Raw genomic sequence first — 144,179 nt, forward strand, 5'->3', positions numbered from 1 at the left:
ATACCATGTAATTAAAACATGTCAGTGCACTACAAGTTGCGAGCTGTATTAATGACTGTGAAAATTATTTTAATTAAATAGCCAATTATAGAAAAATCCTAACCATGAGAATTGACATTTAAATGAATTTCATTTAAATTGCTTTTCAACATTGTTTTATCAAAGCCTTATAGGCTGAATAAATTATTATATCAAACAACATACAGTGCCATTGATCATACGCGAGTCGTATCGTAGTTCTACTTTTAAACACTGATCCATTAGCTTTATGGTGATTCATACAGATGGAGGGAAACTCTATGCACTCTGCCTCTCTGTTCGTAAGCCTTCTAGAAAGTAGCCAGATTGTTCTCAGCTTGTTTGATGGTTCATGTATGTCTGATGTTTGCTGCGTGTTCTCCCTGTAACAAATACCATAAACAAAATGGAACGAGTTAGTCATCAGCGCTGCGACGCCATCAAACCTTTGTGCGTGTGGTCTTGTGATGGGCCTGTCCTCATTAGCGATGTCATGTCATCCCCCGGCAGTCATCATGGGCCTCTGATATCATATAAACACATGGAAGAAACACATAAATCTCGTTGACTAACTTCAAGCACTATTTAGAAACCATTTAAATGTCATTTTCAAAAAAAAGAGAAAGAGAATAGAAACAAAGAACACCCTTTATGCCGCTTCAGAAGATAATTGCGCATTTTATCCATTGCGATCAAACAGTCAGATTGTTTTCATTTGTGGTAGCATTTATGGTAGCATTTACTGTATGTCATCTGTTTGCCTTCCTGATGGATCGGATCCTTTTCAAGTGCTAATAGTGTAAATAACAATGTTGTGAACACATCGGTACACTTTTGATGTTGTTTGATGTTTGACATGTTGACCCAAGTTAGGGCTCTCAACTTTAATATATTAATGAACAGTTTATAATTATATATATATAATTTTATGTTAAGGAAGATTAAGTATAACTGTCTAATTGAGGTGGACATGTCATTTCTATACTGTTGACCTTGAAGTGGACTCGATTAAAACAGTTTAACATTCGTTCTCAGCTGTTTCAAGCTGTTCTTTGTTGTATGTAACCTCTTGATTACTGTTGGTTTGAACTTCTCTCAGGTGAACTGTGTTATCATGTAGCATTCCTCTCATCCTGTATGGCTCATGCAGTGTAGAATGACTTCTTCTAATGAGCGAGATCGAGGAGTTCTTTTCTCGCTGTGATGCTTGTATTTACCCAGTACATAAAGATTGCAGACATTGTTAATTTAACCAATAAAACTAATTGAACATTCAAAGTTAGAATGCAGTGAACAACTGAGAGTTTCTCTGCATTGTGCATCCTGCTGTTTGTCTATTGAAAGACTGTTGTTCTAATGGGAGTTTGATTCATCAGGCCCACCCAGCTTGTTAAGAAACTCTGAATCGGAGACATCATAGAGGTCCTGTGGCGTTTGTGGATGCCTTTTTGTCTTATCATCATTCTTCTCTAAACGAATGTCTGCTAGCAGTTCTTTGTGAGGAATTTTATGGCCATCATTTGCAGTTAACCCCATGCTAACATGAAAAAGTGTTGGCAAACTATCATGACATTCATTGTTTTTAATGAAATCTTAATATGATGCATATTTAAGCAAAGGTTAGCAACATAAAGGGCAACTTTGTCTGGCAATGAATTTTAAGCGGGTATTGATTTTTACACTACATGCTACCTCTGTGCCTGAATGACAATTCTGAAATAGCATTCTGTTTATCTTTAAGGAGATCAGATCAGACTAACTTGAACTTATAAGTCTACTTGGATAGTTTCTGACAGTGTACACTTCCATGTAATTTTTTTCTTTGGTTCAGGAGAGTACAGAACTGTTCAAATTTGTCCTTTGAAGAAATACATACTGTTTGTGCAAAACGAGACATGAGAAGTAGAACAGTATTTTATACACTGGGGGCCTTTTATTCATGTATCAAAAAGGGATGTGCTGTAACACTTTTTGTTTCAACATCTGTACTTTTTTGTTGTTGCTCTGTATCAAATTTTGAAACGCAATGTTTCTATAATTGTCTGTTACAAATAGAAAACAAACATTTGAATTTTTTTTTACATACATGTTTATAGTTTAGAATCAAAATTCTAAAGCTTTAAGAAATGCATTTAAAATTGAAAAACATTTAAAATTGAAAAGAAATATAAAAAAGCATAGGCTATAACATTGTGTGTAATGTGGCCTACACTGACCTATTTTATGCATCTTTGTAGATTCAGTAAAAGTAACTTGAAAGTGTAATGAAGCTTCTTGTCTGCTTATACATAATATTTCTAGTGTTTTTAATTAATTAATTTATTTTTAAAATGAAAACTTGCGTGGATGCCATATATCCATTTAAACAAAAGAACAAATTTAGATGATACCAGTTCTGTCAACATCTGCCTGAAGCAAATCAAAAATGTCAGATCTGAAATGTTACTTTACCTACTTAAATTTTTTTTTTGTTCTGTAAATCCTCTTATAACTTGTACCATCACCTCAGGAGGATGGTGATCATGTTTGAAGTAATTACACCCCTGGCTGTAGCTAATTTCTAATTGGCTAAACTGATGGTGTTACACCTCACACCGGTCTCCCCTCTAGTAACTCATCTGAAGTTTTGAATATGGTACTGATTCAATTCACAGTACTTTTGGCATCTATAATTTTATTAATTGTATTAGTGATAACTTTAATATCAACTACATATACATTTACAACACATCATTATATACATAGCTAACCTTTTCTTAATATATTTTCCATAAATGTATAAAATATTAATGAAATGAGAAAAAGTTTTACCGTTTTTATATGCATATTGTCTCACTCAAAAAGTGTGAACTTCAAGTGTAGGCTACTTTCAAACAATAAACAATAACAGGCGACAGGCGTCCTGACATGTATTAAGTTGAGTTTCAGAGAACATTCCTAGAAGAAGCGCAGGTTTCATCCGAGCTCACGAAAAGGTTGTAAGTAAACGCTGGGAACGTTCCACTAGGGTCGCATTAGATTGTGCATGTCTCCGTTTCAAAGGCTTGATAGTGGCTCCTCCCTCTCTGTACCTTGTGACAACAACAACTCATCCACAGAGCAGAGGCACACTTTTCTGCTGATTTTCTTCCTGTCATTCTCTCTCAATCTTTCTCAGAGCCCTAATTTTAGCACGGCACCTCTCCACATCCATTCGCGCGTCGGCGGAGCGCACTCGGGGTGGATTTCTTCTTCTTTGCGCTACTTTTGCATACTGGCTCTGCTTCCCGTCTGAACTTATTTGATAGGTGCAGAACACCATGGCCGTACCGGCTGCTCTGATTCCCCCATCGTCTCTGGTCCAGCCGTGTCCGATCTCAACTTCTTCGTCAGCATCTTCAGCATCATCATCATCATGTTCCGCGACCGCAGCATCATCATCCTCACCCTCGGCCACTTCTGCGTCTCCTTCTCAGTCAGCGACTCAGAATCTGTTCCGCACGGATCTGATCAGCACCAACACCAGCAGCATCCCACTGGCCGGCAAGCCCGTGTATTCTACCCCGTCCCCTGTTGAAAACACCCCGCAGAATAATGAGTGTCGGATGGTGGAGCTCAGGGGCGCCAAGGTGGCCTCTTTCACGGTGGACGGACAGGAGCTCATCTGCCTGCCCCAGGCGTTTGACCTGTTTCTCAAACACCTGGTCGGGGGTCTGCACACCGTCTACACCAAACTCAAGCGGCTGGAGATCACGCCGGTGGTGTGTAACGTGGAGCAGGTCCGCATCCTGCGCGGACTGGGGGCCATCCAACCCGGGGTCAACCGCTGCAAACTCATCTCCAGAAAAGACTTCGAGACCCTTTACAACGACTGCACTAATGCCAGGTTAGAACACTCTTTTAGTGCTTCGAAACAAATAATCAATAGTGAAGTCAGATAAGAAGCCAAGCGAACCTTTCGTTAGAATGTATGGTAAAACTCATGTAGCGCCTTTATGCATTAAGCTAATTATGACAGTATTATGTGGAAATAATGTACAGGATATTTGCAAGTACTTTCAGATTATTATGTGCACTGTAAAAACAAAAGTCCAAAATGTTTTAGCAGTCTGATGTCACAAGAGAACAACAAATAACTTTTAATTCGGTAGTTTTATGTTCTTTATACTTGTAATGTGACATCAATAACTTTGATCTAAAGAACTCTATTTAGGGAGAAAAGTAGAGGGATCTTTGCTGAATGTAAGGTGTTGCAAAGAACCATCGAAGAAACACACCACATTCTTATATCCTTAAAATAATCCTAATACAAATATAGAAAAATGTGCAACAAATTCTAGAATACTATAAAGCGACAAACTTTTTGCAATGGTAGAAAGTTGAATATAATAGATGCAAACATTTTATTGAACTGTTGCATGTAAAATACAAGGTGTTTTCTTTCTTCAAATGTTTACCAGAATTAATCATTCATAAATAACAGTTGACCCTAAATGTATTTTGTGGAAGTCATGCACAGGTTTATGTATAGAGCATGAGAGCTTTTTATTTTTTTGGTTATATATTTTTTTTCTACTAACAAATTTGATGTTTTAAAGTCACCATGCTTTTGTGCATACTGTAAGCAATAGTGAGCTCATATTGAGCATATGAGGAAATTTTTAGTTGAAATGGTTTTCTGTTATTTGAGCAGATTTAAAATAAGCATGCTTGTCAGACTTATTATAATAGATGTTCTCTCCTATGTATTAGTTGTATTTATAAGCAGACATTTCTTTCTGCTCTTTTCTTCCTCTGGGGAAAAATCAAATCATAGTCAATAAGTGCTTGTATACTTAATGGCAGGAGTGATACAGTGCTTTAAGGTACAAAATTACACAGGAAACAATTACTGCTTGTAACATCGGTGAATAATTCGCCCTGAAACTTTAATGTCACCCTTTAGTGATCAAGTGAATGGGCCCAATAATTACTAGAAAAAGTAAGCTAATTTAAAAATGTCAAGGTGTTGACAGCTCATCTGAAATGAAAACATAAAACACCTTGCATGCAACAATTTGAGTGTTGTACAGTTTCAGATATTTTTTTAAATGAGGAATTTCAATGCTGTAAAAACTGAAAATTAAATCACAAGTTGTTCATGAGAATATTGTCACAAATTGCTCATTATACTGATGCCAATCTTTTTAAATCTGAATGTGAAATCTGACAGGAACTATTTTTCCAAAGTTATTTTTTAAACACAATATTATTAATTAAAATAATTACAACATTAAACGATGGATACAAAATAACACTCACACTCGTAATATGATTTTCTGTTTTGGGACAAGTGCCCCTTTTATATTCAGTGTGAGTGTGAAATCAAAATTCTGTAAAAAACCACATATTTTTGCAAAATGTATACAATTATAACATGCATTATTGACTGCTTATATATATATATATATATATATATATATATATATATATATATATATATATATATATATATATATATATATATATATATATATATATTTGTTTTTCTCTTTCTTGTAAAACACATGTATTGGATTTCTGAATGTTATAATTACAGCTGTAGAATCACACCAAATGCATTGCACAGTGCAGTTCATTGTACACTTGATTTAAAGCAGTATATTTATTATATATTTTTGTCTGAAAATGCACATTGTAAATATTCTCCTCTAGCTTTCTGACAAGTGCGATGTGTGTTTGTCCAGCAGCGGTGCTAATGGAGCAGTCTGCTCTCAGTCTTTCCCATGCCGTCTGTCTGTGCCGAGCTCCTCCTGGGCCTGAGCTTGCGTTCAGTCTAGCTCCCCTCCTCCTCGTGCGGCCCGTCCCAGGGTCCTGAGGTGATGGAGTGTGTGGTTTGAACTCCGGGGCTGGGAAGGAGAGTGGTCAGTGATGGGGTTAAAGGATAATGCAGTGCTACACATTGCTTTAATGACGCTAAAGTGCTGGCCTATTACTGCTGCATAGAGAGGCCTGTAATTGTCTCTGAAAGCACCTGGTACTGCCGGTGTTATGCTGAAATCAATCACCTCCTCCATGTCTGCTTCCCATTTGGAGGATTACATCATTTGTATGGACAAAGGTATCTGCTCGGATGGAACACAAACACACTGGCTCTTATTTACAGTGTGGATTTAATGTATCTACATCTGTTTTGGTCCTCAGTACGGGGAAGGTCAACCCGCTAAGTCATAGCTCTTGCGTGGACATGACTCGGTTTGCAGTTACATGCTCATATGTTGAATTTTAAGGATGGATCATTAAGTTTATCTAAAGCAGTGTACATTTTAATGATAAAACATTAGGAGTTTAGTTTTTTTGAAGTGAGGAAGTTTACCTGGGCATAACATGAGATTGTGTTGTGCTAACAAGCATAAGTGGTCAGGTTTGAGTCCTGCTTATTCAAATCCTATTCCCATTAGGCACAAAAACTAGAGAAAATTTAAAAAATGGCATAAGCACTAGCGGTCTCACTTTTCCAGCCCGCTGCTCGACTTCCAGAGTGCTGAGGAACTGCTAATAATCCTCTTTGCTACGGGATAACAGCGGCCTTACATCTTTGTCTGCTCACGTTAAAAGAATTCCCCGTGAAGCAGAGTCAGACTCGCCCCGTTCTCCCTTCCGCATGAGGACGTGTTCCTCCGGCTCCCCCCCTCATTCTCTCGGGGACCCTCAGCCCAGATTAATGCGCACCTTCTGCCGCCGAACAGATACGGGGCTGTAATCTCTCTGCTTTCATAGGAGTTATGAGTCTGCCCCGTGAGAAGCAATACTTCAGCTACTTGTTTTCCTTTCCATTTTGTCCATGTGGGATGGTGCGGTTCTTGCCGCCTGGTGACATTTGAACTCTGAGGAAAGGTTATTGAAACACGAGGGCGTTGGGCTGGAGGTGAGTGCTGAGGCAGCTGTTACGTCGGAGGCTGCATACCGACCAGGCGCTTAATTGACAGTCGTTGTCAGGTTTAATAGATGCATATGAATGCACTTGCATATTTTAATATTTAAAAAAATATATATAATTAAATAAAAATTTCAAATATGAAAAAAAAAATTTATTGTGTTTTAAATTTCTATTTCTATTTTACTTTATGGATTTATACTTTAGTCATCACATTTGACAAAATATTTTTGTTTGTGTACTACACAGACTGGCATATTTACAGAGGAGCGTCATTATTTTGTTTAGCACTCAGGGGTGCGTCTTAACACACAGTGGCAGATTTTATCGCTCTTTTTTCCCCCCTCTCTCGCTCTCTTTGCAGTGCTCTTCTGATATATTTGTTTTCGACAAGGCACGGATGTGTTTACAGGTACTCATGGGAAATCTTTGGATCGAATTCAAATCATTCCCAGTCAGAGTGGGTGCTAAGATACCCGTCACCCAGCAACCACATCCAAGAGGGAGCTGAGGCGATAATAACTTCAAAAAACAGAGGGACAGATGCTGATTAGGATGAAAGAGTTGGAGGGGGATATATGGGGGGGTGGGGGGATGCATGTTAAAAGGCTTGTTAAAATCACAGATTCATTGTAGCACTTTCCTACAAATCATATTGTACGATTCCATATCCCTCACTTGCGATCGGTGCTGATAGATCGAAAATAAAGCAGATAAACAATCCGGTTTTTATTTTTTCCATTGCCGTGAGTCACTGGAGCTCTCCTTGATAGGATTAGCCACGTGTGTTCAAATTAACTGTGCACTTGGCATCCGTCGTCAATGCAAGAGGAGATGGTAAAAGCGGAGTTTGTTATGAACGTGACACTGATAAAAGCAACCTGATACCTCTGTATGTTGATTTGAAGCACTAGTTCTAGGAAAAAAATAAACATCTACATTTCTTGAAACACTTATATTTGATGCGTTTCCTCTGTTCAAGCTCTCGTACTTGCACCTTCATGTCATTCCAAACCCTTTTTTTTTTTCCTGCAGAACACAAAAGAAGATATTTGGAAGAACATTTGTGTAATACAATGAAAGTCAGTAGGGTCCAAAACAACATTGACTTTCATTGTATTGCATTTTTCCAAAAATCTTCTTTTGTGTTCAGCAGAAGAAAAAACGTCATACAGGTTTGGTACAGCATGACTAAATGATGACAGTATTTAATTTTTTTTGGATGAACTGTCCTTTTAAATTAAAAACACGACTGGTCAAACACACAACTTTAATTGCGCAAATAATGAACGATTCTTAGTACAGGTTGCGTTGACCGTGAGGGACGGCGTGAGTCATCAATCACTCTCAAATCCAACAAGCAAGTGCAAGCATGTCGAATCATCTGCAGGTTTCTTTTTTTCTGACCACCAGCTGGATGAAACGAGACAGGACAGTGACACTAGCCTCCGTAGTCGCACCTGAGACAGATTGCCGTTGGAAAAAGCAATGCATTACGAGCTCTCTGACTCCGAGCCCTTGCATGTCTTTAGCCACCGTCTCTTCCACATTACAGCATATTTAGAAGCAGTGCAGATTGCTGATGCTTGCGCAGGGATGCTAACCACTACTGACATAAGTTAGAGGGAGCAGATGAGATTTCTTGATTGGAGCGCAAATCCGGGCCTTAGCTCGACTCTGTCTAATATGGTCACATAAAGAAATTGATTTTCCCCAGAAATTAATTAATTTTTCATATAGCCCAAAGCTGGAGTTTAAAAAGAGAGTGCACTTTCTGGTTTCCTATTTTCCTCCTTTTTTAAAGAATTATTGCCTAATCATATTAATACTTTTGCCCTAAGGATAGAAAGATGATTGTACAAATGCATTTGGAAATATGTATCGCTGAGTATTTATGATTAAATTATGCAAATAACTCGGCTCTCATCCTTCGCGGACCCAGATTGTCTAATTAGGATTGATATGCCGAGTAGATGTTCGGGAATCTGAATACAAGCATGTCCAAAGAGCAGAAAATTGAAAATGACAAGGCCGGAATCCTTAAAAAGTGTTTTTTTTTTTTTCTCCACCGTCTAATTCAGCATAGCCGTATCAGGAGTTAATTTTCCCTGGCTTCATTTTCATGTTGAAGCTGACATGAGAAAAAAAAAAAAAAAGAAGAATACTTCAGGGAAGCAATCTGAAATGGGATTCCAGAAATTTCCTCTTCTTTTTTTCCCCCCATCTTCAAGATCCTATCAAATGATGAATCTCTTTCTATATAAACTTTTTCTTGTTATCACAGAAATATCTGCGTTGTTTGAACTTAATGGGCTCTTCTTGTCCCACTCTGCTGTGATAAAAGAGAATGATGGGAAATCTACCCTGTAAGAGTGAAATTTACTCGGTTATAAAATGGAGGAAAGTCATGATGGATGTTTTATGAGCTCTGCGGTTTTGAAAGAAGACAGCAAAAAGCTGGATATTTAGGTTTTGAACCGCTGTCATAAACAGCGTCAATGAGGTGCGGGGAGCTCGGAGATGCCGTCAGCAGGTTTTGGCGGGACTGCAGTGAAGGACAGGTGACCGCTGAGGTCTCGAGGCTGTTTTCATTTAGGTCAGAACAAGCGCCACTTTACAGCGCAATGAGAGCGCCATGACTCCATTAATGAAAAACAAAGAGCTCTGGAGTGCTGGAGACTCTTTTGCTAGGACAAAATAAATAGCGTTCTCAATTCACTTCACTTCAAGCTCTCCTGCAAAAAATGAATTATATTATTAAAGTACCTTTGATAAAACTGCTTTCAGAATTCCGCCATAAATTATATATTTAGTCATTTAAGAATACTCCATGAAATATGCTTAACAAGGCATGTTAAGAGTTTTTCTTTGCTCCTTGAAAATACGTTTACATTTTTTCAGTACTGCAAAAACATCTGAAGACTCTGTTTGATGATTCAAAGGAATGAACGAAAAGAGGGAATTATAAGTTTTTTTTTTGATCCACATTCCTCTCTTTGCAGTGCGACAAAGACTCCTAACACCTCTAAAGGTATCTCATAAAGTTCTGATTGTTATCTAATCTTTACCTGGCCCACAGCTAATGACACTTGAGAATAGAATGGAACTCTATCAGAGCTCAAAGCATGATGGGCCTTTGACAAAGCTGAGACACCAGGCCTCTCTCATGAAGCTGGAATCCTCACAGGCTGCACAGAAGCCTATCAAGTCAATTTAACACAATTGAATTATAATAGAAAAGCCAAATTTCGGTGCTCGTTCCCACTGAGGATCCCATATGTTGCCCATATTGATGCAGTTGTTTGTGCATTTGTATCTCATTCTCACAGCCTTTTGAGGAAGCATATTTCACATATTTTCTATTTTTTTTTTTTATTCAATAGCTTTTCTTTCTTTTAATTCATATATTGCATTGATGTAAATATGTAAGCATCAAGTGTCTTGATTATATTCCTCAAAATGTGCATAACTGTTGATTACTCTTCCATATGAATATAATAAAACATTTTAAATGGTACTGTAGCCTTTTTATGAAAGCAAAGCAAACAGAGACCTTGTAGCTTGATCATAGAATGCCAAGTGAAAGCCAACTTGAATGAATGTCACACAGCACACAACTTTATGCAGGGAAAACATCCCAACATGCAATACAGCCCATTTAAAATAAATGGAAATGCTTTCTTTAATAACTGTAGTACAAAGTATACATTTCCCAAAACCCTTCGAAACCCTCCACGGGCTTTACTGTATTTCATTATCAACAAACAAAGGTGTTGTTCCTTTGAAAGCAATCCAGAGCTTCTCACATTGCTGTTGTCTAAGTCCAGTGAGACAGCCATTCTGATAGCTCTTTCTGTGATGCTCCGCTTGAGTTTCTCATCTAGACTCAAATGTCAGCTTCTCGCTAAGGTTTCTTTAAAAAAGAAAGTTTTTTTCCATAGCAAGTGGCTGTGGTACCCGGCTATTATTACTCTCTTCTTAAAGACTGACAGTTTGCTCCAGAGAGACATGACACCGAACTCGTCTGCTGGAGGCGTACCACTGCATTTCCCGTCTGTCCAATCAGATATTTGTAAACTGACGACACCTGGCAGGAGAAGGTAAATGGTGAGCCCAGAGCTGTAGCAGACACAGATATTGTGTTCAAGCCTTTGTGCGATGAAACAATTACATATTCAGAAACACAAACACAGTCTCATGATGACTTGAATGAATTCATATGAGATGATGAAATCGCATGACATTGTGACTTGGATTGTACAAAAATGTAGTACTTTTCATTATTATTTTTTTAAATAATAATCCTAGTTAGGTTGTTTTTGTACAATACAGTAATTTCAATTACAAATTATTATTGTTATTATAATTGTTTCGTGAGACCAGATCATTTTTAGAAAGAAAAATATTTTTTTCTTAGAGGTGGCTCTTTCATAGCTCTCAACTTTGTATGAGATCTTTTGTCTGAAACTAAATTAAAAAAAATATTCATTCAATTAAATATTGACATTTTTTGAATATGTGACTTTGAAATGAATGTGAATTGCATAGCTCTTATTGAAATCTTTGACTTTTTAATGCACAGTTTGAGTTATTGTTGACATTTCTTTTAAAACTCAAGATGAGATACATGTGAGATTAATGGGGGTCTTTTTTCCAGGAAAAAAATTAGAAACTGTTGAGACATTTAAGAGCTTTTTCTTTCCCATGATACCCTTTGTTGTCTTTTGCATTACCTCTATTAATTTTAAGGCATGCTCAAGTCTTTTCCATCCCATGCTATTACTGCACCAGAAAGGATTACGTTACTAATGATTTTGATTGTGGATTTATTTTAAGACATGACGCCACTAACAGATGATTCAGAGAAAACGATTCCCTTGAAAGTTCTGCTTGTTGTTTTCATTTCAGAGCCACTGAAGAGAAGGTTCATGGCTGTACATACATTTACATATTTACATTCATGTGCTCGGGAGAGAATATTCTTCCAAAGTGCCTTAAAGAAGGATAATTTATTCTAGTTGTGGATCTGGTCTCACATTTTAAACTCTGTTGTGAGCTGTGTCTCCATTCAGACAGCTTACGCTGTGCTAATACAACATTCCCAGCATAATGTGTCTGTCCACATCTATTATCCCGCTCTGGAACAGGCAGTGTGATATCCGTAAACTTCACATATGAATAGGCTCAGCTGAAAAGGAGAATGAATTAAGTCAAGCTGACATTGCATGCCAATAAGCTTTGTTTCATTCCCAGTGCAGTATTCATTTGCGGCACAGAAAGATTTATTTGCTTGATTGACAATTATGAGAGGATGACCTAGTTTTTTGTAATGGAACAAAAATGGTTTTCATGGGAAGGCACTGCCTGTCTGTGTATTCGGTGGATGCCAACCAAGTAAGAAGTAGGTTTTCTCAGCAACAGAATCTGTTTTTTGTGTGTGTCTATGTGTTTGGGGGTGGGGGTGGGTTAAAAGAACAGTGAATCACTTTACTTTTGCTCAATGTATTTTGTCTAGGATAATTCAGTATTAAGTGTCAGCTATCCCCATAGACATCACCTCCCTTTAAGCTAATACATTCAATTTGCTCCTCAAAGTTATTTTCAATGCGATTTGACATGGTTCTCCCTGCAGGCAAGCACTTAAGTAACTTTATACATGGAGGAGGTATGTATAGCCATCCAATAAGCCACTAAACTGTCTCCTGCACTACTGAAGCCGCCCAACAATGCTACGGACAGCTACGTCTACTTATCCAGAGCCGTTTTCATTGGGATCTGCCTAACATTTCACGATTCATGCATTTTTGATCTTACCTTTCTATTAACTGTTTTATTCAGCTCAGTAAAGCTCATTACAGCTTTGAGGAGGGCTCTGGCCCCCACGGGACCATTGGTTGAGTGGAACCACAAATGGCACAAGCAGGGTTTAGCCAGAAGTTAATATCCTGCAAAATTGTTTCTGAGTAGCTTGGTAGAATACGGATGATTAAATGACACGAGCAGATCAAAAAAACGTTTTCTCTGACTACAAAGTGTTAAGTGCCGGTGCTTTCAAGCGCTACAGATCTCCCAAGGTTGCCATTAAGTGGAATAGGACTTATTTAATGGGAAAGACTGTCCTGCCGAGGAGGGAGAAGGGAACACGGTGCTGGGAGCACAGCGGAAGGCCTAGTGTGCTGTACAGAGAACAACAAAGCCTTGACAAAACAACAATAACAACAACAACAACAACAACAGGAACAACAGATAAAGACTCTCAGTTCCTTTGTTGTAAGTTCATATTATTATAACTCTTATTATAATCTTATTATAACTGATCATTCATAAATTAGCATATATATATATATATATATATATATATATATATATATATATATATATATATATATATATATATAGTTTTATATTTATATATAAAACAAAACAAAAACACTTTTAATATGACTATATATATATATTGTCACATAAAAAGTGTTTTTGTTTCATTATATATAAATATATTTTATATTTATTTATGAACAAACTATCAATCTGTGTTAGGGATGTAACGATTCACCGCGAGCTGGTTGAAAATCGATTCAAATATGTGACAATTCAAATCGGTAGAGATGCTAAACAAATTGTGATTCGATTAGGGGAAGGAGTTTATATGAATGCATGTATGAGGGGAACTTACTGTCTTTAGAAAAGTTTAGATGGTAATTTTTCTTTCATCTTGCCTCTGCATAATGCATATTAAAATTCATAAGTGCAGCACTGCTTGTTTACAGCAGAAGCCAAGGAAACACTTTAAGCACCACCTGCTGGCAGAGAGTGAATCTGCATCTCATTCAGCTCGTCCACTGTTATATGCAGATATTTTTATGTATAGTTTCACATAACTGAAATCAAACCATTCTGTTTTTGCTTCAAAATTTCGTAATTATACAATCTAACTTAAATTTAAATTAAAAACTGCTCATGTTGCATGTATGCAGCATCTTTGTTTGGATCATGATTAAAATGCTGTGGTTGCCTCTAATTTTAAATGGAAAGAGTACAGAAAAAGCCTTAATTTGTTTATTTTAATTTTGTTACTTATTTATTTGATTTGGGGCTTGTTTTAAAATTTCAATTTAGTTTTGTTATTTACATTTACATTCTATTTAAATTTTGTCATTTAGCAGATGCTTTTATCAAAAACGACTTAATCAAAACCAACAAAAGAGCAATAACATGCAAGTGCTATATTAGTATATTATTATAATTATATTTCAATTTTACAAAGAAATGTACAGCATTTTGTCCAAGCAATTATAAAAGGACACATTTAATTAATAATTTGTCTTAAATATAATAAAAAAAAAAAAAAAGTGAATCGAATCGAATCGTGAAATCAAAATCGCAAATCGAAATCGAATCGTGAGATGAGTGAATCATTACATCCCTAGTCTGTGTATTAGTGAAAGGGATTTTCATGAATTTCTGCACATTACATTGTCACGCCAGTAGGTGACAGCGAATTGTTGGAATCATTAAGTCAACGGATTCATTTAAAACTGATTCATTAAGAAAACAAGTAAGTTATTGAATCATTCGCTTAACCGATTTGTCCGAACTCACACTGGTTCATGAATGAGTCATTAAATCGTTCATTTAGGAAAGCCACAGTATTGTGTGACTAGGAGACATGAAACGGCATTTATATGTGTTTGGAATTATTTTCGCTAGCAAAGCGAAAAAGGACTGGCATCTGTAAATGCTGTGTCTAAACTTTAAGTTACTGTTGCATTAAAACAATGTCACATGCTCTCTTGACTTTGATCTGCATTTGGAACAAACAGCTCTCTTAATTTCTGTGATGCTATGTAAATATTTGGGTCAAAGCCACGTTACATGTTCAGTGTCAACAATGCTCATTTTCCTAAAGCCTAAAAAAAAGTAAACACAGTTTGCCTCACTCATTATTTCTGGTACAGTAGTTTGGCTCTCTTAGCAAGCATGTATTTCTGTGTACGACTTGACCTTTTATCGCGGTCGAGCTTTATCCGATTCTTTCCTCTTTTTGTCTTCACTGCAGTGAATTCCTAAAACTTGAGCTTATGGTGAGCAAATGCGAACAGACTTAGTTTCCTAGTCTCTCCAGCCCTCCTCCCAAAGATAAAATGGTATGTTACCAATTCCGAGAAGGCAGATTAAGGGTTGTAAAATGGAGTATGAGGATTTTGCAGTTATCAAATGTCCTCTCACTCTTGACCTTTCAAATGTCAGAAAAGGAATGTGAGACAAAAGCAATCCCACAGATCTGATTGATCAAAAGCGTCTTTATGCTCCTAGTGGTGACAGAGATGTTTAATTGGATGCTGTTGGGGAATATTTATGTCTTCTGTGCTGTTTTTATACTTTAAGTATTGTAGTGGAGTGCTGGAAACAGCTTGAAGTTGTTGGGGCATTATGTAATTTTACCTTGATAAAGGAAGCTCTTCTGCAGCTGTGTCTCTTGATAGTCTCACAGTCACATTCCAAATAGTCTAATATTATTCTAAGAGTGACAGGGCTTTGAGTGGGGTCCTCAAATGCGTACTTTAAAAGAATATCACACATGCTCACGGCTATGATATGTATATTCGTTTTGCTGTGGAAGGAGATTTGAGACAGGATAATTAAAGGTGCGCTTCTCAAAGGGTCAGGGTCAAGCCAATAGGAATGTCAGAGACTTGCAAGGCTATGACAGCTCTTTTCAACAGGCCACGGCGGACTGGTGCAGGCAGAGATAGCACAGCGCCCCAGAAAGGGCAGCACGCTGACAGCTCTCTAGCCACGCCGTCCCAGCAGGAAGGCATCAGTTAAAGAAACAGATAGTGAGCAAGGCCGTTGGTGGTGCAGACCAAGTCGGGACAGATTAGGCGCAGCCCGCAGGTCAGCCCATTCCCACCATTTTGCTTCACGCCCCCCTGGACCCTGGAGTGTTATTAATAAAAACCAGGGCCAAAGTGCTCAATGAAAATTTCAAACTCACCTCTTTCATTACAGCAGGCGTATGTTGCTAGTGCACCAAAACACCATTAGTATGCTAGCTGTGGCCACTAGCTGACATGAAATATGCCCTACAGTTGTCTTGTTGGTAGTTTCTTTTTCCTATTTTTAACCTATGTAACTTAAAGGTGAAACATGCCATTTTTAAGATGCTGCAATATTGAACGTGGAGATCCGAGATCCACACAAGAGACCAACTTTAGATCCAAGTTTTAAATCTTGGTGTGCTGTTTCTAATGGCATGCTCTGTCATATTAGGTTTGTAATAATTTTTATGTGCCATGTAATATTAATTTCATTTAAAAAAAGAAAAAATATCAACCCAGGATCATTGGAAATATGTGTCTCTAAAAAAATTTCTGCAACCCCATTTTTATGTACCTTACTGCACGTTTCGTGGCAGTTTCAAAGAGAAATATCCAGATAGTGGCACTAAAACACACATTCAATATGTGACCATGGCACGTTTTTAATACATTGGTACAGGCACGTATTCCTGCGTTTTCTGCTTGATGCACGACGTAGGTATTGCGGCTGTTTGGAATTTAAAAATCCAGGGAGTGTCGCTAAAGGTTAATGATCATGTTGGAAATATCCCCTACACCAAACCCGACCCTAAACCTAACCGATAGTGTTAACAAAAGTGATATAAAAGCTCATTTGTGTTGCAGCCGTGTTATTTTAACTTCCTCATACAGATTTGAGCTGTTTTGTCGAACCATAGTTTCACTGGGTTCATACTGGATCTCTTCATCTCTCAAATGCAACACCGTATCAAAAAACTCTGAACCTGTAAAACATACTTTGTGTGAAATGAATAAAAGTTGTTCACTTCAACTGGAAGGTTTTTTTTTTTTTCAGTTTTGCAGAAATGTATATAGAGGCATGTATTTCCAATGAGCCTATGTTGAAAAATATAGTATAAATTGGTTGACCACTAGAGGAAACTATAAGCAAGCCAACCCGATCACATGACAACGTAATTAGTTGGAGTTTGATTAATTTGATACAATTTTAAGTAAAATGTAGGCACCTCTAAACACAACCCTCAGTGCAGTTTAAGTAGATTGTATGAATTCTGCACCATTTCCTTAATACGAATTGCCATGAAAGTCTATTCATTATGCCATTTATAGGTTGACTTCTCTAAAGAGTGTAAACTTTGTGGCTCTGGGACTTTCCAAATTTTGCTCTGTTTGTTTTGAACATCCCGACGAGCCAACATAGTGAGTTTGGGGGTGGGACTACCAGTTTTCCAACCAACAGCGGTGTTCAGGAAACCTTTTTGAAAACAGGCAGTTTTGTTGCAATTTAATTTGGTGGTGCTAGTTGCGCAAAAATGAACCCCTTCAGAAAACCCTTCACTTTTAACTGGTTCTCTACCAAAGTGGTATATTTGTTGCGGTAAATAATCTGTATTTCAACACGTTAAGTGAGGATATCTGTTCACACAGAGATAAACCCCACTCCCATTACTCTCTCCTTACCTTAAGCGATGACTGGTGTCGTACCTGTCATGTGTTTAAAAGGAAGCATAACATGATAGAGCAAGATCTCCGATCGAGATGTGCAGGTGTGCGACGGCCATGATTTATGTGCCATGTCTCAATAAAAAGGATGTCAACTTCAGGCCTTGATGAAAGCTCTTGAACGTATTGGCGACAGAGAGATATGTTGACAGTAAGCATGCAAATGAGGTTAAATGTGCGCAAACTGAAATGAATCACCTCCTGTCTCTTCCATTTCTTCGGCAATAAGCTTTTGGTGGTTATGTAGCGGCTTGTGACACATTCAGTCCTTTGTTTCCAACTGCTAACTGTATTTAATTTCACATCTTATCGGCCTAGGGCTTTGTCTGTCTAGCGGCTCCTCCTGAGTCAAAGCGACCCCTTGAGATAAACTCTGTCAGACTCCGGGGTGATTTTTATTAAATTCTGATTTCTGTGAAGGACTGTAATGGGGGTGGGGGAATACATTGCAGGTGGCTACCAGCTTCAGGCACTGTTTATTCTCTGATACACCCGCTAAAGGTAGAAGAAAGGGAGAAGTACAAATCTAAGTGGGATTTCCTTTCTTTGTTGTGGCAAGAGGAACCTTCCCCTGCCATCCCCCTTTAATTTCACCATTGCAGCAGTTGTTCTGAATAACTGCTGTTTAGAATAGAGACGGCTTGAGGAGCTCTGGGCTATTTATACTATCCTGCGACCCAGAAGAGTAAATTTACATTCATGCAAATCCACCAGCGGACACCTAAAAGTGTCTCTGACCCTCTATCCAAATCTATTAGGGAAATGTACTGACCCAATCTCAGCCCTATTTGATTAAACTAGTTTGCAACTCTTTTTCGGCCCTGTGCTTGTCGGCAATGGGTGCATCATGCTAACTATTTAAAGTGGTGTGTGTGGAAAATGTGCTAGCCGATGTATTATTAAAGCTAATTTACAAACCGAATATGATTAACCATGGCAGGCGTTTCATTTCAAGGTTGTGCTCATATGGCCTCATCTTTTTCTCTAGCCATTAATGGCAGGAGAACATGGCCCATAAAAAGTGATATGTTACTTATTCTAGTGGTATCTGTGAATAGCGCAGTGATTAGCGCCTGATGTCGTACTTTTCTTCTTAGCTTTTGCTAGCCTTTTGTTTCTGAAGAAGCGGTGCTATCGTGCATCCCAAGCAAACAATTTCATCTATATTTTTTGCCGCTGCATTTATTATTACATTTAAACTGTCCTTTGCCAGATTCCTCTACTTATTTATAGAAAAGAATAAGTGAACAAAGATTCAGATTCACAAAACATTAAGAATAAAATTCTTCTCAAAGTAACTGCTGCTTTTCTTCTTCTTCTTTTTTTTTATGCAAGAATACAGGCCATAGCATTTTGTATTCCCAAAAACTTTTCTAAACAATGTTTCTTTGGACAAAACTTAAGTAGGATCTGAATCCCTGAAAAGAATGTTCTTAGAAATCATTGTAAATAACCTCCTAAAGTTAGGATTTTACATGTAGGTTATTTCAAATTAAACATTACAACATAACACTAGCTGCAAATAATGCATATCATTATTATTAGGGATGTGCATGAGTAGATGACACCAAAGGTTATCATTTTATTCTCAAGTAAAATAAGATGTTCCTTAAAAAATTTAAAAAATGTAAGAATATTTCTGGAATTGCACTTCAGAATCGAACATTAAATTCTCATGAACAAATTTATCATAAGAAATGGTCATTTTCAAGAATTTCCAGGGCTGTGCGTAATTCAGAATTGAAGTGAATTGAAAATGACTGTTGAATCCTCAAGTATTTGTATGAATTTGAATTGAGGTAGCCAACAGACTGAAGAATTCAGTTGAATTCAGTAATTCAGTAAGAATTAATTGAAAAAATGTAACTAGTAACTTTGATCTGAAGCAGCTTGTAAATGGCCCCCAAGAATAACTAGATCATCTGAAACATGTTTGATTTAATTTTTACAAATAAACCTGATCACGTACTTAAGACTTTTAATTATGATAACAGGATTGTCAGATCATAATTTAACCTTGGTAGTAAGAAAACTGACAAAGAAGAGGTTTAGCCATCAAACTATAAATAGAAAAAACATGGAATTTTAGAATACCAAAAAGTGATTTGAATAATTAAAAAAGGGCATTAGAAGATATAAAGTTTAGGGGAGAACATTTTTCTCAAAATTGTGTTGAAAGGGATACATAAAAATGTTCTAATGGATGTTATTCATGTAGGTATTTTCTTAAACCACTTGAAATTTAATTAAGGTCTTGGATAAAAAAAACCAACAGTTTTTACCATTGAAGCATATTAACTAAGTTTTCTATTTTAAGTTGGGAACATTTGAATCAATTTGCTGATTTGGTACTTATTTTTAGAATCTTAAATGGTTTTGCTCCACCTATTTTTAAGGATTACATAGATCAGATAACAGGACGGTATACACAATGGCTTGCCGGTATTAGAGGTGATTGTAACGTGCCATTAAGAAGAACTGGTACCTTTGTGAAATTTTACTTCAGTTATCTTTTACTTTTAGAGGAACACATGAGTGGAATAGACTCCCAGTAGATCTGAAAAAATTAGAATCAAAAACCACCTATTTTTAAGGATTAAACAGGACACTGTGGTTTCTCGAAAAAAAGTAGAAAAAATGGTTATTGACCCATCAAAATTGTGTTCATTTATAGTGATTTATGGATATGGTATAGTAGTCTGTAATGTTGTGTTTCAGTATTCTTAGTTTATTTTTTCCTTATGTTTTCATATTTTCTTCTTGTTCTTAATTTGGTGTATTGATATTATTATTATTATTTTTTTTTATATTTTCTTCCTGTGCTTAACATCAACCTGCCAAAAAGAAACTATGGATGAAAATTAGCCAGTGTTGGCAAAATCTGGCGCATTTTACATATCATATTTATTATTCATGTGCATTGTCCCTGATCAAAAATAAATAAATAAATAAATAAAATTTCAATTAGAAAGGAATGAAATTTAATTAAAGTTTATTGAAATTTAAAGAGATTTATACAACTGTATTTTAAAAAATGTTAACATCACGTTTTAAAATGCTACTTACAGAAATGTTTAATCAAGTTTATATATAATATTTCTATATACTTCTAAAACTTTGTATGTAGTTTTTATATTTAATAAATAAGCTTTAGTGGGCAAACACTTTATTTCTCAGAATGCATTACATGAATTTATTTGAGCTCTTTCAAATCAAAATTAAAATTTCTCTGTTGCCAATTCAGTTTAAGTTCACACTCATCATTTGAAAGGGATCCAGTTCTTCAGTTTTAAATTTTACCCAACTCTGGTGTGAATCGCAAGACTGTTGCGGGCATACTTGATCAGAAATACTCAGATAACTTGTCAAGATCACAATCACCTGCCTAGCCAGACTCCACTCAAATAAACAGCACGTCTCCTTTACAGTTCGATCCCTACGACCGTCTGCTGTCATCCCCACAACTTACATTTTCTATTGTTCTCTGCTCATTAGCATCTTTTGTCTTTTGCCGCCGATTTGTCTTTTGATCTGTGCAAGTGATTTATCTGCATGGAATCGGTTTTCGTGCAACACTCACCCACCCACCACCACCCCCTTGCCTTCAGCCCCAGGAAATTTGGAATAGGTCTCCAATAACCTTGGCAGAACCAAACAAAGCAGTGTAGAAGTTAATCTGGTGTGTTTTGATACTGCCCTCCTCCTTGAAATGAGAAATCAACACACATTTCCCATCCACCATACTGTAAATACCACTCTTTGTTTTTTTGACATGAACACTTAAATAAAGCTGGTCAGGTGTTTTTAACTTCCGTCTCTCTCTCTTTTTAGCTCCTCTTATCGGCCCATTTCAAGCCTGCGAAATCTCTCCAAGATCAGGGAGTTTGGTTGAAGACTCTGATGTCTTGAGACGGCAACAGTTTTTCCTCTGTTTGCTTGGTTAAAAGCATTGTGGGTTGGGGGATTGGAGTTGACAACCCTGAGGGTATTAGAGCTGTTTGCCTTCTCTCTCTCTCTCCCGCTTTTTTTCCACTCGTCTGCAGCTGTTTGAGTCTCCTCCCGCCAGCTGTCAGTTAGACTCTCTCCGTAAACACCTCCACACACCACCTGCTTCCCACTGGGGAAATAGGTGTATGGTGGAAAAGTTTGAACAATACGGAAAGGCGGACAGGTGTAGAATCTGTATTCAGGCTGTAAGTCCAGGGTCTGACAAGGTGGTTAAGTGGCATCTCTGTCCAGGGTTTGTCAGAGTTACAATAATTCTAATTAGGAGGGCCGTGTTTGAGAAAGCGTTCTCGCTCGGTTTCCGAGTGAAAGCTGCCTTGATGAATTCGAAAGTTATGAAAGACCTGGACACATAAATCAAAGACAGGAAACTGTTGAAGCTGCATCCACGTTGCGGAATAAACGCAATTTGCCGTCTGTTAGAACTGTTTGAAAAATGTAGTTCCCTTCTTCTGCAATTACAGCATAAAGCCTCAATTTGACAGATGCGTGGGTGTGCGCCGGTGTTAAGTTACTGTCGGAATGAGCAGTAAACCAGACAGGTATCTTTTCATCTGTCAATATAAGCATTTATTCTGTCTACTGGAACAGCGCAGAGCCCGAGGAGAACTTTATTTAACTTTCCGTCGTCCTTCCAAGACTAAATTCATCAATCCTGACATTATCTGAATGCAAATTGTGAGTGCTAATTAAAGAAACAGCCTACAGAAATTCTGATAACCTGAATGTTCTTCTGGCTTCTTGGCCAACGGGCTCCTTTCACACAGGAAGTTATGAAAGTATTACATGCAAATCATTTGCACAATGAAATCGCAGGCCTCTCTCTGTGTTTGCGTTTGAATTAGCGTAGCAAGTTGAAAAATGACCACCTCTAGACTAGTTTCTCTGCGTCTGTCAGCTGTAAGTATGTAGCATTTAAGTACCAAGGCCCTTTTTGAGACTTATTTTTTTTTGTTGTTGTTGATTTTGATTTAGGATTTGTGTTCATGTTAAACAGGCAAGGATTGCAACATTCCAACCAAGTCTTCTTACCCTAGACTTCCCCAATGCTTTAACCTCAAACCGATCCCACAGTTTTGGTCTTACTTGAGTTATTTCCTCACATCATCATTTCACAACTGCCGTTAGAGTGCTCTGCAAGTCAATCAGTGAGGCAATGGAACAAGTTTCACCAACTGAGATTAAGGAGCATTTTGATCTTGATAACAGACTTTCAAATTGTGACATGGAATGGAAAACAAAGCATGCGGGTGAGAGCGATGGAGGGTAATGACGTTGAGCGGAGCTCCTGTTTAGCGCTCGGGAGCCCCAGGCAACTGTAAGGCATCAAGGCCACCTGGGTGCGACTTTATTAAAGGATGAAATGAGAGGTCGCACGTTCCAGAACCTCGCATGACATCCTGCTGCTGGAGCTCTACGCTGTTCCGCTCTCCTCCAGCCTGGCTTTTTTGATGGGTTAGCCATGAAAGTGTTTTTCATTAGTCTCTCCGAGGGACCCTGGAATGCTCTTTTGCCAGCAAATCCTAATTTCATTGTTGATAGGTCTGTTAGAAGCATGCCGTGTCTATCACAGGCTTTTAATTAATACTGCATGATGTGTTTGCAGGGAATACATAGATAGTCATTTGTCATTGTTTGAATTTATTTGATTTAATTAAATTTTATTAATGGGCCTGCTAGTTCCTCCTCTTAATTATGTGTTGTACAAAAAGTTTACATTTACATTAGTTTTGGTCACATAGGCATTGCTTCTTTAGTGGCAAACAGTACCCATCGTGCCCTTTAAACATTTACATATTTTGAGCCAAGAATACTCTTCATGCCAGAGTCCAGTATCACTTAATCATATTTTATTAAATGAGCTTTAAGGAAATTATATTACTCAGCAAACATACAGTTTCAACCCTGAATATGTTTTAGAGTTACTCACTACTCATTAAATACTAACCAACCAACGTTTTGAGTGAAGAATTTTAATTTTAAATGTAACTTCAAAAAATTATTTGTATCTTTTGAAAATTAATGTAAAAAAATAGTTACATGATGCTCCCTTAAAAAGCCACTTTTTGTCTTTGTGCACATGGTTGGGTTGCATCAGTTTATCAGGCGTATAACTTTTTGGTTCAGAGTTTTACTTTGTCATAAATCCAAATAAGATTTTTGTCTGGTAGATTTTGCATTGTGGGCCTATAATCTGATGGCAGCAATCCGGTAACAACTTTATAGCACTTTTTCATGGCTGTTGGCTGTAAATTGAGTAACTGTTTGCATTGGCAGAGTGTTACCTGTTTTATAGCAGGATCGTGTCATGTCGAGCTCCTTATCGTTGGCAGGCACACTAGTGTTTTCTCGCAAACAGGCACCTGTTTTAGCCACTTGAGCATGTATTTTCCTTTAAAGGGACGGCTTTAATTTAAGAGAAAAATGATAGCTTGTGAAAGTGCAATCTGTTGACATATTTCACTGTAGCATTATCGGTGCGTGCCGTGATTGGTCTTCTACAGTGTTATCATTTAACAGGCCGCTTTTAATGCTATCATTTAATTCTCCTCTCTCCCTCTCACCGGCTCATTTGTATGCTGCTCTCTCGATGTCTGTTTGGGCTAGCTTTAAGAAGCACAAAGCCTTTAATTGTGAGGTTTAACATTTTGCAATTAAAATCCACCCTTGTTGCTCAGAGGAACGAATGACGAGGCTTTGATGTATTTTAATCAGCGGAGATGTATTGTACTTTAAGGAGCATAGAGATCCCTGATACATTTCTGATTTTAAATCGACATCCTCTTCTACCTTTGAAGATGATAGCATTTCAAGCTGAAAGCACTGAGCCTGGGTCCCTTGAACCCTCCCCCGAGATAATAAAGATTTTTATCTTCCCGATTCTAAAGTGGACAAATAGGATTATAGGAGACATTTATATTTCAGCTAAACCAAGAACATCACAATGATTCCCCAGAGCATGAAGAATCAAATCTCCAAAGATGTAATAATTAATGGGAAAAGTTTTTACAAAACTTTTTTGGGATGATGACATACTTGGCGAAGCTAGCATTTTGCACAGTATACAGCACCTTAGCTTGGCGGATAATTCAATTGCTAGTTTGCATCTGTGAGAACAGGCTTCAGAAAATGCAAGCAGGAATTTACTAATAATGGATCTCCTCCGCTTCAGTTTCCCTTTGACAGATGGACTGTGCATGCTCAAATCGAATTGGGCTTTAATTGCATTGTGGCGTTTCAAATTTATCTGCTCCAAAGATTTTGTTTACAGGTTTAGGGGCTCATGAAATGTGATGTTTTTTCCCCCTATTTCTCTAAACAGGAGACAACTGTAATTCCTGAAGAATGCGCCATGCTTGTTTGCCCTGTGGGGACAAAACTGTTCAATAGGGCAGATTGTTTTTTTTCTCAACATGCACTTAAATGCTATACAGCTGCCTGGATGGTCTTTGGAGCTGCATGTCTGCTTGGTTGCACAATGTTCACATGATGGGGTTCATTTGGATAGGTGGACCCAGTGTAATCAAATTCCTTTCTGCTTCTGAGCTCGCCTCTCCTCTCGCACATTTATGAACGCACTTTACACGTGTACACTAATGTCTTGCCTTATTAAGTCGAAGCCATTGAATATCAAAGGCCTTGGTGCACGGTAAACAGTGTGCTTTTCTTTTATCAGCATTATCAAAACAAGCTGATGATGGTTTCGTTTGATTATGTCTCTTCAACAAGAAAAAAAAACACAGCTTAGTTTGTGTTTAGTGGAAATTGCTTAATCGTGTCGAATTCTGGAGAGAAACCATCCAGAATGCCTCATAGACAAAAATACAACAATCGGTTACACGTTTTTCTCTGTAAAAGCTTATGTTAATATTCTTCTGGATGTTCATTAATAGCTCATAGCGAGCTTGAGATTTTCCACTGAGTGAGTCATGCTAATCTTTAACTATTTTGAACCGAAGCCTCCACAGAATCATATTTCCATTTTGAGAGATTCAAAATTTCTTTGTAGAAATCATGCCTGGCTGTGTAAAACAAAAGTATTACCTAATTAAGAGTCCCTTCAAAGTCTTGGACTCTAAACCCTTAACCACAACGCTAGTAACGCAATGGAATGAGCTTGTGAGGAGAGAGGATGATTCTATCATGCCCTTTGCCACACTCTCATTTGCCTCCTCTTTGTGAGCCTGTAATATTTTTCATGTGCTTCTAATGAAGATTACCCCTCTCTACAATCCACTCACCTTATCGTTAGCCTGAGCTTTGCCCGCGCACTAATTGATGCACCCCTGCCAATTCAGACTCCGGCCCTGTCACTGACCCCCATTAAGATCCCGTCCTCCCCTTTTTATGGAAATCAGCCCCAGCGTTGTGAATCCTCCACCTCCAATCAGCTCCGCTCAAGTGGAGAAAACAGCCTCTCATAGCTCGTACCTAGATCAAGCCCGACTCTTATTGCTTTATGTTTGCTGGCTATAGTGGCGATGTTCTCAAAGAGACTAAATTTTTTTACACGCATTCATGCGAAAACTTTTACAACAGAGAGTGCTCAATAATTAAGATGAGGCGCTTGTGATGATGACTTGACTTTCTCATTTTTTTTTTCATGTCGCGCTGGTTTGTCGTTTTATACTGACTGACTCCTAGTGGCAGCGTAATGCAACAGCAGTAGTTTTTCGTTATCGATGCCTTTTTAGAAATTCTTTATTTGCTGTCATAAACATTTTCAAAATGATTTTCTTTGTTTTTTAATACATTACTAAGTACACCTTTAAAGTGCATCTTACCTGCATGAGAGGATGAAGGAGATTTTATAGTAACTGACCTGTCAGCAATGATCGTTGTCATCAGATTTATACATGCTGGTGTATTGCACCTGTTCTAATATCTTCATGCTGTGCACACCAAAGCATGTCCATGTGACGCCTCCCTAGCTTAACTGCTCTAATATAGATGCTGTATCTCAACCTCTAGTTATTTATGGCTGAAAAACAGGGGCACTCCCATGTTGAGTTCCTCTTCACTAGATGTGATGTCAACACACATTCCACGCAGTTCTCTGGAAGCCTGACATTTTGAGATAACAATCCTGCTGTCCAGGTAGCTTAGTTAGGCATTGCAGTTAAGATGTCTAAAATAGTGACGAGCAATTTGATACTTTTAACTGGCAGCAAATATTACATTTCAGCGATATGTCCCGACTAGATGTCTTCATCTGTTGTTATTGTCTCTTGGCTTTAAACCTGAGTCACAATCAGCTTTCCATTTTGGGATAATTCGTCTGTTCAACTCTCCTAATTCTGTAAAAGATTTCAGATTCCATCATTAATGTTTTTTTTAGCCTCCTATCTGCTAGCGAAGTCCATTTATCCCATTTTCCCCACAGCAAATTGTTTCTGTGGCCAGCTGAATACGGCCGGAAATACTTATTTCTCATTCCAGTCCCCAGTGCAAAGTCTGTGGCCCCTGTCTGTACTTATACTGATCTAAAACTGGCTTGGAGTAAGCAATCTGCCACATGCTAACCCTTGCAACATGTTTTTTTTATAGTATCAATAGTCTGCCCTGCTCTCAGACATGACATCACAACAATTGGGAATCACTTTGAGTGGCCTACTCTGTGAGGGTAACAGCCAGGCCAGAGATGGATACGGTACAGCAGTCGGCTTATGGGCTAGTCAATGTGTAAACACAGCATGGTAGTGATTTTGTGAGTGATATGCACTTTAGTTCTTGTAATACATGCCTTTAAGTTACAATGCAACAAAATGTCAATGGGTCTCATTCACTAATTATTGCTGACTTGTGTACTCGTGAGCTCAGAACAGGTTAATGCAAAATGTCCACAGAACAATACACAATCTTCAGAATATATTCATAAATTAAAAATATGTGTAATTGTGTAATCTGGAATGACATGAAGAAGCAGAGCAAACTGAGACAGACTAAATCCAGAAAAACGGTGGCTAAGATGTGAAGCTAAGATGCTTCAAGAAACCTAACTGCAAAGCTGTGTAAGTTCACCTAGGGCAAAAGCTGCTTTAAATGCAAAGGAAGGTCACACCAAGTGTTGATCTAATTTAGTTAATATAAGTTAATTGATAAAGAAAATCTATTTATGACATTATTTTTGACAGCATCTTCATTTTACAGAATTTTTACACAAGTGCCTTAAACTTTTAACAGTGTTGTAGCTTTGCAGGTAGGTTCCTTGAAGCATCTTGGAGATGTTGCCACAGTTCTTCTTGATTTAGTCTGTCTCAGTGTTTTCTGATTCTTCATGTCATTCCACACAGACTTAGTAGAATATCAGTAGACTGGTAGGGTTAGCGGTAGAATAAGTTGACACATACTTGCAAAGTTACTTATAGTCAGTAGAGTATCTTTTGGGAGACCATCACAATAAAAGGGTTAGCAGATATGAAGCAGACGGTCTACTAATAATCTAATGAGAGTTAGTTCACATGTAGGTGAAACGTTACTTTGTACTTTTTACTAATTTTTAAAAGGGATCATCAAAATAAAGTGTTACCTCTAATAAGTATACATACATAATGTGTATAAATACATTTTTATAGACATTTTTGAATATATATTTATGTGCACGTCTGTGACTATTTTATTTATGTTGTGAATATAATATATTTTAAGTACCTGAATATATTCAGATATAATGAGAGTCTTTATCTCATGTGAGAAAAATTTGCAAAATGTAATATTTTCAGTTATAATTCATTTATGTTGTGAATATATTTATTTATATATCCTGGAGATTGTACTGTGGAAAATTTTATTACATATTTGTATAATTTTAATACTACTGCAATGAGGCCTCATTTTTAAAAATATAAATAATATAAATTAAAAATCTTATGAAAATAAAAAAAATCAATTCCAACCTCTTTCAGACAATTTGTTAAAATGATTTTTTTCTGACCTTGCTAGATATTTTGACCTTTTATACTGAATATCATATGTGCTATTGATATATATTTTGATATAAAATTAATTAGTTTTTCTCTCAGCTTCAATATTTCTAGTGTAAACATGTGTAAACATTTACATGATTATTGTATGCGAATAAATTAAAGTTCAAAGGCATCAAGATTCAGATTTTACACACATATACATGTGTATACACAGTTAGCGAACGAGACCTGCTATTCTAAGCAAACTGTTTTTGCTAGTCTAGCTGGCTTATTGGTTTGTTTAAGTGTATTTACGCCAATTAGGAGTAATCAGGTGTACCTGTGTTTTATCACAGTACATAGTCATTAGTAGGTTTAAAGACCTTATGGGCACTTCACTCTGTGTTTTTTATTTTGCTCGGATCGCTTTGTTGTATTAAAGAACAAAATCCTGTTTTGCTGAGGACATTTTGATGCGCTTCCAGATTGTCCTCGAATGCCTCATAAAACATGGCTCCTGGATCAATTAATTGCATACAGAGTGGAAAAGCAGAACGGCGAGTGTTACAGTGGAGGGCTCGTCTCCCCTGGGCCCTAGAGCCTTGCACTGTGATGTTTCATTAAATGCGCGCAGGCCTGTGGCCCCCAGTAAACACACAGTAATTAGGGAATTTTGAGTTGTCGTTTCTGAGCTTGCACTATGGTAATGATGATATGACCCTAAAAAAAATACGAGGTACTTGCGAGGTCATGGAATAGGCAGCCTGCATTTAATTCTCCTCGCCGGTCCAATTTAAATTAGCCTGCGACTGCTTAATATTCCAATTCTCGTGTGCTAAAATGGAGATTTATTTACAGATAAGGGCGAAGGATCATATTTTATGAATTTTTTTTCTTGCTGGAAGCTAATCGTAGAGCGTAGATTGACGGTCCGTTTGTCTGTGTCAGCAGCACAGGACTTATTTGCTTACTAATAAACACAGACGTCTAAATGTATACAGTCGAAAAAAATGACTAGCAGTCAGTGTTAATTATTCCCATGCAAAACAGCAAATAGCGCACTTCGTTATGCACCGGGTGTTTTTACCTCTAATATTAACATTATATTAAGTCTCCTAATTAGTGATGGCTGCAGTCGGGCCTCGCAATAGTAATTGCTTTTGCTTCTTTAAATAAAAGATGCCATGTACAATTGTGTCTCGTTACCGATATGGAATAAACAGCACGAGCAGGCAGAAGCCGTAGTGGCCAGGTTGGCGAGTGGTGCCCGGGCAGAGCGTCTAAGAGACGAGAGAGAGAGAGACCTGCGGATGGGGAGGCAGTGGAGGCAGCATGTCAATGAGACGGCTCGATGTCACTGAGCTCACCAGTCAGGACAGCCATCTGGAAAATCAAAGGCCAGCGCCATCTGCTTTACTTTCCCACTGTTTTCCCATCTCTCTCTTTCTCTCTGTCCACCGGCCCTCAAAACGGGATCTTTGTTTATACCTTCTCCAGGATTTAAGTGCCATCTTGTTTTGTCAACATGGATGATGTGGAATTTTTCAAGGCACTCTTTTGGTGCAGATTTTTGGTTTATATTTTGACCTGTGAGATTTAGGTGAACTTTTGAGTGCCCTTGCAAAAAAAGATGACTGTATGTGTGTATTTTTAGAACAGAATTTTCATTGTTTAAAGACTCGCTTTTTAAGAAGCATTGTCGGTGAGACACAGATGGAAAGGTGCCCTAGTGTTCCCCACTTCTTCGGAAAGAAATCTCCTGACTCTGTAAAATGGGCAATGATGACATATGTGGATGCGGCCTTGTTCATATCTTTGTTGTGCCTTTAGGGAAATAAATATCTGAGAACATTCAGTGAAATGAAGCTCACTCAATAAATCAACCTGACACAATAAACACTTCTGGCACATGCCCCCCCCCCATCCTTCCCCCTTTTCTCTCTCCGGCACCACCTACCTTTTGCCGCTCTTGCCACTACCAAATGGTGCCTCCCCAAAGGCCGTTAAATCAAATCGGCACACAAATACAGTGGGAATTTATTTGGAATGGGTTTTTGTTCTGTTTAACCCCCGATTGTTAGATGGACTGGGCTGATGATAAATCTCGAGACCGCCGCTTTACCCGTGCTCGGAGCCTGTTGCACCTCAGCGTCACATATAAATCATAAATCCGATTGCATGAGAGAGCTTTTGCTGGCTGTTGACAGGAAAGAGAGTGGCAAATGAACAGAATATATGTCTGACGCTATTTATCTTCCCCTGGCTGCTTCTGCTGCAGACCGCTGGAAGTTGCCAGAAAGTTTCGTTTTGAATCGAGAGAGGTGTGGGGTGCAGAAACGTCCTGCGGTGTGATTAACAAAACCACAGACTCTCTCACATTCCACAAAAAATATATCAAAAACATATATACACGTAGCAACCAACAACACACCATTCGTTAGCTTTCCATATGGACTTTTATGTTTTGTTAAAGGGATAGTTCACCCCAAAATCACTTGTCCTCTGGTCATTCCCAACTGTAGAGAAGATATTCTGAAAAATGTTAAGGGAAATGTTTTTGAACTTGAACTGGAACTGAACCCTGTCGACTTTCATTGTACGGACAAAAACTCCTACATAATGGCCCAGTTTCACAAACGGGGCTTAGCTTAAGCCAGGACTAGACTTTAGTTAAATTAAGATATCAAAACATCTTCAACAAAAAAAGCTCATAAAAAAACATTACACTTCAAATGTGCATCTTGACACAGAACAATGACACCGACATATTTTAAGATCTGTCAGAGCAAAATATTTTCAGTTGAGACAGCTCATACATGCAAAAAACTCTGGCCCGGTTTCCCGATAACGCTCACTCTTAGCGCGGTTTGTGTTTCCACAAAAAAGTCAGTTGTACAACTTTGCGAAGACTTGGGAGTGAGCAAATGATGTCAGTTTTCATTTTTGAGTGAACTATCGCTTTAATTCGTGACCTTCTGTTGATTTGAAATCTCTTCCGCCACTTGCCTACATGGTGAAATCCCTCCCAATCCCCCGGGCACTATTTAAACAGCAATAATATAAGCCGTATAGCAGGGAATAATTAGTTTATCAGTGTTTGCTATGGTAACACACGTGGTAACAGTCTTAAGTAATTGTGTTTTCAAATGGCAGGCCCTGCATACATTTTCTTTTATCTAGCCACGCAGTGTTGCTCAGTGTTATAAATGGCACATACTTTTAAAGCGGAGAGAAAGACATTGTTTACAGTTGGCCTCACACCGTGAATCTGTCCAGTGTAAGGTAATCTGCAGTAATAAGCTCCATTTGTTTTGTTTAGCTCTTTAACAGAGGGCTGGGGAAGAGTATGAGGGAGAGAGAGAGAGAAATCTCATTTCAAATCCTACTAACCTCCTTATCTCTATTTGTTCAGTTGTTTTTAATGCCACATACTGAAAGAATTTCAATAGCTGTTTTGCCATGAAGTCATTTGTTATCCTTCAGCAGGCTTTGGTCTCCCTATTGTGTGACAGCCGCCGAGTGCTTGAATCTTCCAGATGGAGCTAGCCAGAAAGAGAGGCTAGCAAACAAGCTCACGTACACACACACACAGAGGAATACCTTTAGCGTCTGGTAAAGGGTGAAATGATTGTGTCATGTTTCTCAATATCTTACTTCCTAAAATATATACACTATATCAGTGAGAATGTGCCAGGCACTTTATTTTAACAGGTGGGACAGCTTGTCCCTGAAAGCTCCCATCTCTTTGTTGTTATGTGGTGGTCACATCCTAACACGATGAGGAGAGCTATATCCTTAGGCCAGTGTCATGCTGGATTCTGTATGAAGTTGCTCCATTTGTTTGCAGTGTTGTGTGCTGCTGACAGGCTTCGACGTGAAATTCACAGTCAAGGTGCACTGCTGTGAAATAATTTAACAGCCTAATGGCATGCACTTAACCAGGATTTAATTTATGGTACCCAAACGTTAAGGGAAAAAATATCAAGGGGAGGTGAGAGACAGTTATTAAAAGACATTTGGAAATACTTTGCATCGGTCAAAGTCAATGCGAATTGCCATTTCGTATTGCCAAGTCATTTTGCTACAACAGTTTAGCAAGTTTGGTACAGCAGTGCTTGAGTATCCAGCATTATTCAAACCTGTGTAAGTGAAGACAGTGCATTTAGTGCATTTCATGTTGACTTTAATTTACATTGACATTGATCTAGTATTTTATGCTGAAAAATTCAGAACATGACACAATATGTATGTGCTCTGAAAATATTTCTGAATCTTGTTGGGGTCAGTAAGTTTTTTTTTTTTTACGTTTTTAAAGGATATATCTCTTACACTCAGCGAAGCTGCATTTATTTAATTAAAGATACAGTAAAACAGTAATACTGTGAAATTATTATTACATATTATTAATTTAATATATTTAAAAATGTAACATATTACTGTGATGTCAAAGCTGAACTTTTTGCACCCATTACTCCAGTCTTAAGTGTCACATGATCCTTCAGATGTCATTCTGATTTGTTTATTTGCTGCTCAAGTAACATTTCTCATTATTATCTTTCTCATTAGTATTATTCTTTCCAAGTGCTTTCCTAACTGAGCTCGTGAGATCGTGAATTGGTAATACATTGCAATTTGATTCCACTTGTTAACATAGTTGACTACCTTAGTTTTACCATAAAGTAACAATGGAAAATAGTTCTAAAGAATTTATTAATTGTGGTTAACCTTGATTCCAACATTTAATAACACATTATTACTATCACAAGTTATATTTGTTAATGATATTTAATGGTCCTGAGCTAACAAGGACTGACAAAGAAAAGCTGTATTTTTATTCACTAACATTAACAAAGACTTGTTGCAGAACAATACTGTAACAAATGTATTGCTCATTGTTAGTTAATGTTAGTTAATGCATTAAATATTTAACAAATTAGCTTAATGTAAAGTGTTACCTGTGAATTATTCTTTCACATGGCTCCCAAAATCAGCATTCAAAAAGAGACGCTGCCACCTCATTTTCTGGCTGCCCACCTGAGAGATGTTTTACATGTACCTTTGCGGTGGGATTCTTGCAGCAACATGCATGGAAAAACAAAGAGACTCTGAGATGATTAGACGTTATTTTGTGTTTCAGCAGGACATGGCTGTATTATGTTTCCACTAACTCTCCCTTTTTTCTCTTTCTTCCTTGCATGGTATCTTGGGCATCCCTGTGTGACGACACTCCCAACTCAGGTTAGTGATGTTCAGTAATTTTGTATCTATTATGAATAAATCCTTTCCGTCCACAGAGACAAACTAAACAAATTTCAAAGTAGAAACACAAAGTAGGACGTTCCAACTTAAATTACAGAGATAAAACACATATTGGCCATAAAACATTTATGACTAAAGGCCACCCTGTATTATCTAAATACAGAAGCTCTAATAAGGTCAGTCTAATGTTTGGCTGTAATAAGCATAACAGTAGCTGGGATATGGCTGATTCACAGCGGACCTCCAGGTTCCATTCGTAACTTAATGGAACTGTGCTTTAATTTGACCAAGCTCTTGATTGACAGCTGCTCACTATATCTCGCTGGTAACCCTTGACAATGGACATTAGCGTCGGATTAAAGCAAGGTGTTAAAGTGTATTAAAAATTAAGTCGATTTCCTTTCTGTTCACTCATTTTCACCCTCAGACAGCATTAAAATTCCCATACAGTCCGTTTTTATAAGACGATAGCAACGGGTCTCACAGTGCTCTTTTGAAGAAAACCGAATGACTAAATATACAGGGGTATTGTTAAAAGACGAGAAGAAAACGTCATACTTCATTGAATAAAACGTACAAATATTATATGACTTGTGTGCAGGGGAATTATCTGCAGAACACTGGGCTTTACCTGTCAAAATGAATCTGATCATATCTCAGATGGGTTCATATTGCAGGCTGGTACACGTATGAAAGCGCAGCCCCCCTCTCAGAGAGCTTTATCTGTCAAAAAGGCTCAGCTTGAACCTCTTAATTTGCACTGAACTGCAAGCCTGCACTTTGTTTATTGTATTATTTCACGGTGCTGTAAATAGACATAAATCTCTGGTAAGAAATATTGTTCAGCGAGACACCAAAGCTTCCCACTTATTGGATTCTGTTTCCCTTCGTTTATGGATTCGTGAAGAGTCTGGTTTGAAGACAATGAACTAACAAAAGATTGTTTTAACAGCTGTGCGTCTTTGATTACATGCTTCTTTGAAGTATCACTTTAAGTTTGCCTTTGAACTTGGATAGAGATCAGAAATGAATTGGGCTGCTTTTTGATGTAAAAGGAGGGATTTGATTGTTGAAATGTTCATAAACTGTTTCCAACCGTTTGCAGTTTGGTGTTGACTTTCAAAGGGGATGAGGGGAGAGATACTCCTCTTCAGGCATGTGATCAAAAAAGGTCCCTCCTGTAGAGCAACTTGAGGAGAAACAATTTTGTGTTTTTATTCAAAAGTGACTGGTTTTACATTGGACAGTGCATAATTAATAAAAGGATAGCCCACAACAAAATGAAAACCTGTGTGACTTTGTCTCTTCTTGGGACCACAGAAGAAGATATATTAAAGAATATTGGAAACCAAACTACACTGGAACCAATTGATTTCTGTTGTATGGATTACACAGAGACATTTCTCAAAATATCTTCTTTTATGTTCCAAAGAAAGTCAGTTCATGTGGCTATCCTAACATGGTTATTGTGTTAATGATGTCAGATTACATTAATATAATAAATTGTTTTTTATGGCAAAAGGCTTTAGTTCATGTGGTGTTGCTGTTATTTCTACCTTAATGACACAGAATAGGTCAGATGGAGGTAATAAACTCTATCCTGGGAGAGAGTTTTCTTTACTTTTGTGTGTGAATGTGGGAAAACAACTGGCATTATTCCAGCACCAGTCCAGATACAGTAGATTAAATGCTATGTGAAGACCAATCCCAATGCGCACAAAACAAACAAACAAACAAACAAAAAAACATTTTGCATTGGTGTACATCCAAGTTTTAATTAGTATTTAATTCCATTTATTTTAGTAGTCATCTGGTCTAAATGTTCATGCCACGAAAAGATGTAAGGTCTGTGTATTTATAAATGTCAGATTTTTTTTTATCCCCCCCTGAAAATTACAACCTCGACTTGTAAAAAAAAAAAAAAAAAAAAAAAAAAAAAAAAAAAACAGAAATAAAGTTAGAGTACATGGCCTATATCTGTCAAAGACATTAAAAGACAGTGCATAACTCTTGATTTATATTCGTCCGGGGAAAAAAATGCAATTTTTCTGTATGTTTCATTGAGTCAAGGACAAAGAAATGGATGGCCCCAGCTCACCAAATGACCCACATAACAGAATACATGCAATTCATGATCTACTTAAACAACGTGATAAATGCAAAAACTGTCACATCGCCCATAATCCCTGCGCCATCATGCTTGAATCTCTCATTTCACTTTTGTTTCCTTTCTTTTTCACCCTGCTGTTTTTGATACAAACACACTTGGCTTTTTTCCCAAGGACTCTGCTATGAATGTTATTGGAAGGGAAGGGAGAGAAAATTTGGATATTTTTACATGATGTCCTACATTTTGTCAGCTAAAATGGGGATATTGCCTGAGCGAGAGTGAGGCATGTTCTTCAGTTGTCAAAAGGCAGTAAGTAATGATTAAAATAGCAGTGTGAAACGCTGGGAGATTAAAGTGATGCTAATGATAAGTGAGAGAAGAAAAGGGCAAGCTATATTTTAATTCCTAGGAGAATGGTTAATGACTTCTATTGCCTGAGATTAAACTAAACCTGTCTCATCAGCTTTTTTCTGCTCACAGAGGAAAAAAAGGGCCCCGTGCACTTTAATTTATTAAACTCTTTTAAGGAAGCACATTGATCTACATAGGTTAAACTTTCAAAATTTGGGCAGCATGTTCCATAAAGCTGTCTGCAGGAGCAGGGGCAGTGGAGTAGCTCAAGGCACCGCCATAAGAATTCATTATCTATGAACTGCCACATTTAATCAGAAAATATCAATTATTTAAAGGGGAAGGCTTGCTTCTGTTTAGCGCTGGAGGATTTTGAGACGGGACAGATTAAAGTGACAACCGCAGACAATGCGCTGTGTGAATTTCCACTGTAACACAAGCCCTCGTTTTTGGTATATTCTCCAAGGCGTGTCATAGCCCGCACTCGCCTACTGTATTCACGCCTGTGATTACAATTACATCAATAATGCAGAGGTGTACTGCAAGTAAAATATTTATCTGCCTTTTTCAGCCTTTCTCGATTGACTAAGACATACGCTGTAAAAATTTAACCGTGACATTAAAACACAGCCTCCCGTGACCTGCGTAATGAAATGTGTGTGTTTTTGTTGACACGGCATTACGCGTTCCGACAGACTTTATTAATCTGTGGTTTTGAGCGAACCTTTTGGCATGTTCCTGGTGAAGATAGGAGGCGGTGACACACATTTTTGATGCTAATTAGCATGCATTCCGATCCACTGAACCCGGCATAACAGCCCGATCCTTGCAGCCACTAGACTTTCTCAGCACCGGCGTGATAGAAGTCATTGAACATTCTGCTGACAGCAGATTATTTTTGTTTTTATACAGATGTCAGGCTTGAGTTGCTGGTGTTTTCCACTCTAGCTACAGGTCCCAGGATCCTTTGCGCTATAATGGGAGCAAACGATTATTCTTTTCTCTGGAAAACATAAAAAAGGAGCTGATATTTCATGGTATAGTTCACCCAATTCTGTCTTCTGTGGAACACAAAAGAAGATATTTTGAAGAATGTTTCAGTGTTTAAAACAGGTTTGGTGAAAAAATGATGACAGAATTTTAGCTCGAGGTTAGTTTTAGATTTAACTATGGAACACCTGATTTATGGCAATCCCTTTTGGGTTTGCAGGAATACAAAGCTCTCCTCACAATGCTACAGCTTGAGATCCAACAATAATGCTTACCATGCGGCAAATCAATAGTGTCAATTGCCAAAGCTGCTATGCAGAATTTGATACCAAGGACTTGTGATGACGTTCACTGCTGGGTCAATAGCCATGCGATCCTTTTTTCATTTTCGAATACATAATGCCTTTCATTGTTAAGAAAGACTTTGACATGGTGCCATTACAATTGATTGCTTCGGTGCATGCAAGAATAACTCAATAAATCACCCTTGCCAATAATGCTTGAGGTTTGCTGTTCAGCTGATCAGGCGTGGCATTGAGACGAGGTGTCATTTAACCATATTTAGTTGTACTTTCTTATTGAGTTTGCATTTAAAGTGGCGACTAATTATAATTTGTTTGCCTGACTAGAAAAATTAAGAAATCCTGCCCAGCTCTCTGCAAAAATGCATTAAGAAATCACATTAATAATGCACATATTTTTCTCACATATTTATAGCTTTCCCCCAGACACCAACATGTCACAGTTGTTGTTAGATCCCTATTGGTTTCAATTAAAACCTTGCTGAAGCAATAAAAATAGGCAATTAAAATTGGAGCATGCACTTCAGTGGTAGAAATGGGCTGATTAAATTAACCTTGAACTGCAATTAGGCTTAAAAATAAAGCTATATATGTATTTTTCACAAGCAACAATATTAATCCAATGTTTGCTAGTCTAATTCTCTGAAAGTTTTAATTACAGCAGTTGCTTGGGTTTTAAAGTGATAACTTTGGTTAATTTCATTACTTTGTACTTTGTTTCAATACTCTGGTGTTAATGAACACTAACATGTACACGCACTAAGTAGCTTCTTTGATTGAGTGTCGGCCATATGGTCTGTCCGACTCCCTCTTATATAGAGAGAATGACCTCAGCCTTGATATAAATGAGCTTTCGCGGGATGGCTCGGCCTTTGACTGTGACACTAATGGAATGCTTGTGCTCACAGGCTTTTACACGCTTAGGTAAAAAGGATTTCGGTAGTGGATCCTAACACATGTTAGCTTAAGTGAAAACATTTATTTCTGGAGCAGTGCACTCGCTGTCATTCCAGCTGCAGCCTGTGTGTCTCATTATCTTGCACTTTAAATCAACATGTACCTCCCACCCCCGGCCCGACGGCGCAGCGGTCCCGGGCCCTGTGCTTCTGTTGTGTTCTCAGAGAGCCGTTGTGTTCATCTCATCACTTTTAAAAGTTACAAATATTCCGGTTGCCATCCCTGTGTCACTTTTCCCTCAATTTTCATACATTTCTGTGATTCTTTTAGAAATGTCCATAGAATCCCATGATCTTTCCTGCAGCTATGATACTTCTGTCTCTCCGATATGTCGCTACCTAGAGGCCGTCTGATTCTTTTAGCAACCCGTGATGCTGATTAATTTCACTTTTCATTAAAAATGTGTTGTGGCATATTCTAGACTATTGTCATTCTCTCTTTTTTTATTTTTCTGGCTCTTTCTTTCAGTCTCTCTCCCTCCTCTGCCCCGGCCACCCGCCTCCTCCTCCCTCAGCGCCCTTGGCAAATGAAAGGTCAAAGACGCTGCAGTGATTAATGAGCACCAAGCGCCAGGATCCCTCTGTCATTTCCCCCCCTTGTGTTTTTAGTCAGGCCGCTAATTCCTCCAAGACAGCTCCGGCTTTATTGGCCGATGGGAATGACACGGTGTCTATCGAGGTTTTTTGACTGAGCCGCTCTTACTGTTTAGTTTAGCAAGGAAAAGAAAATAGTCTGAAGGCACTCAGTCCACATGAAAAAACTGCTTTAAAAATTCTCTCTTTTTTGATCAGCTAAAATGTTTTCAGGGTTGAGTGTCGCTCGTTTCTCTTCTGTTTTGTTTGCTCTAGGAACAAAAAGTTTTTTTACCACCAAACAGAAGTGGCCGTCAGTCGTCTCTCTCCGCTTCGTGAATGACACTTCAGCGGTGCACACCGAGTGTTTATTTGAAAAAGTAATGAAATATTTACTCCCTATTGCGGGTAGGATTAGCAGTGGTAATTGACTGCAGCAAAAACTGAGTCTGTGTGAAAGTGACCAAGAGAGTGCGAGCGAGGACGAGGGCCCCTCTTGTTTGAATGCCGATCCTTAGCGCACAATGGTCCTGTTAGCGAGGCTGTATTTCGCTCTGTCACTCTCTCTCTCCACATGTTGCTTTTTCTTTGAGAGATAAGTGGCCCTAATTCTGAACAAATAGTGGAAATCAGAAGCCACTGAGAATCATTCGGCACCGGTTTTCCCATGGCACCCAAATAGACGCCCGGTCTCACAGAGAGAAGCAGCGCGAGGGGCGAGAGAAGGTGGGGTGGGGGGGCTCTCAGATGAGCGCGAAACAGTTTTGTCACCGCAAGCAAATCAAATTGAAAAGTCCTCTGGACTGCAAAGAACCAGAGTTGTCAGATCAGGCCAGAGCACTGAAAAGATCCAGGAGTCCTAAATTGGCATCAGGTGTGGGGCTTCTCTCTGTGGTGATGGGCTCCCACATTGTGTCAGCTAGACATTTGGCCATTTCCAAATATAATGGGAGAAATTAATGCAAATGAGTGGCTGGAATGAAATGTATTTAAATGCAGATTGAAAGAGCCTCTGCGTTCTGCCTGATAACAAGTTGCTTTAGGAGAAGGGCCACATTGTGTTGGCTCATCTCACCCCCTACTGTTTCCATCCCCACACCAGTGTGTCCCTTTTTTTCTCTGGTCGCTTGTGCCTCATAACAGGCCATTGTTCAGTGGTAAACTCGCTCTCTAAACTATTTACATTGCTCATTTATTTGAATTTCAGATATAGCTGGGCCTTTGGCCTCCAGCCGGTTGAAACCGTTAATTGCACAAGGACTTGAGAGAAAGAGCTGGATCATTTATAATAATGTTGCTGTTGACCATAACTTCATTAGAACCTGCGACGGCATGTATTTCACAAACAAGTTCCTGGCCGACTCCTCGCCTGTGGCTAACCGTGTCTTAAAACATCCTCTTCCTCTCTTTAAAGAGCTCTTGTTTCAGGGCCTCAGCACAGCCGTTATTAGAAGAGCCTGGAACACATCAGTTTCAAAGGAAACGTTCAAATCGAAGCAGTTCAATAAGAGGGCACATTTGTTTATCTGTTTGGACAGTGCGGCTGCCAGACGTGTCTGCGTCCAAAATAACAGGATATTGTTCGTTTGGACGCAGATGCAGATTACAACTTTTAATCTTTAAATAGATAATTTGCACAGGAATGAAAATTCTGTCATTGTTTACTCACACTCATGTAGTTCTGAACCTGTATGACTTTCTTTCTTTCTTCACAAAAGAAGATATTTTTGAATTGTTTTGTTCATATGATGAGAGTGAATGGGGTCCAAAACAACTTTGATTGGACCCCATTGACTTTTATTGACATTTTTAAAAGTATTCTTTTGTGAAGGTGAGTAAATGATGGAATTGCTGCAAATGCAAAAAATGCTGAGAAAAACAGGCATATGCAAAGACTGCTGTTTAAAAAAAGGAAACTTTACAGATGCAATTTACATGCAATTAATTTTAGTTAATTGGATACACTGACTTCATTTATCATGCATATTTATGTCAAGCAGCTTGTGTTTTTCCCTGATTATTAACCGATAAGGAGAAACATGGGCATTTGACTCTTATCTATCTTCTTAACATTATCTGCTGTATAAAGAGACAGCCGCTCTTTCTGGCATGCAGCGCTGCTGTTTAGTGTGTGTAGTGCACTGAGAGGGATGGTCAGGTTTGATGAGAGTCCAGGGCAGAGCAGGAGACCGCTGTGTCCAGAAGGTCCGGGCCTGTGATTAATGTGATAGATAATGTGCTGGGGAAATGAGTAAACACTCCCTCGCTGCCTAGCTTTGTGCTTCATCGGGTTGATGACAAGGGCAGCACAAGGTGAGAATTTAACAGGCCTGCTGGAAGAAAAGAGGGAAAAAAGGAGAGAGATTCAAAGGAGTGAACCATGACAGACTTGGGGAGAGAGAGAGAGAGAGAGAGTGGGAGTCGGCTGCTTTGCTAATAAAGCGGGCTGACAAAAGTGGAAGTTTTTCAGGAGAGGAATAATTAAAAGTGCTCAGGGGACTGCAGTTTTAATTTCACATGTAAAGGGCTAAAGATTTCATTTTTATAGACACGCTGAGTAGCGAGAAGGTTAATAAGACGAACAAAGCGTGCATTGTGAGAACATACACTCGGAGCAAGGCTGCTGGACTTTCACCTAACACGTTTTTAATTATCTTTCTTTACATATTTCTCGCAAGACGGGGGAAAAAGAATAGATTAACTGATTAACAGCATTGGTGACCGATTGCTGATGGTGTAAAAGGCTCAAGTGTCTTGTTCTGCGTTAAACATCAGCACAAGGTACAAAAGTCCCACGTTTTACAACTCAGTTTGTGGTAAAACAGTGATCTTGGAGCAATTAGATGAGCTTGCAGATTGTGGTCTAAGTGGGGTATATTTTTGTCAATATTAACAAATTCTGTACTATAGAATATTTTATAGTAATACTAAATATTAACTAAATAAATAAAATTGCACATTACAATCAAATGATTAGGCATATTCACTCTGTTTGACCTCACAATCCCAAAGCTGCTGTACATTTTTTTCAAATCCAGCTTGACCACAAATGAAGTTCAGTACTCCCTCTGATTAAACCCTGATGCTAAAACAATGGGAAAATGACAGATTGTCTGATGCACAACTTCGTATTTGTGGTCTGAGCCCCACTTCAGACAGTCTAGGTCTCATTCCTCCCAGAAATATCCCGGGCTGGCCGAGATCATTCTGTCAGTCAGCAGTGGATCATGGGAATGAATGATTGCAACAGCGAAATCCTCCAAATCCTTCCCCCGCTGGCCTGTCACACACTCCACTCTGGGCCTGACACTTCTCTATTATATGTTTATCAGTCTCTAATGAAATGCTGACAAGTTTCGGCGCACAACGGATACTGTGTTCCATTAATAGTATTTAACGAACCTTGAGCTCTCACAATGGCTGGGCCCTATTGCTGGTGACAGCTAAGGGCCCCTCGGCTGCTCCCCGGTGAGAGAAGATATTATGCATTATGAACATTTGCAATCCCCCTCTTTTGCCCCCCAGACCATCTTGCTTGTCTTGCTGATGGGAGTGAGAGCAAGACAGTCCATTGCAATATGGTCAGTGGTGTCTAGTTAAAATGGAGCCCATGCTGTTGTGAATTTTACGAATCCTCGTTTGTCGTGCTGAGATGAATAATAAGGGAGGAAATAATTTGTGATATTTCTTTTTTCTTTTTTTTTTGAATTTGTATGATATCTTCAGTTTGCTCCCTTTTGTCTCTGTATATATATATATATATATATATATATATATATATATATATATATATATATATATATATATATATATATATATATATACATTTTAAACTGAACAAGAGAGTTTTAACTGGACAAGTGTCCCTTAGAGTAAAAGTGATTGGCGTTTAAACACTAATTATAGATTAGTACCTAGTTATTGATTGTAGATCACCTCTGAAAAACTCTGGGTCATTTCTGACAACAGGGTAAAATGCTTAATGTTAACAATAAAATGCAAATATATGATTCATGACTCAGAAATGGGCAAAATGTAAAAATGAAGAATTTCCACTCCTTCACTTGGTATCTATCTATCTATCTATCTATCTATCTATCTATCTATTGTTCTGTCTGTCTATCTATCATCTGTCTGTATATCTGTCTGTCTGTCTCTCAGTCTATCTATCTTTCTATTGTTCTATCCATCGTTCTATATATATCATTTTGTCTGTCTATCTATCTATCTATCTATCTATCTATCTATCTATCTATCTATCTATCTATCTATCTATCTATCTATCTATCTATCTATCTATCTATCTATCTATCTGTAAGGCCTGTAAAAACTTTATTCACAAACTCTCTCATTTTAGTTAAAAAACAAAATAAACTTTGAATTTGAGTGCATGTTAATTCTACTTCCTTATGTTCAAATTTTAATTGTGATTATGCATGCTGTTTACTCAATTCAAATAAGCAATTGTGCACAAACTTTGATAGCACTAGTGAAATGAATAGGCTTATTATTGTCAAAGGTTGTTCTTCCATACAAAACGGTCACTGAATAGAGCTAAATTAGCCAAGTGCTAACATGGGCCTCATCCTCAAAAACCACATCGACCTTCATAGTCTTCTCTGTAGTAGCTAATAATGCAACAGTATCTCTACAACAGTATTTTTTAAAGCCATTATCAGTCCGTGAGAAAGACTTCTGCTCTCGTGAATAATTGGATCCTAGCACCTCGCCATAGTTTATTTCTGTTTAAGTAACCTTGTCAACGGAAGTCACTTAAAACGTTAGCGCATCATGCTAATTCTAAGCAGATGCCCGTTCGACCCACAGAGTGATTAGTTTCCACGGACATCGGTGAATATGCGAGGCGCGGAGTACGAGACGTGTGTGAAATATCTGCGAGGGCCTGGCACGAGAGTAGAGAGCATAGATGTTCCTCATCTGTAATACACTGTGTAGACTAATATCTGCTGCTTTTTCTTATATTGCAGTGCGATATTGATCTGCTAAAATTGTACCATATTGGAGCTGTCTGTTGTGATATTCATCATTCTGTCATGCCCCCCCCCACCCTCCTGTAGCGAAGAGTTATTAGAGACAGCGGTTTGAAGAGGTTGAAGGCTTTAGTCGCAGAGATGTTGCAAACAATTCATCATTAAACCGAGAGAGAGATAGCAGAAAGGGACAGAAAAAAATCTCAGGTGATGTCTCGCTTAAGATTTATGTGGACCAGGGCCATGCATTAAGAATTACATCATCAAGTGGTGTGAAGACTTCGCACGATGTGCTGAGTCGGACTATTTGCTCTCACACCGAGCCTAAATGGACTTTTCTTACCTCCTCATGAAGCTTTTTAATGGAATCGCAAGCTTCCAGGAATAAAGCGAGTGATTTAGTTAGCTTTGTGGAGGCTGGGTCACAGGCCCTGATAAAGCTTGTCTGAAGTAATTGTCATTCTGTGAGTTTAACGACACGGGCCTTGCCTCGCTGCCATTACGCCACATTTGGCAGTTGATGGCAATCAGACAGCGAGGATGAAAGTAAACTTGTACGTGCCACATTCGATTTGTCTCCTGACTGGGTGGGGTGCTTTTCCCTCCAACTGTCTTAAAAGGTTCTGGTTGTTTGCTCTCCGCACGCAGTCGGTGATTCGTCCTGAAGGATCAAAGAGACGCAGACGGATGCGGCTGACATTCGTTTAGCCGCCGGGCCTTGATTCATTTTAGCAGGGACAAATCGAAGGATTCTGTAAGCAGAAAGCATTTTTGTGGCATCAACTGTTGTGTTTTCACAGTAAACTGCATTCAAATGGAATTGATCAGGATCCGGGAGTCATAAAGGATGATTCGTTCTGCATAAACAGTATCTAAAAGCGCAGAAGGAGGAGGAGGATGGGGCGGATCGCAACCCCCGTCTCTCCACGCAGACTCACTGTGCCGTTGTGTAAACATCGCTCTTCCTCTCCCACCACAGATCACTTCTGGACTCCCTGGAATATTTACATTTCATTAATAATTAAGAAAGCAGAAAGAGTATAAACAGTGGATAATTTTTGTTTAATGTTTCACACAGGATTCCAATTCCACAGTCCAATTAATGTTAATCATTAAGGACTTCCTGTTTAGTCCTGACGTTAAGTTTGTTTGTCCCTGAGAGGATACAGACCTCACATCCTATGTCTTGCTCAATATCAGATATTTGCTCACTTTATAATTATCATCGTGGCCTGTTTCAGTTGCGGCCGACTGAATTAATGACTTTGGAAAGTCTGTGGGCGACGGAAATGTCAAAGAATGAACAGAAATACAGAGGCTGCGCTGTCATTTGCTAATTTAAATGCGTGTAATGCAAAACATGGATGTTTATGAAACACAATTCCATGTAATGTGGGACGAATGTTCTCTGTTAAAGAAAAAAAGCCTCTAGACTTGTAAGTGTGTGTGTGTGTGTTTGCGAGTGTAGGCGAGTGTGTTCGTGTGGCACGCTGCCTTAATCGTATTGATTCTGAAATCATATTTGCCGAATTAATATGCATCAGTCTGAGTGCTGTTGTTTTGTGGCCTCTTAATTGCTTCCTCTTGTTAATATTAAAAGCACATTAAAGTCTTAACTATTGGCTCTATCTGAAGTTACTTTCGACGACAATTTCATAAGACAATGGGAAGGATTAATAAACTGCGGCTTGATCTCTGTTATCAAGCTCTTTTACTATTGGGAACCAATTAAGTACCCTTCAAGATGACTTTCACTTGCTGCACTGGTCTGTTCCTCTGCCAGAATTTAGGATTAATTGGGAATTAATATCCTCACTAGAACAAGTTCGCTTTGTTTGCTTTGTCTGACTTTAACAATGGGCACTGAGGTTATCCCAACCTGTTCGTCAAACACCCCCCTCCTCCTCCTCTCTGAGATTGATACATACACATCCCAGATCCCTTCGAGCTGAAAATATGGGCCATTAAGAGAGAATAGTCGACAATGATTTCGTTCTCCACGTAGAATTTTTTCGAGCTTTATTAGCCATGCATATTAATGACTCAATTAATTCTATTCATCCTCACAAGTCGTCTGTTTGTTTTCACCTGACCTTTTATCTTAGAAGTATTCACGCTCGGCTCGGTTTAAGCACTTCCTCCACGCCGGCGTTCTCCCACAGTGGCCGAGTGCCTCTTCGAAGAGGGAGTCATTTAATGTGTTCGCCGAAACCTCCCTCTGTAAGAAAGCACGGCGGATGTTAATGTGACAGGAAATATGCTATTATTACACTCCGAGCCGTTCGTCTGACATCCCACCAAATAAAATTACAGCATTTCTCCCTTCTCCCTCCCTCTCAACTCCATCTGCCTCTAAAACACCTCTCTTTTTCTCTCTCTCTCTCTCTCTTTTTTTTTTACATTTATGAAGATCTGGGTAAACAGGCATGTGATGTGGAGGAGACCGGGGTTGGATACTTGCCCTGCATTACATCTATCTCCCATTCAAAGTTAGTGGTGAGGACAGGACATATAATTGAAAACTGCAGCTGGACTGTGTACAATCTTGTAAAAGGATGCCTTGGAAATTAGATTAATCAAGAGGCAGACATTGTGGGGAAAGTTTGTTTCGAATGCCTGACAGTATCGCTCTTTCTCTCATTTCAAATGCTGGCAGAGAAGCAGGCAGCTCCAAGGGAAATGTGCTCCTTTCATACTTGAGTAATTGATGAATTGTATGCAATATGCAAATGAGAATCCATAAATCTTATGAATGACAGCTTAATTTATGTGAGCCTTAATGAATGCAGGATTAGATTTTAATTAAATATCCTCAAAGGCACCCTGACTAGTAAGTTTTTAAAGCCTTGTTTTGAAGACTTGTTTCATATGCATCGCAGTTCTGCATGGTAAAGTGAGATCACTGAGAGCATTTCCTCACCGTTCTGAAGATAAGCGCAGCTCTGTTTTGTTAACCAAAGGGACTAAAATTAATAAATATTGCGATGGAAATCATATCTAGCCATCTCATTTTAACTTTCCTGGAACTGTTCATTTTAATACATTTGATTAACTGCATTTACTTTTCCCCTCTCTCTACCGTATCTGATCTATAACATTTTCTGCAGTGTCTTTTTAATTAAGAGAATCGTCCATTAGGCACGGAAAAGTCAACCAATTAGGCATTCTACATCAGTTCCCAGGATGTGCAGGCCTGCTGCTCCTTATTAGTGCTAATAGTACTGATACAAAACAATTTTAAGCTTCACAATTATAGTATGCAATTAAGAAATCGGCTTTTTGTCATTAATGATGCATTAAAATAATCAGCAGTTTATCTTCCTTTCAGATCTTTTTTTTCCTCTAAGATCTCCCTACAATATTGTATATTCAGTTGCAATCTGAGGGGAAAAAAAAGTAATTTGCAGGACAAATGCATGAATATTACAGTTTTAAAAAAATCTAATCCAGTAGAATGCAAATTTGCTTGGAGTTTGGATAAGCTGGTCATAAAATGTATTGTTTTTCAAGTTACAAAGAACAACCCTTACAAACCTGAAAAATACATCAGTACTTAGAAAATTGTAGAAATTGTACATAGTCTGGCATGAATAGCATTATGATCAAAAACCATTTTACTGGCAAATTGAAAAACATTAAATCAAATAAAAAACACCTGAGTAATTTCTTTGACTGAAATGTTTTTTTGCAAACTACAACAGATGTGCGGATTTCAGTTCAGTTTAGTCACAAAAATAGACAAACGCATTATGCTTAAACAAACAAATTGTATCTAAATCCCCATCCTAATTCGTTCTTAAAAAGCTAACTGAAGTCAGACAAACAATTCTTATTTGTTTCTTGTAAATAGCACAAATTCAGACAGGTAAATTCAAAGGGCTCACATACATTTTCATATGTTTTATGACCAGTTGCTCTGCATACTTTTACATGAGGCCACAGCCATGTAAATAAAGCTCAAGGAAGGAACAAGACTGGGTTCTGAGTTACTTTGTAGCGGTGCAATCTGATGGCCCTGCCCAGTGACTCTTTAATCAGACCGTGCAGTGTACAAAAGCAGCAGGAAGGCCACTTTTATAACCTGGGAGCTCTCTGTATCTCCAAAGGTTACGCCTGGCGCGGGACTGTTGAAGGATTGGGCAGAAAAACATGTCTGGGGAGGAGAGGGCCACTGTTAGTAGGTCGGTGAGGGTAACTGCTCCTTTTGATCATGTGCATTTGATCTAATATATTGTTCCTCACAAAAGTTCACAGTTTACCAGCGGATGCAGCTGTTCCTGCTTATAAAACGCTTTATATGAAGTGCTCACACATAATCCATCTATGTTGATCTGATAAGGCGTCTACCTGGCTGAGGGTGACAGGTGTGAGAGGGAGAGAGAGAGCTGGTGGCGATAAAGCAACAACAGTTCAATGCAAATAAAGGAAGAGATAAAATGGAGATCTGAGGCAGTGCTGATTAATGCAGGAGCGCCTGTGGAATGGGCCATTGCGGCGCTCCGGCTGACCTCTTCTGTTAGCGTTCCATTCATGCGCAGGTGTAAGTGACTGAGACAGCCACTCCAGTTGCTATATATCGTGTATTGTTGCAGATTCCACTACTTTGCTTCCCTTCGACCCTTGTTGAAAACTTCAAGAGAAGTTGAAGTTGATGCTGGCGGCTGTGTATTCAGAATAAAAGAGATGTTTAGAAGTTTGCAAAGGCGAGAATGTTAGTGTTTCGTATTCGCAATGCGATCGCAGTCATAGCATCTCCATGGTGGTCCTGAGCTTTTTAATAGCAGTAAAAGCATTAAAATGATAGTTCACCCAAAAATTCAACAAAAGGAGATATTTCATGCTCCTCTTTTCCTTATAACAACAGTTTGTAGTGACTGTATATCGTCCAAAAATTACAAAAAACACACTATAAAAGTATTCCACATATACATATCCCATGTCTTCTGAAGCCAGTTGATATCTTTTTCTGCTAAACAGACCAAAAGTTAGTAATTTGCACTGATAATCTTCCCATCACTCCTAACTTGAGAACTATTGAATCAGTAAGTTGAATTGAAAAACTAGATGAGTCTGATTTGCCAATCTGATCAACCATTTCAAAGAGAAGAACTGATTTGTTCCACATTTATGCTTGTTTGTTTTATTTGTTTTGTTGTTTGATTTGTCTTTGTTTGGTTTGCTTTTGTATTTTGTTTTGTTTGTCAGTTTTTATTTTTTTTTATTTTGGTTTTGTTTCGTATTGTTTTGAACTTAACTTAAAGGGTTACTCCATCCCAAAATTGTGTTCCGAAGACGAACAAAGCTTTTACATGTTTGGAACGACATGGGGGTAACTGAATAAAGACAAAATTTTCATTTTGGGATGGAGTATCCTTTTAAGAAAATAATTAAAGAATGTTTGTGTTTGAGTGAACTGCCCCTTAAATTCCATTCATTCCACTCTCTTTGAAATCCATCAGTTCAGATTTTCCAGTCTAATGTATTGGCCCAGTTTCATGTTTCAGTTTCAAGTGTGTTCTTTCAATGTACAGTGGTTTAAATTGAATATCTTTCCAACTATGATCAATCGGCCAGAGTTATATGCTTCAATCTTACAGTCAGTCCACACAAAGATTGCATAGTAAAATGGAGGAGCTTTACCTGCCAGCATTCCATCTAATCAAGCCGAGTAAAGCTGCAAAGTCAGGAGGCCTAATCTGAGCGTGGTGTGTTATTGTTAGTGTGGAGACCTCGGTTTGTTATCAGGCCCTTGTTTTCTCTGCTGGCCACCACCTCAGCAAAGTAATCAATGAGGCATGTGCTGCTATCGCACGAAAAGAAATGAAAAATAAACCAGTGATAATCCTTCAGTTAAAAGGTTATTCAGGCTGATAAAAGCTATTTTGTTAATTTATTTACCCTTTGCTTCAGTGAGATAAAGAAAGGGAACAATTAGGGAATTCCTGGTGAGAGATTTGAAAAGGGCAATGACATTGGGTTAATATTTTATAAGGCCTGATTGGCGGGCTTCTGGATGAGTCTGTATTTACAGAAGCAGAGATGCTGTGATTCGTCCGCTTGTTTTGGTTGACTGCGAGTAAATGGAATAAATATCTTCATCTTTACCTTTCCCAATGACAAACAAAAGGAAGATGGGAAAGGTTAATTGCTCCATTTGAGGCGAATCAAAACGGAATGTTCTTTCTGTAAACCTGAGCGAGACACGTATTGACTCCAGGATAACGTTTCATCAGCTGGCACCAAATGTGTCTCCATTAGGTCCAGAGGTCCACAAAACCTGTTGGAAAAATACTGATCAAATATAATCTTTGTGTACTTCTCAAATTTGTGTTTAATAAATATTATAAATGTAAAATGAAATACTGGATTTTAAACTTGTGATAAGAAACTTGGATTAGATTAGTTTAATAGATGTTAGTACACAATAAAATATACAGTAAATATTGGAGCAATTATATTGCCTTTAAAACTAGCTTTCATGATGCCTGTTATGTGCACAAAACTCTAGATCATTACAGAGATAAAATTATTTAAACTAGTTTTTGATATGAGTTTGAGAGAATTTTCTGCACTTTTAGAGTATTAATGCCTGTTCTAAGAAAGAAACATCTGTTAACAACAACAAGAAAGTAAGTGTATTTTTAATGAACTGTTTCACTTTTTTGTAAGTTTTTTTTCTTTTCTTCAGTATTTAATCATTTTATGAGGTGTTATTTATTGCATCAGGATATTAGTATTTAACACAGAAATGCTTTTTGTGATTTTTTTTTTTTTTTTAAATAAACGTTGTTTCCTAACAGATATTAAGAAACAACACAAGGGAAGGTGAATTCCGTTATTTGCTGACTTTTGTATTGTGGAAGTGAGATGGCCATATATCTTGTAGGTTTAATCTGATTGCTTTCTCAGTGTGGTGGGACGGAGGAGATCATGTTCCACTGTGAACTCCTGGGTCAACATGGACCAAGTCCATTAAAGGAAGCATGGTTCAGGGAAAGTTCACTCTTATTTTCTTTTCGCTGAATGCAAAACAAAAGGAGAATTCCTACATTTGTTACAAATTTTCCACTTTTCGGCCTCGGGCAAGTGCTGTCTATAAAAGTTCCTTAGTAGGGAGACAGGATCTGTTATTAACTATGGAATCAGCAATAAAGAGAGAATGCTGGGTTGTGCTGAAAAGCCAATGCAATGGAGCAGGATTTTCCAGGTTGACCATCTTAAATTTTATTAATTCATGCTTCCACTGGTGTCCTTAGAAGATAAGAGTTAAATTCCAAGAACACTGCATTTCTTCTGTAACTTGCATACTGTAACCAGTGTGATATATATTCCATGATGAACAATCAGATTTATGTCAAACCTACCGTATGCCTAATTTATTTGGTGCCGGGGGGGGGAAACCCTCTTATAATCCCTCTTATAATTCTCACCCTGGCTGTAACCCTCTTCCTTAATAACTGGTTGGCTGTATTGCATTTTGCAGCTAATTTCAAATGTTTACCTTTTGAGTAATACAAACCACTCAGCTTTATCTAATAAATAAATGCAAGCAAACAATGCGTTCTCCCTCTAGGGGTGAAAATCTTGTTAATTTGAATTTGTCAGCATCGTGCTCAGCAAAACCTCACAGATAGCCTTGCTTCTCCCATTGTGTGGAAACATATCCCAGAGTTACAAAAAAGAAATGAAAAAAAAAAAAAAAGGAAAAATGATTTAACTATATTTGGTATTGGTGACATCTAGTAGTGGAGTGGACAGGGCATATCTCAGACATAAGTGGATCTCATGAACCATTGTTGTGCTCTAATAGCCTACTTTTGAGGACTTTTTGTGCTGGGCTATTTAAGGACTCAGCATCCAGCACATGACAAATTGTACTCGTTCTTTTATGAAGGTCCAGCTCTTGTTCTCCCTTCGTCCTCAGTGGCCCCATAATCGCTGTTTACAGAAGCGACAAACAGCAGAGAATGCTCATGCATATCTCAGCTAAATGACTGCGGTGTCCTCTTGAACATATGAGCACAGGCCATCCTGCTTTAAGTGAAAACCTTCTGTGTTGTCGCATGATGGGGATTTCAGTTTCAAACACTTGATGTTATTCAGCTTTGTTTCCAACGTGGTTTTCAGAACACTATCGTGCTGTCATAAATTAAAAGCAAGCCACAGCAAAAAGTAATGCCAAACAAAATAAAGTTAGTATAATTTAAGATGCTTAACAACAATAACAAAACCTTACTATGTATCACTTAAAGGGATAGTTCAGCCAAAAATGAAAATTGTCACAGTCCACCCTCATGTCCTTCCAAACCTGTATGACTTAATTTTTTTTTTGATTTGGAACACAAAAGAAGAGTATACTTTTCCATACATTTATAATGAATGGGAACCGGAGATTTCAAGTTTCAAAAGGAGCCAAAACCTCCATAGAAGTAACATAGAAGTATCCTGCAGTATATGATTGTGTGCTGTAGTTCTGTGAGTGAACAGAATAAAATTGACATAATTATTGACTTTAACTCGAGAACTGTATTAGTCTGATTCATAAATGAATAATTCAGACTACTTTTTTTTATTTGATCTTTCAGTTCATTGAAAATTTTAATTGTCCTGAGACAACAATTTTTATCAGGGCAAACTGAAGGACTTATTTTGTAAGATGGACCCAGAAAACTTAAAAAAAAAAAAAAAAAAAAAAAAATCACAAGTACATTTAAAAAGTTTTTTATAGGGTTTTTGCTCTCCGTTCCTTACATAAAGGTGTTGTATTGATTGGAAAAAAAAAGAGTATTATGTATTTTGTGATACTTTCATAATGCTTTTTATCATTTATTTTTTGTTATGCAGAAGAAAGTAAGTCATACAGGTTTGCAACGACACGAGGGTAAACAATGACAGAATTTTAATTTAGGGCGAACTGTCCTGGTCAATATTTAATGTTAAGTTAAAATATTGCTGCTGCAGCTTTATAAAAAAGCCTTCATTCTCCGTTTCCTCTTCCACTCTATTCCTTCTTCAAATATGGTGTAAACACTCCGTAAGCAGATCCCACCACAGCTCAGAGGCTAAATGTCTCCTTTGTTCACAATCCCCTGCTCTTCCTGGAGCTAAAGTTGATGTGACATTTTGTCCATTTTTTTGTCCAAGTTTTTTCTGCTTTTGGCATTGTTGCAGGAGGAGGGAGGAAGGCTTTTACCATCACATGCCATCTATTGAGGTCTTTCATAAATAATTCAACTCAGTACATTGAAAGTGATGACAGCAAAACTGTCTTGCAATCTCCCTCATAGGATCAAAGAGGTGTTTCTATAGGAGGAGGGATTTCATTTTAGATGTTCTGTGGTTCGGGCATGTGATCGATTCTTGCTGGGGTCTCTTCAGCTCTCCTGTGACAAACTCAAGACAAAGTGCTGTATTTAAAGGGGTAGTTCATCCAAAATTAAAATTGTATTATCCTTTACCCACCCTTGTGTCATTCCAAGACTTTCCTTCTATTGTGCAGCGCTAAAGAATTTTATCAGATGTCAAGTCTGTAAAATAACAAAAAGCTTCAATTGCTGAAGTCATATATTTATCTAAGGAAAAGATAGAAATTTAAGTGGATTTCATTTTTTTTAACATTAATAATGCCAGATGTCATTGTTTTTATGTGTCTCGTGACCAGTTGCAACTTGCTAAATTTGATTATGCAGATCATTTTTTTCAAGCCGCTAGCCCCAGTCCCTATTCACTTTAATTGTATGAGAAAGATCAACTTGAACATTCTGTTCGAAGTTACATTTTATTTTATATGGGTTAGAGAAAATTATAAAGGTGAAATATTTGTTTTTGTGCAAATTATTCTTTAAAAGAACTAAAGTTCATTTATGGACTGCCACATGCCAGAAAAGACTCTCATAAATACATCAAACAGCAAATTACTAATGCCAAATATGAACAGAGGGGGCACTGTAAAAATTACAATTTAAAATTCCTAAAGAGGAATCTATAATAACAGAGTGAAATCCCTTACTGGAACATTTATATGAAGTATGATGATGTCTCTATTTCCGTGATGCGATGTGAAAATGATTCTGTCACATCTGAACAGGCTGATACGGTTCAAACTCCTTACAGTGTGAAAGGCCCCAGGCCTGACTGTATCTAGTGCTGCTGCCTCTCATGGCTAACACTCTGAGCATGGATTTTATGACCTCCTCTGTTTTTAGTGTGCGAAGTAAAGAATTTCCATTTCAATTTCATGCCTGTCAGGAATAAAACATGATAAAACACAATGAAATGCAGCTCATCTGCCCAGTCTGTAAATGGACTAAACTGATGCACATGACAGACTTTGGTGGTACATGAATAAGTGAGCTTTTAAAAAGGCCTTGGGTCTTAGTGAATGCACTCTTCTGCTTTCCTTTTGGCCATGAAAATGAGGCCCTGTTTAGTCACTGGAAACGCAGGGAACAAAACCTTGAGTTAATGAAGGCCTCTTTCAATCATGTCCTGATATGCTGATATCCACACAAGTGCTGTGAAATATAGACAATGCCCTGAAAATGAGCTTTTCTCTGGTAACAACCAAAAGCAGGAAGAGTTATTTCATATTTAATTGTTAATTCGAAAATATTAAACCATGTAATATTATTTATAAATGTAGATTTACGGGTTTATTTATTTATAATTTTCCGTATTGATCCTTTCTATTAATTTCACATTGCTCCATAAATAGTATGTATGTCTGTATTTATTTTATATATTTAGTTTTTGTCTTGATTTTTACATTGTTTGATATAACTGTGAATGGAGTATCTTGTGTCTCAGTAACTAGTTACTATCTTGGTTGTTATTGAACCAGCTCTCCATAACAAGTTTGTGTGTATCATTTGAGCAACTTGTCGTATTTTGAATGCTTTTTGTATGTATTTAGTTTGAAAACAAAAAAAAATGCTGGGGAGATGTCCCCAGCGGCTGCAGCACCCTTGGTACTGTAACAACCACACTGATTTATTACGGATGCTCTCTGAAGAAATATTTCCGTAAAGGCCTTTCTGATATCCCGTTTTTGCCAAAATTAGAGGGGAAAAATGCATGGATAAACAGAACATAGTAATGTGTGAAAAATATCTGTCAATCAGCTCGGAGGGTCGTTTTTTCCCCCTCCGTCGGACTTGCTCTTGTTGTGTCATTAATCATTGTGTGATCTTGGTCACTCATTTCAAGTAATAAAAGTTTCCATCATAAACGCACAACAGGTCTGACTCACTCAGTCACACCAGCTTCCAGCTATGACTCCTATTAAATCAAGCAAGCAGAACGTTTCCTAAGGCAGCCGTTGCCTTTTAATTTCCTGAAGAACCTTAGAATATCATTCATTACCAGAACTACACATATTTGGTTTTTAAAAGTCTCATAAATCAATAGTGGCCTGACTGCAATAATTATAACAAGTTAACATGTAATTTCCAGGCTGAAAGCCGCATGGCTGGATTTTAGCATATGCAAACGAGGTAATTCAAATAGTGTAGGGATATTAATACAGAAGGGCAGGTAACGAGGTACGGGCTATGAATTATGCATCAAAAAGTGGTTGATCTTCAATAAAGGAAATGAATTCACTGTGTAATCTAATTAGTTATGGAAGTCTATTATGTCGAGCCGCAGAAAGCAACTGTCCTTGAAAAGGAATTTATTTACAGTACATGTTAGCTTTTCGGAATGGAATTGCGTTCTGGTCCGAATGTTAACAGCAACCTTTGTCTCTCACCCCTCCCCTCTTTACTTCCCTCTACCTCCCTCTTTCCGCCACTTCACTTCTGTTTTAGCTCAAGACCCGGGAGGCCTCCAAAACGGACCCAGAGTGTGACATCGCCGGAGAACCCTCACATCATGCCGCACTCGGTGCCAGGCCTCATGTCGCCGGGAATCATTCCCCCCACAGGTAACGTACACAGACCTCCTCCTGTGCCCTGGCCCGTTCTCGCAGCAGCCCACTGCCCATCCGTTAAATGGCACGCTGCAAAATCTGACAGCCCTCATCCAAACTACCAGCCAGAACCACTGACCGTCCCGGCCGACCCCCCTCCTTTCCCAGCAAGCCCCCCATGTGCAACCACAGCTCCAGAATAAATTGGAATGGAGAGTTGTTCTCTTGCAGATTGTTATAGTGGATGCTGCATTCTGCCTTGAGTGGATTTTAATTAGCCCGATTAAATCCACTTCACTGCTGTATGTACATAGGCCGATGTGATGTTAAAGTAAGCTTATCGCCACAAGAATCAACAACAACAGTTTGTGCCTTCAGTTTGCCTGGAGCAAGTCTTGTGCTTTTGTTCTATTTACGGCTGGTTTTCATTGCAGCAGCTTTGAAGTCATTTGCGAGAAAGGGTCCTGATTTACATATCGTGCTCTCGGTTGTTCTGCCATCTTTTAATAACTCACAGTCATTAGTTTATGGTTCACTCCTTGTTAATGTACAGTTAACTTCTCGTTAAGACTCTCTTGTTGATTCTTGAGCAATTATTGAACACAAAGCCATATAGTTATCATTTTCAAAGCCTAAGTGTTTTGTTATTTTTTTCTGTGCAAAGTATGATGTTTTCTGTCCTATTGGACAAATTATCTTGCTGTCACAAAACAAGCTAGCACAGAATCTTCATAGAAGCTGCTCTTCATGATGACTTTACATTTACATGCATGCCAATTCTAGAGTTTTCCACTTCTTTTCCAATTTGCTTGGTTATTCAAATGCTTGCTGGCAATGCCAATATGAATGGGTGTTCACACCGAATGCAGTGTTACTTTGGATAAAAGTGTCTGCCAAATACTTAGAATGTGAACGTAAAAGCTCTCTTTAAATTCCATGCTTATCAAAAATATTTTAAGCATAAACCTATTGAAATGTATGAATTGCTGAATTTTCTTTTTTTATGTTCTTTGAAGTGTAAGTTTAGCATTCTGTCTCTAAACTTGAAATTCAGGGGAAACTATTGAAATTCCAGCTTGGCAACAGAACTGTTAATCTTGAACAATGGCGCTGAAGCATTAGCGAACTATTCGGCTTGGGAAACTGCGTCCAGCTGCCCCTCCATGTTTGAGTGAGGTCAGCCTATCAGTGTCTTGTTTAGAAACAGGAACTCAAAGGCCATGTGGTACAGGATGAGAGCCCAGTTTGAGAGTCTACTCTTATTTAGTCCTCAGCAACCACGACAAAAACCCTTTGATATCCAGGCCTTTAAACCATGAGAGAGGCTCTGATCTTGACATTTTGGTTGGAACTTCTAAAGAAAAGTAACATTTTATACAATCTGGTTTTTAAGGGTCTTTGGTTGTTTGGTTGACGAAGCGGCATGCAATGAGCAGATGCAGTGAGATTTGCTCGCATTCGGCTTTCACAGATCCGGGTTATCTTGGACAGCACTAGTCTGGGAGAGCAAATGTAAACAACAGTTAAAAACTGCATGAAGTGGTCCTAGTTATTTTGTTAATGTAACCTTCATCATAAAGTGGTGTAATTGTAATGTTGGCACATGTTTAGGGCCTTTGTGCACAACAGTGTTTTAAAACAGCACTTGAGATGTTTTTCTTCCATAGTATGTCATTTAACACCACATTTACACTGCTAGAATAGCGTCACTGATTCCTGTTATATTGAGCAGGTGACTTTATAGTTAACACATATAATGCATACAAAATATCACTAAATGTCTGGGGTTAAGAGTGTGTATGTGTGTGTGTGTGTGTGTGTGAGAGAGAGAGAGAGAGAGAGAGAGAGAGTGTTCAAAAGTCTGGGGTTGATCATATTTTTTGTTTTTTATTGTTTTTAAAAGAATACTCTAATGCTCAAATATATGTAATTTCTTTTTATTTAAAATAAAATAATTTGAAATATTATTACAATTAAAAAGTCTGTTTGAATACACTGTATATTATTAAATGTCAATTATTCCTGATATATATATAGATAGATATAGATAGATAGCATATATATATATATATATATATATATATTATATATATATATATATATATATATATATATATATATATATATATATATATATATATATATATATATATATTATTAGTGTCTTTAGAGTCTTCTTTTAAAAACAATAAAAAATTACTTTTGAACACACACACACACACACACACTTGACACTTTAACAGTGTCTCACAGCTATGCAGGAAATGACATCATGGTATCATTCCATCAGTCTGTCATCAGGTAGACACAGTCAACTAGAAATGCAGCGCGACTGGGAGAATCGACACAAAAAGAGGTTAATGAAACATGTAGCCCTTCATGAAGATGCAAGATTACACTGTCATAAACAGATCAGTCAACTCTAAAGCGACTCTCCTCACACCCAGTGTCAGCAGCTCATAATTGATGTGCGGTATTTGGCTGTAGTGCAGATGGAACAATTCAGATGCATTAATTCACCCAGTCCTCGCTGGCACAACCTCAGCTTTGAGTATGCGATCGGTCCTCAATAGTCACTGAAATACACAGGGTAAATAGAGTGAAATTTGGCCGCGGTCTCTAATAGGAGCAACGTTAAGTCAGTAGATAAGCACTTGCTTATCATAAGCAAGGCTAAGTCACTCTTTGTGTACTGATGTGAAGTTAATCTGATCTTAATTTAATTACACTATTAGTGGAAGGAAGCACATACATTTCTTATTTGTTATAAGAATGTTCTGACAATGAGCAGGTATGGGGCAGCCCGCATGTTAATTAATAATGAACATTCTGACAATATTCAGAGGCATGACAGCATTAAGCCAGTCTGCTGCTGGTTCCTTTGCATATTAATAGATCCTTCATTATTATTTAATATGACAGCTGCTCCAAGGGCTACGATCAGACCCCATCTCTATTATTTGCTGTTTTGTGCGCAGTATGACAGTACCATGTGATTCTTTATTTGTCAAAGTCCCCTCCCCACGCCGCCGTCTTGCGCCCGCCTGCCCGCTCATTCTCTCTCAGGCTCAGCTGTTTATATATGGCTGAAGAGATCCTTGTGTCTGTGAGAAAACAGACATGGGCGTCTGAATCTAAAGGTGACTTTCAAAAGTCGAAACATTGCGATCTGCTATTCTTGCTTTGCATACTAATGAATGCTAATTGAGGAAGGAGTGGGTTGTTCGTTGTGATGTTCAGACATGCACAGGCACTACGAGTGGACTTGTTGCTGATGTGAAGAACGGTTTGTGGATGGGCACTCTGATGTAGATGTTACAGTCAAACACCCTTGTAGCCTACGTTGGATGTTATTTGTGATCTAATGAACCAGACTATCTCTCTGGAAAGATATTGAATGATAATTTAGAGGGGGATCCATAAACATGAATACAATTGCCTCTTGCATGTAGTTTGTAGAAGTGCTTCTCAATTGGTTTTACTTCATTATTTATTTATTTTGATATTTGATATTTAGTATTTATCATTTTATTATATCTGATTATATACGGTCTCAAAAACATGCCTCAAACCATGTTTATCCTATATAAACTAATATTGAATCTAGTCTGGGTTGTATATCCTTTTTCCTTTTGTGGTGTTGTTGAAAATGGCAAAATTTTTATTTATTTATTTATTTATTCATCATTCATTCATTCATTCATTCATTCATTTATTATTTGTTGTTTATTTGTTTGTTCATTCGTTTGTTTATTATGATCGAATATTTTATAATTAGTATTTATAATTTTATTATATCTAATTACATATAGTCTCAAAAACATGTCACAAGCCATGTTTATACTATACAAACTAATATTTTATCTAGTCTGGGTTGCATCTCCTTTTTTCTTTTGTGGTGTTGTTAAAAAATTGCTAAACTTATTTATTTATTTATTTACTTTGATAAAATATGTTATCATTAATATTTATAATTGTATAATATCTAATTATATATTGACTAAAAAAAAAGGCACAAACCTCAGAACAAAGGTTTAATCTAGTCTGGGTTGCATCTCCCTTTTCCTTTTTTTTGTTGAAAAATGGCAAAATTTTACTTTATTTTTTTATTTATTTACTTTGTTAAAATATTTTATAATTAGTATTTATACTTTAATTATATCTAATTATATATTGTTGCAAAAACATGTTTATCCTATATGAATGAATATTTAATTAAGTCTTGGGTGTGTTTGCTTTTTCCTTTTGTGTTGTTGTTGAACATTTACTTATTTACTTATTTGTTTGTTGGTTGGTTTGTTTTTCAGTGGTTGAAGGATCAGTTTGTCCTAAATTCTGAAAAGTTTATTTAGAAGTAAAGCCTTTGCCTCTAATAACAAAAAAAGTCGTTTTTAAAAGTCGTCAAAGCTTATTTTACTATCAACAATAATGCAGTTAGTAGCATATGTTTTATCTTTGACTTGACCATTTTTGACTGACATTCCACCAGCTGAGAGCCACTAGTTTATGCTTTGATTGACTAATTGAGCAGGAAATTATGGTAAGCTGTTTATTGATAACATCCATACCTGCAGGACATTCCATATGGACATATCCATTTAGTTAATAAATTAATATGAGAGATGTGTTTAATGCATTACTGAAGTGCATAATTGCCGGACTAAAAATTCCCCTAAATGCAACCCAAGTGCCCGACTTTTTCACGCAAGCAACTGGAAGGTGATTTTATTACTTTTTTTTTTCTCAGGTCTCTGCTCCGCATACATCTCATTTAGAAAACAGTTGACTCTCTCCCATTAGACGCAAATGAAGATTGACCTTCAGTGCGACTGGAGGCCATATTTATTATGAGTGGAGGGAGGGGGAAGTAACCCCCCCCCCCCCGCAGCTGTAGGGCATGAATATACAACAGCAAACAAGAGCGGCCACTCCGACACTGTGTATACGATTCATCAATATGGTACTGATGTACTTTAAAATGCAAACAAGCCCAGAAAGCCGGTGGCATGCAATGTTGCCCACACCATCTGCCTATCTGCTGCTGGGGAGGTAAGGTGGCGTATTATTGCCACATGTTCAATATCTTTCTTTTTCCCTTTCTCTTCACGCTCAGGAAAGGAGACAGAGGCCAAATGGCCACAGTTGAGTCATGTCAGTGAATGTGACAGTTTACTGATGATGAATTTACCAATTGGCTTCCCTCACGTGGGGTGGAGTGGGGGGTGGGGCAAGTCAAACGGGCCATGAGCGTATCTCGGATTGATGGTACATTAGAGGATTTGGGGATTTTAAGGACTATGTTCTTGGAAAAATTTTAAATCCTGACTGAATCTTTTGCTAAAAAGCAATACATAGTATATCTCTCAAATTAGCAACAAAGACAGCTGTGTAATTACATGGAAATAACACATACAATTGACTGACTAATATAATGTAATTTTTATCATATGTATTCAGTGGATTATTTATCTGCCACAATAATGTGGAGATAATTATGAAGTGCTTTTCTTTAATATTAATATGCAGTTAATCAATTGGCATATCTTGTAATTAATTGGATTTGTTTTGAATTGATTAACAGGATAATAAATAAATATACAGAATTAAGATCTGTTTAAATGTTAAAATGCATTCAGTTATGACATTTAATATTTTTATGAAGTTGCTCAGCCCTCTCTTTGCCTTCTAATCTCATACATGAGACTATTGTACTGTAACCATTTTCAATACACTGTATGTATAAAATGAGATGGAGATCACAGGATTCACTGAACACCGCTTGAAAAAAAAGCTCAGCTTTGATTCATCCATTCACATCATTTCATTAATCTTCATTCATGGATTCAAGGTCTCTTTCAAGGATCCTCCTTTAACTTATTGTGAGTCTTACAGGTGTTTTGTCATTGAAAAAGAGTAAATGACAGCGAGTCAGTTCTTTATCCAATCTCCCCATCTCCGCTGTCCTCCTTTTAAACAAATCAAACAATGGAAAAAAAAAAATGATTGCCACTGGAGCCAAAAGTATTTGAATCGCAGCGTTCCTGTTCATTCAGAGGGAATGACAATGGATTTGAAGTCAGATGAGAGCATTTACTGTTTGAGATGTTTCACACATTTGCGTGTGTATGTGTGTGATTTGAGCGCATCTTCGGTTTCCCACTGTTTCAGACTGTTTGTTTTCACTTTGTCATACATCCCCACCTGTTTATTTACAAACAGAAACCATGGCAACATGTCAGTCCTGATATGTTCTCCTGACTCCATCTGTCACCATCAAAGCTCAACAGTGTCATCTTTGCATTTAGAGAGAAAAAGAGACGGAAATCAGAGAAGACGTACATGACAGTTAGGCTTCCTGCAGAAAATGTTGCATCAGTCCAATGGGGCCAGCTGTATAATCAAAAACAGCACTGTACATGCTCCCCCCACCCACAATTCCTGCCGGCCGAACTCACAACCCTTCGATGATGATCTCTAAACCATTTAGGCCACGACTTCCACCTTCCTATGCTACACTGAGTTAGGCTAGTGATGAGAGAAAAGACCGTGTCAAACAGAGAAAAGACCGTGTCAAACAGTTAAAGAGCGGGAAGCAGTTTCCCCCTTCTTTCTGAGGTAAAGCCCTACTCAAAGTAATGTGTGATCTCAAAAACATGAGTTTAAAATTATTCTTATGCATGTTTACATAAATAACATTTCAATATTGGATACTACTGAATGCTAAAACTGGATACATTTCATTTTTAATTTTTTTTTTTTTTTTGCTGATCTCAATTTATTGTAGGATTTAAAGCAATCCATTTTAGCTTTTATTTATTTGTTTACCAAAAATGTTGAATCTGTTGTTTAGACATTAATATACAATAATGCAACAATCAGAAAGTTTGGGGTCAGTAATTTATTTTAATTATTGCTTTTTTCTTTTCTTTTTTTTTTTTTTCTTTTTTTTTTAGCAAAGATGCTATAAAATTAAGTGAAAACAGTAATATTGTGTAATATATTGCAATTTAAAATAACTTTTCTATTTTATTATAAGATTTATTTCTGTGATGACAAAGCTGATTTTTCAGCGACCATTACTTAATTCTTTAGTGTCACATGGTCCTTCAGAAATCATTCTAATATGCTGATTTGGTGCTCAAGAAATATTTCTTGTTTTTATCAGTGTTTTCTTTGTGATATTTTTTTTTCTGGAAACATTTTTCTTCAATAAATAGAAAGATCAAAAGAACATCATTTTTTAAAACAGAAATATTTTTTAACATAACAAATAGATTAGATAGATAGATAGATAGATAGATAGATAGATAGATAGATAGATAGATAGATAGATAGATAGATAGATAGATAGATAGATAGATTCTAGAAGCATTTCTTAACCAATCATTTATTTTAAGCCCATTTTAGATGAACCTTTATGATGCAGTGACTCCATCTTTATGTCCTCCTGCTGTAGGCCTCACAGCCGCCGCTGCAGCAGCCGCGGCCGCTACCAACGCCGCCATCGCAGAGGCCATGAAAGTGAAGAAGATCAAACTGGAGGTGATGAGCAGCTACCACGGAAGCAACACCCAGCACGGGGCTGACTCAGAGAACGGAGACCTCAGCTCCAGTGTCGGTGAGTCACCATCCACCAGCAGCATGACTCACACTGCATGCAGGCCTGGTATTAGCAAACGTCTCGTGATCCGTCACAAGTGCTCAGGCAAGACACATCACAGTTTACACTTAGGAGTAACATACTTCTCAAATGTGTCTTCTGTGACTCCTTGTGATCAGGTTTTTTTTTAGGGGAGGGTCTCATGACTAAATGTTGATTAAATGAGAAAAAACCCTTGTTTTAGCACATGGCACATGAATAGGTGGGACTCATCAGGACAGATTAGTGTTTGCTACAAATGCAATGCAGTCGTATGTTCACTTCCTCCCCATATAGTTTAAGCATTCGCAGGAGCCTAATTTCACCTGTGCTTAGCACTGTCCAGTCAGATGAGCAGAAACTGACCAGAAGTACTTAAAATATCTAAATGCTAGTGTTAACAGGGTTTCATACTTTATATTTTAAGGGATAGTTAACCAAAAAATGACAGTTCTGTCATCATTTACTTACCCTCATGTTGTTTCAAACCTGTATGACTTTTTTTTGGAACACAAAAGAAGATATTTTGAAGAATTTAACTGTTATTGTCTAAAAAATATTTTTTCCATCAGTTGGGTCCAAAAACACACTTTGACATTTTCAACATATCATCCACTTATAATCCGCAAAAGAAAGTCTGTTTTTTAAGTTTAATTCAGTTCTGGAACAACATTTTTGAGTGAGCTATCCCTTTAAGAACAAACTGATCTGCTGTTATAAAACTAAGCTTAATTCCTGTTATTTACCTACACAAAATTCTTAAAATATGTTCTTGAACTCACATAAACTGCAAACGTCCAAATCTATAAGGAAACTCGAAAGCTTTGTGTAATCTTCTTTTGAGCAGTCAAGTTTGTTTGGTTGATTCCAAATTCATCATTAGCAGGTAATGCACTTTTAAAGTAGCTACACATCAAATGCATCCATGAGCACTTTATCCCAAAGCTAATAGCTATTAAGCGAGCCGCTAATTCAATTTGGTGAAGGAAATTGGTTTTGAATGTCCCCCGCTCCAATTAATCGTTTCTCAGATACATTCAGATTTTTTCTCTCTCTTTGCAACATTACTTAAAGCCATTTTTTGTGGAAATTACACTGTTATATTAAACCACAAATCCATTACAAATGATTCAGTTACCATAATCCCCGAGCTGAACTGTGCACGTGTGATTTCCATTGTGAATATCCACCCTGCGTAGAGGATTTCCCAGCTGCATTTGACACTAGGAGTTTTGGCAAAACACGTCGTGCTCTAAGCAGATTTATCGAAAGGAAGCCACGTGGAGCTGAGGTCATCCAACAGCGAACGATGGCAGGGGGCCGCGAGGTCATCGAAATAAAGATAAATGCGAATCGGAATAGGCGAGGCTGCGGCAATGGGGCTAATAAGAAACTGTTTTTATCTTTTTACAATTTAAATTGTAACCTTGAGCACGCAGACTCCCCGAAGAATAATAATTCCCGGGCCCAGCAGTGAGCGAAGGAGCCGAACTAGAGAGGCATTAGAAGCTTTGAGTGAAATATATGGCCGCGACGCCTCTCCGGCCCATCCACAATCAATTGGATTCTTTTGCTTTAATATTTACTCGCAGCGATGAGATGCTAGTCTGCATGGTGATGAACAGTCTACCTCTGGCGTTTGAAGGTGACCTGTCACCGCGTATGGACAAATCTCTCGCTCGCAGAAATGTAGAAAATAAATCATTAAAGGCAGGCGGGCCTCTCATTCCGGGATTTAAATCACTCCCAGATTTATGATTTAAATAAATGCTTTGTTTGGTCAAAAGAACAGAGGCTAAGACAAATGATGTTTGGTACTGAAGCCATCCTAATATTGATTACTGGATGTCAGTGCAATCTCTTGTTTATATCAAGCACTCTCCTGTGACGGGGTGGCCAATAGGAGTCACCCACATGATAAGAGGGCGAAATATAGCTGCCTCTATTCAGCCAGCCAGAGGGGAGAAACAAGCTCCTTTCAGCCTTTAATTGCAACATAAATTAGGTTTTTAAGTGAAATAGACAGTGTTTTCCATTCCCCTTCTCCCTGCGAATTCCCTCACTGCTCCGGATCATTATGGCATTAAAACAGAAAGGTCATTTCGCCAGAGAACCGAGAGAGATATTGCATCTGGGTGTTTTAAAAGTGTGCCAGAGGAAACGCACAACTGTGAAAATAAACTCTTAGCTGCGGTGCGTTGGTCTGCTGACTTCTGCTTTTCCGAGCGCTGTGATTGGCTCTAATGCTTTTGGACTGCGAATGCCTATTATGTTCTACTTATAGGCGCTTTCTGCAGCTGGAGTCCAGAGTCTGAAATCATTTGACAGATATAGAGATGACTTTAGAACAGAGGAACTCAGCTAAACTCTCCAGACAGGAGTGGACAATGTCATGAGCAGGAAGTGAGCCGGTGCTATATTAAAACAGCTGCTTATGCTATGAGGTTTTATTTTGAGACACTTGGTTACATGCACATGTAATTATTTTTTAAAATGTCACTTTAACACAGACCACACCACCAATAATAATAATAATAATTTATTATTAATAAATAATAATAATATAATAATTTACTACTACTACTCCTACAAATAATAAAAATGCATTACTACTACTACTTATAGTACTAATAATAAAAATAATTTATTATTACTACAACTACTACTACTGCTACTGGTGATGTTGTTGTCTCTGTTGTCTGTGTGGTGTTATCTCTTCTAGTGACATTAGCAAATGTTGTTGTTGTTATTATTATTATTGTTATTATTATTATTGATGGGGTGGTCTGTATTTATTTATAGTAGTAATCCATTTTTGAAAGTGATGCAAAAGTTGCCACTGTAAGGGTGTTGTGAATGGTTAAAAGTACATTCAGTAGAGTTTCGAAACTCTAAAAAAAAGAGATTTTTCGAAGTGGTAAATAAAACTCTAAATTTTATTAGCATACTTTTAACAAGAAAGTACTATTATTATTTTATTTGTAGAGTGTTGTGTATGGTCGCAGCTAAATAAAAATAATTTAATCTAATACTATATTAATCTAATACTATAGAATAATTTTCTATTCCTCCGCTGAAATATATTCTGATGGAGATTTGCAGTACAGTCTAGGACAGATTTAGTCTGAAGTGTCAATAGTTAGTGTGTGAAGGACATCGTACTCTCCTCTGGACTTGTTGGTGTTGATACAGATTGGCTGGGCTAATGTTTCTTCTGCATTAAATATTCAACTCAGTCACTCTCACCAGCTTGCATCACTATTATTATTTGCAAAAAGAGAGCGAAAAACCATCAGCCAGTTTAAGTTGGAGCCAAATAGCCAAACACCCTGAGCGAGAGAGGAGGAGGTGAACATGATTAAGCTGACGCGCTCGCTTCCCTTTTGATTCTTCCCCAGCTTTTTTTCCAAAGAGGTGGGGGTTCCCTTCTCTTACAATGTGGATAGTTCCATTGACTCACAGGAAACGGCACAATTACAGATCACAAACCAAGCAAAACATGCGCCTGGAAGAAACACAAACAGCAATCCATTCCCTCGCATTGAATTGACCTGAATCAAAACCAACACCTGCCCTTTTCAAGCAAGATGAATTGTTTGCTTATTTATTCATTTTTATTTGCTTTTTTTCCCCTTTCTTGCAACTCACGCATTTGAATAACTCGCACCAAAAAAAGTAATGATGTAAAAATAATCTCTCTCAATGCTCCCACTGGGTGCCATTTTGCATCTGATTCCTTGCCACGGCAACGTTAATGGACCTTAAATCCTCTCCGTAATTAGATGGGGGAATTGTGTGTAGCACCAACCAGATGATGCTGCCATAATGAAATAAGCGACAAACTTTCAGGCATGTACGTGTGCGTGGGTTTGTGTGGGTTTCTGTGATTTAGCAAGTTAGCGTGCTCAGACCCGGCCCAGACCTGGCATCAGGGCTGGTGACAGGTGTATATGTTGGGGACAGAATTAAAAGTGAAGGGGGGGAGATGATGGGTGGGCCTCCCACCATCGATGAGGTCAGGCCGCTAATTCCGCCAGGCTTCTTCTGGCAGAGGAGGCCAGCACTCAAGAGATGGATCTGCAGAGAGACCACAGCTGTAAGCGTGGAGGAGCTAATTGGTCCTTATCTTGCTGTCCCATTCATCTTCATTTTTTACCAATTACCGAGCATTATCTGTGTTCTCGGTTGGATATGGGAGTTAATCCTTTTTGGTTAAGCTGCTGGTGCAGCTTGCAAATTTCCACTGGTGGAGCGGGTGAAAGAGTCAGAGTGAAAAACAAACTCGGGAAACTTCTCATCATTGTACACAGGAAGGAATCGATTGGAAATGACATCACGGGAGGGAAGGAAAAAAACAGTGGGGAGGTGGGGAATCAATTATTGGTGTTATAATTCAAGTTCTTGTTTGCAAACGTTGCAGGGCCATTGATTTAGTTGTTTTCATTGCACTTGCCATTATTGACTTGTTAAAACCATATTTTCTTCTCATCGGTGGTTTCAAATGTGCAGCCAATCAACCGGTGGTGTTTCAAATCTTGTAATAATTACTCAAAATGTATTAAATTGTGGCAGAATAGAGGCAGGAAAGGGCCGTCTTTGAAGCAGTCAGAATCTCTCTTATTATACACTTAACCATATGGATAAGCTTGCAAACACATTAATAACTGTAAGACTCATGCCTCTTATTGTACTTGTTACACTGTCAAGAGCGATCTCGTCAGAAATTCATCGCATCACTGCGTCAAGAGCTCGACGATGCTTTTAACTGACACTGAGGAAGTCGGTAGAGGTGCGATATCTGTCTGATGAGCACTGTCACATTTCCTCAGCACCTATCAAAAAACATAGACCCTAAATCTATTGCCTTTATAGCAGGCACATCCATCATGCATCGAGGCTGTGTTGCGTCTTTATATCAGCCAGTTTGTACATTGAGCCCTCATTTAGCATAAAGCGTTCGTGCTCAATGCCGGGTCTCTTAAAATAGCTCCCCATAGAGGATGGATTGAGTGAGCCATGCCTCCTGCTCTTTGATAGGGATCTGTTTGGTCACACACAGCACCAGCTGTCATCTCAGCCTCGACTGCTGTGATTTAATTAGTCTGTTTATGTCCTTTCTAATAATAAATCCCACACTGTGGAAGGACAAATCCTACAAGGGTTGCGCTTTGTTTTTCAATCTGGCAGCAACGCACTGCTAAACGTGGCCCGGCAACGGCAAACAGAAGAAAGTTTTTGGTTTAATCGTGTGTGTCTGTTTGACTTTCACTTTTTCTTCTTCTCTTTTCTCATGCCTTCATCTAAGTTAGGTTGTTATAGTTATAACTTATCTCTTTTTTTTTTTCAGATGAAATTTGGTTAAATATTTCTTAAATTGATGATGTTTTCTGTGTTTTTTTTGTTTCCAATGATAGATTGATTTTTCCAAAAGAACAGTAATTTTGCCACGTTGTTTTGTAAGCGTTTAATCCAACAACTAAAATACAGTGAATATTTGAAAAAAGGCATGTTTTCCAAACTGTATTACACTGAATGAACACATATTTATAATTTAATTTAGATTTTTTTTTTTTTAATTTTACATAATTATAAACATCAGTATTTCCAAATATAAAATGAAAAGTGATAATATATATATATATATATATATATATATAATATATATATATATATATATATAGATATATATATATATATATATATATTAGTAAAATAATTGAATACCATACAATATGTTAGTTTTTAGTATCTAAAAAAATAGTAAATAAAAAATAAAATAAAAAATGCTTCATGGACTATATGTAAAGAAAACATGTAGATGTGTTCTGTGTTTCTTATTAACATGAATATGAATGACTGTTTATTTAAACATAGTTTGAATTGATTCAGGTAATTAACTTATATCTAGTTTATAGATACTCTCTTCAGGAAACTTACCTGGCAAAGTGCAATAAAATCATCATCATATTCATGATGTTACTTAAACTAAATCACCACAAGTACAGTATGAAAATGTGATATATTTTGCCAGAAGTCTGCTGAGTGAAAAACCAGCCAGCAGCTAAACGGCAAAAACACGTTTTTCACTTCTTAGCCACATCTGAGTCGCACCGGCAGAAGTCAGGACAATGATTCATTCCTTATTACTTGCTGACTGAATCCCACCAGGCATTTAGCATCACAGATAGCCAGTTTCTTCAAAACCACCTCACCTGTGTCAGTTTACAGTGTTGAATGCTGTTTTATCTCGCCTTAAACATCAGCAGGGCTCTTCACGGGAAGGCAGGAAGCATTAGTAATAGCTCTGAGACCGCAATGAGAACCAGGGCTGAGTTTAGAGAGACACGCGGCCTCTCCTGGGCATTCATTTCTGAGTGCCTCTATTAGTGTGTTGTGCTCCTGGGAAGCAGGTGACAGATAAGTGGAGAGCGCCACACATTTTAATAGAATTTCAAAAAGATAACTCGATAATCACTTACTTTTTTAATGAAGTCGAATTGCTTGTTTTAATTCCGGTTGCATCGACAGTTAAGCATCAGCATAAAATTGAATATGCATGATTTTGGGAGAAGGGGGAGTCGGGTGTAAAAATGTGCAAAGCGCTGGTGTATACAAATGCCTACAACTGCAGAAACAGATTACAAAATGGGAATTGATTAAACATTATTTCTGTAATGATCCGTATCATGCTCTATCATCTCTGAAAAGCAGCACAGCTCCACGTTACTGCAGTGAGCCAACACACTACATGTTCAAGCAGATATTTGTGTGGACGCAATGAAATAAATAAGTAACCGGTTTACTTGTCGAGCCTCATCAACATTAAAGCTCGTTCTTCATTAATTGGATGAATTAATTTTGAGCCGTTTGATTCCATTGTGAGATGTGGTGCATTGCCTGTCCCTCTTTACTAATCTCTGTCAGGTTGCATTTATAAGTGGAATTGAGTGACCTTTGGAGGCAAAGATAGGGATGAAGAGATCTGCGCAATTTGAAAAGACAATGTCACATGGTGTAAATGCGATGCATGTAATAAATGACATTCAACCTTTCACACACGATAAGCCTCCGCGGTCCATAATGTGAAAGATGCATGTGCTTTGACTGCTTTGAATATTCCTCCGATAGGTCACCTCACTGCACTCAATTACGGGAGAGAAACAAACCAACGAGTGATGTGTAACCGCCGCGCCTTATGATGACAGAGAGGATCTGGTGCAATAGGAATACCAAAACAATCAATCCATCCATAATAACATTGCATCAATTAGAACATGAGAAATGAAGGTGCGGCCATTATCACTCACGAGTATCAATCATGCCTGGAGCCCCATTAACCCAAACCAGACAAGCGATCCTGCTCTGGGTCAGGCTTCCTGCCAGAACAAATCATCCCATCGCCTCAAGTTACGTAAAGTAGCCCGCATTTAGCCCGTGTAGTACATGTACGAAATACAGGAATCTGTGCAACTCAACTTTTCTTAGTAACCCAGTGGAAATTTTGAGTGCTCAAGGGTTGCTCTTTCAAAGCTTAAGAGTCCTGTTATGTTTAGTTTGTTTTGCAGAATGTCTTTAGAAGAAATGGAAATACACACTAATACAGTATAGAGCTAGAAAAGTAATGTGGATGTCAAATCAGATCATTTAAAGAAATCTCAACCGTGATTTTTTTCCTTTTCTATTTGGAGACCTGCAAAAATATTTTTAAAGTCAATCCTCTCAATATATTATTTTTTTATTATTATATGTAACATTTATATTGTGCATTTTTTATTTATTTATCTCAAATATAAAACAGTTTTATGTAAAATAAAAATAGAATAAAATAATAATAAAAAAATTGTCATATTTTATTTACTTAAGCCAGTAAATTAACCGGAAATCCCCACTTTCTTTTAATCTCATAGCTGTCATGAAAAAGCTATTGTGATATTAATGAGATCTTTGTTTTTCTTTTTATTGGAAGACCTGAAAAAAATATTTTTTAAGGGTTAGTTCACTCAAAAATTAAAATTAATTCATAATTTACCCTTATGTTGATCTAAACCAGTATTTTTTTTAATCAGTTTTTATTATTATATTTTCTGTTTTCGTTTCAATTTTAGTAAGATTTTTGTTTGTAGTTTTTTTTTTTTTTTTTTTTTGCATATGTGTATACAGTTTTTATTATTTTAAATTTTTAGTACTTTAATAGTAGTTGAAGAATTAAGTTAAACTAATTAAAAATGAGAAATGTTGCCTTGGCAACCAGCTGATATTAAAAGTTGTTTTGTTTTTTTAGTTAATGTTTATTTAATTTCAAGTAACAAAATGTATTTTTAATGGCTTTAATTTTAGTTTCAGATTTAGTTTTAGTTAACTATAATAACCCTGATCCAAACCTGTTTGACTGAATTTCTTCTGTCAAACACAAAATATAATATTTTTTGAACAATGTTCATCATATTTTGAACAATTTTCATCTGTTTTTGTCCATATAAAGCCAGTTGGTTCTAAAACAAAACTGGACCACATTGATTTTGTGCGCATTACACACATAACACACAGTTTTCACAGAAGAAGAAAAAAGTCATACAGGTTTGAAACACATGAGGGTAAGTAATGACAGCATTTACATTTTTGTGTAAGCTATCCCTTTAAGCACATTCAATAGGAAAAGCGATATGACAAACATAACATATCTCCTTTCACAAGAAATTTCAGAATCACAAAAGATACAGCCTCTGCAACGTGTTGCTAATTTTGTAATTAGAACAGATGATGCAAGAGGCTGTCTTATCCACTGGAAAGCCTTCCTATGGACCCCTGCACTCTGTGATTGATAATGCCGTTCAATACATTTCATTTCAGACCCTGAATCAAATGACAACTGCCTGCCATTGAATGAAAGCAATATTTTTAAACTGGACCCTTTGCTGATGATTCCCCCTCCCTCTGTTCTGCCTGGGTGTCACAGTGCCTCGTTGTGGGGGGGATTTGTTATTGACTGGACTTGAATATATTGTACCCTCATTGGAAACATCTGCTGGTAATGTCTGCTCCCTTCTGCTTTTCCTAAACCAGCAGAAGTTTATGGAAAATGATACAGGACACATTTAAGCTGAAACCAGTTCGATTCCAAATTGGGTGTACTTTCAGTAATATCCTGAAGCTTGTGCCTGGGCATCTCGTACCATGCAGGTAATTGTGTTAACCAGCTCAAGTTACAGTGTATGTGAGACCAAACTGTGGAGCTCATCAGAAACAAAATATACCACTGCCTGTTTTTTTTTGTTTTTGTTTTTTGTTTGTTTGTTTCATTTTATTTGTTTATTTTATTTTATTTTATTTTATTTTATTTTATTTTATTTTATTTTATTTTATTTTACTTTATTTTATTTTACTTTTTTATTTTTTTATTTTATTTTATTTATTTTATTTATTTTATTTATTTTATTTATTTTATTTTATTTTATTTTATTTTATTTTATTTTTCTTCCAACATGATCAAAATCTAAATGTCTGCATCTTAGAAATGGCCAATAAATAAAAATAAATTATATTTATTTATTTATTTAAATTCTCTCTAAACAAAGAGAGAGAGAGAGAGAGAGAGAGAGAGAGAGAGAGAGAGAGAGAGAGAGAGAGAAATTAAACAAAGATAAATATTAAGATAAAATGTTCTTCAATGATATGTTTCTATATCAAAATAAGAATGTCATATTGTTTTGTTTTCGTCACATACAACGTAACAAATTGTGACACTGGACCAAAAACACTCCACCATATGCCAAGAACTGCTGCTGGGCCTTTATCCTCCTGGAGGAAGAATAATAAATAAATAATAAAACAATGCTGTCTGTCTCCTCCATAATCCCTACCACATGTTTGCTTTGATGGTTGTGGGTCTGCGTAATTACACTACCTCATCAAACCAGAGATGTTTTGTTGCCATTATTTTTTACACTCACAAGTGTGTAATAGATGTTTTTCTTTACTCTCTGTTTCTTATTAAGCACTCTCACTTCAGAGTGAGCATAGTAAATGCCTATTTTACACATTGATGCAGTTTCTCTGTTCTAGTGGCTTCAAATATCGCCTGCAACAAATACTCAAGTGTCTGGGGGTGTTTTCAGCACTGCGTGATTGTTGGTGATGGTGTACAGGTTACTTTCATTTTTATTATAATTTTTGGAGGGATATTAACAAATTCAAGATGTTACTTTTTATGATTAGCATTAAGATTATAAACAGGAAGAAAGACTTTAAAGTTTTTCTCAATGACACAGAAAGACCGTGGGTGGCTACTTCAAAGTAAAATACCTTCGTCTAACGGGCCTTAATGAGTTACAGCGTTTAACAGCCTTGACTAGCTTTGCCATCTGGGAAAAAGAAAACAATCTATACTCTTACAAGAAAAGCAGTCTTGTGTCTGTTTATGAAGGACCTATGCTTTTATTTCCAATAACACCTTCTCTACACAGATGGAGTGCTGCCTTTTTATGGTTGAATGTTCTTTGTAATAGACGGAATGTATTTATGACTGGCCTGTATCATGTTTATAATTAAAACGTAGAATGATTTGTTATTTGAATGAGAAACCTGTGGCGAAAAGCCTTGATAGTTGTTTAAAAATCAATGATTGTTTGTGGCAACAAGTGAGACCTTTTTATAACGATGGGCATCGCAAAAAATAACAATCTGCCATTCTGAAACATCACATGAAAAACAATTTAAATTGTTATCCCGTTTCAACAGCTACTTCAAAAGGCGGAAGATTTTGGCACTCAAATCAAAGGGACGAGCAAAAGAACGTCTGTTTAGATAAGAGCATTTACAACATACTGCTCCGTCGCGTTGTGCTCGCAAACAAAGATGGATAGGCCAGAAACAAGTCATTTAATTAGTGCTGGAACCCCCGTCTCTGACTCCGGCAGCCAATTACACATTCCAACGGCATCTGCAGGTCCTATTTCACGGGAGAAAAGCAAATCTTCCCTGGCTCGGCTTCATACAGTACATCTTTCCTCTTCCATTTAAGAGAAGGTAAATAGCAGAGATGGACAGCTTCATTAGACAGCATCTGAGGAGCAGGCAGGGCGGATTGTCGCTTAAATAGTGGGCTTTTACTGGAGGGCTAACCAGCGACCTCAGATCAATTACAGCTGACATTATTGTTTGTCGTGAGCTCTTCCAGGACAGAAGAGTAGAGGCAGAACGGGCCCAGGCTCTGCTGAAAATGTAATTTTCCTCCTCTTATGCTTTCATTCCACAAACAATAAATCACTCAGTTGAAGAGATAATAAAGTGCCAAGTAGGAGCTGGTTTAATTTTTGTCAAGGGAAAGCTTCCTCCCTCACAGGATAATGCAGGCTGCTAGTTCTCAGAAGGGCAGCTTTCACCAGACAATGACTTCTTTAGTCTGTCTCTTTTTAAGGGCCACTGGAATCAAAGTTCATCTTTTTGACAATAGTATCTCAGTTCTTATTTCATGCAAATTGCAGCAGTTTATGCCTTTTGTATGCTAAATAAGTTCAAAAAGAGTAGGCAATAACATGGCATTCTTTTTTTTTGAAATATTATTATTTTTTGTCCGGATCTTATTAAAAAAAAATTAATTATTAAAAATGAAATTCGTACAGACAATGACCTGAGCACCACATCCTCTGGTGAACATGATTTCAATTCCTGAAGTAAAATTAATTTTTTATATTTTTAGTGGAGCTTAAAATCAGATTAGGTTGTTTAACTGCCCACATGAATAATAATAGTAACTGTAATAATAATAATAATAATAATAATAATAATAATTATTATTATTATTATTATTAAGGAGCCATACGTATTAATAAAGTATTTTTAAGAAGCATCCATCCATCTAGTATTCATAGTAACAGTAATTTTTGTTGGATGGTTACACCACTTGAAATGCTTTAAAGAGAACTTACCTTTTAAACAAGAATATTAAACAAATTCTATGCGTTCACCCTTCAGAGAGTGACATTTTTATTTTTCTAATTTCTGCCGTAGTCTCTGGTCTCTGTAAGTTTGAATTGACACAAATCATCTGAATCTTTACATCATGAAATAAGTATAAATTAATTGCTCAGGTGTTTTATATTTTTATTGATTTAGTATTTTTGTAATTTAATCAATAATCTACAGCACAACAGTCTTTATAAAATAAAAATCTTTATTAACAAGGTAAATTCATTAATATAGTAAAATGGCCTTGACAGTGTCTGAAGGGGTTTTGTTTTGAGACAAATTTGTTGAAAAGTACAAAAGAAGGTATAGTAAAAATATAAAAAATAGCTGATGAACAATGCAACTGTTTCATCAGACATCTGGATTCTAGACATCCACAGTTCATCGCCTTTCACTCTGTCTGAAAAGCCTTGGTGGACCTCTTTTAGCTTGTATCATGTTTTCTTATGCTTTTCAATAGGCCATTATGGCTGAAACATCACTTAAGGATGGTGGAACATGAAAGGAGGTGGAATGGGGGGAGAGAGGGAGAGAGATTAGGCCCCTGAGAGCAGTCTGCTACTGTAAGCCCGCAGTCGTTCACACACACAGAGTTCTGCATTATGGAAGTCGGTCAACACAACAGACATCATTCACCAGCGGGCTGATAAAGGAGGCCTATTTAAATGACAAAAGAAAAGTCATATCAGACTTTAATACGTTTCTCCCCTCTCTTGTAAATGTTGATTTCCTGAAATCCAGTCAGATCTTCTTGAGCGAATCACAAAGGCGCGCCGGCACTCAATCTGGCTCTCGAAAGCTCTGAAAGGTAGATACGTGCATGAATGCCTCTCTCAATTTGTTTCGACGTGGCGCTGTAAGTATCCTGCAATCACACACTGGTGCCGTGGCAGGTTTTAATTGAGTCCGGTCCTGCGAGCGGTAATTGATTCAGACTCGGCACTCGAGGAGAGCCGCCTTTACAAGGTGCTGCTTGGCCTCTCGTTCTTTTAATCTCGGCTTTCTTTTTAATGTCGGGGAATGTGTTTTCCCTGTGCATCTGCTGGTCATCTTTCTTATGGAAATGTACAATGCTTCTCTGAGGAGCGGTGACACTGAAGGGACCCCCTCCCCACCCACCCACCATCTTCCTTTTTTTTCTCTCTTTTGGTTTTATTTTTCTGATGTAGACTCTCTCACAGCCCTTGGCCACTGATATTTCGCACAAAAACAACTCGCTGGATTATGTCTCGCCTTATTGTGTGTCCTGTTACCTTGTGCCGGGCGATAAAGGGGAAGTGTGGGACGGAGCAGGGGCTGCCCACTCGCTCGATCGGATCCACTGCAAACACTCAAGTTGTCTTTCAAGCGCTGTAGTGGTGCCTTTGACCGCTCAAGACCGAAATTTCTCTCGGTTACTTTTGATCCTTTAGTTCAAAGTCAGGAGTGGGAGTGAGTGGGTCTTTAGTTCAGGGACACACACCAGGCTGTGACCTTATTTGTGTGCATATGTCCTCTGAAAAAGCGGGACAGCTTCCTTTCTTCCCATTTAATCACTGTCTAAGAATGTAGCACAGTTCACCTTAGTTATATGTATGAGTTTAGCAGTTTGCATGCAGGATCTGGGTTTTCTCGTCAGAATACTTTGTACGTCTTAATTATTTCAATCCCGTGTAAATATCAAGGACTTGAAATGACGTTATAAATGCACTCTGTTATACAAGTAATGGAGTTTCTGGCACAAATACTGGTAATTAGCTTGTAGGCATCTCATGATACACACTTAGTTTTAATTGGCTCGTTTTTGCTCATTTTCGCTAATGCCTTTCATGTTTGCCTTATTTTTCCGCAGATATTTTGAATTCATTTACTATTAATGGTGAAATATTTCCATAATTTTCCCTTTCCCAACCTAATAAAGATTAGTTTAAATTTCACAATTATTTGGTTATTATGACTGCAATCACCGTAACGCTATATATTATTAACAGCGGTATGTATTATTAACAACGAAAGTGAATATTTATGTTTCCAATGACCATAATGGCTCAGAAATGCTGCAATTATTTATTTTTTTATAGATGTCGGTAGCTTTAATGTAATACAGTATCTAATGTGACGATTATTATTTAATGAATATTTACTCGGTAAGCCACGACGCTCGCACAATAGGTCACATGTGAATAATTCATAGGGTTTCCCCTTGAAATCTTCCTTTCTTCTTAAGCAGCACACTTTCTTTTCAGTTGCACACACGTCTTCCATTTGCACACAACTTAATGCCAGAAATGATTAATTAATCAGCTACTCTCCTCTCTCATCTTCAGGCTTGGAACTGCCGTTTATGATGATGCCCCACCCCCTGATCCCTGTCAGCCTGCCTCCTGCATCCGTCACCATGGCGATGAGTCAGATGAACCACCTCAGCACCATCGCCAATATGGCCGCCGCAGCACAGGGACAGAGTGCCCCATCCCGAATGGTGACATCAGTGATTAAGGTAACCCACGGTGCCGTTCTCTCATTGTGTAGTGCACATCTCTCATCAGCCATTGAGGGAAGGTGGAGGGGGCTGGGTGGTGCGTGAGCCGTTCTTTCATACGGCATTGCAGGGAGCAGTCTGTCAGACAATAGCCTGGGAAAGAAAGCAAGGAAAGGATGCAGAAGAAGGGGTGGGGGGATGGTGTCTCAAAAAAACAACAAAAAAAGCACGGACGCTTGTGTGTCCGTGGAAGTGTATTGCTGAAAAGAGTGTGTCATGTAATGGCCGCCCTGGCTGTGTTTGTTTTTCCTGTTGGCTGTGCAGGAACGGGTCCCCGACAGTCCCTCCCCTACCCCTTCTCTGGAAGACGGCAGGAGGCCGGGGAGCCGTCCCTCATCCCAGCGCAGCAGCAGCGTCTCCAGCTCTCCCGCGCACACGGAGAGCTCCTCCGACAGAATGCGTATGTTCACCTCATAAATCTCTCTCCCACTCTCTTTGTCTCTCAATTCCTCTCCCTCGTCTCTTCCAGCGTCTCCGCACATCGGCACACACGTGCTACTAAATACCACACTAAAAATGCCTCTTGTTAAGAGCCTAGCACATGTGCATCCCTCCCCGCTTTCTGTTATTTTCAACAGATGGCAAAGAGATATTAGCTGTCTTTTTTTTAATCTTTAAGTTTCGATCTGGCTCATGTTGTGCAAAGACAGACCTCAAATGTTTTCATCATTAGCTGTGTCGTAAAATAAAAACATTGTCCTTAATCAGTTGAGAGAGCCTGTATGTATGTTTCTCGTCATCTCTGAAATATGCTACCATGTTTTATGATGTTATTCTGGGAGCAATGTTTTAGCAAGTAACTGTTTATTTTAATTCAAAACTTATTTGAGGTCTGAATGTTACATTGAAAATATGGAATTTGAACCTGGAAATATATTTTTAAATGAAAAAAATAATTTTTAATGTAAAATAAATAAGACATTTAGGCATATTAATAAGACTCAATTTCTAAGCCACATTTTACGCAAACTTGCTGCTCCAGTACTGTTGTCATTGAAGCGAACCCCATTATTTAATTAGTAACTTAAGTTTACTGTTATAACTTTTTTTTATTTAATTTAAAAGTATTATGCTAAAATATAATTTTTATTCTATAAATTGTATAAATATAAAGAAATGTTATTAAAAAAATATTTTTACTAGTGGTCCCAGACATTCACAGGTTTTTGTAAACAGGCATTTATTATACATTTATAAGAGACAGTTGTCAGATGTTACAGAGAATTGCACTGAGAATTGCTTGCGCCAGGCAGAGTGGCAAATGCGATTTTGATTGACTGGCGCATTGATTTGGAGATGAGGTATACCACAAGTCACAAACAGTTGAAAGCCAAGGACGTATTCACCTTCTCGAGCCACTGGACAACGAGGGCTCTTTTCAACTAGAATCATTATTTATCACTCGAGGTGTTTTGCGTTGTCGATTGAGAGCGTGTGGAGATAGGAATAATATGTCTCTGTGTTCTCTCAAAGCTGTGCATCACAACGGACTGTCGATGAACCAGGCGTTGCTGGGCCTGTCTCCCAGCATCTTACCCGGGCCCAAAGAGGGTGATCTGGCAACTCATGACATCGGCCACGAGGCTAAGAGAATGCACCTGGAGAAAGGTCAGAGTTCAGTACATTAAACCAACTAACAACACTATTGTTTTATTTTTTGAAAATGATTGTGAAAAACTTTTGAGTATGACACTCCTGTGCATGAAGTCACGTTTTGGTTTCTGTGATACTCAAAACATTGATATTTTTTGGAAATGACAATTGCTAATTAATAAAAAATTTATACTGCAGTTAATACAGGCAAGGATGTATAAAAATCAAAACATCAAAAGAAAAAAAAATCTTTTGTTACATTGTAAATGTCTTCACTATTTCAAATAAATTGTTCTTTTGAACTTCTTTTTCATCAAAGAATCCTAAAAAATAAAAAATCCCCATTTCCACAAAAATATTAAACAGCACAACTGTTTTCAACATTGATATTAATAAGAATTGTTTCCACCCTGAAGACAGGAGTAATAGCTTCTGAAAATTCAGCTTTGCCATCAAAGGTATAATTTACATTTAAAATATATTCAACTAAGATTTTTAATTATAATAATATTCCCAATATTACTGAACAATCTCACAATCGTCTGAACAGAAATAAATCAATAAACGTGTGGAGTGTTCATTTAAAAAATGTCAGATTTAAGCATTGATTATAATTCATCCAAACAAATCTATCAAAACATCTCCATCTTTTGAGTGTAAAGTTGAAGTAAGCTTAACAATTGACAAATGACTATACTTTTCACTTCACTTTTCACTATTAACATTAGTCTGGCAAAGAAAAAATGAAGTGTCCTTTCACATGCTTTGCATTAAACACAAATTGAAGCAAATAATAGATTTGAGAATTCTCTCCAGGCGCAAGGCAGGTCTGGGGAATTGTTGGAGAGGGTGATAATGACATTAAAACCACGGTGGAAATCACTGGGCTGCACGTCCCCTGCTGGATCTGCCCGGAGAGGAGACGCTGTGTAGGTCTCTTCCATAGACCGAGCAAGCCTGCGAAACAAAGTAATTAGCATGATTACATGAATTTACAGGTCAGACCTTAGGTGTGATGGGCGGGGGGGTGGAGATGAGGTGTTTGTGTGGGTCTTAAGGGGATTGGTGTGTGCAGTCGATGTGTTTTGTTCAGTCCTGATCCGACATTTCTAGTGACTGATTGTGCACTGTACATCTGGATTGACACTGCTGACATATTTGCCCGTTTATGATAACATTATCACAACATGTGTGATTGCGCCGAACATTTTTTCCTGTTGTTGCCCAATAGAGACATGGAGATGGATCCGTCTAATCCCCCAGCATGCCATGGTTCCACCAGCCCCTTTAGATATCAATTGAGTTAGATTGGTCCTATTTCTCTCCGACCGAGTGAAAATCCACATTGTCTATTTGCATCGCCACTGCATTATCATTCAGACGCTTGGCATGCTTAATATGTCACTCCTCTTGATTAGAATCCAAAGCTCTCTAACATGTGCGGCAAAGGTCTCGGGCTGTGGAAAACATTTTTATAAAATAATCCATTAATGCAGAGGAGTGCAACTAAATTAGTTACCAATTTGCTGAGCATGAATTAATGAACAGAGCTTCTCCTGGCTCCCAGAGTTGTAATTTTCATAATAACCTCAGACCTTTATTTGGCAGGTTGTTTAGTTTTTTCGTTTGAAGGTTTTCATTAGTCTAATGAGGACTGTGCAAGGGCGAGCAGTCAGCACAATTTACATGAGGAAGCTATCATAATAAATGAGGCAATTTGAATAACACGCACAGGTTTATGCTGTGAGATGAGAGAGATTGTAGCGCTGGATCTGGAGGTAACCAATACATTAGACCAACTAATAACCAAAGTAATCCCAATAAAAGCCTTAAGTGAAGGGAATAAAATTAATGATAGATATATTGAACTGTAATGATATGATACATGATGCATTAGATTAATAAAATAAATGTGCACAATTGTTAAAGAGGAGGGGCTCGTCTGGCTTGGTCTGCTTTTGTTTATGGCAGCCTTTTTAATTAGGGCTGTTCATTGGATCAGTTTGTTTAGACAAATGAGATTACATTCCAATGGTTTAATGATATTTCTCCACTTGTTTGATCTTTATGGTCGTGGCAGAGCATTAAATTAATGCCACGGCGTGCACATTTGCTTCAGTGCAAAATATTACATTTGAGGTGTCCCCATCAGTGTTGGGGTAACGCATTACAAGTAATGTGAGTTACGTAATCAGATTACTTTTTTCAAGTAACTAGTAAAGTAATGCATTACTTTTTAATTTGCAAGAGAATATCTGAGTTTCTTTTTCAAATTAGTAACGCCAGTTACTTTTTTTTCCCATTTATTGATTGAAAGCTCTCCAGTCCCCATGTTGAGAGTAATCTGGAGTAAAATGTTAATTTAGTTCTAGAATAAGTGTGAACATGCATTTAACAACAATTAAAAATATCCTTTATGTATTTAATACCATTTTATTAACCAATTTGCTTTTGAGCTTCGATGGTCCAATTCAACCATACTAAGCAAAAATTACATAAGATAAACTAACATTTTTTTCTTCTTTTTATTGCTGAAGAGTGTTGAACTTTCTTCTTCTGCATTCTAATGTACAGACGTGAATTTACATTTCCTTCAGCCTGAGGCTTTTGGTGCGAAAGGGCTTTTACATTTGCCAAAAATAGAACTTTTTATATTTAAAGCAAACAAACAAGCAAGCCCAGCCCAGATTTAAAAGGTGACACAAAAATAACGTAACACATTACTTTCGATAAAAAGTAAATAAGGAACATAATTAGTTACTTTTTTAGGAAATAATGCAATATTGTAATGCATTACTTTTAAAAGTAACTTTCTCCAACACTGGTCGCCGTCACCTGTATCCAAGCAGGCTAACGGTAGTAGATGGGTTCCGGACAGTCTTTGTATCTTGTCCGTTTTGATAAATGCTTCATATTTAGCAAGAGTGCCATTATGAACCGTACTTCTTCAATACAACAGTTCAGTAAACAAGACATTAATATTAAATAGCTTACATTTTGGACACAATATTGGCTTATATTATGTATTTTTGTTCTTCACAATAGAAAATAATTCCAAACAAAGTCAAAGCAGAATTGTTGCTTATAACAAAACAACACATAGTACTGTTTTTTGTTGTTGTTGTTGTTGTTGTTGTTCCTAAATACATCAGAAATTAATTAATGTATTTGAGTACATGATTAAATGACTTGCACAACAGTTATACTAAAAAAGTTAGTATTAAGTAGCTTACATTTTAGACACAATATTGCTATAAATTATGCAATATTAAGTTAATTATTCAATGACTCGCTCACTTGTTTTGTTTGTTGCTATAAATGATGCAATATCGAGTAAATGATTAAATGATTCGTTCACTTGTTTTCTTAATAAATGAGTCTGTGTTTTTGAACGAATCAATGTAGTGAATGATTCAGTAACGCACTCAAAGGCAGTGAACTGTTTTGTTCCTGAATGAATCACTGTTTTTCAAAGTATTGGTTGAGTTAAATGATTTGACTAAATAAATAAAGACGATAAAGACGGTCACTTGTCAGTGCAAGTTATATTACCACAATGCAATCACACTCTGAGTTAAAAAATAAAAAGTTGTGTAAAATAATACTGTAGGCTATCCTTTATCTGTCATTGTCATATTTTTGCCAGCATTTCTCTGGCATTAGAAGTTAGACAGCTTTAAGTGGCGCCTCACCTTGAAGTGAAGCAAAAAAGCGAACAGTTCACTCACATTTATTATAAAGTCTGGACTAATTGAATTGCTTCACAAAGGGAATCTGTCAGAATTGTTTTTGACAAGCCTCGCTCTTGTGAAACAGCAGGTAGTTGACAAACAAGGAAATTTGAAAGGCTCTAAAGCCTTTGGCAGTAAACTCATTTTGGACATCAAACATTTAACTTGGTTCCTCTCCTTGGGGGAGCCGCTCGTGAATATATCCACATATGGGCGGGAACTGTAGCTAAGCAGTGCACAATAACAACACTAGAAGAGTAATTTATGGGATAATAACTGCAAACAGTTTCTGTTGCCCAAAGGAATGGTAGAGGTTTATTTTTACCAAATGAGAGCTGCTCTCACATAAATTATTCCTGTATTATTGATCATCACAGATGAGTCACATTTGATGACATTGATGAGTGGCAATATAATGTTGATGCCCCATGGCATGTGTTTAGTTATGCAAAATTTGATTTGGGTAAACGTTCATATTGTAACATTTTATACCACATTTTATAATAATGCTTCAAATTGTGCTTCGAAAACACATCTGATCAAAAAATCATTTATTCTCTGTCTATGAAGTCTACATTAAGCAACACTTCTTATTGAAAAGTATTGCTACAAATAATCTTGATGTCTCCATTTGATGTCTATTACCCTTTCCCCTTTTCGTAGTTACCATGTTATTCAAATTTGCAAATGACCACATCCTCATCACAGGCATATTGTGAAACTTTGAAGTAACACTGTACCGTCACCGAGTCTCTCTATTGACAGTACATCATGACTTCAGTTATGCGGGTGATTGATGCGTACACCCCCTCTTCTGAATTCAGCATTAAATGTGCGAGGAATAAACGGATCTGATTTGGCCAAACAGACAAGCGCAGAGATGCAGTCATATGAATAATGGAGCATGGCAGCCACAGTATCATTCCGATAATTTGCCAGCTGGTCAGTGAATGGCGAAGCATGTGTTTGCCATTATATGATTTCATTATAAAATACCTCATCCCCAAGAACATCAAAAGACACGAAAATAAAAGTTCTATGCTTTTAAAAACTGAAATCAAAGAGAAAAAAGTGAATCATTTAAAAAAAATCTGTGGTGTACAAAAACCATGCTTTCATTATTTTATGGTTAGTCTGATTGCATGTTACATTGCATTTGTGTTTTGTAACTTGCAGATGGATCATGGATTTTTCAAGTTTCCTGACATCAAATTTAATACATGTGAAGAGAGTGGGGAAATCTACTGTTCTGTTTGTTTGTTTTTTGTTGTTTTTTTGCATCTGGTAGAATTAGATATTATTCTTGCAGTGCAAGAATGGAAACTCATTAGATTGCTTTGCTGATGTAATTGTCTTCACAAACCCCAAGGACGGAGGCTTTATTTCATTTATAGCACAACGCTTGAGAAATAATCTGGCTAATTTCACTTAGCGTACTGCAGGAAATTGCACAAATCCTATGGACCTTTTGAGCAAAGTAAACAGTATGATGTTTGATGCTGTATCATATAACGTTTAAAGGCATGATTATGGGAGAGGGAGATGTTTTCCTCTCTATTTGTCTGTAAATACAGAAATTAAGATGGAAGTGTACTTCCACTGTGTACTGCCTCAGAAAAAAATGGTAATTGCGACAAATTTTACAATACGAAATAAAGTGACATTGTTAGATTTGATACAGATGGGAGATGTAAAGTCATAATTACAAGAAATGCATTTAAAATGTCCTTTTTATTATTTTACACTGAGGCAGAAACAGTAACTGTTATATGTATTACATAAATAAATGCTAAACATTATGGTGTTTCATTTAAAAGGTAGCATTTTGTTATAAATTACTCCCTAATTTTGATTGACTGCTTAACAAGCATTATTTGTAATGTGTTACACTGATTTCTGTTAATACATGCAGGTATCTGATCATAGGGTTTGTTGGAGAATGAAACCAGAAGCCAAAACTATTGAGCAAGGAATACAGTAGATACAAAAGTTTAGAAATGTTTCCGATCCAGCAGTTTTATGACCGCCATGTTGCATCATTATAGAGGCATTGGTTTTTGCTTAACAAACATATTACTTACTACAGACCTCAGGTTCTTTAACACCACGTCTGATCATTTTAAACTTGCACACTCTCCTTTCATCAGACACACTTGCTTTCCAAGCATGTTTTCTATCGCCTTTTTAAGTGTCCTTGTGGTTCTGGCTTCAAAAGTGAAACGGACTGAGGCTTGTGCTGACTCGGCCGACTTTTCCTAAGACAAAAGGCTGGATCATTAGCCATGGGGATCTGAAATGTGACTTGGCAGACAATCACGGTGTATGATCAAACAACTTGTCAGTGTGTTCTGTCGAAATGAAGGGGTGCGAAAAGAAAAAAAAATCATTCAATAGAGGATCAATCAAGTTTGTGAGCAGCGAAACAAATAGTGCTGATGATGCAAACGTGGGCCGTCCCTCCAGGACACAGCGCTTCATTTGGATATTTGTTCTCCCTCATGAATGTTCCATTACGTGATACCATGGACTGCTAATCACATTCCACAAGAAAGACAGTGCTTTTAGGAATGTTGAAAAGCAAGTGGTTCTTTCTAATCTTTGAAATGCCTTAAAAGTGACAGAATGCTTTCTCCTGCCAAGATGTAAGGCTTAGATAGAGAGATAAATATGCTGTGGTCAGCTAAGAGTATCTTCCGAGCAGAGAGGCAAATTTAATAATGTATTATCATTCACTAGAGAAGGTGAAATCTCCTTGTCCATCACAACACGCCAGGGCCGTTTTATGTTACCCTTCATTTCAAAGGGAGCAATGTGCTGCAGAGACACCTGCTCTGATAAAAAGAAAAGATGCAGCTCTTGGCCTGGAGGGTTAGGGCTTCGTTTTTGACTAGTTCCACCGTTTTTCTTTCTCTCAGTTTGCAAGTGACTTTCTTTTTTCTTTTGCACTAGAAGGGCAATTACAATGAACGAGATTCCATATGCAGCACGGACAGTCTCTTTGTGAATTCTAAGTACATATCCGAGCATCTGCCCTTAACGGTATGTGCACTGCTGTGAACAAATTTAGCATTTGTTTGCCCTTGGACAGACGAAATGTAACAATTAGCAATGCTGTTTCTGCTCATTTGTGATTCAAAATGCGAAAAGCTTAAAAACAAGTGTTGTGTTAAGGTAAATCTGACCCTGACTTTCTATGACCCAGATGTCCTAGACATAACAATTAAATACCTCAAAGATCATTGGTTTGCGTGCACAGTTTTGTTTTGTAAACAGCAAGCTTTGAAGCTGATTTACCAGACATAACAATTTAGAAAAGATGCTTTGCTGACTTAAAATACATATTCTACTTTGGAGTTTCATCAAAACTCCTAATAAAGGGATCATTTTGTTTTGATGTTTGGACCCCATTCACTTTCAAAACATCTTCTCCCATATTCTGCAGAAAAGAAAACAGCATGCAGGTTTGGAATTACACAAGGCTGTTAGAAATACATTTTTAGCTGAACTATCCCTTTAATGTCACATTGGAGCACTCACACAGTAGAGCTGCTCTCTTATTAAGCTGCTGAGTTTAGGGCAAAGTGTGTCAAATTTAAAAATTTTCTCTGTTCCGTAATTATCAATGGATACTTAGGGCTGTTATATGCTTTGACTGCGAACAAAATCATTCCTAATAAAAGAGAATAGGGGGAGGAGAAAAACTGCGTGAGAACTGATTCTCTTCTCTCTCGCAGCATTTGAAAGCTTGCCTAAGTGTTCCAGTCACCTTGACTTTGCAGCCACAGGCCCGGAGATGCTGTTGCTTATCCTGCCTAACCCCGGCCTGTCAATTAGGTGTTTAAAAATTAATCTCTTTAACTGGAAATACCATGCCAGCTTTCTTCCATCTGTAAATGGAGTGTTATTAATTCAAGCTGCGCAAAGCCAGTGTTATGAATAATGTTATCAAAACAGATTTCCACACGTTTAACACATCACCCGCTTTAAAAAATCCTAAGTATTTTTTTATAGCTGTGAACCAGACACAAATGGATTTGCATCCATTTTCTTCTGCTCACGAGGGCATGAGAGACAGAGAGAGAGAGGGCTGATCAGACGGGGGCTCCTAAGCTCTGCCTTTTAAAAAGTTTACATTTACATTTCTTTTTGTCTTTCATCTTCGGTCTCCAAAGCGGCTCAGTACATAGAGCCTGGATTAGTGCCAGAGTCGATTGTCGCCCCAAACATCCTCATTCCCTGTAGGATTGCTGCGAATCACATTAATATGTCCGTTCGTCTTCGACGCAACACACTCCACTGTGATCAGACTGCAGACTGTCTTCTGTTTCTCAGTGTTCGAGTGCTTGTTCTATCAAAGCATTTTGATTATGTTGGGTTTTTTACTCCTTGTTTGAATTTCTAATGTCATTGTGTATAAAATGTGGAAGGCATTTACATATTGGCACCCAAACGCATTTGTTTCTGTATAAGGACGCCGATGTGTGCATTCTTGAAAAATGTAGAAAATTCAACCAGATGTGAGCTGAGGACTATTCCCGTTAACAAAAATAAATAAATGCGTTCACACATACCCATATGTAGAGATGATTAGCACTAGATTGTGTAGGATGCTTCCTGGAGTGTGATTGTAGTAATCTAGCTTTCGAGTGTGCACCAGTATGCGTTCAGTGATCAATAAATAGACTCAATCTAACCTGATTTAAACTGTAATGCATGCTAATAATAACGCCCCCATCCTAAAAAAGCAACATGTTCGATTTCCAGACCCTAATGATCATCACCCCCCACGTAGACCTTAAACAAGACCCTCCACTACATATGAGCCCTGAATACATTTGCTTTTCAAAAGACAATTAATTCAAAGGCCTTTGAGGGCATTAGTTACTCATCCTTCTTTACCTTTATTAATGGGGTTACACAACCCTCTCTCACCAATGCTCCATCCACCTTTGAGGAGTGTCTGTTTACGACAACGATGGCTGTCATTGTATACCAAGAGCGGTCTTCCTGTAGGACGCTCACTTGAAGAAACAAAAGTAGTGGAGGGGCTTTTTTATGCAGTCATCACAGGCAGTCAAGCCTTTAATCCTCAGCGGTCCAATAATGACATCCCCTCTGCATTTATTACATGGAGGAGCGTGGAAAAACGCTGACTTTGAACAAATGAACACTCTGACCTTTATGCAATAAATATGACACAGGTTGTGTAAAAAGACAAGATATCTTCTTCTGCACGGGTTTGCATCAGAGACTCTTTGCATTGTGCCGCTGTATGGCCAACCACCAGAAAACAAGATGTTTGTGACAATACTGAACATGGAATCACAAAGGATGAATTTGCGGAACACAAAAGCAGATATTTTGAAAAATGTCTGGGTTTTTTTTTGTTTTGTTTTTTTTGTCCATGCATTGGAAGTCAGTTGAATCCAGTGTTGTTTTTTGGACCCCCTTAACAATAATTGTTTGGACAAAAAGTCAAAACTTAAAAATGTTATTTATTTTGTGTTTCACAGAATAAGGTACAAATATAGTTTTAGTATGACAGGATTAATAATTCATGACAGAGTTTAGATTTTTGGGTAAAATTTAGGTTTAAAAAAGTCCAAAGTCTAAGAAGATTTATTTCGATAAGTTACACAATATTGATAGTTTTGACATTATCAACAACAGTGCAAATGATGCAATAATTGTAATGCAATCAAACTATGTGGCAATATTTACTGTAAGTACTCATGCCATGCCGAGAACAGGGCAAATGTGATTGAACCACAAAACCACAGGTTTATTTGAACTATTAAAAAAAAGCATTTATCTGACTCTCCTATTATGATGATTGGAGTATAAAATGATAGAAAAGCTATACTGAGATGCATTGCTTTTTGCTAAAAACTGTAATGCGTTAGATTTTTAGAGAAGGAAGTAGCCAAATAATTACAAAAGTCTTTTTTTTCTCCATTATTTATTTGATCTAAGATTTTGTGCTCTGTGAACATCTCTTATAATCTTCACAGTTTGTGGTTTGATCTCCTGCTACAGTTTAAACCACACAAGGCCTGTTTTTTTCTCCCTCTGGTGTTGAACTGTTCACCATAAATGCTGCTTTTGTTTTTATCCCTGACCGTATGCGACAGTTAAGGATTTATGAAGATTTCCTCCCCTTCGCCTGCCCATCTGTGCGGCTGTCTTCAGCGTGGCCTTGAGAATATGTTTCAATTTATTAAGCCAAACCAAAGGACTCATTATTTCAGAAGAGGTGTGCGGAGTGACACACAGAATTGGTTATTAATGGAAAGTCTCTGCCACAGGGCAGTTGAAATTTAATGATATCCTACAAGAAAATATGATGGTGTCACTTTCCCAAAAGTCATGTGAAATGTCAGCGTTTTAAGGTCCTGACGCTAATTTTATGCCTGTGCACAGTAATGTTTGGGAGCGCTTTTAGGAAACACGGCCCAGTGCCTGTGCTGATTATCCCCCTCACCTTCCTTGTGCTCTCAAATGGGTTTGTGCAGCAAGCGATTTAATCTCTAAGTGTAGAGAACATTAGTGGAGAGAGAGAGAGAGACACCACAGTGCATTTCTCAGAGATAAGGCTTTCCAAGCCAAATGTTACCTGTTAATCCAGGGCCGACCGACTCCAGCACTTGACTTTGACTCTCAGCAGGAATTTGGTAATGGCTAATTTTCATCTCGGAATTAAAGAGCAGAAAAGAGCAAAGCTGAGTGGGTGTTAGCGGGGTTAGCGGTTCTGCAGTAGATAGCTGTGTTTCCATAACACGTATACCATAGTGCCTGTGTTCACCATGCCCATATGCACAACATATGCAACTTTAAGTCATTCTGAAGGAATTTGCCCACTACGGATCACAGCACACATTTCTCACTGTGGTCTGCATGTGTATGCATACTGTAAAGGTAGAATTGCTTTCCCTTTTATTTCTTTTGTCTTTTTCTCATTTTTTCTGTTTTGTTTTGTACCTTAGTTACAGTGCTTGAAATGCAGCAATATATTGATATTCCTCAAACATCTGGTTCAGGAGTTTTTTTTTCTGGTAAGGGGTCATTTGCACAGAACAAAGCATTAAATCTAAGCTTACCTAAAATTGGATATTTTCTTGTGCTGCCTTGCAAGCACTGATATTTCCTTTAGGGAATGCAGATCTAGTTGTTGTCCTTCTACACAACACCCATCTATCTATCATTTTATCTTTCTACCATTCTACTGTATGTCTATCTATCTTTCATTCTACCTATAAAGCCTATATTCAAGGCTTGTAAAAAAAGAAAGAAAAAGAGATTTAGAGTTTATCTTGGCAAACTGATTTTCTTTTTATATAATTACATTTACATGACTTTTCTTGGAATTTCAAATTATTTAAATTCTTCTTTCTTGCATTAAAATCCAAATCCCAATTTTACATTCTGTTTGCCACCTCAATTAAAATTCAGTTTAAATTCATTATAATATTTGCGTACTTAAAGCTAATTGGTCTTCTTTCATATCCTTTTTTATCTATACTGCTTATTAATTGAAATCTTGCTCTCCCTTTCTCTTGCATTTATTTATTTATTGAATGTTTGTTTATGTTCTTTTTTTTAAGTTGTTAAAATGTTTGGCATTTCTGCCTTTAATTTTTCAGGGCAGTGCAAGAGTAGACAGGAAGCAGTGGGAGAGGAGAGAAGGGAATAAGGTCATATGTAACTCATATGTAAAAATATTTTGGTGCTCTTATATTCAATGCTTATTCTTATTTTCAAAGTTAGTATACTTTTGCATTTTCAAAAAAACCACTTAACAAAAACCACTTAAATAGACACTGACATTTTAAAACAATGACATACTAAACATAAGCTACTGTATATAACAATAAAAACAGTTTGAATAAAAAAATATTGCTGTGGAAATATTTATGGAATGCAGAAGAGAGAGAGAAGACGATTCAGTTTTAAAGATTAGCCTCTGTAATGCACTGTTGTCTCCATTTATGAGACTGAAAGGTCATAACCACTCCCCTGGAAGGAGGCAACTTCTTCAGCCCCATTGGCAGGTCAAATAAAATGTAATTGTCTGCTGTAGGCAGCGGCAGCCTTTGCAGAGAGGGGAACTGACATCCTCCACGTTTTAAACATTCAATTCTCCTGCTGCGAGGAACACAGGGTTTTGCAAGGACACAGGCCTTCACCTGTCAATATATCACAGTGACTGGCTAGCCAAATGCTGCAGTGCTTTTCCCTCTCTCTTTCTCTCTCTCTCTCCTCCGGCTCAGTGCCTTCATTGGAGAATCAGCTTGAAGGTCGCGCTGGGCCCTCAATTCAAACACTGCAAACTTGCAACATATGGCACATTTTCAGCTCCCAAGGTCATTAAAGCTATTTATTGAAAGAATGTTGTTAAATTTCCCAAGGTTTCCACTCAATTCATCGCAGAGTGCCTTGTCTATCATATTAAAAATCAGTTGAGTTGTTTATCCTCTCCTTGTTGTGACTTTACATCAAAGATATCAAAGGCTTTCAAGAGGAGTTCGAGACATTTTATCTTCTCTTATGGCAAACATCTTTTTTTCACTCTCCCCTTCTCCTCAGTGCAGCCTTGTCCGAACGCTGCTCACAATAGAAATCTAATAACATGTAAATTGGAGATAAGCCCAGATCCCTCCAAGTGATATTTTTTACATTCATAGTTTGTCAAGTCGATTTCTGAGCCCCTGTTTTAGCAGCACAACACATAAGGACTGAGAGAATTAACAGGAAAGGTGATTTATCATTTGCTACCACACAGTACTGTCAAAGACTCCCACGGCTGCCACGGGAGGAGGACGGCGCGCGTGCGAGTGAGCATGCATATATTTACACGTGATTGATAGCAAGTATCTTCGTTTTAAAAAAATATCACATCACACCAAAAACGCCTCATATACACAGTCCCATTTTTATTTGCGACTCCTATTATCCAGCGGCGAAACAGTTGCGCATGAAATGTTATTTTGTGACACGGCTGACCTAAAAGGATTCATTAAGATTTTTGAGGCAGAAAGCTGCAAACGGACCTGTCACAGCTGCTGCTGGCGTGCCCCGGTGGAGAAATATCACCTGGAAACACAGCTCTCTCCTTCGCTTCTCTCTTCATCGCGAGCTGGCGAGTCTGGCACTGTAATTAAGTCCAGTCAATGATTCTGGACCAGTGGCAGGAACACTGAAACAGCTAAAGCCAGGCCAAAATGGAGTGCTCGAAACAAGAGAATGCTCACAGACACAAACGCACTCAAGTGTGGCTAATGTAAATGGAGACTGACCAAAAAATGGCAAATTTCAGTTATTTGAGAGCTGAATTGGTCATTTGAGATGAAATGTGCTGTTTGCTTTCTAATGCATGACAGATTGTTTCCTAGTAACAAAGCAATATGAACCACCCTGTGATCCAGTATTGTGTTTGCGGCGAGGTCCTGCTGAGTCTAAAGCAGAAGTTGGTTTAAGCAATGATGTATTATTAATGCCAACACTAAATCCAGGACTACGGTGGCTGCAAACCAAATACAGGCTTCTGACATCCAATTCCCCTCTATTGTTTCTCATTTGCTGATTCGCTACATGTTTGGCATCTAAGGAATCAGAGCCACGAATGTGACAAAGAGAAGAAAACATATAGTGTATTTCTCTGATGTAGTAATCGCATACAATTCATATAATTCACTCTGTTTTCATGATCGGTTTATTATGGCACAAAACGATGCCATCCAACAGCATTAAAAAGAGGTTTTCTTGTTTTTTTTTTGTTTTTTTTTTCTGTTACATTTGATTGCAAGCAAACACGCATCCATTAGTTGGTCGCACATTGTCGGTAATGAACTGGAGTAAAATGCTAGTTAAATTGGGGAGAGATTGGAGGAGACCCTCCACGGATTCCCGGCACTCCTCTTGGCCTTTCCTCCGTCCAAGAATTTTGAATCGTAAAGTCTTAATAGTGGCGGCTGATATTCAACTGTTGGTTGGCTGGATGTTTCCAGGGCATTTGCAGATGCTCGGAATAATCTCTTATGTTTTGCCACAATCTGCTGCTGAGATGGTTGAAATAAATACTTTAAACTAATTAATGTAGGACCAGCTGTTACCAAGCCTTGGCTGGCGTTAGTGAATACTGATGGCAGAAGAGGGGCTCCTCAAGTTGTGCCGTGTTTGTGCATGATTTAGGAAGTCATATAAACACATATTAATTCTGTATGAGAGCCTAATTCTGGGGTTTGGTGCTTAAACTGAAATGCATGAAAAACACAATTGCAGGCTTTTAATTTTGTAGTGTATAAAATGAATTAAAAAGTATTTGTAATGCCTTTTAATGCACTTTATGATCAGTTGTGTTCTCATGAAAATAGAATAGAATAGAATATATAATAAAATATTGCTCATACTTAGTTTAACCAATGAGCAAAAAAAATAATTTATTGAAATTTATTTGCTGTGTATCTAAATAAAAGGATTACATGCCAAGATACTATCAATCTTCTTTATTCTTTTAAAGTCCAAAAAAGAGCTCATTGATTTTTAAAATCAACAAACGTTTCGGTCATGCAGGACCTTCCTCAAATTTAGTTTAAATAAACACCTAACCTAAATTAGTAAACCATAATATATGGCATGTTCCACACCATTATTACTACAGACAAATGAATGAATGAATAAGAATTATAGATTTAATTAAATATATTTATATATGTGTATATATACATATATACACTGCCGCTTGAAAGTTTGTGAACCCCTTGCAGAATCTCTGAAAATGTGAGTAATTTTAACAAAATAAGAGAGATCATACAAAATGCATGTTATTTTTTATTTAGTAATGTCCTGAGTAAGAAGTTTTACACAAAAATTCCAAAATAAAAAAAAACAACACAAAAAAAAAAAAATAAACCAAATAAAAAAACCCCATAAAAAATTTTTCTTAAACCTTATACTACACCCTAAAATGAAATCACAAAACCAAATCACTTACCCCCATGTTGTTCCAAATCTGTAAAAGCTCTGTTCGTCTTCGGAACACAATTAAATATATTTTGAATGAAAACCCATGGCTTGAGACTGTCCCATAGACTGCCAGGTAAATAACAGTGTCAAGGTCCATAAAAGGTATGAAAGTCATCAGCAGAATCCTTGTGGCACGCATGACACAGAAGAGCATACACAGCATTATATGAAAAGACACAGACAAAAACGATAACAAAGAAAAAGAAATGAAAAAAGTTGTTAGGTTTCGAACAAAATGGGGGTAAGTCATTAATGACAAAATTTGCATTTTGGAGTGGAGTATCCCTTTAATACTGTGTGCGGTTACCTGGATGATGCATTTTTTTTTTTTTTTTTGGTGGTTGTTCATGAGTCCCTTGTTTGTTCTGAACAGTTAAACTGAGCACTGTGCTTCAGAAAAAAACCCAGCTCCAGCAGATTCTTCAGTTTTCCAGCATCTTTTGCATATTTGAACCCTGTTCCATCAGTGACTGCATTATTTTGAGATCCATCTTTTTACACTGAGGACAATTGAAGGACTCAAACACAACTATTAAAAAAGATTTCAAACATTCACTGATGCTCCTGAAGGAATGCATTAAAAGCCGCGGGGGGAAAACTTTGTGAATTTGAAGATCAAGATAAATTGTACTTATTTGTTTTCCAGGAAACATGCAAGTATCTTCTGTTGCTTCCGAAGGGCAGTACTAAATGGAAATAATTATATTTCTACAAAATAAAAGTACAAAATAAAAAATTTGGACATCTTCATCCTGTTCAAAAGTTTTAACCCCCTGGCTCTTAATGCATCGTGTTTCCTTCTGGAGCATCAGTTAATGTTTGAAACTTTTTTAACATTTGTGTTTGAGTCCCTCAGTTGTACTCATTGTAAAGAAAATGGATCTCAAAATCATACAGTCACTGCTGGAAAGGGTTCAAATATGCAAAAGATGCTGGAAAAATTAAGATTCCACGGGACATGGAAGATTTTTCTAAAGAACAGAGCTCAGTTTAACTGTTCAGAGCAAACAAGGGACTCATGAACAACCATCACAAAACAAAAAACAATCATGGATCATTCAGGTAACCGCACACAGTATTAAGAACCAAAGGTTCACAAACGTTTGAATGGGGTTATTTTAATAATTTCAGCTATTTTTTTTTTTTTTTTTTGTCTTGTGGACTAAATGTTAACTTCTTTTATGTAAAATATCTTACTCAGGACAGTACTTAATAAAAAATAACATGCATTTTGTATCGATCTCTCTTAAATTACTCACATTTTCATAGATTCTGCAAGGGGCTTCACAAACTTACATGTGGCACTGTATATCTATATATATATATATATATATATATATATATATATATAATATATATATATATAATATATATATATATATATAATTAAATATTCATATAATATGTATAAAAGCATTATAATTCTATAATAAATTAGATAAGTAACTAATACTAAAATGTATACTTTTTAGAATATTTCACATAAAACTTAAATCAGTAATTTCAAATGCATCACAATATGAATTTAGGCATCACAACATTATAATATATGGTATGAAAAAGTAATGAAATGTATGAAATTAAATTTTGCAATGTTGAATTATTAGTGTTTTAAAGATTAATTTTTAGTGAGTGTAGAGGACAGCAAAAATAACCTTAATGAAAAAATGTGGGAAATTAGGATGAACTATATGGGACAGATATGTTGTGCATCCCTAATAGATAATCATAATGTAATACATACATGGTACACAGGCTTTATAGAATGCGTTACGGATACATTCTTGCCTTTTAGACAGTCTGAACAATTCTGCTATGTTCTGGTAGTAGGTGACATCGCCTGTGTGATGTCGTTTTGTAGCAGGCAAAATGTTGTCTGGGACTTCTTCTGTGATTGGCAGCATGCTATGACAGCGTGAAGATAGTGTCAGTGCAGGGCTGTGTGGTTTAAAGTGAGTTATGATAGTCTGTGTGTACATGTTTGTGCATGTCTGTGTGGAGATGGATTCAGGGGTTATGAGGCCTGTATGGATGTGTTTGTAGTGATGGATGCTGGCCTATGATAGCCTGTATAAGGCTGTGGCTGTTAAGATAAATTTAGAGTTTTGATAGCCTGTGTGTAAGTTTGTGTGTGTGTGTGTGTGTGTGTGTGTGTGTGTGTGTGTGTGTGTGTGTGTGTGTGTGTGTGTGTGTGTGAAATGAGCTTGTGGTGTGTGTGTGTGGGGTGTGTGGAGATAGATGTAGAGTTATGATGGCCGGCGCAGCAGATGGCAGAGGTCTGCCCTAACGGAACTGATGAATGGCAGATGATGTCATCAGGGCACTGACAGGCGCTGGTGGCTATTCACGGGAAGTGAGCAGGAATCTACTTTACATTTCAACCCTACTGGACATCTGCTCAGTGTCCACACTCACGTTATTCTCTTTCTGATGCTGCTCACATTCTTGGAGCACTAGAAACCTTTTTTTATTTAGGTAGGTAGTAGTGAAGCCTAGTGGTTAAAGATCTGGCTGGTAACTGAAAAAATGTAGGGTCAAATGTTGGGTCAAATCTAAATTATTTACAATAAACTATAACATATTTAGGTATGAATTTAGAATGATTTGAAATTAATTGAAACATTTAAATTATTTTTTATTGCCTCCTTACTTGTCCCTTCTGTCATTTGAATCTAAAATGTACAGTATGTCTGATAAGTATTTCTAATAATAACATTTTTGAAATTGTGTTACTTTAAAAGATTCTATATTTATAAAATATTATAAAATAGTATTTGTAAAATGTAATTCGATCAAATTTAATATAAACAGATTTAAATAGAGAATAATGACAAAACTGAATAGTAACCAGATTGTTGTAATTGTAATTTTTAATGTTTTAATTTTTAAAATAGATTTAATGTAAAAGATTTAATATTAATAAAATGTTTATAATATTCAAACTGCATAAAGAAGGATTTTAATAAAAAATAATGAGAATTATTCACACACACACACACACACACACACACACACACACACACACACACACACACACACACACACACACACACACACACACACACACACACACACAGATATATATACACACACATATATTAAACCTTTGTCATAATAGCAACAGACTGAATTCAGACTGAAAGATTATGCTCAGCTAGACAATAGGTTATGAATTGCAATTCTAATTCAGGGAATTATTAAATATAAAAACATTTCAATTAAAATCTGTTTGTATTGCAGTGCATGTGTTCCTGTAGCTCATGGTAGAGAACCAGCAAAACCATGGGTTTCAATTCCTAGAAAATACAAACCATTTAAAATGTATTATGAATAGTTTTGGATTAAAATTGCCAAATGCATTAATCTAAATGCAATGCATAAATCTAAATGCAATGCATGTTTACTGTAACATAACCATTCACAACACTATAAAGATGATTTCTTTTTTTTTTTTTTTTTTTTTTCATTTATTTCTTTTTTAACACAGGGTACTTTTGATTACTTTCATTTACCCGCATAATGTTTAACAAGCTGACGTGGTGATTAATCTCGGAATGCTGTTTGTAAAGACATGCTGCACACTTTACAGTGCTCATCCCAGCGTTTTCTCTCCTTATGACATTCAGCAGGAAGCCCCTGTGGACTAGGTGATAAAATATATACTCTTTAATGATCCAGCCCCTGTTTTTATTTGTCTGGCAGACATAAAATCTTTTTTCTTTTATTTCCAGAGGGTTTTAACTGCAGCCCCACCTGTGACATTTTACACCTGCACATTTATGTGTCAACCATCGACTGAGAGAATAAATGATATTTATTTTACTCCTCTGTTTTGTTCTACCAGGTGCTTCTTGAATCTCATCCAATCATATTGATTTTTTATGCTCCGATTCCTTTGAGGGGTTTAATTCATTTGCCCAAAATGGCATTGCCAGTCTGCTGAGGGGACGGCAGTAGTGTTGAAACATGGTCAATGAGGGTTCACCACCTTGTGCCATATGGCCTTTGAAAAGCCAGGGCCCTTGATAATCTCAGCTTGCCATATGCATCTGCTTGAGTGCGGTCTTTTCCTATCAGAGTTTTCGTGCCATATGGAAAGGGTGGGCTGTGTCTCCCAACATATCCTTCAGTGCTACCAAGAACATATACTTTCCAAAAATGCAAATGCCTATCCTTTTTTTTTTTTTTTTTTTTTTAGAAGAATATCTAATTTTATCTGTATGTAAAGTCTCTCAAGCATTCATGGCAGCTATAAATACAGAAGCATCAATAATAGAGTGCCGTGTGACACTGACAGAATGGGCTATCAATCATATGTGCTTGATTGGGCATGCTTGTATAGATGTTAATTTTACTCTCACAAACAATCTGGGTGTATAAACACCAATTCGGGAAAATAATGATTTATTTTACAGCACAGTATTACATGGAGTGTGTCATCTGTTGTGCTGAATGTGTATGTTTCTCTGTTTGCCACCAGAAGAAACCCCCATGTGCACGCCAACAGCAAGAGACAGTTATGAGAGGCTCTCGTTGGCAGGTCAGACTTTACCTCCAGGATTCCCCTCACCCTTCCTCTTCCCTGATGGCCTGTCATCTATAGAAACCCTTCTGACTAACATACAGGTAAGAGACCTCACTGTCAGTAGATCTTTAGTATCAAGTAAAATATGCCATGAATAGTTTTATCCAGTTCTCTATGATCGATTCAGATGGTCTACTAACTAGCAATCAGTGAATTGGTAAAATGCTGGATGGCAAGTGAGAAGTTTGTTTTAGAGTGAAATTATTATATTGAATATAAAACCAGCTTAAACCAGCTGAGAGCATAAAAAATACCCTAAGCAGTTTTTTTCCCAACATATATTCGGAAATTGGTACTAAGCGATGAATATTTAACCGATTAAGATGAAATATCCAAAAAAATTATCAAGCAACATCCAAAAATAATGTCCGAATCAACCAAATTGCTAAACAAACATTCAAACGACCCAAACTGATTAATTATTTTGACCTTTTAGCTTTAGCAATGAATTATACATGTAAAATTATTTATTAAAAATAAATAAATAAATATATAGATAAATAAATAAATGTAATAAAAGGAAAATAAATAAATAAATAAATGATGTGATAAAAACAAAAATAGTTCATTTGTATAAAATTTAATCCTGCATTTATATTTTAAATTACTTTTTTCCTTTATGTATTATTTTCTGTATTTATTTTACATTTATTTTTATTCTTTTTAAGTTTTATTTACTTATACTTTCATTCATTTTAAAATAAATATTTATTTTATTTATTTATTTGTTTTTAAATGTATTTATTCATGCATTTATTTATTTTTATATGTATTTATTTATTCCCAGGTGTATTTATTTCCAGGTTTATTTATTTATTTATCAATTTATTTCTTTTTACTTTTCCGTGTGCAACATAGAAATGAGGGAGGCGGTCCTTGTGGAGCGCCGGTGAATCATTGGTTAAGAACTCACGCAGAACCGTATGTAGAGCATTGCGTTAGCAGAGCAAAAGGTCGTGGGTTCAATTCCCAGGGATGTATAGCCTGAATGCGCTGTAAGTATATATGCATAAATATATAATGTCGGCTTGATGTTAGATGCTCGGTGTTTGCAAATTCAGGGACCATCTCTAAAGTTAAATATGACATTAGTATACACGTTTCTAATTCCAATAGCATTTTAAAAAAATAGCTTACAGTCACAAAACCAACTGTAAAGTGTTCATCTACGAGTCAGGTATATTCAGTAATATTAAAATATGATTTGAGTTTATTTTATAAATATAAAAAATCTAACGCATAAACCAATGTCGTATGTTACCTTACAGATGGTCCCTAAACTTGCAAATATCGAGCGTCTAGCGCAAAACCCAATTTATGCCAGTGGGTCACGTTTCCAAAAAGCATTGTGGGCCTGAGTAGACTGTAGAGACATTTAGTTCAACTAGTTTTATGATAAACGTATGCTCACAATGCTTTTTGGAGTCTTTTCTCTGTGATTACAAAATGAAAACAAGCCTTAGAAACCTCCACCGAGTGTGTCTAGTACTGTTTTTATACAGTCTATGGTCTAGTAGCGTCATCAGCCTACAAACTAATTGACGATATTGATAGCTCCGGGCTTAACTGTGTAACTATGAGGATAAGTAATTTAAATCAATCGCAATAAAATAATCAGAAATAATAATGTGAATCTGTGAAAATATATTGGATCTCTCCAGTTGATCTGGCACACCACACTCGCAGACTCTGATCTCTATTATTAGTTTAATCTGATGCTTCTGCGTGAGCTCTCAACCAATGATTCACGGGCGCTCCACAAGGACCGCCTCCCTCATTTCAATGTAAATAGAAATAAATTAATAAATAAATCTGCAAATAAATACACGTGGGAATAAATAAATACGTATAATAAATAAATGCATGAATAAATACATTTAAAAATAAATAAATTAAATATAAAAATGAATGAAAGTATAAGTAAATAAAAGTTAAAAAGAATAAAAATAAATGTAAGATAAATACATAAAGGAAAAAACTAATTTAAAATATAAATTCAGGATTCAATTTTATTGCAAATGAACTATTTTTGTTTTTATCACATCATTTATTTATTTATTTTCCTTTTATTACATTTATTTATTTATCTATATATTAATTTACTTATTTTTCTGCAGGTTTAGTCCTCCATATAATATCAGTCGGAATTCAATTATATGGTGTTTCCAAAAAAAGATCATCTTCAAGTTTCCTCTTAAATTTTAGCAGACCATCAGCTGGTTGCCATAGTAACATTTTATTTTAGCCCACTGTGGACTGGCCAGCTGACATATGTCATGATCTTATCACGTCATGTGTCATAACACAATAAACACCAGTGATGCTCAGGATTGCACATAATGGAAGGAGATGGCCCATCAAGTTGGTTATCACAAATTATAGCAATCTTAAGCCGCGGTTTGGAAAATATTGTGAAAATAGGATGATGTGCAGTGATATTAACATCATTCCTGAGTTCAAGTCAAACATTCATACAGCAAGAATATTTATGCTCTTTACATTTAGACATGCGCAGTATGTGTCGATTTTAAAGGCAAGCGCACGAACATACACAACAAATGCTAACAGATTTAGTCATTTAGCAGAAACTTTTATCTAAAGCAACTTGCAAAAGAGGAAGAACAAGTAATTTATGATATGCGAGTCAGTAATATTAACAGTGCTGCAATTCTGAATTTTTAAAAGCTTGAGCAGAAATGAAAGTGTATAGTTTATAAACACTACTGTTGATAAGTTAGATATTAGAGCAGTTCTGAAGGATCATGTGACACTGATTACTAGAGTAATGGCTGGTGAAAATTCAGCCTTGCCATCACAGGAATAAATTACATTTTGAAATCTATTTAAAATAAAAAACAGTTATTTTACATTGTAATAACATATATAAGACACTTCTTTTAATAGTAAGAAGAGTCGTTATACACAGGGTGCAGTTCCCTGTGCCAGGTAGTTAAAAGGTAGTCCTTTCCTCATCCAGCTGTGATGTTTTTCCCATCAAAACAAATGCATAGCGTTGTATATTCGGCACGACTCCCTTGATCACCACTGTGGTTGTCATGCAAGTAAGACCCAGTCAGAAAGATGAATGTAGTTGATTAACGCCGCCTCTGAGACTAATGATGTGGGTACAGTATTGGGAGTGAGAGGTTTGTTCATTGCTCTTGTGATGTGACCATCAGATCTATCGCACTGCTTTCGGCCCTATTGTTAATTAGCAGGACTCAGTTCAGTCAGTCATCTTTAATCATGATTTCAGGGTAATGTTTTGATTGAACATTCACACACAAATCAACAAAAACGAAACCCAAGCAGAAAATTGAGATAAAGCAACTAAGTCTAAATTGGGGTCATAAGAAGGAACAATTAGTATGATATAGCCCATTGCATTTGGCTTAATTGCTTGCGTACAGGGAATAATTGTTTTGAAATGGTCACCACGCACTTTGCGTGGCAAGTACCGCTTTAAGTGTTGTTTTGAGACAAGCAGCTGTTTAGCTCAAGATTTGATCGTTATATTTTAAAAAATCTGGAGTATTTTGAACAATGGCATACAACTGAACAATAAGGCCCCATTTGAAACTGGTATTAGTTCATCTAAAAAAAAAAAAAAAAAAAAAAAAAAAGTTCATAAAAAAAAAAAAAAAAAAAAAAAAAAAAAAATTAAGGTCCTGTTATCATTTGCTCACACTCTTATCATTCCAAACCTGATTTTCTATAATATTTTGAAAAATGTGACTTTCATTATATGGACTATTGATTGATTGTTTTCTTTAAAATACTTTCCAAAGTTTAAGTGCTACTGCTCTAGCATAAAATAAACCATTCATACAGTTTATCGACTCCTGTGGAGGTGTGTGTGGACTGTGTATAAGGTGAGTTTGTCTTCTGCTGCAGGGTTTGCTGAAGGTAGCAATTGATAATGCCCGCGCTCAGGAGAAACAAGTGCAGCTGGAGAAGACGGAGCTGAAGATGGAGCTGTTTAGAGAGCGAGAGCTCAGAGAAACCCTGGAGAAACAACTGGCTATCGAGCAGAAGAACAGAGGTGTGTATTACTCAAAAACTCACACACTACAGTACACACAATTTATTATATCTTCTATAGTCAGATTCCTGGTTCTAGAGGCATTTCATAAAAAAAGGCAAAGCATTTTACTGTACCTCCAATTTCAGAAATTAACTTTTGCATTAAGGTGCTATATTTGCCCCTTTGAATTGTATTCATGAGGGCATATTTTTTTCTAGCCATATAAAAATATACTAGGTGTCATCCTTTTATATGAATTACTTCATTTTAATCAGCTCATTAACATACATTCTTAGTCTGACTAATTAGGTAGTCAGACTATATTACCTATTAAAAATTATTCATCATCAGTGTTTTATGTGATAAAATGTATTATCTAGATTAAAGATAATAGTAAATTGGCAGTGTTGCTTATACCTGTATAAAGGTAATTTTGTGTGGTTGTATACTATTTGTAGGCAGATTCTAAGATGTTGCAGATGATCACAATGGCATTGCTAGGCAGTTATTAAAGGTGTTCTGGATGATTTTTCGTGGAAGAATATTTATGAGAAATGGCGAGAAAACAAGCACCATAATTAGGCCTAGAATACAAAATATAAATGTTATCAGCTGTTACAATAAAATCTGAATGTATTACGTAGGCTTTATTGGTCCCCTTATTTTTCATTTTGTGCATAGCTTGTTTGTGCTACAAACATGAAAAAGATCATAATCAAATAAATGCTGTTCTTTTGAACTTCCTATTCATCAAAGCATCATGAAAAAAAAAATGTAGCATGGTTAATAACTGTAATCATATTAAGAAATCCTACTTGAGTGCAAAATCAGCACATTACAGTGATTTCCGAAGGATCGTGTGACACTGAAGTAATGGCTGCTGAAAATTCTAGGGATCAATTTTCATTTCAACATCAGAGACTTGATGCTGGACATTTTTTTTTATTTTTTTATCTTGGGCTTTGAGCATCTTGGTAGTTTTGCACGGCAAGCACCACATTTACTTTAGAAAATGCAAAAATCTCCTTAACAAATTACCTTCATTGCATAATTTTAAAATTATTTCAAAATTGCATTAAAATGACATGAAAAGCCATGTTACAAGCTCAGTTGTTAATCACAAGCACACAAAAAACATACTGCCAAAGTGATAGAGACAAGGTCATAAATCGAGCAAAATGAGGCATATTCACGTAACGATCAATACATGAGCACATATTGATTATGTGTGCAGAAGTGCTTGTGGGAATATACAGTATATTACCGTAACTACATACATAGGCAACGTCTAAATGTACAGTACAGGGTGCATTAGAAAGATATACAAAGTCCTCATTTAAGTAAGTGTGGTTAAAGTCAGGGAAATATGAGTAAGTAACTTATATGGTAAATGTTTCTAAATGAGCCACAATATTTCTCAAGGGAAGGCCATGATTGGACTACAGCTTGATAATAGTTTAGCTAATAATTTTCAACTCTCTTTGAGATTAAAAGTGATATGTGCATTACAGATGGCCTCTAGTTACATACTCTTTTGTACGCTATAATTGCATGAAAATATAATTATGAATCTACATTTTGACATCAATAAATGATTTAGATTTTTCTGCACAAAAGTATTGCAAAGTGTGACTTAATGGTCTCATGTTCTATGTATTTATCCTACATAATGAATCAAATTGAGCTTATTAAGCCAGTTTCACAGAAGGATCCTTCTAAATGTGTCTACAGCCCTCCAGCTTTCTCCTGTTTAATATTCAGCGTGCCTCTCTCCTCTCTTTCTTTACCGAACGTTTCCCTTAACCTCGTCTCATTGGCATTTTAACCTAGGTTAATCCAGGTTATCGCTGGCTCAATTATTTCGCTAATGACACAGTCAATTTCTCATTGAACAGGAACATTTTTTTCAGCCACAACTTTTCTATGAATATTTCCTCACTGACAGAGTTTGAAAACTCAACTCCCCTTCCTTTAGTCCTTAATATCAGATATACCGCTGCGTATGACTGGAGTCCTTGACTGCTGCCTTTCTGTTCTTTGAATGCAGCTATCATTCAGAAGCGATTGAAGAAGGAGAAGAAAGCGAAGAGGAAATTGCAGGAGGCGCTGGAATACGAGTCAAAACGACGAGAGCAAGCGGAACAATCCCTGAAACAGACATCACCCACAGAAAGTCTCAGATCACTCAATGGTGAGACACCTTACCAGAAAGTTAACATACTTAAATTTATTAAAGTGATTTGTGAAATGTGTTTTTCTGTTCCATTGTTAAGTCTCATGAGATGTGTTAAAGATTACACTATTGAAGATCACTTCATGTGAAATATCCTTTTTGTTGTTGTTGTTGCGTTGTGTAGTTATCTTCTGAGAATAATCAAAAATATACTTCAGTATGTTAGCGATAGCATAATAAGCAGGTCATTATCGCAAAAAGAAGGAATCATCATGTTGGAGTCTTGCATCACAAAAAGGGTTTTAACTGGTGACAATTACGGGGTGACTGCACCATTTAATATGGGGTGACTGCACCATATACTATAATGATATATATATATATATACTATATATATATATATATATAGCCATGAAATATGGATTTAAGATAAAAATCTAAAGAGACAAGAGACCATGAAATGAGACAAGAGACATTTTGTAGAAACAAACTATGTACTGTAGCAAATGTGTTTGGGAAAAAATGCACTATTGACCAATCAGAAATCAAGTATTTCATAGAGATTTATAATATGCTGAAATCATTTGAGATCATGATAAACTAGTTTAAAACCATGTCTTCCATAAAGACAAGCATTTTCTTTCAGACCAAAAAGACCCAAAATCTTGTTTGCGTGTGTGTATTGGACACAATGGACCACTGATGTTATTGTTAATTAAATCTATTAGAAATATTTTTGTCAATTTAAATAATGCTGAAATATAAATACTAGATGAAACTGAATTTGAAACTTTAAGTTTAGAAAATTAGAGATGTTGCCCTGGCATCTAACTGAATGAAACTATAATTACTAAAACTAAAAAGAAAATAAAGCTCTATAGGAATAATAATAATAAATAAATAAAGAGAGAGAGAGAGAGAGAGAGAGAGAGAGAGAGACAAAAGCACACAACAAAATTATTAAAACTTGAAAATAAAATGAAAACTGAAAATATAAAAGCCAATTCAAAATGATAATAATAAATGATATAATGGTATATAAATAACACTGCATTGGGCACATGTTTAATACACTCTAAACAGTTTAAGATGTTGAATAAAATTAACATATGCTACATGTGTAGCAAGCTTAGCAAGATCCATAATGTCAGGCTAACATGGAGAAATGCTCTGTTTGGTATTCGTAACACCGCTCATCCATTGGTCGAAGCTTCGCCCTGACCTTAGCGATCCGAGCACATCCACCCTCCACCCATCGCGAAAGACCAGGCTAGAAAAACTTTCCTAATTAAGCACAGATGTCATGGATGTTTAATCGTCATTATCTTTTCATTTTGCCAGACTCGTTGACCCAGGAGATAGAGACTGACCGCAGCAGTGGCAGAACAGATGCTGAGAGGACAATACAAGGTGCGTGTTTTTGAGGAGACTATAAATCTCAGCCCAGCTCCAGTATATGAGCCTCGCTTTAACTTGGCCTGCTGTTCATGCATGCAGCCTGCCATCTGGGCTGCAGATCCTACAGTTCAAGAGGAGGGTCAAGATCAATGGGATCTGTCAAGAGAACATTTCTAGACAGGGAAAATCGTGCAAATGTGCGTTATGACAATGGCACGCTCAGCTGAGTTGGAGAGTTGATTCTTTGTGAGAGTATGAAGGAATTTGATGGGATATTAAACGAGGAGCAAGAAGAAGATTAAACCTTAAACAAGCCCACTGAGTCAATTAAAACTGTAGTTTTGTTTTGTAGTTTTTACCAGCAGGGGTATAATAAAATATTATTAAAGGGATAGTTCACCCAAAAATTCTGCGATCATTTGTTCACCCTCATGTCATTCCAAACCAAAATGAATCACTCTCTCTCTCATAAAAAAAAAAAAAAAAAATAATAAAAAAAAAAAAAAAAAAATTTAAGTTGCTTTGGACAAAAAAAGTTAAAATATTATTCAAAATATCTTCCTTTATGTATATATAGTGTATACATACTGCTGCAAAGATGGTGTTCAGCTTAAAAGGTGAAGTTCAAAGATAAGATTCTTTGGATATAAGACACAGAATCATTTTAAAGATAGACCCCCTTGACAGTAAGACCCTGCCTGTGTTGTGTACCTCAGAGACCAATGCAATTTAATGAGCATAATAAGAAGTTTCATTATCTGAGGATGACCCACAGTGGAGTTACCTCACAAGAGCACAACACACACGCTCAAATAAATACACATGCACTTTATGGGTGTATGGGACCTGGTTTAGTATCGTTTCACAGAAAACCACTTGCCCATTTGCAAATGTTTCAGTCACACTCTTTTAACTACACCTTAAGTGTTAAGTCGCTCACCACTCTGATGTCTATTTTAATTGCACCCAGCAGCACATGTGATACAAAAAACTTCGTCTTGAGTGGTCTCAATTTCCCTTTGAAAATAGTGTGTGGAAATTGCTATGAAATGTGGGAAATGGCATTTTAATACCCCGTCGCAAGTAAAAGCCCCGTAACCCAGTTTGATTAGCCTAGTTAATTTTGTGTGTGTGTGTGTGTGTGTGTGTGAAGGAAGTTTTTAGTAAAAATAAATGGAGATCCAGTACAAGGAGTATGGTTTTACCCAAATAAATCAAATGACATTGACTTGATGAGCAGGAAATGATTTTTTCAGAGCATATAATGTCATTAGCATTATGATGGTTCTTATCTCTAAAGATTAATTTTCCAGCATTAATTGCTCGATTCATAAAGTTAGCATTACTTGAATCGCTTTTGTCAGTAGTTTTTTGAGCAGATATAGTAGAATTTAAGACATTGAGGTCATTTGAGCTGGAAGAAAATTGTTCTCTTTATATATGTTTTCACTAACAAAACTGTAGATATTATTTCACAACATGCAATAATTTAATAGGTTTTTTAGTCAGTGCCCTTGAAGAGTAGACTTAAAAATTGGCCACAGGAAATGTGTGTGTATGAAAATAGCTTGTGCGTCTCTTAAGTTATAACAGCATTTTTGTGCGTGCGTGTGTGTGTTCATGTCATTGATGTTGTGGCCTACAACCACTGTGGCATAATTACTCTCAAATGGCAAAAACATAAAAAAGGATGCTGATAAATTACACTTGCATGTGAGGGAAAATTTCTTTTCCAATCCGTATACAAAAAAACCAAAGAGACGTGCTATAATTTCAGCACTTGGCTGTTGGGGGAAAAAAATAATGAGAGCATAATTTCGGAGAACTAATTATTTCTATTTGTCTTTTGTCACACTCTGTAATTCTGCTATATTAACACAGTCTGTGTTTATTAATTGCTTTTCCAGTGTTTTGAATCCATTCCAAGAATAAGCTTGACTGTTTTTCCTGGCTCTGTGCTTCTGGGAGCACATCTCGCCACTAATTCCTTGTGATACTGAACATAATATCTCCCCGGTATCTCTTCCCGATGCTCAGTGCTCGCCTCTCAATGTTTTCTGCAAGTTTACACGACCCTGTGAGGGGAGATAAAGTTCTTTGTTGCAAGATTAAACATCAAAACAGTTAAAGTGAAATTAAAATTAAATGAATGAATGTCACTGAAGCAAAAAAGGCAGTAATTAATGGTTCCCTTAATTGTCTTCATAAAATATTTGCATGGGCATAATTTGCATAATTTACATGTATTAATTAATCTTTCAAAGGAATTTTGTGCTGAGAGAAGCCAAAAATTCCTTTGTTTTATTTAGCATCTAATGAAATATTTATCCTCTTTAATGAACTTTTCATCTTGATTTGAATATAAAAATGCCACAGTTTTAACATATTTTAATGAGGGAGGTTCTTTCATAAAACAACATGGCAGTCATTCGATTTTTCCTACTCAAGAAACATTCCTGGCACTGTTTGCACAAGCTAGTTTAGCTACACTCCATTTGACCCAGAATTAATATGCTAATTTGTACATTTAAGATTAGCTCTCTGCTTGTTTTTGTTGTCGTCGTTCTCAGGTTGTGTAGAAGTAACCGTGGTATTTTAATAGTTTAATTGTAAATTTTTTACATCGTTTAGGATAAGTAATCTAGGGTTTGATTTTGATTTGCTTAATAGTTGTTTAATATCAAAATACTGTATCAACAATACTAAAAATTTCCAGCACTAAATAAGCGGCGTCGTGACTAATTAAGTCACCCAATATCGCATGCATTTATCGTGATCTAAATAAATTTGTACATGCCATTTATATAAAGAGGTTGATGCTGTGGATGAATTTATTGACATGCCCTGTGAGCCTAGAGCCATATATTATGTCATATTTCATATTTTCGAGATATTCACAATACTAACCCCTTTTATATAAGAGGCCACTGAGTAACAAATAACATTAGAGAAAAACAAGAGGTCATTTTGCAGCTCCATGCACAGCACGCAATTAATCAATGTCCATTAGATTACTAGATTCTCATGAATCAATATGTATATATATCAGAGTTAAATAAAATCACAATGCACATATTTAGGAATGTATGACTAAATGTAGAAGAAAAAAAGGCTTTTTATTCAAAATCAATGGCTCACACAATCAAATTATTTCATACTGTATCTGTGGTATCGCTGAGCAATCCTAAAAAAGTCAGTCAAAATATAAATCTTGTTTAAGCCAATTTTAACACAGAGCATCCTCGATCAGTCACCACTTTTGCTCAGAACTGAATTTATTTAGTTGCACTGCCAAAGAGATGAAACTGCTTAAATGCAGTGATGCAGCATTCCCGGACACAGAGGAAATGTTCTGGTAATAAACGTCAAACAAGCTCCTGAGCCATGCCTAACAGATGCTTTTACCAGAAGAAGCAAAGAGAGCTGCTGCTCATTCAGGCATGCACTTGCCAACGAAGGTTCCCTGGAAATGGACAAAGCTCATTAGATTGTACGCGTCAGAGAAGGCATTGCACAGTAACGGCTGCTTTTTTTGCACTTAATGCTATTTATGCACAGAAAATGTCATTTGTGAAGTGCTTCGCATCATGAGTGCAATGTTATATTTTTAAAATGTGACATACATTGATCCAGGGTTTACTGCAGTGTATTTATTATTTTTCTCTCCCTTTTTTTTATCGTTAGCAGATGGAAGACTTTTTCTGAAAACCACAGTGATGTACTAACGGCATGGCGTTGAAGACTGGTGGCGTGTATCTTATGAAGATTCTCCAGAGTCCCCTCGCAGGGTAATTTAGTTACAGAGACAGGTCAATCGCTCATAGAGGTGCATCAAGGGTTTATGCTTGGCCCGTTGTGGAAGATGGATTGTGTCCAAATGTAGTATTAGGACTCTTATTCTCACTAATATAAACATTATATTATGCCAGATGTGGGATTGGATATAATAAGTTGGCGAAGGCGACAATTTGAGCACAGTAAAATGTACCATTCGGTACACTTGGTGGTAATATTTACAACAAATTCACAGCACTGAAGTTTTTTTATACTGTATTTAAACCAGCGAGAAAGCTTTGAAAATTCAATCTGATTCAGAGGTTTTGTTTTGTATTAAAAAAGAAGAAAAAAACACAAATCCTTAATGTCATAAATATTTGCCAAGATGTTAAAGATCCAAACTTGGAGAAGAACCTCTGAAAATGTGAATTTGAATATATGTTAATCAACAGAAAAGACTAATATTTGCTTTTAATGTTTTCTAAACTAGAAGAAAAAAACAATCAAGTTTCATTTCTATCATTATTGTATATACAAGAACAGAAGATAGGTTAACTCACTCACTTTGGTATTTGTATATAATGTTAAAAGTTGGTATTGTGTATGCAGTAGATCTATTAGGTGAACAATATCAACGTTTATATTGAATTTATAGATTTGTTTTGTTTCTGAGCCATCATTCTTTCAATTCGCTGCCACTATGGTGAGGAAGCATGCAGGCATGTAAATGTGTTGTCCTGAATTCATGTTATTCAATAAATACTTAACTGTGCTGAACAAATGTACTTAGGGTTTATTCACTCACCCAGTAAAAGTTGATGAACACTACTGTCTTTTCAACAGCTACATTTTCAATTTGCAGTACCATGAATCTGAATCTTGTATGAATTGAATCTCAAGTTTATGGAAATGTTGTACAGATCACTAAATGTTACCGACCACCATTACACTCAATTCGGTGTATTTCTTTCAGTGATAGGCCACTTTAAATAATAAGTGTTCAATGTATCATTTCAATTATTTATTATACTGGTCAATAGTTTCACTATATGCAACAGGTTCCCATTGGAAAGTTGCAGACAAAATAGTATTAGACCATTTGTTAATCTGAGATAAAAAGGGAAGATAACTAGAAAATAATTCTTCATAACTTCCCCATGTGGATGATGTTTGATTAAAAAAAAAGCACATTGATTTTAGATTTTTTTTATATCAAGTTTCTGGATTTTAATAATAATAATAATAATAATAATAATAATACAAATAAATTATATGTTTTAAAAGATTGTTGGCAACACATTGTTGGCAACAAATTAATTTATTATTATTATTATTATTAATATAAATATTATTATTATTATTATTAAGATGTTCAAGAAGATTCTTCAATTATTTGACAGAATTTTTAACAATTGTCTGAAAAGAAGACATCTACACCAGTTCTTCACATTCTTAACAGATTTTTTTTCTTTATATAAATCAAGAAACCATGGCAATACCAAACTGTCACATTTAAATAAAGAGTGAAACAATTCAACCGGATAAGTTAAATTACACTGTGCTAATTAATGGTAATATAGAATATATTAAATAATAGATTACAGGCTTTTATTGTACCAAGTAGATGATGATGATGGTGATGAGGCACTTACTGGATAATCAAGAAAATATATGCGTTGAAAGGATCCTTTATTAGATGGACATATCTAATGTTATGGGGCAGCTATTTATACTATAATCATAGACATTATTTTGTCACACATTTGTCCTCGGTCTGTAGCAATTCAAATGTTTATTGTGTTAAACTACATGTTAAAATATCTTTTACCTCATCAATGAGGACTTGCCTTTAAGGTTTTTTTTTTTTCTTTTTTTTTTTCTTTTTTATGTGATGTAAATACTGTAGCAAGATTTATGGACATATTGTTCCTAATTTCTTTCTATGGCAGTAAAGGAAACGTATAAATATTGAAAGGATGTCTTGTTTTAAAGTGTTTTTCCCTCTTTTCTGATCATGTCTCCTGTAATGACAACAGTATGTAAGAGAGAGAGAGAGAGAGTGTGTGTGTGTGTGTGTGTGTGTGTGTGTGTGTGTGTGTGTGTGTGTGTGTGTGTGTGTGTGTGTGTGTGTGTGTGTGTGTGTGTGTGTGTGTGTGTGCGCGTGCGTGTGTGCCTGAGTGAGTGTGTGCGTGTATGCACACTGAAGTGTATCTGTGTGGAGCTGCATGAGTGTGTGTCTGTTTTCTATTCTATGGTGTCATATATGGTAATAAAAAATATTTGTGAGTCAATGATTATTAGACTACGCTCTTTTGCGAATGAATCACTGTCATTATAAAAAACTTGAGAGAGTTTATAGGTGTTGACTTCACATGTCAATGTTTAATGCAGTTAAACTCTAGAATCTATGTAATTTTACCATAGTTCATCCAGACGAATCCTGCCAGTGTATCCTAATAAAGAGACTGCAAAATTTCAGCCGCAAAGCAAATGTCACGTATGATATTACATAAGCGGCGTGCTTATATTTTAATCTGAAGGGCAATCAAAATTGTTCATGGTTGAATTGTAAAACATGTGTTACTGAGCAATGACAATATCTAGCAGAATAAAACCACTCATGCTTAGTACAGTGAGCACACGGCTCTACACAACACATGACTGAGAAATAATACCTTTCATTCATTCCAGCTGAATGAGCACAATATTCCAGGGAAAAGCCACATATTCAAAATGTATTTGAAGAAAGGAGGAAACAACAAGAAACTAACATCTCTTCATTTAAGTTAATTACTTATTGATAATCTGTTTGAGCCAACCAAATCAGGGCCATTCCTGTTATGCAGTTATTTTCATAATTCCATCATATACAGTACTGGATAAAGATGGAAATCATTTTAGTTATTTTTAATCATAATATCATAATTAAGCGAACATGGGTGTGGGTTTTGCTTTTTTTAAGGCAAGGCCCTGGCTGCTTCTAAGATAAAACCTTCTTAATTAAAAAAACAAATAAAAATGTTTATTAATTTTTACTTCATCTAATGAAAATGTGTTCTTGGCGATACTGATTTAATTGGTAATCATTTTATAAACTTACCCTCTTTCACTTTCTGGTTTTAAAAAACAAGTTCCTTAATGACATCATCCTTCAGGAAGTGAGATGGGAAACAGCACAAGCATCTGTGAATATTAACGATGGATTTAATGAAAACCTGATCATTTTGTGTTGTTAGCTGGTTTGTCTCAATTTATAACATTCCATTATGATCAGAAAGTTAATATATTATCAATATATAAGTTTAAAAAAAAGCAAGATTGCATAAATAAAACTGCATATTGCCCTTTTTAAAATGGATTAACTTTACACAGTTTTTGAATTCAACTCAACCCACACTGAACTGACTTAAGTTGAATAATGAAACTATTGTCTTTCTAGAGCTGCTTTACAGCAGAATCTAAATTGTTTCCATAACTGAGTTTCCATAATTGGTTCTGCTATTTTCCTGTTTATTACTGTGAAGCTGAATTGAAATAATCTTTGTTGTATAAAGCGCTAAAGAAATCAATTTTGATTTTATAGAACTTTACCTTTAAACTGACACCCTCATATGAACTCACTCTTAATCCCCTACAGATGCCCATTATTTCCATTGTTAATTATCCTGTTTATTTTAGTCATCTTTTTTTTTTAACTTATCAAGTCATAATTAAGAAATGCCTGAAAAAAGTTTAATAAATTTTTATGGAAAGACTTTTTACAGCATAAACAAAAAGTCTACAAGTTGCAGAGCTCAAAAGGTAATGCATAACAGAAATGACCCATGAGAGCACCTAACTGTTTGGCTCTGAAAACTGTCTTCGAAGCAATGCAGCTAATTGATATTAGTGTTATTTCAAATTTATAAAAGCTTAGGCAGAATTGACACTGAATGACAATTTCCTGTCGTAAGCAATTCTGATGGAAATGTGTTGACACAGCACGGCCGTTCACAGGTCCATTTTGCATGCTTTTGAAAGCGTGGCTGTAACAGAGAGGCTTCGAGATGAATAATTGACTGATCGCTGCATAATTCAACACAGCATTGTAAAAATTCAAGGTCTGGAACGTTTCATGTTTTTCGTCTTTATTGAAAATGAGGTTAAAGTTTCTATCAACCTTGGAAAAACTACATATAAAGTGGCAATCAATGGTGACTGTAATTCAAGTTCGGCCCTTTCATGAGCATAAAAGTTTTCCGTCGCTCATCAGTGAAATTTGAACTGTTAGGGTTTGAGGTGGCTAAGAAGCCACAAATGTGCTGTCTATCAAATTGTTGACTTTTTTCTGTCTGCCTGCTTTCTTTAGTGTATTTTAGTAGACATAGATCAGTATTGTAGCCCCAGCGGTGGATCAAGACTCTCTTTGGCTGAGAATATGATGTATTTCCTCTCTCTCAGACAGAAATATACAGTAGTTATGAGCTGTTTGATGTCTTGTTCTACCCCAGCTATTTAAGCGAGATTCACCCCTCCAGCTAGATGTTTCATATCACTGCACATATTGTAATAAATTCATTTCAGTTAGAACATGACTTTGAGGCACAAAGACCAAAATATCCACAGTGCTGTAATCACGTCCCGTGTCGAGCACATTTATAACGAGCATTGCTCATTCCAAATATGGGCCGTGTCAATGTCATCACTTTGTAGTGTTTGATTTCTTGTGTCGAGTGTGCATATTTAAGACATCCTCCAGGTGATTATTTCACGCAATCGTTTCATCGCTAATACCACCATACCCAAGGTGATAATATTAGTCGATCCATTTAGTGCAGACAACTGTAAATGAATCCACGTTCAGTGCGATTTCTTGACCTGTCAGTTGAAAGCTTTCAGTTGAGTAGCTTACATTTTAGGTATAATGTAGATCACTTGATAGGTCTGTTTTGCTGTCCCACTTTATATTAATTAATCATTTAATACAATGCACTTATTGTGTACATACATGTTTTTACATTGTAATTATATTTTTTAAAAATACCTGCATGTAATTACATCTGTAATTTATTTCTGTAATTACATAGTTACACTGTTGACCAATCCCTTACACTTATCCCACCCTTAAACGTACCCATACCACCAAACCTGTCCCTAACCTTACCCGTATCCCACCTCAATAGCAGCAAAAGTGTTTTGCAATATAATATGAACCCATTAAGTACATTGTGCTTGTTTTTTGATGAAGGTACATAGCAGTTAAGGCCAATTAATATAAAATGGGTCCTGTTTTGCTGAACCAACAGCAAGTTTCAAATGTTTGTCTGTCATCATTCCTGGAACACCACTCAGCCAATCATCTTTGAGGATTTATAATGTTAATGACCTCCAAGGCCTTGAGTCTTCAAGCACAGAGGAACCCCGATGTGCAAGTTGCATTAGTGACCAAATTAATACACTAACAAACTAACAAATTAGTAGCCTAACTAACATAAAACATTAAATAGAATAATTATTTCATCCCAGTAACATTAAAAAATGGCACTAATAGTTCTAACACATTTATTTCCCTCGCATGTCTGGGATTTCAGAGGCATACTAAAACGTAATATTCGTTTTTTGTTGGTCAGACATAATTACTCACCCTCATTTGACATTCAGCACAGTTCATAAAGTAAAAAGGTATCAAAGACTCACCGGCCATGTGACTCTGTTCTTCATCTGCTCATCTTTGAGTCGGCGAGGAAGGAAATCGCACAGGCTTGATTGAACACAAGATAGACTTAATGTCATCTAATCAGAAAGACCATTATGTATTAGTGGAACCACCAAACAGAATTATCTGACAAGGGGCAGGCCACATTATCTAAATTAACATTTTGCAAGCATGAACATGCAAGGCCACAGTGGAAAATGAAAGGCTACAGGAGAGCGGCCTGCATTTAGACATTCGGGCAGTAATTATTAATTTATGCTTGTCTGTGGTCTTAATGAAAATGAAAGCCAGGAGAAGAGAACAGGGAAGGATAATGTGCCGTGAAATTGAGTTTCATTTGTTCGGGGGCCACCTTTTAACTTTTCCTTTCTTCCCAGGAAATGAAACCAACCAGAGTTCTTGTGTGTTTTTCCTCTGCGAACCCCCTCCCCCTGCACAGCTAACCAACACACATCTCTCCAGCACAGACACAGACAATCTCTTGACCTCTTCAGTATCTGTAAATATCCTGTCTACCTCTGTAATCTACTTTATAGAGCCCTGCTTCAATGACCATTATTTCTTCTTCAATAATGTTAGCACTTTGTGCTCTACCAACTGATGATACTGAGAACGCAACCTGTAACAGATTGCACACTGATACCACCATCAGTTGAAGGTTGAAGCACTGTGTTATGGATTATAAACTGTGTGTTTAATTTTGTTAATGGTTATGAAAATTAACATTCAAAAAATACAGCTTCCACTTGAACTTTTTTTAAGTTCCACCTCTTGCTTACTTTGTCAAGCTTTACAGAACACTGTGTAGGGAAAAAAAAAAACTACAGGAACTACAGGACTATTTTATATTCTAAAAATGTCTTTTTAAATTAAAAAAGCAAGCTGTATTGGGAAAATGACCAATGGCACCATCGCTGAGGTAGGATTGTACAGAAACATTGTTAAAAGGCAGGTATTAGCAAAGTGTCAGGGGAACAAAAAGGTTTAACTTATATTCTGTTATTCAGAAAATTATTTTGTGAAACCAAAAGTGATCTGCATAACTTCTAAAGACATTTTAATTACCAAAGAACCATGCATAGTAGTCAACTCAAGAAACGTAATTACAGGTTCTCAGTGCCGAGAAGGATCAGAGTTCAAATATACAGACGCGAGCACCAATGAGATTTGTGTCTATTACCTTGGTCTCCGCCTACTTTTCCTTATATGGTGCTAGCAGCGCACTAGCTGCACTGCATGTAAACAAACATTATCGCCTGTGCGCCAGATTTAAACGGGGGAATCGATCTTGTGTGGAAAAACAACTTAAACTTGGGCCTATTTTTCAAACAAAGAAATCAATTAGTTTCACTAAACACTCATTAACGATAAAGAATCAAATTGACTACTTTTATAGTTGTTTGATGCTCCTTTCAGATCTTGACAGTTTACAATCGCCATCCTCTCATCCCTCATTCTTGTGTTTTGCTAATGAAAACGTCAAACAAACCTTTCATGTCGCTCCAGTCAAAGTAGTATCACTCTTTATTTATTCATTTATTTTAGGATTGTATAATAATGTTTTATGTATTTTGCTTTGTAACGCAATATATACCAAAAATATAACAATGTCCTACTTAATAGCATAGCAGTTTTTTAAATTTCCAAACTTGCAACAGAACTGACAAGTTGGGGAATGTTAAAAAATGGTAGGCTCATGTTTTATTAAATACATTTAGTACTAAATATATTTATAAATGTAGATAAATGTAAATTTCATTATTCAATATTTTAAAGATAGACTATGGGGCAAAGGAGGCACAAGTGTTTTGGGGGATGTTGAGAAAATTGCCACAAAGTTATAAATGTCATAGAAGAACCTTTATCTATATACGTAGGCAGATTAGATAACAAATGCCATGTTATTAATGTTAAAAGGGTTTCAACAGGCATGTTTATTCTGATCTGATCTACTGGAAACAAGTGAAAATTTTGTGCCAATGAGATTTGTACGTTGGCATGTGAACAGAGAGCAAAGCCGCCATCAAGTGCCTTGATCCAGAGATTTTTCTTCATTTTGTCCATTTGTCAAAAGGAAGGCTTGGATGCATGAGAACAACAGGCAAACCCTCTGAACATACAGCCATGCAGACACACAGAAACACATACAGAAGCTATTAACCCTCCTCCAGCTCATCAACTTTGCTTTGCAATCTTCCCTCAGAACCATTAGAATACCCTGAAGAAATGACTTTCCAATTAAAGGGGATCTAGGAGAAGACAGCCTTTTTATCTCTGACTCCAGGAGTTCTTTATTCCAATCATTTAAATTGGAATTGATTTTTCAATTTAGCCACTGACTGCTCTGGACATGCAGCAGAGGGGGCCAAATAGAGCTGCGTTCTGAAATATTTGTCCCTCATAAAGTCACGGTGGCCTCGAACGCATTAATGTGTTTTGCACGCCTCTGCCGCAGACAACAGATTTTTAGCTCAGCATGCTGATGGAGAGAAAGCCCATCAAGAGTGGCCACCTCCCTCACGCTGCAGAGCACTGGACTGGTGCCTGTGGGTTTTTTTTTTTTTTTTTTTTCTGGCAGAGTATGATTGGGTTTATTTTTCTTGTAAGGCAAAGGCAACTGTAATGTAGTTCACATATAAATAGTCTGATTTAATTGATAAGAAGTGATGCACTGATCAGGATTTTGATGTCGATCAGAGGGGTTGAAACCTTGAGGGTGGTGGTGCAGGCCTGTCCCTTACTTACAGACATGTCTGTTAATAAAATATGTATTTTACATCTGTTGGCTCACATTAAAGGCACATTTGTGACATATCTGGTTTAAATTCTCTAGCAACATGTTTTCTCCACTCATAGTTCAAACCCCAAAATTGTAATAGTTTTGTTTCACAGTGCCACCTACTTAAAATGAACACTTTAGGAATAATATCTTAAGCAAAATGATTAGCCCCTACTTTTTGACAAATCATTTAGAACTACTAAATAAAATATTAAAATCGATTAATATTCGTGAGCCAGGTTGATATAGTTTATAATGTGGACCTGATAATATTTCATCTCTAGTTTACCTAGTTCACATTAAAATAAATAAAGGGGTGGGGGGGGAATTGTTGATAAAAAAGGCTTATAATGATTTAATGCATCTTCTAATTGTATCCTATATGTTCAGTTGTTGTGTTTTGCCATCTTAGGTGATATAAGCTACTACAAATTTGATCTCAGGCTTAATTTGTTCACAGTATAAAGCACATGAGAATCTGGCTGAGATGATGCATACAATATCTAAACAATGCCACAGCCCATGAAATCACTCAAGTGCATTGATGTTAGGGGCATTTCTAGCAACATTTTACTGAAGTGCAGAGTTTTTTTTGTTTATGTATTTACATAGAATTTGTATCTGGCACACATCCTTTTGAATAAACCAAATGCAAATGTAAAATATGAGAGAATATACAGTATTTGCATTTGCACATCATTGGAGTATTTGTACTTATATGTGAGATCTTAAAATCCTTGCAGTAAAAGTGAATCAATCTGAACTTAATGGTGCAAAAAAAAAAGTCAGACTGGCCAAACTTGTGTGTTTAATAGGCCTCAGCTACTGTGTAGTCCAGCCTCTAACAAGGCACTGTAAATTTCCCCAGCTTCAGCCTGGGCGGAAACAGTTGTCTTCTTCAATTACAATTGGAATCAGATGTGCTTGTGTTTTCCAGCCAGGCCTGTGAAGTCCTCAACAGCTCTGGCAGCTGCCTTTTAATGAGCATTTATTGTTTCGCTGGCCATGGATACCACTTTTATAGGGTCAGGTTCAGAGGCAGAATGATTTTCTTCGCACTGTTTTACAGAAGCGTTTAGAGAGGTTTTCGTGGACTGATGGTTCACTCTCGGCTTCTGACAGCTGCGTTGGCTTGTTTGGCTCTCTCCCCTATTTCTTTTTCTCTTTCCTGAGTTGTTTAATATAGTTGTGTCACAGGAATACGGAGGAGAAGATTAATGGATGCAAAGGATCGGTGGCAGTTGCGGGGAGATGCAGGACAGAGCAGGCCAGCAGCCATCTGTTCTCTTTACCTTTATGGCTCTCTTAATGGAGGACAGGAGACAAAAGCATCTCTGCCATCAGGCAGACGATGAGCATTTCTGTAACGCCACTGTAAACTAATTGTCAGTTCTTTTGACGATGTGCAAGCCAGCCGCAGACACGTACACATACACACACACAGAGTTTCTCCCAAATGTCTTTTTACCTCTCAATCAAGCGTGGTTGGGAACAGTCCAAAACAGTTGCAGCACGTTTAGAGGGACAACGCTATGAGAGAAAAGTGATTAAAAGATCCTCTTGAGGCAAAACAGATCATTCACAGAGACAGGATGGCGTGTAATCAAATTAAGATGAAAATATAGAGATGGCCCTTTGGTCTTTTGAAACAAAACAGAGATGTTCTCAGAACTTCATCAAGTGTTGGCCCATGCTCAAATGCAAATGTGGTCTGGCACTGCTTTCTTCTGAACGTCATAATCAGACTTCAGAAGACCATATATGGCCTTCAAGTAGAGTCAGAAATATTGTAATTATGATTAAAAATGAACTATTTTTAAAATTCTTTGCCATGCTTAATAATCATTTAGGCTGTGTAAAAGTGATGCAGATGTTCTGCTTGTTCGTTTTTCTTATTTGATAGTGATTTAATAGTCCAAATATTATAATATGTGACTGTCATCTTAAAGGGGTCATATGATGCTGCTAAAAAGAACATTATTTTGTGTATTTGGTGCAATGCAATGTGTTTATGCGGTTTAAGGAAAAAAAAAAACCACATTATTTTCCATTTAATGTACATTATTGTTTCTCCTATATGCCCGCCTTCTGAAACACGTCGATTTTTACAAAGCTTATCGGTCTGAAAAGCAAGAAGTGGCCAGCTATCCAGTGCGTTGTGATTAGCCGAATGCCTCAAGCGTGTGACGGAAATGTTACGCCCCTTAACATACTATGCCGTCTCCCAGGCCATCAGCAGCATGAGACTTATGGCTGATTTATACTTCTGCATCTGACCTACGCCGTAGCCTACACATAGACGCACACCCTATGCCGCAGCCTACGCCGTAGCCTGATGTGCACCTCTCCAAAAATCTAACAGCACGTCAATTCTACGCGGGCCGCAAGAGCTGTAATTGGTCTGCTAGAACCCCTTCCTCTGTATGTACTTGAGTTTGGTGTGTGTTTATAATGTGCATTTTAATATATTTTAATGTTACATTTTCTTATATAAAATAAAACAAAGCAAAGAACAAGTGTCTTATTTATTATACTACATAGCATTATACATCAGTAGTTGTCCGCGACAAACAATGTTGATCTGTCGTGGTACAAGTCCTTGTGGAGATTGAAAGACAATTGCGGACAATGACACAGAAGTATGAATGAAAACTGACACATAGCCTACGGCGTAAAGGCTGTGGCGTAGGTCCGATGCAGAAGTATAAATCAGCCTTCAATCTGCTCGTGCACATCCCATCATCGCTTTCTTGTAGCAGTTCAGTCAATGTACTGTTAGGAGTAACTGAATAACTCGGGATAATTGTTTATTTCGTGTCAGAGGGAGTGTAAGGCACGTTTATAAACTGAATACGCTATTTGTGGAATAGTGCGTACTGGAGACGTGAACAGTTTCAAACGATTCAGATAGATTTGGTGAACTGGTTCGACCGGTTCACTAAGAAGATCCGGTTAAATAGAAATATTAGTTCGCGATCCGGACATCACTAGATGAGACTAAACAAATAAAATCCATTACAAACGAGGCATTTGCTGCATCCAGTGGGGACATAATTACTGATTATAATGACTTATAGTGTCTTTTTACGCGTTGTGTTGCATATCGCGCTGCGTAAACATAGAACCATGTCTGCTTTGTGTTAACATTTGGGTAGCATTATGCTAATTTTCCCACATAGTGACGTAGAGATGTTGGGGCGTGGTAGAACGAGCCATTTGGTGGGGGGGGGGGGGGGGGGGGTTGACCCTGAACTTTTATAAAGAATATCTCTTTGGATTTGAGACCTTAGTCTTTGCAACTTTACATATCTTCTTTATGCACCAAGAGCTTGAAACACTCCAAAGAGAAAGGACAAATTTAAATTGCATCTTATGACCCCTTTAATTACTTTTTATCAGATATTCTTTGTCTGAAATTGTTTGCAAAGTCTTTACACATTTACACACTTTTCTGTTTTGTAAATTAGTTTAATTTGTCCCATGCCAGTATGTTATATTAGTATCTATTTCAGGTAATGCTTCCCTTGATGCCACATAAAAACAGAACGATCTGCTGTTGGTCACTCTGAATATCAGTTAGACAGTTTCTTCTTGGCAAGATTAAGCTGCAGTGAAGTCTAGACTTGATGTTATTAGTTGAAAGTCTGGCTTTGTGACTGACCTAAAAGACTTATTTCTGATATTTAAGGAAAATAAAGGCCTCTTAGTTTCACATGGGCTTATTCTGATCGCACAAACCCGTCTTATGTTAAACAACAACCTCGCTTTTCTCTGGCGGTGTCGACATCTGTAAAGCAAAATGAAGTTTCCTCTCTGAGTATCAATCTTGTAATTGAGCTCTCGGAGGCCGCTACGTGACGTGCACACACAAGAACCCTTCCCGCTGTCAGATCCCTACACGCGGCTGCCCTGCGCTGTCACACTGAAGTGGTCTCCTTTTCTCTCCTCTCTCTCTCACAATCATTCTTCTGTCTATGGCTCCCTGGGCCCTGCAGTGGGAGTCCGCCTGCGCACTAAACGCGTCAGGTTTCAATTATTTTGAATACCAAAAACCTTCCCATAATGAGGCATGACACAGACATGTAGTTGAATTTTAAATTGGATTTAATTGTTTTCTTAGTTGTAACTTCAGTCGGATAACAGAGACAGAGGGGGATGAATTGAAAGAGGGAACGAATAGCAAGAAGTGGGTGGGAGAAAGATGAATTCAGCGAGCTAGGGAGATGGACAGAAAAAGACAGGGTGAAGTCTCTGATCTGTTTCTTAACACAAATCTCTCTTTGTAAGCTCTAGCTAGGGCCATGTTTGGAATTACAACTTTCATGTCTCTTATCCCTGTTGTAATTCCGCCTCGTGTGTTCCGCTGGTGAGATACGGAGGATCATGGGGAAGTATACAGTAAGTGAGACTGAATTAAATATTTAAAAAAAAATAAATAAATAAAATTCACTCTACAGCGCTACAATTAAACTAGGGTGCCGTGCTTGCGCGTGCGACACTCGATCCCCGCTGAACGCTGTCAGGAACATGCTACTTTACAGACTTAAAATAAATCTTGTCCTAATCTATTGAAAAACCTGACAAGTGGAGCCCAAGGTTTCAAGGCACTTAGCTGAGTAGTGTAGAAAAAGGACTGTACATTATTTATGCCCTCTAATGGTGCTGCTATTCTCTGCGTGTGAATCAGCAACGGGCTCGTCCGCTAAAGGAGCTGCCGCTGTAATCAAAGCCATATGTTTTCCTCACCTCTCCTCCTCTCACTGACTGGTCAATGGACCTGTCTTTGCATCAAGCACATTCTTTCAGGGAGATCACGCCTTATAGATATAGATTAAAGAGTGCAAGGTCTTTCTCCCCACTTCTGACCAGATAAGATCTTAATGCATAAACCAGTAAGGGGAAAATACAGGCACCGCTGGGAACCGCATGAGGCGTTTTCTGAGATTTCTCTGGCTGTATGAAGGGCACCGTCCAATCGTTTTCAAATACCATTATCCACCTCAGTTTATTAGGCCAATATGCCACTTTTGGCATGGTTTTGGAGAAGATTTTTCTCAGCTTGGGCTTGCCTGGAATTTCCAGACCTGATTCTTGAAAGCTTTACCACATTGTGCAAAAATTAGATGATGCTGCATAAGTGCTTATTGGACTAGTCTGCAATGGCAAATATTTCTTTTTGTCGACATTGTGCATGAAAGGAAACATGGTTGTTTTGGAAGTAAGTGGTATAATGGGACTAACAATGGGTTTATGATGATTTGTTTTTATTATTATAGAATATTGATTGACAGATTTTAGGAAAATGGTAAAGAAAAATGAAAGGGGTCATATGACGATGCTAAAAATAACATTATTTTGTGTATTTGGTGTAATGCAATGTGTTTACGTGGTTTAAAGATACAATGTATAATATTTACAACAATCTATTTACAGAAATGCAATATAATATACATAACTATGTTTTCAGAGGTGTATAAAGACCTTTCTTAATGTACCGTTATGTTTTTATTACCTTGGATTGAACAGTTTCTATCTACATACACCGCGGGTCCCCTTACATGGAAGTCCCCATCTTGTTTCTACAGTAGCCCTAAAATGGACAAACTGCTCTACAGAGCGCGTTTCATCACTTTGTTGTTCTTGCAAATAAAACACTGACACAATGATGAACAAGTACATTAACATTCGCAATAACATTGATTTATCGAATAATTAGGTTAATATAATTCCTTGATTTACCTTTGTAAAGAAATCTTATTGCTCTCTGCTGTCTTTACCAACGACATCTTTACCTGCGTCGGACTCCGTAGCTTCTCTAAAGGGAGGGGTGAGCGGGGGACTGAGCCGTTTGTTGGAATTCGCAACTTCACCGCTAGATGCCGCTAAAAATTACACACGGCACCTTTAAGGTTAAAAAAAACCACATTATTATCATACTGTACACTGTTGCTCCTCTCTGCCCCACCTTTCTGAAACGCGTCAATTTTTACAAAGATCATCGTTCTGAAAACCTCTGACTGGCCAGCTATCCAGTGTGTTGTGATTGACCGAACACCTCAAGTGTGTGACGTAAATGTTACGCCCCTTACCAAATTTAGAAACACACAGCTTTTATAAACAATATGTCTTTGGGTTTGAAACTTTAGTCTTTACAACTTTACAGATCTTATATGCACAAACAGCTTATAACACTCCAAAGACAAAGGAAAACCTCATCATATGACCCATTTAAAAATTATATTGAAAAGGCATTTGATACCTCTAAAAGTAGGTGAGGTATTTTGTCCAAATACTTTTGATATAGCAATACACTTTTGAGTAACATTTAAGTTGAATAATAAAATGAAAATGTATTTTCTATATACATGCTATTCAACTTATGGTAAACAATTCAGCCATACATGTTTCATATGTTTCATATGTTTTTTTTTTTCATTTATTTTACTTTTGATTGATGTTCCTGTAAACCCCACCCCTTTCTTACAGTCAACTGCAAGTTTAAACACCTGCCTCCAAGTCTCCACCCTACATTTTTTTCTTTTGGTAGTGTGTTTCATGGATGCACATCACAATATGAAAGGAAAGATCTGACGCTGTTTTTACATTTGTAGTCACATGAACTGTAGCCTACTTCAGTCTTTAGGCTGCACATTAGTACTTCTATCATTATGAACTTCTGTGCAAACAAATCTAAGACGTCTGATGAAATCGTGTCTATTTTTAAGCTATATTTATGGGCTTTATGCCTTAATTAGGACAGGACAGTAGGGGGTAGACAGGAACGCATTTGATGGAGAGAGGGGGGCAGGATCAGGAAAGAACTTTGAGATGGGAATCAAACTCAGGTTGCCGTGAGCACAGTTGCGCTATATGTCGGTGCACTAACCCCAAGGCTATCAGCGCCAACAAAATGATGTCTATTTTTAAATCTTGAAGAGCTCAGTGATGATATTTTTAACGTGGATGCCATCTGAGATGTCTAGTAGTACATATCTAGAGTTCAAACACACGTCCTAAGACATGCTCACTGTAAAGCCATTCACATGAATCACATTCCCCTCGAGTGGACTGAGGAAGCCAGTCAGACACTACCGGTTCTATAGTCATGTTTTTTATATGATTTGTGAATTTGGCTCTGGTATAAGTGCTCGTGAACACTAGAATCCCATTATAATTCCCATATCACAATATAAAACTGCAACAGCTGAGGCATAAAAACAACACCGTACCAACTCCATTGAAGTCACCGGAGACTCCGCAGAGCAATATTGCACCAAACAGATACCGTGGGCCCACTCTGATCATCACTTGATAGTGTGCTGACAAGCAAACTCTATTAAGCTGTCTTCAAATATGCAAAATGATATGATTTTACAATGATTACATATTCACTTCCCAGCTGGCTGGCTCTGTGCAACTCCATTTGTCATTGACTATTGTGTCCAATTATATGATTAGCTCCAAACACTCCGCCACTTGGAGAGCTCTCGTGTGTTCCAGTGCACTGACTGATTCACAAACAAAGTCATTACAACATGTATTCACACATATCAAATAACAAACAGATGGCCATTGTGCGCCGGCTGATTTGTTTGTAACATGAGCTGCAGAAAAAAGGTAGTTTTTTGCTGGGCTTTGTTTAAGCACCGACTGTTTTATTCCCAGAGAGAGACATCTGGCTGCCGAGGCGGCTAAATCAACTCAAATGAAAGACAATCTTGTTTCCATTAATTTTTCCTGTGGCAAAAGCACTTGTTATGAAGATTTGAAATTACTGAGAAAGCTTCCAGATAATTCATCATATGGGCAGGACAGAATACTGCAGTTGCTCACAGAGTGTCTGTCTCCATTAACTTGTTGTGATGTGTATCAGGTGGGGTGGCTGAAGTGTGTGTGTGTGTGTGTGTGTGTGTGTGTGTGTGTGTGTGTGTGTGTGTGTGTGTGTGTGTGTGTGTGTGCACTTGTACAGCTTTGTGAGGGCCGGTTTGAGTTTTAGATCATCTGAGTGAGTACAATCTTGTAAAGTAAGGACATTTTGGCCAGTCCTCACTTTCTGAGAGCCCTTTAAAAGCCTGTTTGAGGGTCAAAACTTGGTTTTATGGGTCATGTTATAATTGGGTAAAGGTTAGGTTTAGGGTAAGGGTTTGGGTGAGGCACTTAGTTCTGATGGGTAGGTTTAGAGTAAGGAGCTAGAGATTGCATTGTGTCAATATATGTCCTTACAGAGGTGTTTGTGTGTGTGTGTGTGTGTGTGTGTGTGTCTGTGTGTGTCTGTGTGTGTGTGTGTGTGTGTGTGTGTGTGTGTGTGGTGTGTGTGTGTGTGTGTGTGTGTGTGTGTGTGTGTGTGTGTGTGTGTGTGTGTGTGTGTGTGTGTGTGCATTTGCATGTGTGTGTTAACATTTACCATGCATGATTTACAGTAGTGTAGTACATGTAATTCTGTAGGATTGGGCAAATTCTCCTAAACATATTAAACTGAAACCTCATTTTGCTGAATGTATACAGTGGTGCCAAAAAGATTTTGGACATTTAAGTCACATTAAAAAGTCATAATTTCATTGCATTAGATGCAAAATATCAAACCAGGTGACATCTGTGAAGAAATGATGTTAGAGCTTTCCACTGAACTAATTTGTAGCAGAACTAACTGGTCTCAAGGGGATTTTTATGTATGTTGGTTCCCTTCAAGTTCACACAGGTGTCCTAGCAGAACAACCACAGGTGTAGTTATTCATATTAAAGACTGTTCAAAACAGAAGTTGTGGCTGAATTTACTTCAGTAGTGTGACACACTGCCAAGTGAAATGGAATAATTATCGGGAAAAAATAGACAGCGGGCTAGATTTTAGAAGGAATGTCACTGTACATTTTCAGATTTTGATTATAAATGATTATTAAAGATTCCAACAACATTTTTTACTGGGGAAAAGACTAGTGATGTGCGCTAACAAAGTAAATAGATCATTTTTGACTGCATGTGGACTTAAACATGCCGTATGAACATTCCACAAAGCTTGACAGTTTCCCAAACACACCTACTGCTCCTCCATCTGCAGCCGACTGAGTCTGAAGTTGCCTTGTTAGACTGCTTAAGAAAGCAGAGTGGTGAATCGAGTTCAGAAAAATCCACGTATTCAAAATGTTTGTTTTTATTCAAAATGTGTTTGTGTTTTTCTTCAAAATGTGTTTATGTTTTTCAATCAACGTGTTCAAAGGTAGTTAACCATAATTATAAGTTTCATTTAAATGTTCAAAAACATTCACATTCCATGGTAATGATGAGTTTCAGTTATAATAATATGTTTCATTTATATATTCAAAAAAATGTCTTATCCAACTTTGTGAAATATCTTTATACGTAACTTCTGTATCCACTAACTACATTTTAATGAGTTTTTATAACTGTGTAAACTCACCGTATTGCTTATGTAGGAAAGAAACTACTGTATGTACCATAAGTATTTCAAATATGTACCATAAGTATTTCTAACTGCGTAGTCAGTCAGCTGAGTCTGTTTCATACGAAGAAGTTAAACTGCAATTATATTTGTTTGTTCTTTTCTGCCAATATTTCCAAGAACTATAGAACTATCAGTAAGTATGATATTTTAGATCTCAAAAGAGGAAGAGGTCCAAAACCGAGACACAGACTAGATTGTTTTTGAAGGTCATGAGGTATTTTTAATTATAGTCCTTCTATGCTTTAGATGATGACTTCAGTTTTGAACAATTGTTTACTTTGAAATTACAGGGTATATAAGCAAGCCTTGTGCACTCTGCAGATGGACTCTTCTGAGACTCTCCTGAATCTCCTCTATCTTTCAACCTTTCACTTCTTCATTCTTTGGCTTCACTCGAAAACTCATAGACTCAGACTTAGAACTTTTACAGGTTTTTATTCAAATTCAATAAAAAATCAAAAAATACCTTTTTGATTCAGACAGAAAACATTTTTATCAATGTTTTTATTAATACTAGATTACTTCAATCCATCATAAATGGATTGTTATTAAAAATGTACTAACATTTGATTTGTATTTTTTATATCTGAAGATGGTTATTGTTAATAAGAGTTTTGTTTCCAAGTTATGATTTGTAGTTTCTGTTCTCTATATTCTTTTGAATAAATTTATATATTACTGCACCTCGACCGTCTGGCTTGGATTCGATTTTGCAAAGTAAAAGTATATGTCAATTTTAATTAAGCTTAATCGAGTAAAGTGCAGGGTATACATTAAGTGTATGGGTATTTGATGCATAACAGATTGATAGTTGTTTTTTTTTTTTTACAGCATTATTTTTTGTTTTAATATAAATTGATATGAATGTATAAGGTCTTATAACCAGTCACCATCATTTTTTTCTTCTTCGGTTTTTTATGTAAATTATCCTGCAATTTGGCATTTAAAACTAATTACAAATATTACATACAGTCTCTCCATAATTATTAGGTCACAAAAGCTGCAAAACATAAATACTTAGATCAGATATAGCCACAGGATGTCAACTTCCCAAAGAACAAATCAGTCCATCTGTCAGCAGTCACATATTTAATGGAAAGTTAAAGAAAACAGAGAAAATTGAAATATCATTTAAAACTATAAGCAGATATAATGCCACTTTCAAGTCATTTGTTAACGTTACATGACACCACCTGATGGTGATATTGAGATAAAGCACTGTGAGAGAGGCATAAATGTGCCCTGGTCAGTAGCGTCACCAGCTGGCGTTTTATATACTACAGGTCAAGTTTACTGTCATGTGCTGTACCAAAATCTTGATTCAGTTCGGTTGTAATTGTGATCAGCTTTTATTAAACAAAATGGTGCAGTGTGTGTGTGTGTGTGTGTGTGTGTGTGTGTGTGTGTGTGTGTGTGTGTGTGTGTGTGTGTGTGTGTGTGTGTGTGTGTGTGTGTAAAATGATTTGTTACGGTTATTTTATTTATTTATTTATTTTTTCAGTTTCATTAAATACCAAAATGATTAGAGATAAAGTGCTCTTACGTCATTGAATTACCTTTTCCCTTTGGGGGAAATTTAATGTGCATTACATCCCACACTGAAAGGTAGTATCTCGTTTTACACTTCTAAAAGGACCAAATATACATATGCACATCTTTTGAACTAACCTCTTCAAAGACATTCACTGTTTCTGAAGATCATACTTGGTATGACAAAAAAAAGCATGCTTAGCAAAAGACTAACATGTTCTGCACATATTGTACAAAGACTGCAAAGAAAGTTTTGCCATGCAAACTATTTCAAAGACCTTGCTGTGCTTATGTAAGCTTATGTAACAACACACTGTAAAACTGAAAGAAAAAAAAGTTGAGGTAATTTATAAAATAAATTTTTAAGTTAAGAAATTCAAAGTTTAAGTAAGATTGCACTTAACTTGAAATATTGGAGAAAGCCAACTATTAAAAACGATTAAAAATTAAAAATTGTAAGGTAATCTCAATTTAAATATGTTTAGTAGTGGAAACTTAATTTGCTATAACTAGCTAATTCAGTAAATGCTAACTTGTTAATTGGTAAAGCAATGCTTTAATTAGTATATTGCTGAATGAAGCAGTAAAGAACATTCATAAACCAAACTCATGCTCCACTCGTTGCCATGACGGTATTAACATAGCAAAACACTGAACACTACTAAATCTACCATAACATAATTTACCATTCACCCTCCATTTTCAGTTCATTAAAGAAACAAGTTCATTAAATTCAAAACAATGAAACCATTCAGATTACTTAATATATTATGTCGTTTCATGTACTCAGAAGAAAAAGAAAGTTTGAAATACTCATGCAATTGAATAAAAATTAATTTGTTAAAAGTAAATAGTTTGATTCATGTTTGCCCTACTCAAACACAAATTCATTATTTTGAGCGCTCGGGTTTAAAACAGCACACACACTTGCAACATGAAACACAACCACTGGAAAAAAAAAAGAGTTTGTTATATGGTGTGTTCACACATAAAGTTATTGTGCAGTGTGTGGTGATGCTTATCTGGCAGCAAACCTGATAAAAGTTTAACTTTATGCAAATGAGCAGTGATGCAATGTAGCAGCCAATGAAGACATTGGAGCACATGTGATCTGTCTCCTGAGTTGACTGCATATTAGCTGCAGAGCTGCTGTTACTGTCTAGTATAATCATTTGGCTTGATCCAAATGATTATTCCTCAGATCATGGCACTGGTCAGGTTGCTGAGTGAGCGAATGCTGTTGGTGTGAAGGCTCTTCCTGCGAACACTCCTCAGGTAGTTTCTATACAAGATCACACTGATCACACGGTCCTGAAACTGCTTCGACACAATGTAGAAGAGTATGATGTCCAGCACTGTGCTGGCATTCATCAGGAAGGTGGTGAAGGCCCCCCAGTTGTTGTAACCCCCCTCACTGCTGGCCAGCAGCATGGACACAAAACAAATGTGGAAAGGCACAAAGCACACCAGCACCTGAACGATCAGTGTGATGATGATCCGGATGGACTTCTGCTTGACTTTGGGCTTCAGTTTGGACGTGCGGCCATGGATGAGGTTGTCCACGATGATCATGTAACAGCCCACCATGATACACACCGGCACCAGGAAGAAGAAGACGATACGCGTGAAGTGGACGGGATTGTCTCGGCGCAAGTAGATGATGTCATGCATCTTGATGCAAGTGGTATAGTTTGTGTTGCGGTCAGGGTCTTCCTCCAGGAGAACAAGCGGAGCTGTGCTGCCGAGGGTCATGATCCAGACTCCGGCACAGGACAGCAAGGCTTTACGGACGCTTTTTAGTTCTCGAGTGTGTCGTGGCTGCACTATGGCCACGTATCGATCTGTGCTAATGAGGGCAAAGAGCCACAAGGCCAGGCATGGATAGAGCACCGTTATTGCGGCATTAATCCTGCAGAACACGTCTCCAAAGGGCCAGTAGTCTTGACTGTAGTAGACCATTCGAAAAGGCAGCAGTAAGATAAATACCAAGTCCACTAAAGCCACATTGATCATGTACACAGTGATGGAGTTCCGTCTTTTAGTGGTCAAGGCAAAGACCCAGAGTGCAGTCAGGTTGACCACTGTGCCTATGATGAAAATAATCCCATAAAACACTAGGCTTACAGTCCGGTACACTTGAGGGGCATGGCCTTCCATGATGTCTGGAGAAGATGTGTTATGATCCATGATGGTTTGCCTGATTTGACCATAAAAAAAGAAACCAATGTAAAACAGTAGTTTTTAAAAATTGTTTCAGAGTTGAAAATAAAGGAATAGAACTTAGTCAGGGTAGCACTATGTTTAATTTTTGACAGGAATGAAAATGAGGCTGTGAGAGATAGAAGTACAGCTTGTTTGATGTATTGTACCAATTGTTCAGCTGATGAAACATCTTTCTAAAGTAGGCAAAATGCCATAAACAGTTTTGAAAGTTTATACATTGCGTGCCATTGTAAAGACTGTAAGTCTAACCCTGACAGCTCATTTTCATCCCCATAAAATTCAGTATGGCCTCTACACTGAGTAAGGCCTATTCAAACTTATCTTACAGTTGTACAACTTTATTTCTAATTTATTTTGTAGTTTCTTGTAATTGTGACCTTGTGAATTGCAAATGTGATTTAATATCTCACTATGTGACTTTATATATTATTTTAATCACAATATTTTTTACTCAATTTATTTTACATATTTTTTACTTACACTAAATAGAATAGTAACATAAAACATATATAAGACTTCTTTACATTTAGGGAGATGTTTTAAAGCAATAGTTCATACAAGTACAAAAATATTTGTAATTTCAAATCTGTATGCCTTTCTTTTGTCAGTGTAGAACAAAAAAATAGTCTTAAAACCACATGTGGTCAGTACATGATGACAGAATTGTCATTTTGGGGGAACCATCCTTGTAAGACATGCCACTTTTTCTTTTTGAGGGTTAGTAAAAAATGTTAAGACATCAGGTTTTAAAAAAAGAGAAGTGAAAGACAATCCTTTTCAAATATGAGTGTTAAGGTACAAAAAAGAAAAAACTATCAAAATGTTGAATATCAGTCGTTATATCAATTCATCAGATAAAGGAAGACTGCTACTTTTACTACAATTCTTATTTATTGTTTTGACTTTTCTGAATCAGAAATCTGTGCAGCATTAATTTATATTCATCAACAGACATCCTGTACCTTAAATGACCAATCTACAAAAGTTTTTGAATATATACAGCTAATGAATGTTCTACTTAACTATTCAGCTTAAATAGAAAGAACATTTGGCCTACAACATAGTCTTCTGAAATTAATGGCTGTTTGTAACACTGATGAGTTTTCAATAGCCAAATTTTGTTCTAAAGGATAACAAAGTTAAAAATTTAAAGGTACCAACCTCAGAGATCCATGTTGTTGGCATCGTAACTGTTCTGAGGGCTGTACGGTTAATGACTATACTGTGCCCTCGCAGCCGAGCTTCGATCTAACAGAGGAAGTCATGAAGCAAGAGTCTTTATTTAGATTAGAATTTTTCTTTTGGTTTCTGTGAAGCCCCTTCATTTCCTGTAATGCATGTACTGGTGGAGAATATATCTCAATAGCAAACACTATGTCATATGCAGTTTGTGAGCAGTGGAGAAGTAAAGATGTGACAGGTTTGGGTGCTGGTTATTGATTGGGAAAATAGGGTTTGTCACACAGCATTAGCTCTCTTGGGAGCAGCACACAGCAGGTGGCAACAGAAGGCATCTGGTGTTGAAGAGTTTTAATTAAACACAGGATGCTGAGGTTGGTGGTGTATAAACAGGAAATGAGATCTTTGTAATGTAGGTTTGAGACAGCATCTCATCTTAAAATCACAGGACGAAAAGCTCTAGACCTGACCAGGCAGAACATTTTAGACAAACTCCCTTTTTCAAACTCCTTTGGATGAGGTCAACTGGCATCTGTCATCTGAAATCTTCTGTCACCATTTGCTTGCATTTATGTAATTAGGGGCCAAGCACCGAAGGTGCGATGGCAGCTATTGTATCTGTTGGAGCCCATATAACCTCTCTCCTTAAACTCATGAGCCCATGGCAGCCCATAGAACCGCTTGCGGGAAAGTTGGCAAGTGAAATTTGGCACACTGATATAGAGGACAGTCTCAACATTAACCACAGCAAATTTGAAGTTTCTAACTCAAACTCTCTAGCACCACCACTTGTCCAAAGTTTCACTCATGTTTATGCTATTAACTTTTGAACTGTAAGCCACAGAAGCAAAATTAGTTTTTTAGCTATTTTTAATTGTTCGTAAAACCTACTTTTTCGAACTCGTCCTAGACGGTTTGTCTGATTTTCACCAAAATTGGTTCAGATCATCTTCAGACCATGCTGGCAAAAAGTTATGAAATATAAGTTGATTAGTCAAACCATTCTCAAATAACATGTGAAAGAATTCTACAGAAAGCATGCAAAAATGGATGCGAGGCTATATCTCCACAACGGTTTTGCATATTGAGACCAAACTTGGTGTGTGTTATAACAGGCATGACCTGAGACTACCTGCAGTGTTTTGGCACTGTGTCACCTAGTGGTCATGAAAAAGGCATATTTTTGCATATAATTTCTGAATGGTTTGGCCAAAAATCACAAAACTGGTTTCTTTAGATTAGGTGTATCATGCCGAGTCGAATGATACCCAATTTTCCCATTTCAGCTAATTTGGATGTCGGCCATTTTGAATTTTGAAGTAAAAGTTGAATTTTTACGAACACATTGATGTATCATTACGAAACTTTGTATGGGTCATCAGCATGATGCCCTGAATGAGCCTGAGAAGTTTCGAGCCAGCGACACCTAGTGGTAAAATCAAATATTCACATGCTTATGGGTGTGGTGGACTTATTTTCACAGGAGTCACCTTTTTATACTCCTGAATCCTTGCCGAGTCCAGCAATACCAAACATGCCAGGTTTTGCCCTATGGTTTGTGTAACGTTGGATTGGATTTTTACGGTTTTTCATCCGTTTTGACTAAAATCATCCTAAAATGGCTTCAATTACTCATTTCTGCAGTTGGTCTGATACTTGCTTCTGGAGTGCTTGGCCCGTGATTGCTGTCCTCCGAGGAACACAGAAGAACATGTTTTTTCAAAAATATATTTTTTTTCCACAAAAATATTTTTGTGAGTAAATGTTGATGTTGACTTTTATTTATTTTATTTATTTATTTTATTTTATTTTATTTTTTTTGTATATTATTTACTTATTTTTTTTTTTTTTTTGGGGGGGGGGGGGTAACTATCCCATTAATTAGTAAATTTGGAGTGTCTATCTCAAAATCTCTAGTGCCACCACTTAAGTTTCACTCATGTTTATGCCAATAACTTTCGAACCATAAGCCACAGAAGGAAAATTATTTTTTCCTCTGAATCCTTGGCTCATACCAAGTCGAATGAACCAAAATGCTTATTATTGCTTATAACTTCTGAATGGTTTGGCACAAATTCACAAAACTCTCTTTAGAATTGGTGGAGTTTTTCATGTCAGCCATTTTGGGCGTCGGCCATTTTGAATTTTGTCAAAAAATGCAATACTTTATGAATGCTTTGACATATCATTATGAAACTCGGTATGCATCTTCGACACCATACCCTGATGGTACTCAAAAAGTTTGACCACCTTGTGATCAAAAGTTATAATGAAATTTCGAAAAAATGCTAATTTACATTAGCCTATTGTAATGAGACTACTGTTGATAGATTCCTTGGATCATGCCAGTAATATCGATACCAATTATGCCATAATTACCTGAATTTCCTGTCCGCCATTTTGAAATTATGTTGAAAACTTACTTTTTCAAACTCCTCCTAGACCGTTAGTCCGATTTTCACCAAATTTGACTTAGATCATCTTCAGACCAAGCTGGCAAAAGTTATGGATTTCGTGTCGATATACAAAATGGTTTTTGTTTAGTGCATCAACGAATTTGCTGGAAAGATGCCAAACTGCATCTGAGGCTGTATGTCTGCTAAGTTTTGACATATTTACACCAAACTTTGTAGGTGCCATTGTCACCTTACACTGACCACGCCACATCTATTTGGTAACAGTCCCACCTATTGGTCAACCATTTTTTCCAAAAATTTTCCAACCAAATTTCCAAAAATGCTAATAACTTTTGATTGCATTAGCTTAATTTTAATGAAACTGGTCTCAACATATTCCTTGGGACATGCTGATAACATACATACCAATTATGCCATAGTAAGCCAAACTTCCTGTCCGCCATTTTGATTTATGTTGAAAACCTACTTTTTCGAACTCCTCCTCAACCGTTGGTCCGATTTTCACCAAAATCGAGTCAGATCATCTTCAAACTGTGCTGACAAAAGTTATAGATTGCGTGTCAATAGATGAAACCATTTTTGTACAGCGCTGCTACAAATTTTAGACATGGTGCCAAAATGACTCTCAGGCTATATCTCTGAAAAGCTTTAATATAATGACACCAAACTTTGTGTATGCCATCACCTCACACAGAACACACCAAATTGATTTGATTACAGCGCCACCTGTTGGTCAGAAGTGATAAGCCATTAAATCAAATTACTAGAGGTTTTATTTATGATTTTTCAACCATTTCAGATACAATCATTCTAAAATTGCTTTTATTACTCGTTGCATTTGGTCGGATGCTTTATGTCATGCTTAGCTCCTCATTTTGCCTCTTAAGTGCTTGACCCCTTAATTGGTGCTTGCAGCTATATTTACTGTTGTTGTTGTTGTTCTGTGAATAACCTGTGGTAACAAAAACCACACGAGTGGAGTGTTCCAGCTACGCTACAACGGAAGTTTAATATTCTAATGTGTGAAAGAACGTACTTTAAAAACAGCAACACTAAAACACTGTAATATGTGTAGTACATTCATATTCTCCATCATTGTGTTCCACTGTGAACTGTTACCTCTAATATTCGTGCCAATGTGACATGACACCTACACTGTACATCGACTGATTCATTCACCCTCTTAAACACAGTCTGACATTTCCTCTGTTCAACAAACGCCCACATCAGGAAGTCTCTATAGTTTTAACTTACCCATATGTGGATTACTGACACACAAACATTGTTCTGTTTACAGATATGTAGTAGAAACCTGGGGATTTTTGTTTTTGGTAAAGAGAAATGAACTATAAAATGAGGAACGTCTGCATGGTCTTTGAGTGCACGTAGACATTTTTTTCAGTTCCTCCATATTAGAAAAAGAGGAAGAAAGGGAAGTCCTATAAACAACCATAACATAAATAATATACACTTATTTTCCAGTTACATACCCTCTTAAAAATAAAGGTTCTTAAAATGTTCTTCACAGCGATGCCATACACTCTTAAAAATAACAGTGCTTTAAAAGGTTCTTCAAACAATGCCTTAGAAGATTGGTTCCACCAAAGAACCATACAGTCATAGGTTCTTTAAAGAACCATCTTTTTCTTATCTTTTCGTAATCTGAAGAACCTTCTTTCGCCACAAAGAACCTTTTGTCAAACAGAAAGGTTCTTTAAATGTTAATGGTTCTTTATGGAACCATTTAGACAAAAAGATTCTTCTATGGCATCGTAAAGAACCTTTATTTTTGAGAGTGTAGCCTGTGCATCAATAGGCACAATTTTGAGCATCTTGAAGGAATGTAGTGGATGTATTAGATGGGTATAAGCAATCTGGCTTGTATTTTCTGGCTAAATTATGTAATCATTTAGCCATTAAATATTGCAAATATTAAATATTTTATATGAAGTTATGACGCACTCTTTCCATTGTAAGTATACTCGTATCACTTACAATACAAATTAATTTATACACTCTGAGCAATGTAAATAAGACTCCGAACATGCTTTATAAGCCAGTCACTTTTCCTCCAAAAGATTAATGAATGAGTCAGTGTTGTTTATATATGAATGATTTCATTACCAATGTCATACATAGCATTATAGATTCTAGAGAAGTGAATATAGTAGTTCTAGAGAAGGGACACCTGAATAATGACTTAATCTCATTGTTTGTGTAGACTTATATGGAAATATGAGATGAAGGCGATAAAGACAGACTTGAGAATCTGAAACTGAGACACTGTGATCTGAGCTGTCATACATAACATGTAATAATATGATGTTTTTTCATGGGTTTGTATGTTCCTGTAATACTAGGAGATAAAGGTAGATGGGTAAACAGATTATATTAATACAGTCATTATTAAACAGTGCCGCAATGTAAAATTACATAATATAAAACATAGTTTGTCTGGATACTGTATGAATATAACTTCCTAATGTGATAATAATAAAACTGTAGGATTTTCAAAAACAAAATATGGTATTACCATTAACTTCTATGAATGTTTAATATAATTATGTGTATCTTACTATCATAACCACAAGCTAGCTGAAGCTAAATAAAAATAAATAAATAAATAAATAAAAACATAATTTAAAAAAGAGAAAGAGAAATGTTTATTTCACTATATGTACTGTAGTGTTGCCTATAAAAAGTGAAAGGTATTATATAATTTAAAAGTTCACATACATCAACAAGCAGCATTGTAGGATTTTTAATTAGGCACCAAAACTTTACTGAAATGAAAATGCTACTGTTGTTTTTGTTTGTTTGTTTGTTTTGTCAGGCAGTGCTTGCAGTGAAGAATCAGTTGTTGTCAGACTTTCTTACTATTCCAGAGAGTGAATCTCTAGGCCTAAAGTGTAAAAGATTTTTCTATCAATGAAGGTTTAGACTGTGTCCGTTTTCCTGTAAAAAGGATCATTTCAAGGAGGTTTGAAGCAACACGGCAACTTCCATCCATTTTTGCAACGTTTATCTAACCACAACTCCCCCTGCATCTGCTGTTCTGCTTCTCTGGGGTCAGGGTCAAGTTGCCTCGTATTGGTCTTGAACTTTTTCCTGTTTTCGTCTGTGGTGTGACTGAAACATTTTTTCACTTCCCTTTAGAAGATGAACTATTTGGCCAGTTGTCATACTAATTATTTTGATGCAATTCAGAAACTATTTTTAGTCAACTAACCAATCACAATGAGTTTCCAGTAAACCTTTTACATACATTTAAATGCCTTCCTGAAGACCAGAAAAGTAAGAATTTTAATTCAATTTATGATAATAAGCAAATTAATCTCCCAACCTCTCTAAGCCATATTAGCACTCTGTTTTTTTTTTTTTTTGTATCATGAACTGATGGAGCACTATAATATGATATGATATGATATATCAATATAACCATGCACAAAGTTTCCAATGTGCAAGGGAAGAAGTGACATCTGTTGTGGTATTCATAATCTTCACTTTTGGCTTTGTGGCTCCCTCTTCTGGATATTTATTGTCATTGCACTGAATTCAAAATCTACCTGGCTTTAAGATCTTGGTCAAGACTAAAATGAAATTTTGAACCAGTCACTGTGACAGATTTTTTTTTTTTTTTTTTTTTTTTTGAGTATTCTAATCTGCTGAAAAAAATATAACATTTTTGAAGACTGGCAATAACTTTTTAAAGTCGGTTATATAAAAATGTAGATTCAGTTGAATCTGAAAAAATTAAGACTTATTACCAGTTGGCTAACTACTAGCTGTTCAGATACTGAGGTTGAGAGTCTAGGACCCGCAAACCAACTTTTGCTGTTTTTCTGAATTGGTAGAATGTTTTTCCATTTAAAAGAGAGCAACCAGCCAATAAAAAACACACATACTGTAAACACACACACACTCACGCACACAAAATGTCAGGGTACATTTTGTAACTCCTCCATTAGCCTGTATATGTTCAACTTGATTGTTGTAGAACGATTATCCTTTGGTCATACTAGCCACTGCAACTGAACCTTTGAGCTAAACGCAGGGTTGCCAACTCTCACGCATTTGGCGTGAGCTTCCAGGCGCTGTCTCGTGCTCTCACTCTGTCCATGTAAATTTCACGCCAAATTGTCAACCATGCTTGCGAAATGAAAGTCTCAGCTTTAAAATTTTAATTTTAGTATTAGTTTTAATACTAAATTCAAACAATAAATACAGTTTTGGCGCACTTAATGTGGCGTAAATGTAGCTCTTTAGTTAAAGCCAGAGCCATCAAAAAACAGAGTTGCGACGAGCTTTGATCTCGCTGGCGTCGCCACGCGGTCATGTGGTTCATGGAGCTCTCCAAACAAACCAGTAACTGACAATACATTTGAATGGATATACGACAGCTTCATTATACAGGTATTTGCAGCAATTTTTGGTAAACATTACATCATATTATGCATTGATTATTACGTCGTTGACATTTACTCTATCATTTAATTCTGGTGATGGAGAGGTAACATTAACATGGTTTTCTTAACCCTCGGGTATTGCTTATACTGTGACCGTACAGCTTAATCTTTTTTTTTTTTTTTTTTTTTTTTTAAGTTAAATAAGTTGTATATTTTAGTTCAATAATATTTATTTAATATTTTGAGAAGATGTTTTGGTACTAAATACTATTTGTATAATAATTATAGTCCATATTAGCCTAATGACTTAAAATATATTTTTTCTGAAATTTCTATTACTTATATTACAATTAGTGTAGTATTTAAGGTTAAAATAGAGAAAAGGATTTTAAATTCCAATGCAAATAGGCAAATTAGAGTCATTTTGTGGCCAGACAAAAAAAAAAAACATAATAATAATAATCTTTTTTATATGTAATGACATGGTTTACCCACTAGGTAAATGTATGGCTCTTTACTTAATATATCTAGAATCTTGCAGGTCATACCTGCCTACTTATTTTTAAGTTCTTCATTTGATTAAATATTTAGACAAGATTAAACACTAGATTTTTAAATGAGAAATTAAAAAAAAGTTATTAACTTACATATTTTTTTTTAATGATACTCGCATAATTACACACAATGGATGCAAGCAAATACTGAATATAAGTTTAAAATGGTGCTAAAAAGGCATTCAACAGCATTCAACAAAATATTTTTATCCCTTATATGTACAGTATACACATGAATTGATATTGAATCAACATCCAAATCACCCCCTGTTAAAAAACAGTGGTTTTTACCCTGTGCACCCCCAGTGGACCACAGAGATACTGTTGCTTTAGCAGGTACTTTTGTCTGTAAATAATTATTACAGTTTATTGCATTTACATGGACCCTAGTAATCTGTTTGTATGTCGGACTAGTAGCACGGTTGGAATAAAAAATTCACAATTAACATGTAAATCTGATCACTTTATTTAACATTCATTTAAACACTGTGTTCAAATTCATCAGTCGGAATTATTTCATTCTTTCCCAATTGTAAACAAAGGTGTCCATGTAAACATATCTAGTTGTTGGTCAAAATTAAATAACATCTTTTAAATACTAATTTATCCATCTTGATCATATAGCTCCAAATTTGACATAATAAGTTCAGGCAAAGCTGTATGCTTTGGAAGCTCATCCGGCTGATTTAAATACATGATGTTGTCAGTGTGCTTGTCAGGTTTATTATCCTGATACACTATTAATGCTGCATAAGAAACCATTGAGATAAAAGTGTGACTCTTTCCAGTAAGACAGCTCACTTAAGGGGGTTTTGGTCATGATCGTTCTTGCTCACGTATTTGCACTGTGCTAGCCAACATTATAATACTACGTGCTTGTGCTGTACCATTTTGATGGCAGATAAAATCACCAACCATCTAAAGTCAGAGACTTCAGTCAAAATAAAAAGACTAATTCATTGACACATCTCAGTTTTGGAATTAATAAGGATCAAAAGTGTAACTTTTTCTTATGACTGGAATCAGAAGATTTGAGTCATTGGTCTAAACTAAAATCACCACGAGGACCATTTCTTGGTACGAGACTGCACACACACACATATATACACACACCCAAGAAGTGGCAAAAATTTATGTCTGATAGAGGTTTTAGAAGTGTATCTCCACAAATACACCTACAACGAAACCTAAACAAATTAAAAGAAAATGAACCAAGTTCCCTCTGCAGAGCAGCAGAAAGCGATGAGGGGAGATAAAGTTTGACCGGAGACCTGATTGGTGAGACACATGTAGACCTGATTGGTGGAAGGGCGTGTCCGTGGCGGCCTGACAAATTTTGATGTTTCGCCATGAAACTGAAGGGCGTGTCCGTGGCGGCCTGACAAATTTTGATGTTTCGCCATGAAACAGGAAGTTGTTGACTCATACAATGTCCGATCTGCTTCAAACTATAGTTTGATAAGATCCTGACCTTAAGAGATCTACATGCCCATATATATATAGCGTCACCTGCTGGCAACAGGAAGTGACATGTTTTACTCTGTAACAAACTCCTCCTAGAGATTTAATGACATCAATATTATATTTGGTCAGTCTAATCCAGGGTTATTCAAATCTTACCCTCGAGGGCCAGTGCACTGCAGAGTTTAGCTCCAACCCTGATCATACTCACCTACCTGTGATTTTCTAATGATCCTGAAGACACTGATTAGCATGCTCAGGTGTGTTTGATCAGGGTTGGAGCTAAACTCTACAGTGCACTGGCCCTCGAGGGTAAGATTTGAATAACCCTGGTCTAATCTAAAGGTCTTTGGGATGTTAAATTGTGAAGATCTTGAATTTCTTTATAAAGGGTGTGTCCGTGGCGGCGTGATAAAGTTGGACGTTTCGCCATGGGAATAGAAGTTGTTGTAACTCAGCCATATAATGTCCGATCTGCCCCAAACCTCACACATTCAATAAGAGTCCAGGCCTGAACACATCTTAATGCAAATATTCCTTTATAATCATAGTGCCACCTGTTGACAACATGATATGTCATGCTTTACACTAACTCAGTTATACCATGTTCAATCTGCACTAAACGTTTTATAAAAGTACTGGTCTGAAGACATCTACATGCCAATGTTCAGTTATAGACATAGTGCCACCATCTGGCAGCAGGAAGTTTGGCACATATAAATAACTTTGACATATTCCTTCTATATTTGCTTCTTTAAATGCATATTACTCACCGTTCCCAGTCTTCCTGAAGCTACAGGGTGGCGATAAGCCTGGGTGCGAGGGCCCTTTCATCGCTGCTTGCAGCTTTAATATTATTATTATTATTCAAAAGATCAATTTAAAAAAAATGAAGAACAAATGAACTACAATATGCAAGACAAATGTGCAATAATCTTTAAACAGCATAACAAAATATTAACAACCATCCAAAACAATAACTTGAACAGCATGTAAAGTAATCCAGAGGTAAGAAATTTGCTGTGATAAGTCTCATATTGACAGTGAACTGCATTTCTTGTTGTTGTTTATCTTTCAAAACCATTGCTGGTGCTCAACAGCACACTGCTCCTCTCTTTCTGAGTGCTTCTGGTGCTCATATGGATTTTGTCGTTAGCAAACACGTCTTTGGAGGAGCCTTCAGGCGAGGTCCTGGCCACGCTCGAGAAGGACATGCTCACTTGCTTCCTGAGCAGTTTGAGTATCTTCTTCTTGTATCCCTTGCAGGCAAAGAAGTAGATGAAGGGATCCAGACATGAGTTAAGGTTCATTAAGCAGACAGTGATGTGAAGGGAGATCTGAAAATCATGCAGTTCTGAGCAGTCTGGCTTGTACCGCAGCTTTCTGATCATGTACTGCAGGAGGTCGATGTGATAAGGGGTGTAGCACACCACAAACACAAGAATGACGGTGCAAATCACGCCAATGGCTTTGCGACTACGACCCGACTTCTCTGTCAGTTTATTAGACTTGGCCAGGAGGCGGAGCTTGGAGCACAGTGCGGAATAACACACTAGGATGGTGATCACAGGGATGCCAAAGCCAAGCAACACAGCACCGATGAGCATGACAGGCAGGTTGTCAATCTTCTCGAAGTTGGGATACTCCATACACGTTATGTGACCACTTTTTTCCACGTTTGTCATGGGCATTGACAGCAAAGGCAGGGTCTGCATCAACACAAGGACCCATACAGCAGCACAGATGTACCGCACCTTCTGAACCTTTCGGAATCGGGAGAAGCGCAGCGGCAGCACCACTGCAATGAAACGGTCCACGCTCAAACAAGTCATGAAGTTGACGCCGGCGTACATGTTGATGTAGAACAGCAGCGCCACGGCTTTGCACAAACCCTCCCCCATCGGCCAGTGGAACCCATTGGCATAGTAAACCGTACGCAAGGGCAGAGCAAGCAAAAACAAGATGTCCGACACCACCAGGTTGGCAGAATACAGAGTTGTGGAGTTTATTTTTTTTAAATTAGGCCAGATGACATGCAAAGCCAATACATTTCCCAGTAATCCCACAATGCAAATCAGAGAATACACTGTAGGCAGGAAATACTGTGCCCAACCACGATGGTCATAGAGGTTGGTACAGGTGTCTGAGTCATTGTGGGTGGTGTTTGTAGCTGCTACTAGCTCCATGGGGTCAGTTATGAAATCTGAAAAAGGGAAAACAGATACATTAATACAGAA

At 37.0% G+C, this 144,179-nt stretch overlaps 3 protein-coding genes across 7 annotated transcripts in view; 1 reads left to right on the forward strand and 2 right to left on the reverse strand.

The window, feature by feature from the left end:
• Positions 1-3,133: 3,133 nt before the first annotated feature.
• Positions 3,134-112,528, forward strand: LOC109095754 (dachshund homolog 1-like). 5 transcript variants are annotated; one of them, XM_042731392.1, is made up of 12 exons: positions 3,134-3,883; positions 55,707-55,822; positions 63,264-63,425; positions 77,720-77,892; positions 78,199-78,334; positions 79,408-79,542; positions 80,344-80,496; positions 98,761-98,906; positions 102,760-102,907; positions 104,937-105,080; positions 106,404-106,472; positions 110,145-112,528. In XM_042731392.1, the coding sequence occupies exons 1-12, from the start codon at positions 3,318-3,320 to the stop codon at positions 110,183-110,185; spliced, it is 1,989 nt and encodes a 662-aa protein (XP_042587326.1). In that variant the 5' UTR covers positions 3,134-3,317; the 3' UTR covers positions 110,186-112,528. The 5 variants fall into 5 exon arrangements, with proteins under 5 accessions (XP_042587326.1, XP_042587327.1, XP_042587330.1 ...); XM_042731393.1 differs by having other exon boundaries at positions 110,148-112,528; XM_042731396.1 differs by lacking the exon at positions 80,344-80,496 and having other exon boundaries at positions 3,135-3,883; positions 98,764-98,906.
• Positions 112,529-129,244: 16,716 nt separating this feature from the next.
• Positions 129,245-133,462, reverse strand: LOC109096002 (N-arachidonyl glycine receptor-like). The gene is made up of 2 exons (XM_019109671.2): positions 133,087-133,462; positions 129,245-131,899 (listed from the first exon to the last, which is right to left on the reverse strand). Exon 2 carries the CDS (start codon positions 131,887-131,889, stop codon positions 130,900-130,902), a length of 990 nt encoding a protein of 329 aa, XP_018965216.1. The 5' UTR covers positions 131,890-131,899; positions 133,087-133,462; the 3' UTR covers positions 129,245-130,899.
• A 9,002-nt stretch (positions 133,463-142,464) lies between these two features.
• Positions 142,465-144,179, reverse strand: part of gpr183a (G protein-coupled receptor 183a) — a 2,915-nt gene continuing 1,200 nt past the window's right edge. Inside the window, exon 2 of the mRNA XM_019109670.2 lies at positions 142,465-144,145. Coding sequence (XP_018965215.2) covers positions 143,010-144,128 — 1,119 coding nt within the window. The 5' untranslated portion in view covers positions 144,129-144,145 and the 3' untranslated portion in view covers positions 142,465-143,009. The remainder of the gene's footprint in view (positions 144,146-144,179) is intronic.

The sequence above is a fragment of the Cyprinus carpio genome, chromosome B9 (assembly GCF_018340385.1).
Source record: "Cyprinus carpio isolate SPL01 chromosome B9, ASM1834038v1, whole genome shotgun sequence".
Taxonomy (NCBI): domain Eukaryota; kingdom Metazoa; phylum Chordata; class Actinopteri; order Cypriniformes; family Cyprinidae; genus Cyprinus; species Cyprinus carpio.

Bases quoted from the DNA above. Each gene is read 5' to 3' on its own strand.
- LOC109095754 (XM_042731392.1), top strand. From the start codon at position 3,318: ATGGCCGTACCGGCTGCTCTGATTCCCCCATCGTCTCTGGTCCAGCCG. The intron at 55,823-63,263 runs GTAACGTACACA...CTCCTGCTGTAG, and splicing joins GGGAATCATTCCCCCCACAG to GCCTCACAGCCGCCGCTGCA. The intron at 80,497-98,760 runs GTAATTAGCATG...GTTTGCCACCAG, and splicing joins GAGCAAGCCTGCGAAACAAA to AAGAAACCCCCATGTGCACG.
- LOC109096002 (XM_019109671.2), bottom strand. From the start codon at position 131,889: ATGGATCATAACACATCTTCTCCAGACATCATGGAAGGCCATGCCCCT.